The following is a 144,179-nucleotide window of genomic DNA, read 5'->3' as shown; positions in this document are numbered from 1 at the left end:
GTAGCGTAAGTGTGATCATTGTGTAGTCAGTGTGGGAGAGTGAGAGCAGAGCTTAAGCATTCAAACGTGCATGTGCCATGGGGTGGGGTTAATAATGGCAATTGACATATTAATCATTTTGAGATCAACAACCACTATGCAAATGTTAGATTCGCAGACGATAACAGAGCAAGCTGGGTTGAGCTCATTAAAGGTGAGGATGTAGGTGGGTGTATACCAGGCTACATTAACAAAGAGGGTGTCAATGTTGTGGTAGATGAGAATGTTGCAGATCTAAGAGGCATGTCTGTGCATAGTGTGTATTTGTGAGCATAAACTAGTGGGCAGGGTGGCATTTGGCTGTGAAGTTTGTAGGTGTTTAGGGGCATGGGTACATAAACCATATTTGCAGACTGATTTTGCAAAGTATTGTGAAGGGAATATCCCATGTGTGGAGTACAATCGTGTTTCCCTGCCCTGAGTGCCCAATTTCATGTAACTAGTATCCTGGTTTTTGATTTTGGCTCTGGTGTCACACTAAACTAGGGTGTGCCTAAAGGCCTAAGTCTGTCCCATGAGTGAGGTCCTGGACCTAATCTCTGACATGGAAGAGCGCACCAAGCATGCCCTTATTGTTCAGGGAGTGGACTACTGTCCCTGTCATGGGTTTAGTACATTGAGTTGTTGAGACCAGACCATTTTATATGTATCACTGGAGTAGAGGCCCACTGGATACTCACGTAAAGTTCCGCTTCTATGCACTATCCTAGGCGCTAAAATCCATGCGTGTGTTGTGTGTGTTTGTATCTGTGACCTGCTTGGTACATGCATGGAGTGTATAAGTGAACCATAGTAATGAAGACCTCTGGGGTCATTTTTGGATATCGCAAGCCTGGTCTTGTGCACAAGATGGAGGTGAGGTTGTTCTCCCAAACTGTGAAGGTCTATTGCTGACATTGCTGAAGCTGGAGAGAGGAGACCTTGAAACTGTAGTGAAGAAATAGGAGATAAGGCGCCTTTAGAAATCTGATTTGCCTTTTGCTGAGAGTAACTGCTGATAAGTCTTATGGAAGCATTTTCATTTGGTAGATGGTGGGGGCGAATGGTGGGACTAACATTTCTATTTTTAAGGTGAAAGGGACCTCTTAAGTTTAGTCAGGCTTTTGTTTTCCCCTGATTACTCTTCAGTGTGGCTAATGAAAGGCAGGTGCTGAAAGCTCCCAACTCTTTTAGACCCTTTTTTGTGGGTTCTTTGGGCTGTAGACTACTGTGCTGTGAGGAGCATCACTGTATACAAATGCAGTGTCTGGAGGGAAGCCTAGTGAGGACATTTGAAAGAAAGGACTACCACCCAGAGAGCCAACAGTGGATCCACATCTCCTGTCTACTCAAACTATTTAGAAGTGGGACTGATCCGCTTGTAGTTTCAGTTCCAAGTTTCCTATGATCAATAAAAGAAGTGCTCCACAGAGCTGTGCAACCAGTGATGGTGTCTGCTTGACAGCCAGCTTACTGTCACGATCAGAACTTCTCTTACCAACTTTGGTGTGATGGGATGGTTCCTGACTTCGGTTCTTGAAGGTTTTCGAAGGTTCTGGTCCATCAGAGATAAGGGGGACCCTTTCCGGTAGCCACGGTGCTGCTGACAATATATTGCCAGAGCAGACTGTGCCTTCCAGAAGGATGCCAAAGAGGAAACCTTGAAGGGAAAAAACCTGTGTAGGAAGGTAGGATCCTTCTGCATGGCTACCCCCACTTTTTGCCTGGTGCTATGCTGTTTCTGACTAGTCTAACTGGGATCCTGCTAATCAGGAACCCAGTCTATGTGCTTTCTCCCCTAAATTGGTATGGTAAGTACTTAAGTACATCCCAGATTGAACATTGGTGCACCCTTGTCAGTCCCTAGTATATCCTACTGAGGTACCTAGGGCATAGGTACACCAGGAGTCCCCCATGGGCTGTAGCATGTATTATGCCACCCATGAGGGACCACTCAAACTATAATTACAGGCCTGCCATTGCAGCCAGTGTAAGCTGGTGCCAGCAACACTTATGAAAGATATAGGTTTCGCTATATCTGAGGTCACTGCACTTAAAACCAATAAGTCGCCCCTAAAGCAGGCCTTTCAATCCTGAAAGCAAGATGCTCAGTTTTAAGTGTAAAGGTGCCCCTGTATGAGAAGGACACCCTACAGCCTTCGGAGTCCATTCTCCCGGGCTGTAAATGCATCAGCCATAACGACATATAGAGTGGCCATGCGTCATTATGTGATCGATCAATCAATCAATCGTAGCATTTGTAAAGCGCACTACATACCCGTGAGGGTCTCAAGGCACCTGTTGCTGGTACTGCTCGAAGAGCCAGGTCTTGAGGAGTCTTCTGAAGGACAGCAGGTCTTGGGTCTGCCGAAGGTGGATGGGGAGGGTGTTCCAGGTCTTGGGGGCGAGGTGGGAGAACAATCTGCTGCCGGAGGTCGCTCTTTGGATGCGGGGGACTGTGGCTAGGGTGAGGTCGGCAGAGCGGAGCTGGCGGGTGGGGGTGTAGAAGCTGAGTCGGCTGTTGAGGTACGCTGGTCCGATGTTGTGGAGTGCCTTGTGTGCGTGGGTGAGGAGCTTGAAGGTTATCCTGTTGTTGACGGGCAGCCAGTGCAGGTCTCTCAGGTGGGGTGTGATGTGGCTGCGGCGAGGGATGTTGAGGATCAGGCATGCAGAAGCATTCTGGATACGTTGGAGCCGTCTCAGGAGTTTGGCCATCTCTAAATAGGCTGTAACAAACCCTATCATGTTTGGTATCCTGTAAAGCTCCTCCAGGAGGCCCTCAGTGGTCCGGTACCAGTCTTCTAGACCCAGACAGCACAACATCGATGCTGTCGACCAGAGACACAATTCTGCCCTCCTGCTGCTTAGTCAAGCTTGAGCAGGGGTAGGAAGATCAATAGGTATCTTGTCACAGGGAGGTGTGACCACCTCCCAGACAGGGTTCGGTGTATTGGAGCTGGGTGGGAGCGCTTGCCACCACCCCTCAGTCTGCTTGAAGGGCACATTTGGTGCCCTACGTGCATAGTCCAGTTCAAACCAGCTCAGGGAGCCATTGGCTCCCGCTCTGGCATGAAACTGGACAAAGGACATAGGAGTATCCTCCCCACTGTCCGACCCCTCCCTTGGGAGGGAACCCTGAATCGTCCCAAACCCTTTCCTTAGGGTACTTAAGGGCTTACCTGAGGGTGGATCCCTAGATTCGTTGTGGGACAAGATTCATTTCAAGACACAACTTCTACTTCGAAAGGCTGGGCACTCTGGACTTTGTTTGACTTCAAGGCTGCAACTGGGAAGACTCCTGCTGCTCCTGATCCCATTGCCCTGCTCGTCTGCTGCAATGTCTGTGCCTGTGCTTCAAATAGGAACCTTCCATGTCCTGTGGGCATTCAAGACACCTGAAGGAATCTCTCTTGAAGTGAAGGAGACTCTTCCCTGCATCTGCTGGCACCGCAACTAAGCTGACCGGTCTGCTGATCCTGGGCTCCCACAGACTCCAAAAGGCTTAGCAACACAGGTGGTAGTTCTTCACATCCCTCGAGGCCTGCCCTGTCCTCTCACCAAGTTTGAGGACAGTATCCCTCATCGGAGCCACAGGAACACAACCCCTGTGTACCGCATTGACTTGTTGTTGCAAAGGCTTGTTGGCTTCCTTCCTCAAGATCTTCTTGCTCCACATAGCCCCCACCACAAGCATCTACTGTGACCAAGATTTTTATCCTCACATCATCACTTGCAACGTGGGCCTGCATCTTTTGTGAGCTGCTCGAGGACATCTTGCGACTCCAGTGCCTCCAGCCTGTGGGTCCTCTTGAGGGTCTTCTATGATTTCTGTGGGCTCCCCTGATTGCTCAGGCCTGCCCTGACTCCCCTGCTTGTGATGAGTCACCTGGACCTTGCTGGTCCCGACACTGCACCTTCTTTGCTTTCCACATTGTTTGCACTTGCCAAGGCTTGTTGGTGCTCTCCACGGACACCGACCCCTCAACCTTAGACATCCAACATAGGACAGCTCATGAACAGCTCCTGGTCTTCCACAGCATTGCCTGGTCCTCACTGCTGCAGCTCCAAGGTCAACCTCAACCTCCCTGCAACACTTGACATCAGTAGGCATTCTTCTTCCATGCCTCCTGGTCACTCCTAAGTGGCATAGACTCTGTAACCCTCTGCTTGCAGGTACTTCTCATCCTGAATCCACCTTTGGGTTCCACCGGACACTTTCACCTTCTCCAGCAGCTGCATCTTCCTGAAGTCTCCCATTGAGTTCGACGGCGGTTTCCGATGCCAATTCACACCTATGCACCTGGCTTCCCTGGTGTAGGTCCTGGTTCCCAGGGTATCCATGGATGGGGTGGCTCTCCAACCTGCTGTCTTCCACAGGCTTTCTTCAAGCTCCACTGGGCAGGGTCCTTCTTCTTTGAAATTGCAACCGCAAATTACCCATTGACTTGCGTTGATCCAGCAGTCGTGTTCCCCCTCTGCACACATCCTTTGTGCGGCTCCTGGTTACTTACCTCGGGTGACTCCTTGGGTCCCTGGCACTTCTACATCTTCTGGGTATAGTCTTGACTCGAGTCGTGGTTTGCATAACACTATTTTCCCCCTGGTGACCACTATGTATTTTGTGCTACTTCCCTGTTTCTATTGATAAGTATTGTGTGCATTGTGTATTTCTCCAACTAGGACATATCTGTATGTGGTAGTGAGTGTCTTATGATAAATACATATTTCTATAAATACACTGGTTTTTTTTTCATTTAATCTATACCTATAAGATTAGTTCTTGTAAAAAAAAAGCTGCTTTACACTCCTTCTGGACTAAGCCTGAATGCTGCTCTCTACAGCTACAACTTAGAGAGCTTTCTAAGGTTGTCTAAGACCACTAAAATCACCATAAGGGTTGTCTGGATTGTTGCAGGGTGCCTACTTACATAAGTGTGCACCATATACCAAGCCAGTTTTTCATAACCTCTTACAGCAGGTGGAGACTCCAGGAAAGGTAAGGAGGTGAAAGAAGAAGGCCAAGTAAAAAGGCCAGAAGATTCCAGCACGGCGAAAAGACCTGAAGACAGGAAACTCCAGGAAAGAGCTCAAAGGATTTCCAACAGGAACAGGACACATCAACAGGAAGCGAAGATACACCAGGCAGGGGTAGAATAGACCAACAGGAGCTAGAACATACTAGCTGGAGCAAGGAGTGTTACAACACAAAGCAATGAAAGATTCGGCCCCTTATATACCCATAGACAAGAAGTAACAAAAGGTAAGCCGTCGCCATCTTGAATAGGGAAAAAGTAGTTAAAAAGATAGGAAAAGTCGCCATCTTAGTTTGGTGCAAAAAAAACCCCTTCCTAAAGCCTTCTGGGAGCAAGACTGTGGAATCATGGGAAGAAGAAATACAAAAAGATAGCCCCCATGTGTTCCCTAGACCAGAGGTAAGAACTGCAGAGCTTTAATTATTACTACAAGAGGTCGCGGTCCCAGAACTGGAACCGTGACATCTCCTGGACATTGCGGGCTACAGTACAGCTCTGTAGTGTGCCGGAAAGGAAAAGGTAATTATGGGCAAAACCGCGTTCTTCCATGGTGTTAGTGAGAGCATCACAGGACGTACCCGTGACGTTCTAAGAACCACAGCGGCTGGACGGAGTTGTGAAGGACAGCAGCATGGCCCCCGTGCAATCCGCGGCGGTGTAATAGGAGGAAGCCACAGACTGCGGTGTAACAGCTTTCCATAGATGAGTGTTATGAAAACAAAAAAATTAAAATATTTGTATTTCATGATCCTACACTGCTATAAAAATCCAACATTAGTAACCGCAGATGTAATTCTGAATGCATCAGCCATGTAATCAGTCAGTCAGTCGGAAACATGTTATTCGGTTAGTAAAAACCATAAGAGCAGACATATAGAATTAAACATCCATAAAAGTACATTTACATTTAAAATTGTAAACCAATTTAAATACATTAAAATACAAATTCATATCATGTGCAAATAACAGACACTCGTCATTTCAGCCTAGTAGTCTCTTTCTAATCTTGAGAACTACTGCCAAAAAACTTGCTATGTTAAAACATATTAGAGGATTTGTCAGCATTTGTAGGTAAACCAAAGCTGGTTTGCCTTGCTCAAATCATTGCCCCTTTAATAAAGGCACCATGTATCATTGCTGTAAGGCTCGATAATGATCACAAAACAAAATGGAATGGATAGCGTCTTGTAAAGAAATATTGTCACAAGAGCAAGGCCCTATCTCACCCACCTTGTGTCTCCCCAGCAGGACCACCAGTGGCCAGTGTGAAACATTTAACCTAAATCTTCTCAACAGAGAACGATGATGGGGTGATGTAACTATGATTAAGTACGGCTCCAAGGATGGGCAAGTTTTTAACCCAATATATGACCGAATAGTGAGTTCCAGCACTTCTCTTTCTGAGCCCAAGACGGGTTAAATGCTCCTTCACCCAGTTCAAGTCCCTCTTTATAATACTCTGCGGATTCTCAAATAATTCAGAGTATCCCAATTTGCACATTACATTCTTAATATATTTGAGCAATGGGATATATAACGCCCTGTCTAATGCCAGGTAATCCTCAATCACTGCTTGATTCAGAGCTAGGACCAGATTACACCATAATTTTCTTGAGCCAACAACAATAGTGTGGGAATTTGAAAAATTGGTGCTCAAATCTAATGAATTCATGACGGCCACAAAATAATTAACCAACTGTTGTAGTCCTACTGCAGTCCTTGACATTAGGACTGCATCATTCGCATATAGGAGTGCAAGTAATAGATGTGAATCTGCCCTTGAATATCCTTACATGCCGCACACAGGGTTGGACCCAAATTGTTTCTGTTTAGGGTAAATAAAAATGTGCACAAATCCAAAAAGGGGGTAGCTGTTCCAAGGATGGGCGCAGAAAGTCGCCCGCACACTGGAAAATAAGGGAAAAGTAAGGGAGGTTAGGGTCCTAGGTCTTGAACTCACTAGCTAGAGGCAAGTGCAAGTCTTGTCTCTTGATGCCCTCACATACCTCAAAAGATGTCATGCTTCATCATTGGGTGTTTGCTCCTCGTCGGGCCGGCGCTGTAATGCCCAACGGGTCCCCCGAAGGGGTGCTTTAGCGGAGATCTTTTGTTTAGACTGCCGTCAGATGAGTGTGGGTGTGAGAAAAGAGGGTCCTATGTGAGTGATAAGTGGGTGTGTGAAAGATAAAACTGACTAAGGGATACCAAAAGTCAGTGAAATTTATTGTGTAGGTTCCCTTGTCAGATTAAAAGACCCCGAAGGTCGTGAGTTACTAAAAAGGAGCGCAAGGTGCCTTCGTAACTAAAGGTCAACATGTTTTGCGCCTGATCGGTCACAAAGATCCATTTTGAAGTAACACCGCTCCCTGACATTTTATTGGAAATATCCCCCAGAGTTTTCATGTAATTCCTCAGAAGTACATGCAGTGAAACTCCACGAGTTCCACTCACCCCTAGGCCCCTCCCAGTCCATCGTTATTTAGCACACCATGCCACTACAGTTTGGACCCAGCCAAATGCAAATTATTATTGACTCTGCTCCACTAGGAACAGTCCAGCCTGAAGTGCCGGGCCAGATCCTCCCTGGCCCGGAACATAAGCAACCCAAGACCAATCTGTGAAGATGCAGCATGACCTGCACCTCTGTGCTCAAATTGTGAAACTACAGCATGACCCCAAGTCACTGCATCTGCACCATGATGCAGCATGATCCAGAGTTGCTTTGCAATCTGAACATTGGTGTGCCTGAAATCATGGTCCACATCCAATCCAATGCAAGGTCTCACCATCTGCTTGCGCCTGGCCGTGCATGGCTGCCCTGATCTGGAACTGAAGACCCCGAGCAGAACTGCATAGACCATCTCTGGACCAGCCATAAGAAGATCCAGCACTCTTCCTGAACACCAGTCCCTGAATACAGCAGAGAGGGACTATAGGCTCAGTCTCTCCTGGAAGAGGGTGAGCGAATAAGCATCAGAGTAGCTAAGAACCACCCGAGAAGCACCATACAGTTCATAGACTGAAAGAGATTTGAGTGAGAACTAATGACCTGAGTTTAAAAAATGGTGTGCTAGCACAAGAGTATAGGGATACTCTACACCTGAGACTAATCCCGCTAGAATCAGACCTAGAAGGTAACCACTTGTATCATAAGGGCAGGACTTAAGGTCGTGCCAGAATATTGAATCGCATTATGTACATTTTCCTGTGTGTAGTATTTAGTTATTGTGTGCATTAAAGTACTTTTCTTCTAGAAAGTCAAGCGCTGGGTTGGACAATTATTTATTATACTAATGTGTGTTTTTTGAGTGCTGAGATCGAGAACATTCTTAGTACCTCCTTGGGACACCTGGGACTACTCAACATCGCTACTAAGTCCAAGAGTCAAGCGCTGAAGGAATTGTACTTTGCTTAATTCACAGAGCGATAGCAGGACAATCTTGGGGATCTCAGAGGAAAATAAACTCCTCTCCCACAGTTGAGGTCCAATAGCTCCAGCTTGCCCTATGGCCCAAGAACATTGTCTGACATTGGGTCAAGGTAATGTGCTAATTGGGAAGAGATGTTGGTGTGATAAACCACATGCTGGATTGTGTAAGGCTGGAGCATTGGCTAGGAAGAAGCATTAATGTTCCAGTGTTTCAAGCCAGCTCAAGTTGGAGATTAATTTGGATTGATGTTTCAATATCTGGAGGTAAGTGAGAATGCCTGTGTCTGTTAAAACATCTATCAGATATTTTTTGTGATCTACTTTGTTGTCATTGATATTGATTGTATCTTGTATGTCGAAAACCTTGGAGTTTGCTATCTTGCTGTCTAAGATCCTATTTATAAGATCCTGGTGTTGTATTTTATGCTAAAGTCTTTGCAGTCAGGTATTGTGTGCTCTAAGAACTTGGGGGCATATTATCAAGAACGGCGTTAAAAATATCGCCGCTTTAGCGGCAGGAAACTGCCGCTAAAGCGGCGATAATGGGCCTGATAATATGCCCTTGAGAATTCCAATAGAAGTCCATGTTCACACCAGAACATGGGCTTCTATTGGAATTCTCAAGGGCATATTATCAAGCCCATTATCGCCGCTTTAGCGGCAGATTCTTGCTGCTAAAGCAGCGATAATTTTAACGCCGTTCTTGATAATATGCCCCTCGATGTATATCTTGACATGAAAACACTTTATGTTTAAGCAGGTCTCAACATTAAGTGAACTCTCAAAGTTGAAAATCTTCCCAGTCAGTAACTGTAGGAGGCTGGCTTTGTATATGGTGCACACTTAAAAGAGTGAGGCACCTTTCACTAATCCAGGCAATCTTTATGGTGATTTTAGTGGTCTCTGATAACCTTAAAGCTCTCAAATGGGTAGCTGTGAAGAGCAGCCTCAAGCTTATCTTAAAGTAGTGTAAAGCAGCTTGTTTTACCACATGTAATCAAAAGTGTAGACCAGATGAGAAAGAACCACCAAGTGTAATGAAAAATAAGTCTTTATTAACACAACACAGTCACTATCACTTAGTATATCTCCTATACGGAGATATCAATAATACACATAAGAACACTGCAAAGAAATCAGGTTTAAGTAGCAAAAATATACACTGGTCTCCAGGGGATACCAAACTATACACTAAATAAGTGAAATGCGAACTGCAAAGGAGAATGGAACTTGGACTAAAGGACTTAGAAGAGATTGGAGAACCAGGAACCACCTAAGGTAGGTACCCAAGAACCCCAAGGAGGATATGCAGAGTGGAAACACAGCTGCGTGTTCAATGGAAGTCAATGAAGGAGTCGTGGTTGCAGTTTTTGAGAAAAAGGGCCCTTCCCAGAGGACCCCGAACAAACCCTTTGGAGGATGGAAGGTTGGAGAGCCACCCCACCCTTGAATGCCTCAGGAACCAGTTTACCTCCACCGGGGAAGCAGGGTGCATAGGGGTGAGTTGATGTCAGAACCCTTCATAAACAACAATGGGCGACACTGGAAGAAATGCCTCCGGAGAAGTCTGTGAAGATGTCCGATAGAATCCAAGGGTGGATTCTTGAAGAGGAGAACCTGCAAGCAAAGGGGACAGAGTCTATGCCACATGAAGGAGACCAGATGCACAATGTCCACCTTTGTCAGGAAGTTCAGATGAGTTCATAAGGACGTTGTTGCTGTAGCTATGGAACCCGGCGACACTGTGGAAGACCAGGAGTCATACATGAGCTATCTCATGTTGGATGTCGGTGTCTAGGTGGTCGGGTCCGGCGGGAGCACCAGCAAGCCTTGGTAGCTGCAACTGGTATGGAAGACAAAAAGATGCACTTTTTGGGACCAGCAAGGTCCAAGGGACTCACTGCGTGCAGGAGAGTCAGAGCAGGCCCCGAGCAAGCAGAAAAAGACCCTCAAGAGGACCCACAGGCCAAAGGCACAGGAGTCGCAAGAGGACCTCACCAAAGATGGAGGCCCATGATGCAGAGGATACAAGGAGGATGCTGATCTTTGAGGGATGAGATGCTGGAGGCTGGTGTTTCTTGTAGCCTGAAGATCTCTGGGGTGCAGAGCCAACAAGTCTTTGTAACAACAAGTTGAAGCGGAGCACAGGGGTTTAGTCCCAGCAGCTCCGACGAGAGATACTGTGACTGTCCTTCAAATTGCCAGGAAGACAGGTCAGGCCTCGTGGAACCACAGAACCACCACCTGTGTTACTGGGCCTCGGGAAGTCCGTCGGACGACAGGAACAGCAGACTGGTCTGCTTCGATGTGCTGCCTGCAGATGCAGGGGAGTGATTCCTTCACTCCAAGGGAGATTACTTCAGATGTCCTTAATGCCCATAGGTCCCTGGAGATCCTGAGCGAAGCACAGACACAGACTAGGCAGGATACTTGCAGAACAGTGAGACCAGGAGCAGCAGGAGTCTTCCGTGGTGCAGTCTCTGCTTCAGGCGTGTGTCCAAGTGTCCAGACAGTCAAAGAGTGTCTTGGTTTCAGAGATGGGTCTTGATCCAGGACCCACCCACAGGAGAGCCCTTAAATACCCAAGAAAAGGGTTGGAACAACTCAGGGATCCCTCCCAAAGGAGGGGCTGGACACAGGAGAGGATACTTTCCTTTCCTTTGTCTAGTTTCGCGCCAGAACCAGGAGTTCCTGAACTGTCTCAAACCGGTATATGCAAGGAGGGCACCAAATGTGCCCTTCAGTGCAGACTGGTGGCACTGGAGAGCGCCCCCACACTAGCCCAATATACTACGTCCTGTCTGGGAGTTGGTTACACCTCCCTGTGACAGGAAACCCAAGGTTTTACCTTTCCGTGCTCAAGCTCAGCTTAGCAGTTGAGGGCAGAAGAGTGTCTGTGGTTGGCGGCAGCACTAGCTTGCTGTCAGACCCTGAACTGCTGTAACTGGGAGTAGAGAGGGCTGCTCTAAGGTGTTGGAGGTATGATCACATTTACTGTGGAGATCTAAGGATCTCTAGTAAATGGGATCATACCTCCAACACCGGAATCGATGTTGGGGTATGATTCCAACATGTTTGATACAAAACATGACCAGGTTTGGCTCAGCCATTATATGGTTACACATCTCGTAATGACTGATGTCCACTAAGTGTCTTAAAATGGCTAACCCCACTTACAAAGCCTGGAGAATCAACTCCAGGGTTTGTTGAGATGTCCTGCTCATGCAGGGGTACCCTTACACCTATAGCCAAGCTCCCTGCCCTCAGGACTGAAGGGTCTACCATAGATGAGACTTATAGGTTTTAACTGCAGTGAACTCAGATATAAGGAAACCTATATCTGTCATGAGAGGTGCAAGCACCATCTCACACAGGCTGCATTGGCAGGCCTATAGTCACAGTTTAAGTGGACTCCCATGGGTGGCTTTATATGCTGCAGCACTTGGGAGACCCCTCGTGTACCTATGCCTGGGTACCTAAGTACCTAATACTGGAGACTTATAAGGGCACACCAGTAATCAATTGTGGAGGTATGAAAGTACTTACTAGAGCCATTTTGGGAGAGAGAGCACAGATGCCGGAGTCCTGGTTGGCAGTATCCCAGCAAACTGCAGTCTAGACATACTGACACCAGGCAAAAAGTGGCGGTATCCATAAAAGAAAGATCTCACTTTCCTACAGCATCCATATGCCAAACAAATGGCATCTATGGTGATGCTGTCTGCACTATTTGGGTGCCAGAAAGGTTGTTAATAAAGGAATAATAATCCTTACCCGTTTTGATGGCCCACACCTCAGAGAAAATAATATTTAGAGAGAGACCTGGTGCCCCCCCAAAGAAACTCCCAGTTTGATACTAATGTGGATTACTCCCTCCGTGTCCCTCACTTTCCTATTGGGCAAATGTTTTGCAAACACGGGTACTCACACTGTAAATTTCTAAAAGGCAGGCTATCTAAATTGCATTGTCATCTCTTTTTGGACTATAAGCAGTACATATGTGAAGAACTGGACCATGATAAAGGGGAAAAGAGGAGCAGGAAAAACAGCTGTGGAGAAAAAGTGTAACAATAACCTTTCATTTAAAGAACACATTATCAAAAACCATATTATAGTAAAAGGGTGAAGTGAACAGAGATGTTACAGTTCAAATGGTTAAGGTTTACCTCAATGTAAAGTGAAATTTAAGGCCCAGACTTGCTTGGCTGCCAAAATTCTCAGTGTTGCTTTGAGCACGTCACTATTCATTGCCAGACTATATTTGCTATCCAAAGATACATGATGATGCAGATGCATAATGTAAACATCCGGTGCACCCCTTGCATCTTGCAGTACATCAAGGAATCTTCTATCATTTAAAAAGTCACGTAAAGTAGTGCAAAACAATCGAAGGCTCTGCCAATACGGCATAACAGGAGAGAAATAAGGCACAAGCCAAGGAACAAGTCAGGATCAGGAAAACAGGAGGAGAATACTCAGGACATCTGAAGTTCACCCAGGAGAAGGTGGAGATACTGATCACAGTGGTGAGGACAAGAGAAAGGCCTATCTAAGCTCCCACAGGCGAAGAAGGCTGTTGTTTGGAAAGCACCTTTTATACAGTCAAGTCAGTGGCACCAACACACAGGAATGTGGAAGAATGTAAGAAGTGGCATGGCTAGAAGTGGAGGATAAAGGAAACATTGACGCAGTGGATGACCTAGACACCCTGCAGCAGCTGACATCCATGCTATGCTGGGTGGATTTCTAAAGCGCATGGCTACCCGTAGGCTTCCCAGCGCTGGCTAAGACATAGCGTTGCTTCGGGACAAGTGCAGAAACACAGGAGTCTCTTGATTTGGCTATAGCCATGCTCTTAGCCTGTTTCTGAACTGTGATTCATTGCGTAGGCATCTTAATTCTATGTGGAGCATGTTCCAAAGTTTGAGGATGAGATATGATGAGGACCTACTGCACCATCTCGCCTAATCTCTCATGAAGGAGCAGGTGACAGCAGTGACTGGCCCTGAGATGGTTGGTGGAATAGATGCACAAACACCCCTGATCTGCAGGACAACAGATATTCTCAGGGTATGCAAACTACCAAACAAAAACATGACAGCAATTCGCAAATGTCTCAAGTCACTGTTGTGACAATAGCAGGTTTCCCCTCTCTTCCAAACACACAAACTAACCATGGCTGTAATTAGTGCTGAAATTGCATTTGGATACTGTGAGACATCCCATTTTGAGTTGCAGAATCACATTATGTGGGTGAGAAAGGAGTGCGTTGGCCATATCCACCTGAGTAAAGTATGAAATGTGTCCCATTTTCAGATTGCACAAAATTGTTGATTTAATTGCAAAATTATGTTTTGAATTTCAGTTAATGATGTTACACTGCCCTTTCTGCTTCCTACTCATTCTGCTGACACACTTCCCTGGCTTTCATCTGCCACTATTGCCTACATACTGCTCCACCTATACTATGGCCACTTGGCTGATATAGTGAAGTATCCCTCCAGGTAACACAAGGCCCTTGCAAATGTGGTGCTCCTGAGCTTAAATATTTCTGAGGCCTGAGTCCCTGGGCCTAACATAAGTCTTCAACTATACATTTGAGCCCATGGAAAGTGCCACTATCTTGTGTGTCACAGTGCTCAGCTAAGTTTGACATGTTACTATGGACACCGTTACGTAGAGGACAGAGATTCTTCTGGACAGGTTTCATCAGTGATGTATCAAGACATTTGATGCTAGCATATCTATGTCCATTACTTGACATTTGTCTCCATCATGCTTTCCCCAACTCTTCCAAGATATTGTGGGCAATGAGTATTCACCAGTATGTTTAGGCTGATAGACTTGGTCAACGCTCTCAGCACATGTTGCAGTAATAAAAAAAAGTAATCCATATTTGTAAAGCGCGAACATATCACCCCGTTCTTGAGTGTGTTGCTCCTTAATACAAGAGGTTTTGGGGTTCCACTAACTATTCAAGTCTGACTCAAATATTGCTCAGTGGGTTGTGGAGTAGTTGCAGTCCAACTGTTTTTCTGTCTCAGGTTGGCACATATAGTAGGTCCTTAGTGCCAGGGGGTCTAGAAAACCGAACTCTGAGTTTCTAGAAAATGTAGGAAATGTATTATTTGGTTCCCGGCTGCAGGACCTGCATTATCTAAATCTTTGAGTAATTTGAATGACACACTCAAGAAACGAAACATTACAAATAGTGGGGATTTGTGTATTGTAATATAGGGAACCTCCTTCAACTCAGTTAGGTACCCTCTATTCTTTATTTCTTTCTTTATTCTTTATTTTCATAACCATAAAAGAGTACATCAAACATACACTTGAAATACGATTAAAAACATACCTCATCAATTTATACAATTAAAACAAGGAATTAGACAATTCATGATGATTTTTCAAGAGAAAAATCAAAGTGAAGGAAGGGGTGGGACAAACTCTGGGGACCCACCTATGGGAGAGTCAGGACAGAGGGGTGGCTACACCCATGTCCTTTGTCCAGTTTCATGCCAGAGCAGGGGCTGATAACCCCTGCAATCGGTTTGAGCTGGACTATGCACAGGGACACCAAAGGTGCCCCCAGTGCAGACATCAAAGCACTCTCAGAGTGCACCCACCCAGCCCCAATACACTAAAGCCTGTCTGGGAGGTGGTCACACCTCCCTGTGAAAGGAAACATATTGTCCAGCCGTCCCCTGCCGGAGTTTCTTCCAGTAGCAGGAGGGCAGACTCGTGTCTGTGGCTGGCAGCATCCATTTTGTGATGCCAGGGTCTGTAAAGCTGGTACCGGGTGTACCGGTGCTGTCATTTTCTCCCTCTAATAGGGTGGAATCATACCTCCCACACCAGTTACTGGTGTGGAGGTATGATTCAAGGTGTTTGACACCAAACAAGACATGTTTCTATGCAGCCGTTTTAAAGTTAGCATTTACCGCGAGGTTATTATGCACTTAAGAGTATATGGTTGGCTGCATCACAAACAACCCCGAATAGAGGTTCCGAAGGCTGCAGAGGGGCTCTGCTCATGCATGGGTACCCTCTCACATAAGACCCAGCAACCTACCTTCAGGATTGATAAGGCCTGACATAGGGGTGACATGATAGGTTTATATGTGCAGTGATAAGGAGAGATATAGTGAACCTATATCTAAGTAAGGGGTGCATACACTACCTTACAAAGGCTGCTGTAGCAACCTGTTGTGTCATTTTGAATGGTCTCCCAGGGGTGGCATAATACATGCTGCAGCCCCTGAGAGGCCTCTGGGGTACATATGCCCTAAGTACATAGTATACCATATACTAGGGACTTATAAGGGTACCCCAGAATCCAATCTGAGGTGTACCTAAAGTACATGCAATCAATTTAGAGAGAAAGCAGCTAGGCTGGGGTCCTGGATAGCAGGTTCCCAGCCAGACTAAGTCGAAAACAGTGAAACATCAGCAAAAAGTGGGGGTAACTATAAGAAGCAGATCCTACTCTCCTACACAACCCCCCCCCCCCCAAACGTAAGAGCATTAAACTAACCTTGACCAGTTGAGTCTTCATGTTCTAAGTGGAAATATCTGGAGAGTCAATCTGCATTTGCATGGTTACTCCCAGGTCTATGTTCCACTGTATAGTCCATCCCCTGTAAGGAAATGGACCACCTCAAAAGTTTGGGGTTTTCCCCTTTCATCTGTTTTAGCAATAAGAGGGGCTTATGGTCTGTCTGAACAATGAAGTGAGTGCCAAACAAGTATGGCCTCAGCTTCTTCAGAGCCCAAACCACAGCAAAGGCCTCTCTCTCAATAGCTGACCAACGTTTCTCTCTGGGGGTCAGCCTTCTGCTAATAAAAGCTACTGGATGATCCTGACCCTCATCATTCAATTTTGATAACAGAGCCCCTACCCCCAACTCAGATGCATCTGTTTAGACAATTAATTGTTTGGAGTAGTCAGGACTTTGCAGAATGGAAGCAGTGCACATGGCCTGCTTCAGGTCATCAAATGCCTTTTGACAGCTGACTGTCCACTGAACTTTCTTTGGCATTTTCTTAGAAGTTAAGTCATTCAATGGGGTCACTATGGATCCATAACCTTTGACAAATCTTCTATAGTACCCAGTCAGGCCCAAGAAAGCTCTGACCTGAGTCTGGGTGGTTGGAGCAACCCAGTCCATGATGGTCTGGATTTTGCTCTGCAATGGTTGAACCTGGCCTCCACCCACAAGGTGGCCCAGGTACACAATCTGGCATTGCCCTATCTGGCACTTGGTGGCCTTGATAGTTAGGCCTGCTTTTTGCAGGGCCTCCAAAACATTTCTCAGGTGGACCAGGTGATCCTCCCAGGTGGAGCTAAAGACAGCAATATCATCTAGATATGCTGCACTATAGGCTTTCAGACCTGTAAGGACTGTGTTCACCAACCTTTGAAAAGTGGCAGGTGCATTCTTCAAACCAAAGGGCATCACCACAAATTGGTAGTGCCCACTAGGGGTAGAAAATTATGTCTATGGCTTTGCATCATCAGCTAGTCTGATCTGCCAGTAGCCAGCTGTTAGGTCAAATGTGCTCAGAAACTTGGCTGAGGCTTGATAAGTTCATCTGCCCTAGGGATTGGATGAGCATCAGTCCTAGTGACTGCATTGAGACCTCTGTAGTCTACACAAAACCTCATCTCTCTCTTACCATCTTTGGTGTGAGGTTTGGGTACCAGGACTACTGGACTAGCCCAAGGGCTATCTGAGGGTTCAATAACTCCCAATTCCAACATCTTCTGGACTTCAGCCCTGATGCAGTCCCTGATTTGGTCAAGTTGCCTGTAAATCTTATTTTTAACAGGCAGACTGTCCCCAGTGTCCACTTCATGAGTCCACCAGGTTGTCTGACTTGGAGTCAGTGAAAACATATGTCTAAACTAATTGAGAACTTTTCTACAATCAGTTTGTTGCTGGACAGTGAGGCTGCCTGCCAAGGCTACACCATCTACTGAACCATCATCAGGGTTCTGTGAGAGCAGGTCAGGGAGTGGCTCACTCTCTTCCTCCTGTCCCTCATCAGTAGCCGTGAGCAAGCCCATGTCAGCCCTGTCAACATATGGTTTCAGCCTGTTGACATGGAGCACCCTATGGGGGCTCCTGGGAGTTCCAAGGTCCACCAGGTAGGTAACCTCTCCCTTCTGCCCGATTATGGTATGGGGGCCACTCCATTTGTCTTGGGGGGCTGCTGGGGCCACAGGCTCCAACACCCATACATTCTGCCCTGGCTGGTAAACAGTCAGCACAGCCTTTTGGTCATGCCAGGCCTTTTGCAATTCCTGGCTAGCCTCAAGGTTTTTATTTGCCTTCTTCATGTATTCAGCCATCCTGGAGAGGAGACCAAGTACATAGCACACAATATCCTGTTTAGGGGGTTTGAGAGGTAACTTCCATCCCTCCTTCACTAGACACAATAGACCCCTAACTGGATGTCCAAACAGAAGTTCAAATGGCCTGTAACCAACCCCCTTCTGTGGAACCTCTCTGTAGGAATAGAGAAGGCAAGGCAAAAGTATGTCCCATCTGCGCCTAAGCTTTTCTGGGAGACCTTTGATCATACCCTTTAGGGTGTTGTTGAACCTTTCAACTAACCCATTGTATTGTGGGTGATGTGGGGTGGTGAATTTGTAATTCACTCCACACTCCTTCCACATAGCAGTCAAGTTTCCCAGGAGGGCTCTTGCCACCACAGGTGCTGTGGTGGTTCTAAGGGGAATTGCTTTTGGATACCTAGTGGCATGGTCCACCACCACCAGTATAAATCTGTCCCCAGATGCTGTTTGAGGATCCATGGGACCAACTATATCAATCCCAAACCTCTCAAAGGGAACCCCCACCACAGGTAGTGGTATCAGGGGAGCCTTTGTTGTGGCACCTGCCTTACCACTGGCTTGACAGGTAACACAGGCGCAACAAAACTCCTTGGTGTCTTCAGACATGTGAGGCCAATGAAAGTGAGGGACAATGTTGTCCCAGGTCTTGTTTTGGCCTAGGTGACCTGCTAAAGGGATGTCATGTGCTAGTGTCAATATGAAGCCCCTAAACCTCAGAGGTATTACCAACCTCCTGGTGGCTCCAGGCTTGGGGTCTCTACTCTCTGAGTAAAGGAGTCCATCATCATAGTAGATCCTATGGGACCCACTAGCACTCCCAGCAGCCTGCTGTCTGAGGGGTTCAAGAGAAGGGCAGCTCAGCTGCTCCTGGTTCAGATCTGCCCTGGAAGGGCTTCCTGTCCCCAAGAACTCAACCTGATGAGGTTTAAGCTCATCTGGGACAGTTCCTTCTTCAGGACTGAGATCAATTCCCTCAAAAGACTGATCTGCTTTCTGAGTCAGGGGGGAAGACACTGCCTTACCCCTACTGCTCCTTTTCTTGGAAGGTGCCTGGTCCATTTTTCCAGGATCCAGGGCCTGCTCAGTGTTAGATTTGCTCAGGAGCCACAAGATCTTTTGTCACCATTGTGACACTTGCTCCTGTGTCCCTGAATGCCAAGGCCTCTTTTCCATTTATCAAAGGCTGCTGTCTGTATTTGCCCAGATTACTGGGACTGACAAATAAGGAGGCCATATCCATGCCTCCATCACAGATCAGTACAGCCTGAGTAGGAAATCTGACTAGGCCAGAGTCCATCTCAGATCCCAGGGTTAACCCTACCACACCCTTATTCTGAGTACCGCCACTTGGAGCTGAACTAGGGGAACAGTTGCCTTAGGGGCAATGGTGGCTGGAGTTGAGTCCTTGGACTTGGTACAATCACTTGTCCAATGGGTCTTCTGTTTACAGATTTAACACCATGATTTCTTCTTGCCTTTTCCCTTGTTGGATTGTGACTCCCCACCAGATGCAGATTTTTGGGGCCCTTGAGAAGACTTCTGGTCTTTACCCTTCTCCCCACTCTTATCAGAGTTTTTAGAATCCTGCTTCTTGGAGTCACCACCTTAGTTCTGAACCTTCTGCCTCACCCTGGTTCTGAGCCATTTGACTGCCTTCTAGCCCGATTCTTGGGGAGAGGTCAGATCAGAGTCCACCAGGTACTGATGCAACAACTGATTTTGACAATTATTAAGGATCTGCTCCCTCATAATTAAATTGTACAATCCTTTAAAATCACACACTTTACTGCTAAGTAACCAGCCTTTCAGAGCCTTAGTAGCACAATCTACAAAGTCAACCCAGTCTTGAGTCTGTGCCTTTTGGGTGTCTCTGAACTTGATCCTGTATTGTTCAGTGGTTAAGCCAAACCCATCAATCAGAGCACTCGTCAAGACTATAATTATCAGCATCCTCTTCTCTAACAGTGAGGAGCTTGTCTCAACCTTTGTCTGCAAAGGAGAGCCACAAAATTGCTGCCCACTGCTCCTGAGGGACCCTCTGTACTTTACAGGCCCTCTCGAGTGCAGTTATCCAATTGGGGATGTCATCCCCAACGTGGTAGGGAGGGACATTCTTGTTCAGGTCCTATAATCATGAGTATGCTCTCTACCTCTAGGGACACTGTTACTGCCACCATGGCGCTCTAGCCCCAACTTTTTAGAAGCTTTCTGAAGCTCCAGGGATTCCCTATCTAAGGCCAATTGCTCTCTCTTGACTCTGAGCTCAGCTCTCTCAAAGTCAAGCAGTTTGCCCTTCCTCTCACAAGAGGGCTCCCTCCTATGAAAGGCAGTAGTCCTATGAGAAATAGAGGTCCGTACAGAAGTACCAGAATGATTACATTCCTGAGAAGGAGAGCTGGATCTTCTTGGTAAACTGTTAACCCTTCCGGGTGGGGTAAAGAGAGGGCCACTGAGGTCTTCTCCCTCACCTTCAGGAAGAATTGGGTTGTTCAGGTTAGAATCATCTTGATTCTCCTGGTCAGCATCAGAGTCTAGGTCCTGGATGTTTTCACTTCCTGGCCTTTCCTCTTCTGCTGCCCCCCAACTTGCCTGCCTCATAAGACCCTGAGGTCATCTAAAAGCAAAGCCTCTATGAGGCGTTGAGTTCTAGGGTTTTTCCTTGTCTTCAATTTCCTAGCAGTACACATACTCCTCAATTCTTGGAATGGGATATGGTCATACTTAGTTGCCAGAGGCCCAGTGGCTTCTGCCCTTGAAGACATACTAGTGTTGTGTGGTGTTGCACCTACCTAACCTAGTGGGAACTACTAAACTCTCTTGAGTTGGAGAACAGGTGTGCTAGACCCTTGACTTACCCAACTCTAAGTTCAGTAGAACTTACTTTATTCTAGTCTTGTTTATATGTACCTATATACCTATAGTGGTTTTCAGTTATTCACTCAATGAGATTATTTGGGAAAGCAAGAGCAAGCTTGAATCCCAACCGCTGCACACCAATGTGAGAAGTTGACCTGGTATATGCTGTCCATTAATTAAAGTGGGCACCTTGTACCAGTCCAAACAACCCTTATTGATGATTAGGTTAAAGACAAACTTTATTGAAAGCTATCCTAGTGGTAGCTATGGATAGCAGCCTTCAGGCTAAGTCTCGAATGAATGTAAAGCAGCTTGGTTTACCAGATTATAACCTCTTGAATGACCAAATGAAAGGAGAATCACACAAGGTATATATATCAAATATATGTATTTATTACTAAACACTCTCTACTAATCTCTTTATGAGATTAGAGAACAAGGCACACAATATTAATACACTAGAACGACAGTAAATAGCACAATACACAGTGCGCCCCAGGGGAACACCAAACCATATATTAAGAAAGTGGTATAACGACCACAACTTGACTAGACACAGTGCCTAGAGCACGTAGAATCGCTGGGATACTAAGGAACCACCCAAGGTAGTGACACAGGGGACCCACGGGGGACGCGTGCAGTGTGAGAACACAGCCGCGAGCTCCGTACAATCCTATGGAAAAGTCGCAGTTGGAATTTTAAAGCTTAAGGACACTTAGGAGAGGACTTGGAGCACACCCTTTCAAACTTAGAAGGTTCTAAGGCCAGCACCCATGTGAGCACCGGAGAACTCGTGTTACCTAACCCAGGGAAGCCGGGTGCATAGGTGTCAAATGGTGTTGGGAATCTTCATTGTTTTCAATGGCGTGATGCTGCAAAGTGCTGCTGCCGTGAAGAGGAAAAGTGTCCGGTGTGATCCAAGCCTGGATCAGAGCTGAGAAGAACCTGAAAGCAGAGGGGACAGAGTCTGGGTCACTTCAAGGTGATCTGGGGCTCAGTAGACGAATGCCCACCGATGTTGGGTGTTTCAGGTGCGAAGAGGTGAAGCTTGACTCTGCAGCCACGGGGACCAGGAGACGTCGACGATGACCACAGTCCGCAGGTGAGCTTCCTTTTTTTGAATGGGAATCTATATAGGCCAAACCTTCTCCAAAATGGTCTCTCATTTGTAAGAGGGCAACAATGTATCCTTGTTCACATTGAACATTCCAAATTTCATCCCCTTGTAGCTGTAGTCACTTTCTAGATGATTTCTATTTTTTCATAGCACGTCTTGCCTTTCCTTTTAATTAATCGCCAAACATCGATGTCTTTTTCACATAGGGTTCTTTTTATTAGATCTCCAATTTTTAATAGCATTGAGAGACCCTGCCCAAGTGTTTCTTCCCTTACAGAGACTTCATCAGGGCAATTTTATCTATATTCCATTTTAAAACTCCCATGCTCTCTGTAGATTATTTTGATCCTGTAGAATTCTTCATAATTTGAAAGCCTTTCAGCATGTCTCCCATTAGTCTCCTGTGTTTGATCTCCAAAATGAAGTTTACCTCTGGCCGTTTGCACCACAGCCTTTGGGTCAGTCTGTTATCTCCATGAACTTAGCTTTTAAACATTACGCAATGTCCATGAGGATGTATACACTGCGAGAAACACGTTTGTGCCGATACTACTGTGAGTATTGCAACTCGATTTAACGTTCCTTTGATTGGCAGGAATCATACAGGCACAATTTTTGATTGGCTTTGCTTCCTTTTTTCCACTTATTCTCATTTTTTCAGTTCTTGCAGCGCAGACAGACGGGCGTATCATGGCCCCATTAACTGTTATTTGAAGTGCTGCAACGTACTTTGGCATTCAGGTATGTGGCTTTTAATGGGTCCCCTCAAGTCATACATAAAACGAACAGACAAATATTGGGCGGTGCTATATTAATGTATGCTTATATTCTCTTTAAGGCTCCGGTTCACCTTACCGGTCCTTCGAGATGCTTCTGACTATCCGGAGAATCTTACATATTTAGGTACTTTACCGACATTTGTGGTTCATACCACATACAAGACACAGACTTGGAGCCTTGCAATTTTTTATTAATTTTATGGTTGAGTCACAACTTTATAGTTCTAGATTTTAATTCACTATTTTGACACTATTGCGTTTCCTCTTTTTTCTATACTACCGTTGGTTTCTTTTATCACTAGCATCTGGTTCTTACGGGTATCTTTTACTTTCTTGAAGTGGTTGTTTTCACGCTCTTTGACAATCACAACGTTACGCTTTGGTCTTGTTGTGAACTGTAGCTGTGGTCCTGTTTACATACTTTGCTGGTCCTGATTGGTCACGCATTGTTTCCGATAATACTACTGTTCTAGCATAAAAGCATGTGGGCTGCCCCCCTCTTATTGGAAACAATATATATACTGATGTATGTATTAATTGAACTTGCAGCTTTGAAAAAGTCGTCTAAGACTAAACATGTGTTGTCTGTCTTCCAATGCACAAAATGGAAGCAATACTGGATCACTGAACCCTCACCAATAAACTGGACCTGTTTCCTAAGCAGACATTCAAAACAATTTGTAGTTCTCTGGGTGTATTTATACACATGTGCATGTATGTGCCGACTGCCATCCTGATTTGGGACAAATGTCTGTTTTAAAACTGATCTATTTTGTGTAACCACTGTGATGTCACATATTGTCTTTGTACACACTTCTACTGGCTCAATTTCAGCCTCGCATTACAGGTAACCTGTCTACAGTTGCTGATGATACTCCCCCATTCACGCTCCCCCAGTTCCCCTGCTATATCCTGTTCCAATTGGGTTTTTAGGATAGCCATACGGCCACTTGTGCGTGGGACCAATAACATGTAAAGCCGACAAATCAATTTGCCGCTCCCATGCATGTCAGGTCTGGTTCAGTATATGTATTTATGGCCCCTTTTGAAATCCCGACCAATGGTTAGGCAGTGCAGCCGCCATCCTAGCATATGCAAGAAAGCAATTGCTGGTTCTGCCCCATCTGTCACAGAAGGCTGTATACCCAATCAACCTACCAGCTTCATACAAGTCTCCCAAGCATTGAGGAATATTGTCTCTCCCCTATGCCTCAGGAAGGTCGGCATCGCAGTCCATTTCCCCGAGTTCCTGGAAACCAATTGCTGTAAATAAATATACTTGCTCCCTTCCTCCCTGGACGCTAGATTCCAAACTTTTAGAACCATCCCTACTTGCAATGGTAATACTGCCCTTTTTATTGCTGGAGACCAGGGGGAGACAAGTCGGGACAAGCGTCTTAGTATCTGAACCACTGGGTCCATTCCTCAAACCAGGGAACTACATTCTGGATCTGGGTTGCCCGGTTATACACCCTAAAATTTGGTGCTAGTATTCCCCCACCATCTCACTGGAGCTTCAGGGCATCAAGACTTATCCAGGCCCTCCTGAAGCCCCAATAGAGCAATTTAAGCAGTCTGTCCAGTCTACGGAAGCATTTATCTAGTATGTGCATCGGCATGTGTTGCAAGATATACAGGGCCCTGGGTATCATGATCATTTTACTTATCGCTATTTGCCCCATAAATGGTATTGGGAACCTCAACCATCTGCGTTTGCTATGCTCCAGGCCAGTCTACTGTAGAGTGCACCCACATTGTAATCAGACTTCCGTGATGTTGCATGCAAATATATGCCCAGGTATTTAACAGGGCTCATCAGGAGCAGTATGTAGGGGAGGTCCTTTCTGTGTGCGAGGTCTACATTAATAGGATAGAGAACTGATTTGACAGTATCCAGCTGAAACCCGAGTGACGTCCAACCTCCCTGATTGTATCTTCCATGGCGCTCCATGTGTTACGCAGATTCTGATGGTCAATAAAATATAATCTGCATATAAGGAGATGATCTCACGACTGCCACCCACCAGTATGCCACTGTCTCCATGTCTCGAGAATATAACCTGCACCAGCATTTTTATTAGCAGAGCGAATATCAGTGGGGACAGGAGGTACCTCGTCTTGTTCATTGCCCCCCGCCCAGCTATCCGATGTCCTGTGGCCAACCTTCACTCTTGCCTTATTGCCAGTGTACAGCAGATCCACCCATCTAAGGAAGTCCGACTTCAGATCAGAACGCTGCAGTGTGCGTCTCATGAGTCTACAGCCCACTGTGTTGAATGCCTGGTGAGCGTCCACACTAGCCAGTGCACTTTGTTTGCCCTCCTCTGTGGCCTTCTCTAGCATAAGAAATGCCTTCTGGATATTGGTAGAGCTCGTACATCCTCCTACGAATCCAGCCTGATCCGTATCTACAATTGCTTCTTCAGCTTTCGCAAGGCGACCAACCAAAATCTTCCCCAATATCTTGGCATCTACGTTTATCATAGATTGGGGCCTATATGAATCACAATTTGAGGGATCCCACCCCAGCTTCGGTTGAACCACTACATATGCTTACAGCAGTGAGGCAGAGAGGATCTTAGTCTCCTTTGCGTCTCTGTCCATGGCCGGCAGACGGGCACTTAGGAGGTCTGCATACATTTGATAATATTCTATTGGTAATCTGCAATTTCTGGGTGCCTTCCCTATAACCATATTTTCGATCGACAACTTAATTTCCGCCTCATCTACCGGGGTGTTCGGTAAAGTCTGCTTGTCCACTTCGACCCCGGGTAGAGCCGCCTCCTCCAGCAGACCTGCAATACCCACCTGATCAGCCTGTCCCTGGGTTGCATGGAGTGCAAAATAGAACTCCACAAAATGCTGCAAAATATAGCCCTGCACTGTGAGGACCATCCCCTGAGTCTTTGAGGAACAGCACTGTATTGCTGCCTCGCTCCCTATTAAAGAGCTGTGCTAGGAGGCACCCAGCTTTATCCCCCATTTTGTGCATCAATTCAGTGTAAGTACTGTAGTCATGTTTTCCAAGTGTTTCCCTTTCCTCCTTCAGTTCTGCCTGTAGGTGTTGTTTTGTTTTCCATATGGTGGCCAAATGCGTGACACTCCTATCTACATCCTCTATTTGTTTTTCCAATCTGGCTATCGTGTTCCCCAACAAATTTTGCACCCCATAGGTTGTGCTCATGCATTTACCGTAAACTGTCACTTTGAATGCTTCCCACACAGTTCCAGCCAAGTCCACAGAACCCGTGTTACTCCTTGATTGCCTCTCAAATCTCTTCTCTAAACACTTGGTCATAGTGCCTGGGTTTGAAATCGCCACTGTGGAATCAGCACCACATATGTATGACCAAGCAGTTCCACCACCAGTGGTGCATGATCAGATAATGTGCGGTCCAATTGTTGGACCTCACCAAAGCATGGTGCCTACTCTGGGTGTGTGAATGCAAAGTCGATCCTAGAAAAGGTGGCACGTGTTGGTGAGAAGACAGAGTACCCCCGTATCTGACCATAACGAGTTCTCCAGAGCTCCACCAGGTTCAACTTCTCCATGCCATTTATCAGTGCCACAGAGGACCAACCCAATGGTCCAACTGTAGTTCTTGAACTGTCTAGTATTCTGTCAAGGACACAGTTAAAACCACCAATCCTCAGGATACCATAGAGAACACAGGGCAACAGTACATGTACTATACCTTCGAAGAAGCCAGGGGTATCGATTTTGGGGGCATAAATGTTCAGAAGTACAGGGGGCTTCCTGCAGATCTCCCCTGCAACCCGCACATATCTGTCCTCAGTGCCTCTGAATGATACATCTACCTTAAGAGGAACGCTGACAAGCAGCCATCCTTAAGGGAAATGTCCTTGTCCTTGTTCCCAGATTACACGTTGGCTGTCCAGCAGAGGCACTCTTCATTCCAAAAGGTTAAAAAACAGCAGAGTTCTGTAGGTCTTCAGTATGCCTTAATGTTCCCCGTGAGGCTTAAGGTGAACCATGAGAAACGCACTCGATTCTTTGAAACACAGGAATGGACGTGAAACTGGCTGGAGGTTAAGTTCCCAGACTCACGAGGCCGACGTACATTCCAATCTGTGCCACCCAAACCTCAGCGTACTCAACGGAGGAGGTGTCCCTCTCTGCCCTTCCCCACAGCAAGCACGTGAGGGACAGACTGCAGTGATTACTTCAGCAAACTCCCTGAGACTTCATAATAATCACATCAGCTCCAGTTCATCGCAAGGCAGTATCTCTGTTTTGGACTCTGCAGGCCGCATGGGAATACCATTGATCACCCCACAGATAACACATGACTTATTGGGCTGATGGGTGTAAGGCGTACATTATGCCATGCTGTCTTTCCTTTCAGGTACTGTCTCTACTATCGGGGCCCTGGACTGCCATTCAGTGGCCCGTGAACAGACACTGGTTTCCTTCCTATATAATGCACCTTTATTGTGTATTGTCCGGCTTGCATGTGGCCTGAATTCTGATAATGCATGGCTTCTGTATACAAGGCTGTGGGTGTTGCTCCTTTAATATGCTCTCTTGATTTACGCATAGGGCACGGGTCCAGATGACCTCTGATGGTGGGTATGGTTTTAACCCCTTCTGTGCAAAGGTACTTTTTACTCAACAGTTGATATGTTAATACTAGTTCTTATGTTTGGTCTAGTGGTTGCTAGTAGCTGGTCCGAGTATTTAGGTTTGGGTACTGACAGTTTGCCATTGTCACCTGTTGCACCATTTGAGGGGGACACGACATGTCAATTGAAGATGGCTATAGCACCTGGGGTATCCTGGGTACTGCATTGATGTTGCAGATGGCCACGATCTTGAATACCTATAACATCGTCACCTGGAATGTGCGTGGTTTGCGGTCTGTATAAAAGACGCACAGGGTTTTGGCACAACTCAACAGGCATCGTTCCCATATTGCATTCCTGCAGGAGACCCGCCTTTCCACTCATAAGGCCCAAACGTTGCGTAGGAAGTGGAGGGTACAAATGTTTCACTCCTCTTATTCGGCTTTTGCCTGGGGTGCAGTGATTTGGCTCCGAGCTGGGATACCGTTTGCCATCCTTGAAACAACGATAGATTCACAGGGACGGTATGTTTTGCTCAGGGGCACACTGGTTGGAGCTCCAATCGTGTTGGGGTGCATATATGCATCCAATACCGATCAGCATTTTTTCTTGTCACATCATCCTCCGTACTGGCAGAATGGACAGCATATCCCAGGGTGATGGATGGAGACTTTAATGTAGTGTTGGATTCTACATTAGATCGATCACATCCTACCCTGCCCGGCACTGCATCGATTCGTCAGTCTAGGGCCTTGAAACAATGGATGGAAGATTGGAGCCTTTCAGACGATTAGCGCAGCCAGAATGTTACAATGTAGGAATACACCTTCACTCCTACCCCAATAACTTGCATTCCCACCTCGACAGGTTCCGCTGCCGAACCCCACTCCTCCCCAATGACACATGCCACACACTCTTGGGGGCAGGTGCTGAACCCGATACCCACTTTCTGCCTACAGCTGTCCCTCTTGAAAGATGTAATTTTTAGAGAGACCTTCGCCACTAACATTGACACCTTTCACTGAGAACGATGGTACGGCCTCTTCTCCGTTCGTGGAGTGGGAGGCCTTTAAGGTTGTGGTTCATGGGTCATCCATTAATGCAGTAGTGGGAGTTAGGTAGAAAGTTGCGAGGGAGATTACACAGCTGGAGAGTAGGTTAGGTGCACTAGTAACAAAGGCGCTCAATGACACCGAAGTTGCGCGTGCGCTGCAGGAAGCTTGTATTGTTTATGCTGACCTGTCGGAGCACCTCTGACTGATAGACTATAAAGCTTACCCCCGGAAAATACAGATGGAAGTGGACAAGTTGGGCCATTGCTGGCTTGTTCGATTCCATTTGATATCCCACCGCACCCATTCTCTACATACACGGCCCAGCCAGTGGCATGGTAAACACATAGCAAACACAATAAGATGATGGACACTCACCCCCAGTCACAGATCTGGGTTTAATCCATCATCATTCTTCTGCTCACTAAGCCACCCCAGTTTGGACCCAGCAATATGCAAATCAGTCTTGAACCTGTTCCTCAGGGGAACAGTCAAGCCTGAACTGCCAAGCCAGGTCTTCCCTGGACCGGAAACAAGCATCCTGGGACAGGTTTTGGGGTTTCGCCAGGCTAGCTTGAATCCAGTGGCAAAGTGAGCAAGGGACCCAATTCTGGGCATACCCTGGCATGCCCAGACGTGGGCCCCTTGCTCGCTTCCCCCTTGGAAGCGTAGGTGTGCTCATATAATTGGGAGAGATGCAAGGTGCAATTAAGGAACTTGCCAGGAACAAAATACTGGGATTGGGTGGACTCCCAATATAATTTTACTCTACATACGCATCTAAATTAGTGCTGCGATTAGAAAAGTTATTTAATTTCTCTTTAGAGGAAGGTTTGCTTCCCCCTCTACTAGAGAGGTAGTGGTGACATCCCTGTTGAAGCCCGGTAAGCCGCCTATAAGATCTCACCTCGTGCAGGCCCCTTTCACTTTTAAATACAGAACATAAGATTTTGAGTAAGATCCTTGCCCACAGACTTCTCCCACTGCTCCCACAGTTATTGCATGGGGATCAATGAGGATTTTCCCCCGATGCAATACCTCACTGAATATTCGTTGGTTGTTCCACGTCATGACTGCATCCCATGATCATTACCCATTTGCAGGTTGCCTCTCATTAGACGTTCACTAAGCCTTTGAGACCCTGGGATGGGATTTTATGATGGCAGCCCTGGCCTGGTATGGAATCCCACAGGCTTAGATTCGGTGGGTTGCCCTATTATATATGGGCCCTACGACCTGAGCTAGGACAGAGCCACACATTTCAGACACATATCAGTTTGCATGCGAGACTAGACAGGGTAGCCCTTTATCACCCTTTTATTTATCCTGGCAATGGAATCTCTGGTACAGCATATGTCAGGAGTCTGATCGATGGGGTATACCAGTAGGGCATGCGAAACACTGTGTCCTTTTCTGCAGATTATATGATGCTTTATCTTGGGGACATCCATACCTGGTGCCAGGGCTTATTTCACTTACTGACATCCTTCGGGGCACTTTCTGGCCTTTGTATCAATATAGAAAAGTCCTGCTCCTTTCAATTTAATGACAATCCTGTCGGACCGGCTTTGTCTTTCGGCGAGGAGGATCTACCTGTTGCTACTCAGACTTTGGGTATTCATATATATCGGGATACGCAGAACCTCCTTTATTATATTGTGAACCTTCCTGTGGTCGTGCCCACTTGGGTGTTCTGATTATTGAATACTTTGTTGGGGGAACTTGCCTCGGGTGCTGTGCGCTGCAGAGTGGGCCTTACTAAACTGCAGTTTCTCTCGTATGAGGGCGGTCTGGGGACCCCGACTTCAAGGCTTACTGCATAGTGGAGCAGCTACAATGGCTGTCTAATTGGCTGGCTGGTCACAATTTGTTGAAAATAGGTTAGATGCCGGTCCAGATCAACCATGGCCAACGCCATAGACAGATATGCCCTGGTGTGATACCCACCAACGTGTCCTCTTCTGCAACAGGTAGCCCTTGTCTACTGGAAACTGGTGTTGAGATACACTGCAACCACCCAACCGTATGCATCAAATATTCCTCTCTGCAGTCTCCCTACATTCTCGGGTACACTCACAGTACATCATCTGGGTCTGTGGGAACAGGAAGGGGTGTTGACAGCTGTTTCAAGATGGTACGCTACTGTCACACACTGACTTTGTGCACATGTATGGGCTCCCCAAACTTTTTTTGACACATGCCAGCATAACCCGGTATGTACGGCAGCACTGGCCCCAGATGAGAGAGAACCTGGCATGCATGAATTACTTCAGGCAATGCATACCATGAGAAATGGGAGGTATCTTATTTGCTGGCTCTATTGCCGGTTTCTGGTATTGCAAGAGACGTTGCTGCTTACTCTAAAGCAGACTTCAGAAACTGACCTAATTCGGGAAGCCCCTGATGAAGACTGGGCAGTTATTCTTGAATATCCCAAACACGTCTCCTGCATTTCTAAATTTAAATGTATCCAGTTTTCTATTCTGCACAGGGCTTACCTAACAATGCACAGGCTTGCTAAAATGTTCCCCACCGCCTCCTCCAGCTGCCCCCATTGTAAAGCTGTAGAGGCCGACTTCTTACATATGCTGTGGACCTGTCCCCATGTATCCACATACTGGGCAGGGGTTGCATTAGCCTTATCGGATGTTACTGGGTTAAATCGATGGGGTACACCGGTGCAGTGTCTTCTTGGCCTCCATCGACAGCCCAGTTTTCCAACCTAATATTACGCTTTGCGGATTTGGACTTACTATTGGCGCAGAGGTTCATAAGGCGACAATGAAAGCCCCCAACAGCCCCGAAATTAGACTAATGGTGGGACACGGTGGCCCAGTGGGGGCTTGCGGAGAGTGATGCTCTTCGTCGAGAGTATTGTGGTCTCCACAAGAAACCCATCTCCCTGGAACAGGATGCTCTTTTAGAGGGGTTTAAAGCGCAGAATATGGCACCAGATTCTTGTATATATTATAGAGTGATTCCCAGGGTGGGCACTGCTCTTTGACAACCCCCATCCCATCCAAAGGACTAGTCAATGGCGCTGCATGTCCTATTCCAGAGGATTGCCAGACACTGGTTTGGCTCCCTCTCCCCCTGTAGGTCCAGATGTATTTGTCATTTTAGCCTCCCCTAACAAACTTTTACCAATGGTATACCCGCTCCTGCATGTTGACGCAAATGTGAGATTTCTAAATTAGGTGAAGTGGTCAATGGGTTGGGGTTATAGTTCAATGTTATTTAGTTTGCAATACAGTGACATCACCACTATTTGCTTTATCACTGTTCAGTTATTGCTGTAAGTACTGTCATATTTTAATATTTAAAAAGGGGGGCGGGGGGACGCTGGCATCAACCCAAGTAAGAACCCTGCATGCAGATGATGTGAAATTAGCATACCATAATGATACTCCATTTGGCCATAAGTTTCTTGTGCTCCCCAGGTAACAATGTGTTTCTTGCAGCATTACTATACGAGCGTGCTGTTTTTTGACATATGACCATATTCTCTGGTGCTTGAGGGTATTGTGGACACCATTAATGATCCACTACAGTGCTTTCACTCCCATCTGTAAGTGTTATACGCAACTGCGCTCCAACACCCTGAAAATGTTTGTACCCTCTATGCTTACTGTGTGTGAGCTCCTACACTAAGAATCAACTGTACCCCATCCTCACCCCACTCCCGTGAGGCCAGCCCAAACCTGGCCTCCACAATTGACGCATGCAGCATCAACCCCTTCCCCAGTAGAACACTCAAAGAAGAGTCCCCCATAGTGCGGGGGTCAAGTGGCTCCATTTAAAGGGTCACCTCGGCACCACAGCCACTGTTTCCTACACCTGGTTAAATGTATTATCACAAATATATACAAATGTCTCTCATACCAGGTCCGAGGTTTATAAAGAGATATTTCCATTGTACTCAATTGACCCGCTGCAGGCTGACATCAAGATTGTCACTTTGTCCTTATATCACAGCCCTCTGGTCATTATCATCTGCGGCGGCACTCCCATCTGCGGCTTCCTGACCGGCGTCCTGTGGGTTCTGTCAATTTGTACTCCTTTTGACCCCTCCTAGTGCGTCAAGATGGAGGGCAACCAGGTCTCAAGAAATTGTTCAGTCTAGGAGGTTTCTGTCTCCTCAAGTAAACCCAATATGCAGACGTTATTGCGTCTTGACATGTCCACCAGTTTATCTTCCTGCCACAGTATTTGCTGCTCTTAACCGGGCTCAAGAAGAAGATTGTAGCTGTGTAGCCTTCCGGAGCATGCCGCAGCCTAAGGTCACGGCTAGCCACTCACATCTGCTCCAAAGACACCAATCGGGTGTCAATTCCCTGTGCCCCCGCACACTGTATATGCGGTCAATTAGGAATCGAGGGGTCCAAGATAGTTGTGCAGTTGGAGCGACAGAGGGCGCATCCGCTCAGGCGCCCATCTTAGCTCCTTCAACTTGTTTATCCTTTTTAAAATAAGATTCTGAAAAACATTTAAGCCTTCCATTTGTACAGTCAAGTTTACATTAATTCCAAACTTTTTAAAGAAATGTAATAAACAAAGCCAGAGGATTTGTTATTTATTTTTCAAATGGGGCATTTATCTTTGATAAAAGTGACCAGAGCTACCATGCATAGGCCAAGATAATACTAGGTGCTGACAACTACAACCAGCCGATAACCCACCCAGCATCCAATGATCTACAATAGTCCCCAAAACAAAAATGCAAATACGTTGAAAATGGAAAAATGGAATAGACTGTAGCTTTTCAGTAATTTGCCGTTTGATTAAAGGCTTATTCCTAGGGAGACTTAAAAGGCTGGCATAGATGGGCTATGATTCTATTAGAACACAGCCACTGAAAGTAGAATGTACTAAATTAAACAGGGAGACAGCAGAACGTTGATATGCTGGAGAAGCACAATCCCAGACATTATTGGCAATCGTCTCTCCACTGCCTGAAACCGAGCCACCAACATTCTCAAGTTCTAATCCCCCTAATTCATATGATCCTTGTTCTCAGTCACGCATGTTGAGCACTTTGTCAACTTACACTAACCACTATACATGTCAGTTGTGGTACTGAAACCATTCAACTTTGGTTACTAATAGCAGCCCATTTAATAAATGACATTTTCTATTGTTAAGATTTGCATCAATGAGTCACAGTGGATTGAGGGGAATTAAAGAGATTTTATAAAATGACCCCCCCCCCCCACACCAAACTTTACAGAAATCTTACTGCTTAGGGAGGAGTAAATAAACTGGCTTGCAAGTGGTACTAGGCTGGGAAATTCCATAGAGAAAACTCCGACACACTCTACATCTACCTGCACCCTCCACAGCCCCATCGACTTCATGTAACTCAGGGTTACCTCGGTCCAGGCTGATATCAACTGTCTGTTGAAAGCCCTCCTAGGTGAGCGACTTGGCCCTTCAGTGGCTATATTCGCTGGCATTTGTGAGGTTTCAGACCCATTCTAGACCTAGGTGTTTGAAGCTGGATGTGTACATTCTGATGACTTTTCTGATAGCTTTTGTTACTGTCCTCTGGCTCACGCATCAAACTAATAAAACAGTTGTGACACACCAACTAGCAGTCTCAACACACCACTAACCACACATATCCACACAACTAATCTTATCCCAGTCTGTGGTGGAAACCTCGAACTGTTTGGAAAAGTCAACACTGAACTTTCGAAAAGTACTCGAATTGCACAATATGTAAATGCCAAATATTAATATCATTAGCTATCCAGTTCACCTAAGCTTTGAATCTAGCCTTTTGCTTGGAAGAATTTAGAAGCCTGCTTTGTTAAGAGCAAAAAGCCAATCAATATGTTGCTTTAATTTTTTATTACACCTACTCAAACCTCTGGAGAGAACATGATATGGAAAAGACAAGCAGCTTTTGTACTTCCCTACTGACTGTTTATGTTGGTGGTTTGTAACTGCTTTCTCTTTGTCACACTGTTTCAATTAAGTATGATTCTATCTCAAAACCAAAACAGGGCACACATTTATTTTGGAATATTTTGAAGTTAAATCATATGATTGTGGATGCGCAGATGAAAAATGTAGGTGGAATTGTAACACTGGGCATAAGGTCAAGTCTGGCGTAAATAATATGCAGTTTTTGTGGCTGCAATCAGACATCTGATGATTGCGTCTGTATTACTATAATGGATTTCTTAGGTGCGCTATAAATAACTTTTCCGTGGGGAAATTATACCCAAATTAACGAGGGTTACACCACAGGCAAGAACCACGTTCTTAACAGCAGTTTGCTCTAATCATTCAGTGATTCACTACCGAAAATGCTCGTCACACCAACAACAGGGAGGTCACAATGAGCAGAAATGATTTGAAAATTATATTTCAGAACACAACATTGATACAACAACGCAAAAGAAACTGCTAATAAACATTTTTCATCCTTACAGTTCAATAGCAATGAAATGTAATTTAAATACATACAAAGAAAACTTTTTTTAAACTGTCACTGTAAAGAAAGCAGTAGTCCATCTTGGCAAACATTCGTTTTGAGCTATGAGTAAGCCCTGCCACAAACAACGATTTTGGGCTGGTATTGTGGTGATCCCTATCAGATCTGTATCTTGCGACGTGCTTCTCCTTTAACACCTAGGAAAAAAATGAACTTTTTTTTAAACAGACTTCAAAATTGAACATTCCAAGTATTTCCCATAACATCCTTTGAACACGAAACTAATTTGCGCAGAAGACCTTGTAAAACTTTCTCAGTATCTCCTTCCACTTTGCAAAAGTGTTTTTTTTATAGGTGCAGCAGTGCTAGTATGGTCAGGTGCTGTGCAGCTTTTGTTCTTAAAAATAGCCTCTAGTCTGTGTACGGCAATGGATTGCATGGCTCTTTTGTACAAATATGTCATTAAGGAGTGCAGTGGAAAATATCTGCCAGGGTACAATTTCTGCTCTGACAAACAGAGCTTAACATTTCTTCTTTGAAAAATAAAACCTATTGAGATTTAACAAGAGGTAAGCAAAAAAATACCACTTTGTGTGGTGAAATTCCATTCCCAATATCAGCACTCTTTCTGGATTGGCTTTAGAGGAAGTTTGGAAAGGTTTAATTTAATACGCAGTATTTTCATTATCTTTCACTTTATACAAACCCCTACATTTAAAGTGTTCTTCCAGGTCCATGCATGTTGGTATATAATATACTTTTATGGCCATAACTTGAATTTATTTCAGATTCGTTTTAAACTAACACAGGAGAACTGTGTCACGCCGGTATATGGTCTAATTATTAATCTCCGTTTGAATTTCAAGCGAAGGGTCAGGCTCATGGACTAAAAACTATATTCTTCCCAGCAGCAAATTTTAGTTTTTTGTTTCACAAATCAAATGAGTGCATCTAATTCTTCCAGCAGTGGAGAAAATTTACAAAATCAATTAATGCCTTGTTAGATTATACAGTGTGCCGAATAAAATCTTAAAACAACTAAACACGGACTAGTCAATGCTTTTGAGAAAAGGGATTAAGGGGCAAGCTCGATGTAAAACAGTTGCAGCAAAGGTGGAGAATGGACCGAGTTTACAATTGAACAGAGAAAAAAATGTTCAGCATTGAATATTTGAGATGATGAATAGTTTGATAAGAGAAGGTTGGGACTAGTTTAGTTGGGGCTAGTATTTGTGTTACTGTATTATTTAGGCCCCCTACAAAAAACTAACATGCATTTTTAATCTGTAGGCAATTTGAGTGAGTTCATTTTGTAAAAAATGTTTCCACCAGCCTTGTGATAAATAGAGCATGCCCTGGGTTTACTCAAAGTTCAAGACCAGGGTAAACAGCTTATCAAACTGGTGTTGTATTATTGTTGCGGAGTATACTCAAAAGGAAATAGAGTAAAAACATTTTGCCACGTTTAGAATGTGATAGATGTGACTAGCGTTGAGGAAAAGTTTGTTTGGTGCATTTGTAATTATAAAGCTGCAAATGTAGTACAAATCACTTTGCTTCATGGATCAAGTAGAGTAAAGCAGCAAAAGTAGTGCAAAACATTTTGCTTTTTTTTACCAAATGTTAATGGTGCAACAAGTTTTCTTTTAAAAGAGTTACATAAGAAAAACTAAAGCAATAAATGAATGTGCTTTTTCTTAATGGTTTCACAATCCCATACCCCACTCTGAGGTTTAATGCAAACATATTGGAGCAACATCTGCTTGCTCAATTCCCTACTAAGGAGACTCAAAACGGATTATCCGTCTTTTCTGTTTTTTTTTTTTTACATCAATGCACAATTTACATAATATACCACTGGCTGTAAGTAGTTACAAAAGAAATTTCAAACCCAGGCAATTCAAACATCCTAAACACTACAGTTGTTGAATTTAAATGGATTTAGCATCCGTTACAGAGTGCTACACTTTCAGAGCATCACTATTTTATAGGAACCTATTGCATATCATCTGCATCATACTACTTATCTGCCCATACATATCGAGCCTATTACCTGGCTTACGCTAGGTCATGGCTGTCCTTATCAATAAAAATGAGCTGGGATTTGGCTTTGTCGCAGAAGGTTTTTTATGGAAACTTAAAGCAGTACACATAATGAAATCTGCCCAACAGTTTTAAGAAGTATTCATGTTCAGCAGCTCAAGAAACTTCAAGAAAGACAGATTTGACATACTCTGCATCCATGCACTGTTTGGGGTCCAAATTAAACTCTATAGTATCAATCCTTTCTAAAAACCCTACTAGAATGGCACGAAAAATAATTTTAAACGCAAACACGATGTAGGCTGTTGGGACCGTCACTTGTTAGGTGGCTAATAATAAAAGCATAGTGCCACTGTTGTCATCTGTAACAAATTAACACTTCAGTTCCTAACTACAATTTCTAAACACACATCTGAAATTGGAGACTTAAAGTCAGCCACAGTCAACCACTGCTTAATAAAGTATCCATAAAAAATAAATAACACACCTAGACACTTTTGTGCCTTGTCTTGTTGTCCATTTTCTGAAGTCATCTGCAATAATATGGATTCAACAGGATAGAGAACAATGAAAAACAAATATTTAATTTATTCAGACATCGCTGTAATGAACATCACCACTCCTCGTCAGGGTTCTGTTTGCCTCTTTTCAACAAAAAAAGCTGGTAAGGATTCAAGCTATGTGTAAAAGTGCATGCCAGCAACGTTATTCATATAACATTACCACTTAATAAATTGTCAAAAGAGGGTATAGAATATGTGTCTGTATTTGCATGTAATCACACAAATAAGGTCCCTAACTCATATTCAACCCTGATAAGAAAACATCACCAGGCTATATCCTCATATGAAAGGGATAGCAAAACACGTAATCTCTTCTGTACGTATGAAATGCACCATGGTGATGGCTGGGGAAGAGAAGGAAAGAGTTAATGAAACACTACGGTTTAAATTAATGGGAAAGCCTCATTAGTAATTTATTATATCTTTTTAAAGTTTTCTAATATCCATTCTGGGCGTGTTGAGTTAATGTCTTCAAAGAATGCAGTCCTCAGCACCAGCAATTAAAGAAATTGCTAAACTGCACCGGCTTACTAAATTCCGAATAGACTGGTCCATGACAGACTGATCCAAAGTATTTGTACATGTCAAGTCTTCTGTTGTACATATGTTGCGTTGCCTGGTTTTATATTTGCATTTTCCATTTAAAATCACTTGGAATTGAACTTTTAGGGGAAACAGCACCACTACTAGCTGATCAGCTTATGGAGGATTTCCACAGATATATGTCAATTGTTTCATTCCATGGTAACTTTTTGATACTCATTCTTGGATGCTGTAGAGAGCTATTTTCTCAAAATAATATTTTTTAGTAAATGAAGGAGCATGCATTATGAGGTTGACAGGAGCCTACCATGTCAGACCTTAAGTTACGTGATCACATATAACCACAGATTAATGTACACACATATGTAACAGGGAAATAGAAAGACACCTAAGGAGGTCCAGGCTGAGTGCTTATCACACTCAGGAAGTGCTTATGTTTATTTTCACGTAACACACCATAGTGTGTAATTACATTTAAAAAAAAGAGAACACATCATTCTTTTTTTCTATTGATCCATACTACTTGGGGTATGCAGTGGATTGGAGACCAGAGGGTGAAACAAGACGGCCTTGGTATGTAAACATTTACAATGGGATAAAACGATAGTGTGCATAATGAAAAATACCACTGCAAAAATTAGATACATTTTCCAAATATTTTTCATTCATGTGACATGTTGTCCCAGATTTGCAGTTTAGTAAAAACCTTTTCTGCATCCTGTTGCCCTTCTATAAATCTTGATTTAATATAAAGACGTGTTTCACATTTTTCTGTAAGAGTCAGGTATCCCACGGACTCTTAGAAACAAAAGCGAGTGCAAGACTGTCACCATCAAACAAAACAAACCCCTGGTCCCTTCCTGTTACATACTTCGCACACATAACATTTTTACACTAAAAGTAAAGAGCAATAATTGGTCTTTTTCAATTCAAGTGATTAACAACCAAATATTATTTGGAGCCTGTCACTAGTTTCCATGCTGTTACTATACTAAACATTGTCCTCATACTTAGTGCAAACCCAGGTCTATTGGAAATACTAATACATACATCTCCACTGAAATGATTTTTTTTTTATATTGCTTGTAAGGTTGTGGACTAATCAGGGATTTGATGCACTTGTTTTAAGAAAATAAATGTAGCTGAAAGGCACACAAGCAGCTCTTCAGGCAATGGGTCTTTATTGAAGGTAGGGGCCAAAGAGATCTTTGGGAGCAGATGTGCGTGTTCTGCTCCGTAAGTTGAAAGTTCCAGTGAAAGACAACCACAAGGGCAATGCTCACTATGAGCTACAGCAGAAGTTTAATTTTATACTGAGAAATAAATAGATTTCAGGCCAACCTCAAATAAGTGAGTGAACGTGCCTTATAATTGTGCGCTAAAAGTTTTTGATGAAGGATCTTTCTATCCATTAAAGCTTGGGCAGGTCTCTTACAAAGAAAACTCATAGGGTGATAAGGACAAAGGTAAGACGTTCCTTGTAAGTTCACTCAGAATATCAAAATAATAACCAGATCTATGATCGGGATATATTTGTAGGGCTAACTTGTTTGAGGTGCTTGTAAAAGAAGATGGAAATTGATGTACTGAGGCATGCAACCATCCATACGATGAGACACTGTGTCCAAAAACAAAGATTGTGGCATACTAGACTTGCTGCGGACATGATGGTAGACACTATAAATAAAGACCAACTCTATTTTCATGTGTCATGTTCATAATCTCTGCACTGGGGGTACTCAATCCACTGAATCAGGCAGTGCCGGGTAATGGACTGCGGAGCAGGATAATAGTAAATGTATAAGGGTGACAATGACAGGTCTTTGCAAAGGTAATCAGAGATTATAGGTGTTCTTAACCCACCTTAGATTTCTCACATTCACTGGGCACAGCACCCCTGTGACAATTGATAATTCGATATTATCTACACATACCTTTCAAAGTAGAGCATTCAATCACGGGCACCCTGCTGTTGTCTAACTAACTTGCATGCTCAGATACATCACATCTTTCATAAAGGGGTAGTCAAAAGTAAAAATGTTTTTATGTGCACTAACACCATCAGAGACAATTCAAAAGTGAAAAGTAATCAAGAGTAGATGAAAAACAATTTACATGCTTTTGAGGCACCCAACACTATACCTTTCAATGCAGATTTGAATGTCTAATAATGAAGCAATCTTGTTAATGCAGGGGCGGTTTGGAGTTTGTGAGGAGCAAATGTAACATTTCGGTTTCAGTGTCTGCCTTTCTGGGTATTATATAACCGATTTATCAGCCACTTTTGTATTTGTGAGAGTTTCTTTTTCCTTCTAATCTCTCTGTGGGATAATCAGAACCATGAACAGGTTCTTGTGATGGGGAAATCACTGTCACAAACTCCTTAAGCAAAATACCTGAACCGGACTACCTATCTTTCGCTAATAGAACGTGCAAAATTGTCATACCCAGACTTGCTTGTTCAAGGCCCAAAGTACAGAGGGCGAAACATGTGCAACTTTTTTTTGGTTAGAAGAAAACTCAATAAGGGCCCAGTGAGTTTCTTTTCCTTCTGTATCAATGCTCCCTTTAACAAATTCCGTTATAAATGGCACTTCAAAGTTGTCTGTATTATCATTAACTTTATCCTCTTTTTAGCAGAGCAGAAGGACCTGAGTTCAGTCAGTAAAAGATGCTGAGAAAAGGCTAACTATCACTTGTTCAACCAAATAGATTTCTCCACTCTGGTCAAAGATCTGCTAATAGCTGATTAACATAAAGAGATATAGAGAAAAGGGTTGAGAGAAACAGAGTTTTCAGAAAGCCAAAGCTAAAGAATTGGAATGAAAATGTCATGGAAGGAAATGAAGAGCAAAGTAAAATGATGAGTGTGCAAGAAAATAGGAGCAGATAGAAAAGAAAGAGAAAAAAGTAAGCTGAATGCAGAGGAATCTCCATAAATATAGAAAAGGAGAAGGGATGAACAGATCAGCTTTCTTAATGTCCCAATTATGGAGTTAGAATTATATTAAATACAAAATTAACGAAATACTGTGCTGGAACAGGTTAAAGTCATCATCTTTAGCATCGTGGTAGCTTTTTCTTATTGTTCAGTAGTTCATAATTCAACATCGAAACAGTCCGCTCTAATTCAGCCAGTTCTGTGGCTTCCATCGCCAGTACGTTGCATGCGTGCATGAATGATTTCCTTGGACACCTTTTTGCAGTCCGTGGCAAGGCCAAAGTAACACATGAGATCAATGAAGCTTGTGGTGAGGTTGAAGCTTCTGCCAAATTCACTAGTTGCATAATCAAAAGGAAACGTGTGGTGGTAATTGTGAAATCCTTCACCTAAAAATAGAATGGAGAAATTGCTTGAATAACAGTTAATTTAAAATAAAAGAGAGTATGTTTTTTTGTATCAAATTATGTCACCAATAGTAGCTGTCCCTGTCGTTAAGAATTATATCACATGGAAAACCCACCAATTTTCTTATAAGATATCTTTTCTTTTGACCCCCCCACCCCCCATTTCTTCCTGAGTAAGCACTTTCACTAATTCCTTTGTAATCTGTTTACAGCAGGATATAGGCTGGTCTGTAAATAGTTCAGTCATTTTTGGCATCAGCTTTGCCTGGATCTTGTCAGTGGTATTTGTGAACGAAAACGAATGTATTCCTTTTACATTTACAAACTCTAAATCTACTTATTCATCAGTAAATGTAGTATTTCTTTTTCTGTGGCTTTGCCATTTTATGTGGCCACATATAATTCACAAACCTTATTCTCTTTCCAAAATGTATCTGATAAATCTGTTTAGAAATTAGTCAGGGTAACGATATCTGGTCTAAGAAGACTCTCTTGCCCCAGATTTAATACAGGTTTGCAACTATCTTCTATGCAAGCAATACGTTTGAATAGTTTTGTCATCCTTGCCATACGAACTCTTTAGGATTGAAAGATATTCTTTTTATTATTCACCCCTTCTGCAGTGTTTTCAGAACCAAAGATGCCTATGGTACCTTCCCTCTTGGGATTGTTTTCCAACCTCTAGAACTGCTCCACAAATATCTTTGCTGTAAATCCTCTGGTGATTTCAGTAAGTGGAGAATGCTGTCAATGTTTAATATATCCTAGCGACCATGCAAACAGTATTCTGCAATGTAGAATACCTTGAATGTCCCTTAATTCCTTCCTAGATCATCGAAGTGGGATTGATGTGCTGACTGAAACTGAGAGAGCAGCATGGTCTGCGCTGCTGGCCTGTAGTTGATCTAAAATTCTAAATTAATCTAGGGTTTATCCCGAATGGCTGGCAAATGGGGAAGCCACTGCCTGCAAATGCTGGCATATCAGAGTCAAGAGGGCACTGTTGATCATGGCCAAAAGGCAGGAGTGCTGATGCCACAAACTTTCAGTTGGGGTGGGAGGGAGGCAGAGCTAAGGAACAACTGATTACTTTGTTTAGGATTTTCCTAAGTGCCGAAATTGTCAGCTTTTGTTCCAGGGAGGCCTAGTGGCACTTCCTTGTTTTTCACAACCCCTTGCGATCAGTTGTTTCACTGTTGAGGCATTCCAGATTCAATTGTGTTCTCTGAAACCTTTATATTATCATTTAATAAAGCACCCGAAGTTACGTATTTATTATTAATATACTTGCTTCCCATTAACTTATTCTCCCCATGCAGCTCGTAAATGAACTGATTAGGAATGTTGGAAATAGTCCCTCCTTAGAGACACTCATCTGACCTTATCTTGAAACCTAGGTCCAGTTTTACTAAGCATCAATGCAATGCAGCACAATATCCAAATTGTCTGCACTGCGTTTCATGGAGGACAACATTCAGTTGGTGTCCTATCTGAAAATAATGGCCTGCACTGGTGCACAAGCAGGCTTCCTTTTGCGATGCAGAGCTTTGTACCACAATGCAGAAGACAGTATTCACTGTTTTACTTAGGATTTGTATTGCTAGTACAAACAATGTGTAGACACATTGGACGTGTGCTGTACGCTGTTACACACATGAAATGAGTCGGTTTCTGGTGGAAATCCTTATTAATATGTACAACTAACATGGAACGCCAGTTCAATTTGAGTTCTTTAATGACAGCTGAGCAATTTATCCGAAGTCTCTAATTATAAAATACTTGTGGCCAACTGCCACCAAATCGTCATAAGGTGGGGCTTGAGGAGGAAGGAACGAGCACTAGTACAGGGAGCAAAATGTACACCACGGTCGTATTTAAGAGTTAAGAAGTACTGGTCTTAATTACGAACTAATTCAAGTGACGGTGTTGTCATTTTTGCAGTCATTACTTTCAAAACTTATATGGGTGAGTTCTTGTTCTAATTGTAATTGTACATATGAGTGCCCCATCAAAAAGAACACACAAGAATTAGTGGGTATATAAATATATGACTTCGTACAGTGGGTTACAATAATCTTATAACGATCTTCTCACCATTTTGTGAGGCACCATTATTAACTGCTTTGGAGAGAATGTCACTTTTCCTAATACTTTTCTGCTGTCTGATTATGTTTGCATGACTACCTCTTGGATAAGAGGGCACCATTTAAATTCGATAATTCTGAAGTAATCTTGCATCTGCTTTTTTGATGGCTTGATCTTGACAACATTGACCCATGCAGTGAAGAATTGAGACGTGGTGTACCCAGGGTGAAGTGTTGAGGTATAGTATTCCAATTATGCAGGGTAGTTTGTGTACTGGCATCCTTGGTGTGCAGCATTTTGAGTTAGGTCCTCTAGGATACCACACAAAGTAGTGCGCTAGAATCACTAAGATCAGTGAAATGTAGAATCTACAGAGTGCAGTGCGGTGGTCTAGAGTCCCAATGATGCATAGTGTAGAAAGTTGGACTTTTTACAATTGTCTGCAGTATGGTGGGTTAGTGATCTCAGAAAACAGACCATTTTAGTTGACTGGTGTTCCAGACCATTTTAGTCGGCTGGTGTTCCTAGGGAGCACAAAAGTGTTTCTAAGCTGCACCAAAGAGTGGTGTGCCTGTGTGTGCGTGTAGCACGCAATCTGATGGGGACATTTCTGTTGGATACAATCTAATCACACTCTACAGAAGCAGTGATCATGTCAGTAGTAGATGATATACGAAAGGAAGTACACAGTGGCAATACTCAAGCTTTGGTACTACTTGATCTGTATGTGGCGTTGCACACGGTCGACCATATTCTCTTGGCTGACCGGATCAGGGCCTCAGGCCTACGGGAGGCAGCTTTCAACTGGAACATTTCAGTTCTGAGTGACAGATCTCAGTCAGTTAGGGTACCCCCTTTTAATTCAGCAGAGGTACAATTGAATTGTGGGGTGCTGCAGGGCTCCTCTCTTTCTCCCCACCTTTTTAATATCTACATCCGCCCCTTAGTCAACTCTCTTAAAAACAAGAAAGTAAACATCTTTAACTATGCCGGTGACATGCAATTGTTATTTGCTATCAATGATAGCTCTACATCCAGGCGGTAGTCTTAAGACACTATACCGTTCATCCAGGATTGGATGAACAGTAACCGCCTAAAAGTAAACTCTGATAAAACAGAGATAGTTATCTCTAAAAATAATATTGATTGCTGGAATTTCTTCTTCTGGCCCAGTGAGAGGTGTCCTCCATCCTCTGCCCAAAACGTTGGTAAAAAGCCTCGGTATCATCATTGAGGAGGAGTTATCATTCATGCAGCAGGTTGGAGCGGTGACATCTTCCAGCTTCTTTCAACTTCAACGTATTAAGAAAATAAAAAAAATTCCTTACTAGTGATGCCTTGATCCAAGTCATAATAGCTTTAGTCATGTCTAGAATTGACTACGCCAACTCTCTCTATTTGGGTCTCACCAAATTCCTCATGTGTAGGCTCCAGCTGATTCAAAACCAGGCTGACCAGTTGATACATCATCTGCCCAAATATGGTCATATCTCTCAGGTGACTAAGGACCTCCACTGGTTGCCAGTTGTACAGAGAACAATGTTTAAGGTGTGCTGCACAGTCTTTAAGGCCTTGCATATGAACAGTCCCGCTTTTGTTATATATTGGGTTATTAAATATTACTCTACCAGAGAACTGAGATCCAGTCATCTACACTATCTTGTTATCCCCTCATTTAAAGAAAATGGACAGGAGGGTGTAGGTTCTCCGTCATTGCTCCTTGAGCATGGAATACATTGCCATTGGAACTTAGGACCACTACTAACTATGCTAGATTTAGACAGCTACTAAAGACATGGCTCTTGAAACAGGCCTACCAATAACTGTGGATTGATGTTGAATCAGCTACTTAGAGCCAAAAGACCGTTTGGTGAACGTGCACTCTAGAAATTCGCAGTAACATAACATAATGCCATTACATGCTGGGTCTTACCACAGACAAAATATACTTGGTACCTTCTAAAAAAGGACTTTTCATTCTTAACTACTAGGTTCGCAGTTCAGGCTGGACTGTTTCATTTGCAGTAGGGCTAATAGTCATTTGCATGTGGTTGGTGCCTGTCTGTAGTGGCACACAAAACTAAAAAACAATGGTATAGAATGTTCCCAGAAAGAGTCAGATTGAGTTAAGGATTTTCGTTCATCACTTTGTGGTGACACAGTGAATCACACTAAGTGACAAGGGTCTGCCCAAGGTGAAAACAATGGAATCGAATAACTCAGAGCAATCATCAGTGGAATTTCAACAACCTTTGCATTGAGTTGAATAACATCTTGCCGATGATGCAAAACTCGGTCTTCAAAACCAAAAGAAACAAATCTACTTTCGGCAGAAACTGCAGAACTAAACAACACATTTGTAGATGAGTTAAACGTAGTTTTGTAACTTACCAACGGCGCTGAAAGCGACAAAGCGATTCTCACGAGGGTTGATACTTTTATCATAAGGCCGATTCCCATACATGTGTGCTGCACTGTTCACTAGCCATGAGGCATTAAGCACCAAGGCATATCGAAGGATGGAGGAGATAAAATAAGCATTTTGGAAAGACTCTCCCCAGAAGTACCATGGAACAACAGTTGGTACAAAGAAGCACATCACGATCACAGTGGTCTTGTAATACCTTATGAGGGTAAAATAAAAGTAGCATAATTTTAAAATTAACAAGTTTGTTTCATGTAAATATTATTTGCATTTGTGCACTGGTAACCTTTAAGAAATTACACTGAACTTAGTTTACAGATCATTACATTTTAAAATCAATTACTATTCTCACATTTTTTTGCAATAAATATTTTGTTTAAACAACTATAAAATATTAAATATGAACCATACCAGGAAAACAACAAAAAGGTATCTGCATCAGTGAAAAGCAAACGTGACAGTTAATAAACAGAACATCACATATATGTACACTAAAACCCATCCACACCACAGACAGCCAACCGCTAAACACCAGGCATCAGACAAACCTAAAAGTTTCATAATCAATTGTAAAGCCTTCCATTCACACCGCTCCCATACTTAAATTATACACCCTTTTTCGTGAGTGTGATCTTAACTGTCTAACCCAAACATTTGTCTAACCCAACATTTGCAATTAAACCCAATGATAGAATTTTGCATATCACACACTGAACACACAGTCTTAAAGATAATTCTAATCTAGATTGTGAGAAACTCAGACCCAGGTGTCTACAAACACTCCACGCAGTACCAAAAGTGCTACACGGCTATGCTAATGGAAGATAGGCTCCCGCTACAAAAAATAAAAAACAACAATAAAATATCATGACATGAAGCAAACTACCATTAAGCAGTCAGTAGTGTGTTTAAACTTCCCTACTGGCTTCAAAGTTTCCTGTTCACATAAACTTAGAGCAGTCACTGCCTTCATAGTAGTCTCCACCATTAAGGGAGGACCTTGAAAAATTAACATTTCTTCTTTTCAAACAGGCTTTTGGTATCACAAGGCAATCAATATCAAAGACTATCCTCTGTCTTTTCAGTCTCCATCTAAGTCTGATTCATATGGTTTTCGGAAACTGTATTTTAGGGTAGAATACTATAGAAGCTTTGCTGGCGGAGTTCCCTTTCAAGCTCATATGTAATTTCAAAATCAAATGAAAAACTTGAAAAGTAACTCTTTTCTGTTTATTAAATGGCTAGTAGAACTGGTGAAATATCTAATTGGTCATCATTTAGCCAAATAATGTTAAGAAACCATACAGTCTATACAGTTGCAATGTTAAGGCCTTGAACCATCTCATTAAGCGTTTTTCATAATGCTTCAGTTTACTTTGCAGTGCTTAGTAAAAACCATGTGTCATATCTCAGGGAAATTGAGGTCACTGTTGTATGCACAGTCGTTCTGTTTTCTATGATACACTTTTATAAATAATTAAAACAGTTAACAATATTTCACAAACAAATGGGATACCAACATGCAAATGTGTGCCTTCCAGGTAAAGGCAGTAGAGTCTTCCTTGGAAAAGATGCAGTGCAGGTTATTATGGGTCTGAACAAAGATGGCTAGCCCATTGACTAATCATATTTCCTTTTAAATCGAGCAGATCTATGAGACTTTACTGTAAAATATGAATAGTCTTTAATTTGTGCCTGAACTGACCGCTGTTCTTTATTCGAGCATTCACAAGCAATACATATTTTTCAACAACTCATATTTTACAAACTTTTTAGCACACATTTTCCCAAAAAAACTATTATTTTTAAGAAATCTTGCATTCAGTTGGTGTCCTCCTCTTCCCCGTCTCCATAATTAAAGAGCTATATATTATATTTATTTATTCTAAACCGAGCAATAATGGAAAATAATGTTTTCACAGTGAGAATGTCACTTCTAGTAGGCACGATGTCCTTTGTACATTTATCCTTTGATTATTTTACATTTCCAACTTAGCGGGATGACTTTATATAGACAAAGGCAAGTTTGGAGAAGCCTAGGGTTCAAATGATCAAGATGGGAGGTGAGCACAACTAAGTTCATCTGCTACACGATAAATTTATTTCCTGCAAGATTTTAGGCATTGAGCTATTTAACCAAGGTGGATATAAAAAGTAAGACAATGCCCCTTAATTCAGTTTCAGACCAGTGGATAACTTCACAGACGTCTATTGAATAAGTCATGACCCAGATAAGGGTATGAACTGGGAATTTGTATATGAGATTCATGGATTTGAAAAAAAGACACTCAGCCATGTTTTAGCAACAACAGAGGAGATAGAGCTAATGGCAAATAAATCTTTAACATGGGTTTGGGTTGACCTTTATTTATCTGAAAGAGAGAAACAATGCACTCCCTAAGTTGTTTTGGGTAAAGTTCCTTTATATGTAAAATACTTTCATAGTATTACCTGCAATATTAAGAAGACACTGGGCTGTGATCGCCAAAATACAATAAGAATACTAACCAACCATTGAGCATTAAATACAGTCTCTCTTCGATACGAAAGAATGTCAAAATTAACATTAAGCACCAGCGTACCAAGTGCAGGGGCACCTGACTATGGTACAGGATTTCCCTATTCGTCCAAAAAGGGATTTCTAGTCTGTGTGAGAGCATAACGACAAACAGTTTTGTTTGCAATGTGGGATACAAGTACAATTTAGCATTTATTTAGAAATGTTTATATAAATGTATTTACTGAGTGTGAAAATGAAAATCATTCCCAAGAGGCCTATGGAAATTAACCTACAGATGACTCCAACGACTTACATTTTACTTGCCTTGCTCATTAGATATAACCTTTTTTATTTCAGCTAATACCTTAAAGAAGACTTTGTTGCGACCCTGGTTTTAAAAACCTGAAAGTAAATACAAAAGAACCTTACAGTTAAGACAAAAAAGAAACCAATAAAAAGTGTATCCATGAAAAGCGTTTTGTGAGAGGGTGAGAACATAACCACAGCAACAGATTCACAGAAACCTGAATAGTAGGTCCACAAACGGCTGCAAGTGCCAGAGATCATACGATGATATTCTATATGTGATTCAATTTGCATTTTGATCAATTGTTACATACCATCTCCATGGAGAAGGTGATTTTTACCAAAGTTCCCAACGTCTCATACAAATGATGCAACAAAGTTTATCTGTTTATCACTTATTAATTAGGCCTTGCAGGTTGTGATCTGTTACTTTAGAGTGCTTTCTTTTTGTTGGCAAGATCTTTGTGAAATAAAACGTAAGGCAAGGTTGCATCTGATCGAATTCAGGTGATACTCTATCCCTATTTTCTTCTGTTTTGTGTGGGAATCACGTGAAAACACATTCACACAGTTTAGAGTTAAAGAGTTTCCTGAAGGGCATGCAGTTTAGTCCTCTCTTGAGCTTGACAACACTTCAGTAGTCTAGGTGTGCCAATAACAAACCTCTTATCAGCTTAAGTCGATTTGGAGCTGTAAAAGTATTTGTCATATTAGTTGCAGCTTTAGGTTGTCACCCTTGACAACTGCATTCATTTGGGGAGCAAATTAGAGGTCAGAATCGAGAGGGATTTGCCCGTTTCCTTACTTACAGGAAAGATAATGGTTGACAAACCTTGGTTTGTCAGCCAGTCACATGGCAACGAATCAGGTACAGCTACTCCACGCAAATATCAGTCTTAGATGTGTTCACACAGCAGAAGCTTCCCTTCATCCAATGAAACACTCACAAGCATACAGGCACTAGATTGTACCTGTTGTTAGAACCTTTAATAAAGTATGTTTTTTTTTTAAAATAATGTTTTTATTAGAACAGGAAAAATACACTAAAAGTACACAGAAAAAGCCGACAAACTCTATGACCTCAGAAAAACACCGGTGATAAATAACTACAAAACACAAACAAAACATAGAAATTGTTAAACCATGATTAACGGCAATTCTAAAACCCATTCCGTAATACATTCAAGTTAAAGTATGTTCAATGTAAAAAGATTCTTGATAGGAAATTTTGAAAAGCTACTTTGCAAATGGGAAAAAGAGACCAAAACATGTCTCATCTTTTTTCTGTAGAACCTACCCAGTAGGAATACTAGCAACTTTGGCACAGCCACGAAGGCACAGTAGTCATATGAAGGGCCAGTGTGAGTTAGGATCCAGGATTGGAAACGTCACATCACTGATTAACTTTGAAAAAGATATATCCTACACCAGGATCTGCATCCAAAATGACTACAGCATTAGAGGTCAACCAGAAAGGACAAGCTTATTTTTCCTCTTCGTGTCAAGAAGGGCCCTTGGTGACAGGAGCAAAAGGAACAAGCAGTTTGGGGAAAGATAAGGGAAAACTTAGAATGGAGATCTTTATAAGGGACTCTTCTTTGGAATACGCCAGACGCCTCTATGGTCACTGTGATCATCCATGTTTGATGCGACAATGTTTATGCTATTACTCAACTTGACATATATACATATACACAGAAATGTAACAAAATGCAACAAAAAATGCACAATAAGGGCATGCCATGCTGGAATCATATTTTTTCTCTAATTCATAGTTATTACAGGAGACCAACTCTAGTTCTAAGTTTGCCCAGCTACAATTAGGCGAATTCAAACATTAGTAAAATAATGAATTACTCACTTTCTCTGGAACATTATGACTTTATCAGCCTTCAGGTCATCGAGATCTAACCTCTGCCCTTTTTCAATGACATCTGGGTGCTTACGCAGTAGGAGCCAGCCGATGTGTGAAAAGAAGAATCCACGTGTGGCATTGTGAGGGTCCGCATCTGTTTCTGAGTATTTATGGTGGACACGGTGATCTCTGGCCCACTCAAAAATATCATTCTGTATCAGATAAAAAGAACAGTGCGGTAATGGGGACCACATTCAAAGCATTCAATTTTACAAATTTTACATGAGAGCACAATGTAGCTATGTTTTGTTGTTACTGAGCAATGAACAACCATGTCAAAATTTGGTCAGAACCAAATAAGGGATGCTTTACAACATTACATTTGGAGTGATATAACGTTCAATTGCAATGAAAATTGCACAATACCAATGCAGAAATCAGTAACCTATGTAAAACTCCATGCAGTGTGTGCCATGTTGAAGGGAGGCCAGTCCTTTCAACACTACGAGGAGCTACTTGCTATACTTTAACTCTAAAAGTAGTGTTCTCTCAAACAATTAAATAATTATTTCCAAAACTTGTAAAAGCTGGGTAATTTCAATTTCTCGACAGTCCAATCGAATGTGTACAAGTGTTTTGAAATGATTTATGTTGTTCAAAAGAACACGATCTGGACAAAATTAAACTGGTGAACTGGCAACAAAATTATCGTTGACAAGTTTCTGTGTTAACATTATATTTGTCAAACTGCCAAAAATAGCAAGAGTGACTTCTTACCCTCTTTCATTTCAACCACATCCCTGTCTTGTTCCCTACGTTGTACCTCCTCATTCAGCAGCTTTTTAATTACGTTGGGTAGACCCATTAATTCCACCATATTTTGTTCCACCACACCAATCTTGGGCTTCACAGTTATTAGCCCCAACCTTGTTGGCACTGCTTCTGCCACCCTTTTACCATCCTCCCTTTACTCCTATTTCATGTCTGTGTTGGGGTCCTCAATGGAAATTTCTGATTCAACGGGTTTCCACACATGGGAAACAAATGCATCTCTATTTTGACACTCAATATATTATAATTTCTGTTCTAGTAACATGTTCTAATCTATCAAATGCATGCACTTTTTAAGCTAATGTTTAGTCGGAATTGAAATTCATCACTGTATTATAGTTAGATTTAATCTTATCAGTTGAGCATTTACAAGCTCGACTTAATGTCATTTGAACAAAAAAATAGCACTGCAATTTTCTGGTACACACATTTTTGTAAGGGTTAACTTCACCACATTCTACGATACAATTCTATTGTGAACAAGATTCCTACAAAGCTGTCTCACACTCATGCAGAGCACAACAAAACCAAAAGCCCATTATAACAGAAAGGCATTTTATTATGTATATGAGCATCATGAGGGCCACAGAGTTTTTAAGGACTGAGTTTATGGATTATCGCTTTCTCTTGATTTGATTATATGCCAGAATATCGTGTATTAAATATCACACTGAAAACAATATTGTACCAAGAATACCGGCAACCATAGTATTGTGACAGGAAGTGCATACAGGTAAGTATAGATTTCATACTCTTAACTTCGCTTCTACGTACCTTAAAAATATATAGTTTGTCAAAATACATATACGTGGAGTCAAGTATGTAAATCTGGGGCGTGGCCAAGTCACCGACCGTGATGGCCGCTCTGGCTTGAAGCTCCGCCACGGACCTGCTCGATAATGGCCTTCCTGGAGGCGATAGGGGGCCCGATGTGCAGTGCACAATCGTAGGAGGAGGCGGGGGTGCAGCAACCACGGAAGCCAAACCTGAACAAGATCGTGGTGCAGATCAGCACTGATTAGACCGAAGTGGGCATGGCGCGGCCTACCGCTCATAATGAAGCCGGGGACGCAAGTGAGCCGGTCCGGCCTGTGACACAGTGTGACTGATTGGGGCGTTGCCGCGATCAAACTGCAGGGCATTGGCAGGGTGAGTGACTGCAGTGGGGGCACACGTGGGCATCCTGAGTTGCATCGGCGGTCCCGCAGACGTTCCCCGGAGACCCCGTGGCGACAGGGGCCTCGGGTGAGCCTGGGGACCGGCCATTGGGCCGAGAGCTGCGGGACTCGCGAGGTGATCACCCCACTTCGTCCACGCCCATTGCTCTGCCGGTGCTGCACCTCCCCCTTACTCCCTCCTATCTGCAGACGCGAAGGCAACCGGCCCACGAAACGATTGTGGGGCCTGGAGTCCCCCGTATTTAAGGACACCCCATAGTGGAGACTGCGGACTGGTGCCATTAAACAAAGGCTGTGTGGGGAGCTGATCGACAGCCAAGAGCGCTAGCTGTAGTGGCGGCAGGACTGCTGCATTGGAGAACCAGTCGAGAAGCATAGTTGGGGCGCAAGGTGGAAGCTTCTACGTTTAGGCCCATGAGTACAATTTCTGATTACACATGATACGAGGTGGCGCTACAGTAGAAAACTGCGTGGAATTGCCCCGTGGCCCTTAACTAAGTGAGCAGGGTAGGTTAAAAGTGCTGAGTGCCCCAGAAAGCGTGTCAAGTACGAGAGGTGGATTACCAGAAAGTGGTGGATGGTGGCATGGATCGTAAGGACCCCAAGCAGACTACCCTATCTTTTAAAGCGCCAGGAATCAGCACTTCTGCACAGCGGGTCGACTTGGCGGAAAGTGGTCCGTCACACATGACGGAGGCGACCGGCCCGGACGCCATGCTAATGGAACTCCGGGCAGGTTTCAAGGCGTTGGATACCCGATTTGACGCCCTAGATAAACGGTTGGACTCCATGGGGGCAAGGCTTGATCAGCACAATGGGCGCATAAACATGGCTGAGGGCAGGATCTCGGATCTAGAGGATGGCGCCGCCCAGACAACCAAAAAGTTGGACAGAATGGAGAAGCTCCTAAAAGCTGTAGCCATTAAAAATGAGGATTTGGAGGCGAGAGGGCAGCGGAATAACATCCGTATAGTGGGGGTGCCTGAATCCACCAATACGGGACGGCTGGACTGGTTCGTGGAAACGGTCCTCACGGACCTGTTTGACAGCGAATCCTTCACTACGTTTGTGGTGGAACCAGCGCATCGTACCTGGGGCCCCGCCCAAACCCGGGCTGCCCGCCAAGACCAATCATCGCCCTACTTCTAAACTTCAGGGACACCGCCTTATGTATGGCACTAGAAAGGGGGGCAACTGAGCTGGCAGGGCTCGTCCATTTCCCTGTATCTACACTTCACTGCAATGGTGCAGGAAGCTCGCTGCAAGTATGCGGGAGTGAAAGCACACCTTCGGAAACTGGGACTACGGTATGGAATGTTGTACCCTGCTAGGTTGAAAGTCGACGTGGATGGCCAATCGCAAATCTTTGACTCCCCCAGGGCGCACAGGAGTTCTGCCTAAAACACTCTAAATCTGACAGACAGCGCGATCGCTTTCTACACAGCAGTCGCAGAACATACCGGACTCTGGGGCCAGTGCTGATCTCTTCTCCGGCAGTTAACCAACTCTACTATCGGACTCCACCCATTAATACGATGGTGAATGTGGGAGTACTCACGGGGCATCCTGGGTTCCCTCCTCTTTTGTTTCTTGTTTAGCTAAACTAGATTACCATCAGGGACTAATTATATTTGCATCGTCATGCCAAGAGGCTGGGGAAGCGGCGCAACGTTGCCAACCCCTGAGTGCGGACCAACCTGTTTTCTTTGATGCAATCTCATAACAGTTCTAATCTATCCCTTTTCTTATTTTTGTTTTCAACCATTGTTGCATGGGGTTGGGTTCTCCCCCTGAAGTTGGGCAAGGGGGATGGGTGGTAGGAGGGGGGATATGGGGTGATTGGACAGAAGTACATAACATGGTTTACTCACAATGAGCAGTTGCAGTATAGCTATGAGCAGTTGGGTCTTTGCAGGCTGAACAGACAGGGTATGGGCTATGGCTAATAGGGTGCAGGCAGAAACCAATGTCACAATCATGTCCTGGAATGTTAGGGGTTTAAACAATGACCGTAAATGTAAAAAGGTGACAAACTATTTTCTGCGCCACCAGGTGGACACTGCATTTGTACAAGAAACGCATTTGGAACCGACCGCTATGACATTGTTGGCATCAAACTGGGGGGGCCACAGGTATTTTGCTGGATATAGCTTGTACGCTTGTGGAGTGGCTATATTGATCCATAAGAGGCTATCATTTCGGGAGGTGGAGGTCTGTCGGGATCCTGGTTGGCGCTTCCTGTTGGTTAAGGGATGTATGCTTAAGCACTCTGTGTTGTTCGCAAATATATATGCACCAAATGTTGATGACCCCTGCTTCTTTGACACTGTTCACACAGCATTGGAACGTATGGGAGCAGACCACATATACCTAGGGGAAGACCTTAACTTAATGATGGATCCGGTGCAAGATAGCACGGCACATACTACAGACACCAAGCCCAGGTCTCGACGCTCATTAATAGACATTATGGGTGGGTTTGGACTGGTGGATGCCTGGAGGTTTCAGTGTATGGCCCGTGCTGGCTACACTCGTTACTCTGCACCTCACGACACATGGACGCGCCTAGATTATTGGTGTCTCTCAGAAGGTGTGGTGCTATGGATAGACGCTGTTAGTCATCTCCCGTGGATGCTGTCTGACCATGCTCCAGTCGTGGTTAAGCTGAAAATCCCTAGGGCTGGGGGGTAGAACGTCCATGGAGGTTCCCCGACATGGCACTTAGGTACACTGTCTTTGCGGTCGAACTAGGGGAGGCGGTTGCGGAATACTTCTCCTTAAATGAGCGATTTGTGAATTCTAAGACCGTATTGTGGGAGAGCCTACATACGAGGCGCATGCATGTCCAAAAGCGCTGGGGTACTTAAAGATCTGCAACGGACATTAGCAAGGATAGAAGGGCAGCTCCCGTAGCTAGACCACACAAAGGCAACCAAGGTCAGTCCCTCTGACTTGCAATGCCGTGCATCGCTATTGACCAAGGTTCGGGAGGCAGCAAAGCGCGAAGCTCACTACCTAGGAAAATATGCAATTGCTAGAAGGTATGGGGAGGGCGAGAGGCTGGGCAAACACTGGCTAGAATAATGCAAGAGTCCCGCAGACCAACATACATGGCGGAATTAGTAGTTAAGACTGGGACACGTATAACTGTTAATTTGGGTATCCTACAGGAGGTGCTTACATACTACACCACACTGTATGAGTCTCGGGTCACCGAGTGCCGTGAGGGCTATAGTCAGTATCTGGATGAGATAGCGTTGGTATGGATGGAGAAGGGCCCATCAGGAGTTCCTAGCAGAGCCCTTCTCGGAGGACGAAATTAGTGATGCCATTGATGCACTGGATGGCTCAAAAGCACCAAGGCTTGATGGATTCACTGGGTGCTTCTACAAGAAATATAAGACTATGCTTATTCCCTATCTCGTGGACATGTATCAGGAGGCAGTAGTGGCAGAGATACTTCCGCCGACGCTCAGGGAGGCGGTTATAGTGTTGCTGCCAAATCCTGGGAAGGATACACGGTATTGCAGCTCATACCGGCCATTGTCACTTTTCAACTTTGACATTAAGATATTTGCCAAAGTTCTGCCGACTCGGCTTGCTCTTATTGTTGAGAAACTGATTTCACCAGCGCAGTCTGGCTTTATTCCCCATAAATCCACAACACTTAATTTGCGTACGCTGTTTGCCACACTGCATAGAATAGCACCCACGGTCCCGGCCGCCGCCGTATTGCTTGATGCGGAAAAGGCATTTGACTCGCTGGAGTGGCCTTTTTTATATGCTACACTGGGAAGACTTGGGGTGCCAGAGAAGTTCCTAGCGGTGATCAAATTGTTGTACAAGCTGTCCACGGCTCGTATCCGCCTCAATGGTACACTGACCGGGGAGTTTGGGCTTACACGGGGCACGCAACAGGGGTGCCGCTTAACCCTTTCTTGTTTGTGATTGCCCTTGACCCATTGGTAAGACATCTGCAAGATAGGCATAGTCATCGTGGGCTGCAATTTAACACAGGCCCTCTCCTCCTTACACTTTACGCGGGCGATGTTATTCTATATGTGCGACATCCGAACGATAACTTGACACCGCTGCTTCGCGAGGTGACTAGGTTTGGTGTCCTGTCAGGACTGCTTATCAACTGGGAAAAATCTGAAATCTTTCCCCTAATAGCAGCCCCCAGTGATAGATCAGCGAAGTACCCACTGACTTGGTGCGGTGAGTCGGTGAAGTATCTTGGGGTCCATCTACACAGGGAGAAGGATCGGATCTTGCAGTTAAACTATGGCCCGGTTATGGAAAAATTAGGCCACAACAGAGAATGCTGGCTTTCCCTCCCCTTATCGATGGCTGGAAGGATTGCCATAATTAAGATGGTGGTCCTTTCACAATTCTTATACCTTTTTCAAAATATTCCTATCCTATTGAATAATAGTTTCATTTCAGAGCTATGCACACGGTTGATAAGGTTGGTAATGGGGGGAAAGCAACCCCGCATTGGATGGGATACTCTAATGCTCCCATTTGAAAAGGGCGGGTTCGGGGTCCCAGATTTCCGGGTTTATTATCTGGTGGCGCAGACCAATTTTGCCAGACACTGGTACCATGTTGACATCAGGATCCCGTCCCACAGACTGGAAGTAGACCTGTTGCTGCCGCGGCCTCTTAGTAGGGTTTCCACGAGATCCGCACGACATTCAAACACTGTCCATGACTAGTTGGGCATGGCATATGCTGAAACATTGACAGGCTTCCATATACTGTACTCTTCTGCATTGCCACTGGCTGGAAATGGCTGGATCCCTATTTTACAGGAAGGTTTGGTGAAGAGTACCCTGGCAAAGTTCCACTTAGTGACATTTGGTGATCTTTTTCCCAAGGGTCACATCTTCCCGCGCATGGACGACCCCCGATTCCATTATGCCACGGTAATGGACAATTTTGTGCCACTCTGAATACAGAGGGCACTACGAGCGACTATGTCCTGCTACCCATTGGAGCCACCTGATTTTACTATACTAACTGGGGTTATTAAAGATGGGGAGGGCGGCCATCTCACGGCAAAAATGTATAAGGCAGTAATCTCTATGCTTCCCGGTCGAGATGCGGGTGTGAGGGCGCCGTGGGAGCGTGACCTTGGACACCCAATCACGGACGCGCAGTGGGGCCGGTGCTGCACTCAAATACGTCAGGTTTCCCCCAACCACTGGCATAAGTTGTTACATTTTAAATTCCTGTGGAGGGCATATGTGACAACCAGTAAGATGCATCGCATAGACCCTTCTCGCCCCAATACATGTTTGAAATGTGGATCACCAGAGGCCGATTTTACACATATTACATAGACGTGTACTAAGATTGGGCATTATTGGCAGGCTGTCTTTGTAGAAATATCCCACATGGTTGAGGTGGAGGTTGCACCCACGCCCTTAATGGCATTACTTGGTTATACACACGCCCAACCAAAATCTAAGCGATGTTTTGTCGCTATTGCGCTCCTTCTCGCTAAATGATAAATCGCCATTAATTGGGGTAGCAGGCAGTCCCCTACACTGCCGGACTGGTTGCGCAGTATGACGTACTGTAATACTAACAGCGATACATATGCTCAACTGCAGCCAACCACGGCTAGACCATTAGATATCTGGCAGCCGTTTCAAAGCTACCTTTTGACCACAAGGGATGCGACCAATAACGACTATGCACCCTTTTAGAGCCTAGCTATTGTGGCAATAGATCTGTAATATGCTGCACTCTTATCCTGAAGTACTGTAATTCTGATTGGCTTTTTACTTTTGTATTGTAATACCATGTACAGGAAAATGCTGTATTGGTATTATCCTAGATTGTTCTATTAATAAAAAAATGTAATTAAAAAAAGTATGGTAAATATAAACTTAACTACATACCTTGACTAACTTTTGACAGTTGAAAGTCTGACATGTTTGCAGGACGAATGTTAATAAATGATATTCTAATAGAATACCATTGATTTCTAAGTAATGTCATTGATGTTTTGCTGCCTCCACTTCGTCCACAAAGCTCAGCATTATCAAAAATGCTCACCACAAAGCCTTTGTTCTAACATTGTCTTACATGTATTACCTTTCACTCTGTAGACATTGACATGTTCCGATATACAAGGAGTGACTATTGGATTAATTACTCTACACGCACCTGCCTCTCTTACTCCTCCCACAGTAGTTCAGTAAGATGGTCTCAATGACCTCTGTAACCACCCACCACACACCCCTCACTCCTCTTGCTTTTGAATTATACAACACATCATGGATTTACCTCATCTCCACCTTCACCTCTTTGCAACTACACCCAAATAATCTTTTTCGCGCTCACAGTTTACATCCACACCCGTATTACTGTGGGTGATTATAAAGTTGACCACTGACAAGCATAGTACTACTACTTTTTCATTTTACTGAAGAATCAACGATCATAAAAGTGACTTAATCTGTGACAGACTCATTATAAATATACTGGCTCACATACTGGGAAAAAGCACATTTCTTAGCATCTGGGAGTCCTGGTGTGCATGGTTACTTCTGTACATACATTCCTTGAAACACAACATAACCGTTGATAACATAGGGATGCTTTAGGCATAAGTGAATCAAATCATGATGTGAAATGTATGTTCTGTGGCTTACTTTGTGAACCTACTCATTTATGCCTAGTGAATTTCAGATCCAAACGAGAACATGCATTGAAAGAAATCTTCATTACCCACACATATCCATCACGGCAATCTTACTTTTCCACAATTTCCAAATTCTTTTACATGCTACTATTTCTATACATAAACACTCGTAAAAACCACTACATCAACCTCAAGTCATTGTGTGCTTGGGAGTGGTGGCAGATCAAGGTCCTCAGTATATTCAGTATCCAGCTAGTCATGTTGCTTCTTTAGCTGGTCATTGAGTGTTCAACTGAGTGCAGTGCACAGGTAAGGCATATCTGGCTTCCACCTCGACATCCCCATCCCCTTCCCCTGAGTTCTAGCAGGTCCAGGTTGTTCCTCACACATGCATGTTTTTTTTTTAATTGTGGGTGTGGGACGCTCTTTGACTGAGTGCTGGTACTGAAGAACAAATGTTACTTACCTGTAAACTGTGGTTCTCCAGTATTGGTGTCTTTCATAGATTCACATGCTTGAATATTCCCCGTCGTCGAAGTGGGAGTCCCACGGTATATATAAAAAGCAATAAGTATCATGTATATATACATATACACATACATAACCACATAAGAGTATATATATACCCAAATAAACTTATATATATATAGTTCAAATAACATATCAAGTTAAAAATACCATAGGATAGCATTGAGACATAGGAAAGCATTGAGAAAAAGAATCACTTTGCTAACATATCACTGTCACTTTATAGTCCAAACTCCAGCCAATCAGGCGCTAGCACCCTCTAGAACCTTCTCCTCAGAGGCTCAGGCCCTCAGATTTTCGAGCACGAGAGTGACCATAGAGCCGAAAGAGGAGAAGAGAGCCTCTGAGGGGAGGAGGGTGGGTCGCATGTGAATCTATGAAAGACACCAATACTGGAGAACCACAGTTTACAGGTAAGTAACATTTGTTCTTCTCCAGTATTTGGGGTGTCTTTCATAGATTCACATGCTTGAATAGAATAGTAAGCAGTAAACAGTATTCGGCTGACCAAGCCGTATTGATATTGCATGTAATACAAACAATGTATTTAAAGCGCAATAATAATAATAATACCCCAGGAGGAGGGAAGTAGCAGAGGCTCACCTTATTTAAACAGACTTCGTAGAACTGCCTGTCCCACAGCCGTGTCTGCTTCGTTAATGGATTCCAGACAGTAGTGCTTCGTAAACGTGTGCCTGCTGGACCACGTAGCTGCCCGGCATATTTGATGGATGGGCACACCAGCGAACAGGGCAGTGGAAGATGACATAGCCCTCGTTGAATGGGCTCTCACTCCCGAAGACAGAGGCTTACCAGCCTTTTGATGGCAAAAAGAGATTGCTGATGAAACCCAACGGGCAATAGTAGGTTTGGTGACAGATTGTCCTTTGCAAGCACGCCCGTAGGCCACAAACAACTGGTCAGATTTGCGAAAGGATTGAGTTCTGCTAATGTAGAATTTTAGACATCTCTTCAAGTCCAGAGAGTGTAAGCTTTGCTCCGCCGGGGTTTGTGGATGCGGGAAAAAAGTCTTTAAGAGCACCGGTTCGTTAAGATGGAAATCGGATGGCACTTTAGGTATAAAAACCGGATTAGTGCGGAGGATGACACAATCCGACCTGAATTGAAGGAACGGAGGCTTTATAGTAAATGCGTGAATGTCACTGACTCTGCGGGAAGAGGTCAGAGCAAGGAGTAGGGCCACCTTCCAAGTTAAAAATTTGACATCCGCAGAGTGGATGGGTTCGAAGGGCGCCTTCATGAGTTGAGCCAGCACGATGTTCAGGCGCCACGTGGGTGGAGGACACCGAATGGGCGGGAACATGCGGAAGAGACCCTTGAAAAATTGTTGCATGACTCTGGATGAATAGAGAGAGGACGAGCCGTCTTGTCGGAAGCGAGATATTGCTGCTAGAAAGACCTTTAAGGTAGAGTGCGATAATCCAGACTGCGCTAGTTGTAGGAAGAACGGCAGAATGTGTTCTGGGGGAGCGTGCACAGGATGAATGTGGGCGGAAGCACACCAATGACAAAATCGCTTCCATTTGAGCTTATACGTTTTCACTGTGGATGGAGCTCTTGCCTTAGCTAACACCTCCCTGCAGGCTGGAGGAATGTTCAAATGAGCAAATTCAAGGTGCTCAGGTTCCAAGCCGACAAGCTGAGAGATCTGGGATTCGGATGGCATATCCGACCATCGTTCATTGTCAGCAGATCCGGCTTCAGGTGGAGAAGGATGGGCTCGCGTTGGGATAGGAGAAGCAACTCCGAAAACCATGCTTGCCGAGGCCACCGTGGAGCTATTAGAAGTACATGGCACGGTTGTTGTCTCATCTTCCGCAGCACTCGCGGAATCAACGGAATCGGCGGAAAAGCGTACGCAAATATCCCGTACCAATTGATCGAAAGGGCATTTCCGCACGACCCTTGGTGGGGAAACCAGCTTGCGTAGGACTGGCATTTTGCATTCTGCGGGGTTGCGAAGAGGTCGATTGTCGGGTGACCCCAAAGGTTGAAGACAAATTCCAGCGTCGGTTGATGTAACTCCCACTCGTGGGTTGATGATGCTGACCGACTGAGTGCATCCGCCAGAGTATTGGAAATGCCGGGCAGATGAATTGCTTGTAACGTCATCTGATGGAGTATGGCCCAACTCCAAATCCTCTGCGCCAGACGGGAGAGCAGTGGAGATCTTGTCCCGCCCTGTTTGTTCAGGTAGTGCATGCACGTGGTGTTGTCCGTCTGAATGAGGACTGACTTCCCTTGGAATTGCAGGCGGAAGGATTTCAACGCCAAGAAAATGGCCATCAGTTCCAGTCTGTTGATGTGCCAGCAACGCTGAGCTGCTGACCATAGGCCCTTGACAGATAGATCTTGAAAATGTGCGCCCCAACCCTCCATGGATGCGTCCGTGGTAAGGACGAGTTCTGGGGTTGACGACAGAAAGGATGTTCCTGCTGCGATGTTGGCAGGACAAGTCCACCAATGCAGCGCTTGAGCCATGCGGGGTGACACCACGACCTGATCGTTGAAGGAACCGGAAACCTGGCGCCACTGCTTGTCTAACTCCTCTTGGATGATGCGACTTTTTAGTCTGCAGAGAGGGATCAAAGCGATGCATGAGGACGCCATTCCCAGAAAGGATTTTAATATGCGGACTGAAACTGACTGCTTTGCTGCGATGGAGCTCGCAAGCTGTTGAATCCGTTCCTGACGCTCTGCTGAAGCGAAGGCCATGGTTGTGCTCGTATTGATACAAGCGCCGAGAAAAGTCTTGCACGTAGTCGGCGTGAGTTGAGATTTTTGTACATTGATCGACAACCCCAGGGACTGAAACAGATCGAGACAGCGCTGGGTATCGAGGGCCGCCTGGTGGGAGGATTGAGCTTTGATGAGGCAATCGTCCAGGTAGGGGTATATCTGAATACCCTCTTGTCGTAAGTGAGCCACCACCGGGGCTAGGAATTTTGTAAAGACCCGCGGGGCTGAGCAGAGTCCGAAGGGTAGGACTTTGAATTGGTAGTCCCTGTGGCCCACTCGAAACCGTAGGTATTTCCTGTGACGTGGCAGAATGGGCACATGGAAATATGCGTCCTGCAGATCGATCGTTGTCATGTAATCCTCTTGAGAAAAGAATTGGAGGATGTCCTTCAATGTGAGCATCCGAAAGGACTGAGTCTTGAGAAATTTGTTGAGCAATCTGAGATCGAGGATGGGACGCCATTCCCCTGATTTCTTTAGTATGAGGAAAAAACGGGAATAGAATCCCAACCCTCTTTGAAATTTCGGAACCACTTCGATGGCACCCTTGTTTAACATTATTTGGATTTGTTTGAAAAGTTCTCTGAGATGGGCGGGTGGTGGCCCGGATGGAGGTGTGCGTGGAGGAACCTTCACAAACTCTAGGGCGTGGCCCCTTGAAATAATATCCAGGACCCAGCGGTCCGAAGTGATTAAGGACCAGGTTGAAAAGAACTGGGAGATTTTTCCTCCAACAAGAACTAGAGGACAACTGGGAAAAGGAAGTTCTTTCCGTACAGAGTCACTGCTTCTTGGTTGAATTTCCTCTGTAATTCGACTTTCCTCTGTATGACTTGCTAGTTTGCTGTCTGTAGGACTGCTGCGGTTGTGAATAGTACCGCTGTTGCCCCTGATTGTACGAGCGGTATTGGGACGAGGAGCCACGAAAGGATGATGATGAGGAGGTGCCGCGGCCGCGCGCACCTCGAAAGGGCTGCTTCTTAAACTGTAGATTGCCGAGGGAACGAGCCGTATCCGTATCCTTTTTAATGGTTTGCAAGGCATCTTCTACATGCTGGCCGAATAATGACTCCCCGTCATATGGCATGTCCAAAATCTTAGCCTGGACCTCTTGCCGAAAAGAGGTTGATCGAAGCCAGCCCTGTCTTCTTAGGACGGCTGCTCCCGCCAATTGGCGAAAACCGGTGGATGCGATGTCAACAGAGCAGTCAATGATCTCGGATGACGCCCTCTCTCCCTCTTGCAGGATCTTCTGAGCTTCCGCTCTTGAATCCTCCGGTATAAGCTTGACCAATGCAGCCATGTCCGACCACATCTGTCTATCATAACGGCCGAGGATAGCCAAGGAATTCGCAGCCCGGACCGTTGTTGACGCCATGGTTGAAAACTTCTTGCCTATGGCATCCAGGCGACGGCCGTCGCGGTCCGGAGGCGCCGACATTGGAGATGATGGATTCTTGGAGCGGCGCTGTGCCGCTTGTGTGATCACTGAGTCCGGCTTAGGTTGAGACACCAAGCAGGCTGGGGAAGAATCCGGAGCTTTATATTTTTTCTCCAGGCGTGGGAGCACCGCCGGAATAGAATTAGGTGTCTTCATTAATTTTAAGCCTTCATTCCATATGAAGTCTATGATTGGCACAGCTCGTACTTGTTTCTGAGGCTGGGACTTGAAGTCATATAAGAAACAGTCCTCTTCCCTAACCACCATGGGAAGGTGAAAGCGTTGTGCTGCTCTCTCCATCAGCTGATGGAACCCTGTTATGTCGACAGGTGGCGAGTTGACTGGTGACCTTGGCGGTGATGCGGGCGAATTGATTTGGTAATCATCCCAGTCCGCCATAGAGTCGTCCTCTGGGAGCTCGCCCTCTTCCGTATCCGGATTGTCCATATTATCATCCTCTGCATTGGAAGGCAGTGCAGGTGTGGAGGGCGTGGGTATCGTTGGCAATATAGGATGAGGTGGAACCTCAGATGGCGCTTCACGTGGAGTATTTTGAGGGGATGCTGGAAAACGACGATTATAGTCTTCCAACATATATTGGAGGTTGGAAACAAGCTGCACAGGAAGCTGCATCATAGGAACCGGAGCAGAGGGATTTTGCTCTTCTTCCTGTTCATAGTATTCATCCTCCTCAGACTCTTGGCATTTTATATGGAGCTCCGAAGGACTATGAGCATCCCGAAAAAGAGACTGATCGCCCTCATCCGAATCGTCCTCATCCCTTGAGGGAAATAGTTGACGAGGTGGCCGTGGTCCAGGTGGTAACATAACTGGGTCTAGCATGGCCTTACGACGAAGCATTAAGGAGCTGTCCACAGACCCCGGTGCTGGCGTTGACATTGGCACCAATGGCATTGTCGCAAAATTTGACCCTACCGTCGTCGAGGCGACCGTCGACGAAGCAATCGTCGACGAGGTTGCTGCCGTCGACGGGACTGCCGTCGACGGGGTGGCTGCCGTCGACGGGGTGGCTGCCGTCGACGGGGTGGCTGTCGTCGACGGGATGGCTGTCGTCGACGGTGTGGCTGTCGTCGACGGTGTGGCTGTCGTCGACGAGGCTGTCGTCGACGAGGCTGTCGTCGACGAGGAAGATTTCCTCTTCTTCTTTTTACCCATCGTCGACGGAGTTGTAGACGTCGACGGAAGCGCCAGCTTCCCAGTCGTCGACGAAGAAGTGAGTGGTATCGTCGACGAGACAGTTCTAAGAGACACACATACTATCGTCGACGGAGAAGACGTCGACGAAGTCAGTGTCGTCGACGAAGGATATCTACTCGATACCGTCGTCGACGAGGCTGATGAAGTAGCCGATCTCGTCGACGGAGGGGCCGTCGACGGGCCCGTCGACGGTTTTGAAAGTTTCTGACTGGAAACATGTGCTGACGGAGTCACAGACGCCTGAGAGCTACGTCTCGGGGGCGCAGACGTGGTGACAGAGACTTTGCCTGTAGACACTTCCTCAAGGTGAAGTCTCTTCTTTTTCAGAAAAGGAGATGGCAAGTCCTGGACACTTCCACGCTTTGAGGAGACTCCTGTTTTGACAGAGGCTACACTTTCCACCTCAGAAAGTGGGTTGTCTGTGTCCTTTAGTTTTTGAAGCCATATTAAAAGGCGACCTTCTCTATCTTTCAAAGTTTTGTGAGAGAAAGTTCTGCAGATCTTACAATTAGCCACCTTATGATCAGGATACAGACAATAAATACATTTCTCATGGGGATCCTCAGAGAAAAGTCTTGACTTTCCGCAAGATGAACAAGGACGGAAAAGAGATTTCTTACTTGCAGACATGATGAGAGCTAAAAAACCTCAAACCAGATGAAGAACTGAGCAGAGCTCAGGGAGACTCCCTTCACACGACGTGCGGTAGAAAATCTGAGGGCCTGAGCCTCTGAGGAGAAGGTTCTAGAGGGTGCTAGCGCCTGATTGGCTGGAGTTTGAACTATAAAGTGACAGTGATATGTTAGCAAAGTGATTCTTTTTCTCAATGCTTTCCTATGTCTCAATGCTATCCTATGGTATTTTTAACTTGATATGTTATTTGAACTATATATATATAAGTTTATTTGGGTATATATATATATACTCTTATGTGGTTATGTATGTGTATTTGTATATATACATGATACTTATTGCTTTTTATATATACCGTGGGACTCCCACTTCGACGACGGGGAATATTCAAGCATGTGAATCTATGAAAGACACCCCAAATACTGGAGAAGTAGAACTATCTATCCTTTCCCAACACATAAGCTGGTAAACAACCTGAGGTACCGTCCTTTAGAACACTGAAATTGGCTACATACCAGCAGCTTGATGAGCTCTGCTGCACACAGGCAGATCCACCAATGAATTACATAATTCTCATGATTATGTGGTCCCGCACTCTTCCAGGCACTAAAAGCAAGGGCTGTAGTTGGACTACCTCTGTTCTCTCAGAATAGAGAAACAGATTGCACCTAAAAAGGATTGTTTTTCTTTCTTCCAGAGCTCCACCAACACTCCAAGCATCCCATCAATAGCTTTGATCTTTCTAGCTCTCTCTTGAATCACCTTCCAAATTTTAATCAGAGTTTGAAGATCCCTACTCTTTTTGACTGAGAAAGCTCTCCAAGCCACTAGAACCCTACCACAGCAACTATAATGTATGCTTCTTAAAGGTGCAGGGACTCATATTAGACTCTCTATTTTGGATAGCTCATGAGATCTCATATTTGCAGACCGTGAACAAACAGCTATCTTACCTGAAATGCCATAGAGTTTGCAATAGTCAGGAATATTCTCAGAGGCAACTTGGCTTTGTAGGATCGGTGACTCCAGAGGCGATGAGCTCCGGCAGTCACACCCAGAGCACTGATTAGGAAACAGATCACCGCTGTAAAAACACATGAAACAGAAATCAGACACAGAAACTCTATACTCCAATAATTTGTGTTGGCTGATCCAATGCTACTACCTAACCTAGACCCTCTTATGAAAATGCGAAGTCAAGGTATTCCAGTAACATGCAGAAGAAATGAATAAAATGCTATTTATTAGATTACGGTGAAAATCATTTCTGTTTGCATGAAGCAACGTTACCTCTCACGTGTATTGCTGTTGCACATCACACAACATAAGAGAGTGCCAAACAAGCACCACTCAAGAGCAGAAAGTGGCAATCACAGGCTTTAGGCATGTTAGTGCATATTACTTAAGGTTACGCTAAGGCATAAAAGGGCAAATCCATTATGTTCTATTTGGCTGTTTGTATAATTTACATTTTGAAGGGAGCTAACAAACAGTGCCCCATTCTATATTACTGAAAGATTTTTGTAAAATTATGAAAAATAATTGAGGAATCATTACTTGATCAAATGTGCCGTCAATATATACAATTGTAGATAGGTTGGTTTCCAATGCTGGGTTCCAAGTGACCCCAAAGAGACACTGAAAACTAAGCTAGAGTGCCCTATAGTGTCACTGAGAATCACAAGGTTTTCTCTGGACTGACACCAGTAAATAAAACAGCCCTTCGTCTAGTCAAAACCAGCCTGTGGCCCACGGAAAGATAACTGCTGTTTACAATTGGGTGTATTACATTTTCCCAACCCCACCTTCCATCTTTTTCACCCTGCTCCTTTCGCCACAAACAATTCTCTTTTATGTATTGCAGACCGTATCTGAGAAGCTTCTAATGTAAACCATATCCATATACCTAAAGTAAAAGAGAGCAAATTAATTAACTATACAGGGTCGGAGATGGGCTGCTTACCTTGGCCCTCATTCCTACAGACCTTACTTATGTTCTCAAAGTTCCTCACATTTTCCTACGGTGTTTCTGTACACAAGCACACGCAAGCGGCACACAATCGTTATTGGCCTGTCCCACCGAACCCAAGCCACACACACACACATAGCTGTCATCTGGGACACCCTCTCACCCCAATCAGCCCTCCACGCAGGAGATCTTCCATTCTAAAAAATATATTTTGTCTCCATGACATTGATATATTTGCCCTAGTGACCTTTCTGCCTTTTAAGATACTCCCCAGACATAGAGCCATGCCCCCGAAATACATACAAATGATGTACTGACCTTCCCCCAAAAATTCACACACCTGGCAACCTGCAGATATACACTGTACACCCAGGACCACCTCCGAAGCACAAACCATACACCCGTTCCCGTAAGGCATTGTTTTATGCGTCTGCTCAGTAGTCTCTCACGTACCCATGCAACCATGCATGATGATGACTGATGATCCCATTCGGGTCATGGATGAAAGGGCTGCAGTGATAGGCGAACCAATGTGTATGCACGTGCGTTTTGCACTCTAGCACTGTACTCGCTACAGCAATTTGAATTTTCGTGCTTTTTGCTTTGTATAGCAATTGTAAAATCGCTCAATCTTCGAGGGCCTATCTAAACTAGTTTTAAAAGTGCACCCAAAAAATGGTGACGAGTATTTTTTACAAGAAATATATTAACAGCTAGTTTTGCTGTACACAGCAATCAAGGACATTAGATGTCAAATGCACAGTAATGAATACCATATAAAATAGTATATGTACAATCGTTTACAAGGTAAATTCCCTTCAAATAAAAGGGTTTAACCTTTGTAGCACCAAATGAAGCATTTTAACCGGCTTGAAAACCTATAGTAATATCAAATACAAGAGATTTATTTAGGTCCTGCCGTTTTTAGGATAACAGTTTTTACATGCCTATCTAGTCTTGAAATTTTTTCTATGGGAAAAACTGATGAAGAAAGTGAAAAATTATTACAACATGTGAGGTTCCAGCAAGACTTGAAAAGTGTTTCTTTGGCTCGGTGAAATTTGGCAAGCAACATAGACACTTCTAGGATTAGCTGGAAGGCAACCGCGATTACGTTGCTATGCAACCTACACATTAAACCCTTCACAAGTGTATCCCTCAATTAATGTTATGATTTGAAAATATTTTTCAAGGTGCGATTAACTAAACATAGTTGTGAAATACTTGTATTCCCCACACTCGCCGTCTACATTAAACCCTACACAAATTTGGGATTATTTACAGATAACGTTGGAAGAATAAATCACTTACTCCATGCCAAGGTGGGATACATTGCTGAAGGTAAAAGCACAAATCCATACAAGGCTGCCAGATGTAGGAATGCCATGAGTATTACGTTCCTCCACACAATTTTTTTAGGTGGCTTGGGACCTTCTTTCTCTCGGTAGCTGTCATCAAACATGTCATCTGTCATTATCCTTTCGACTCCCCCATCCGCGGGAACAGGGGATGCTTTTGCTGTACATGGCTCGGCAGCATGATTTCCTCTGTTGGTCATCTTAAAATCCTTCAAGTGCTGGAAGCAGAAAGGCAGAGAACAATCAAGCTACGCTTCCAGTGCAGTGTGCTGAACTGGTACAACAAAAATCCAACTTTTTTGTCCGTTCTTCAAGGTATACAAATAGATAGCGGGCTGGCATGGATTCATTTTTAGGACTACCTCACTAAAAAGAGAGCTAATATCCAGAAGGTCACAGAAAAAAATGCATTACATCAGCCCCACTGAATAATACTCAGTTGCTCTAATTACTCCTACTTCTTTCAAGGGTGGAAAACTCGTGGCGAAGGTGCCACTGGCTAACACGCATTCTCACAGCTGGGCCTTGATAGAGCGTCATGTGATTCTGAAATTTGTAGGGGTGCATCATATTCACCCGCATATTAATCAATGTATGCTAAGAACGCCATAGAAATGTATTATTAGAAATCGATCAACATAGAGGTGATTAGAATTATAATAATTTTGTGAAGAGTAACGCTGTAAGTTATCGTGAATGTATTTAGTAAATGCACAATGATTAGTTCATGTAATGCAATGTGTTAGGTTTAAACGTGTGCTATGTTAGAATTACACGTGCAAGTTGCTTGCTCACGTATATGAAAATAACGAACTAATGCTTAAAGTGTGATTTAGCAATGTGGTTAACAGTGTAAAGGCCTGATCGCATATACGTAAAGAGAAAGGCCTGTTCATTTTCTTATGTTAGCTAAACGTTGTAGGCCGAAAATGATTTCCCTTGGTAAAGGCTTTGGGTTGCAGGGAGATGTAAAATCTTGGAGACGTGAAATGTTTTTCGTTCCCATGTTTCTGTTGCAGGTGCAAGGACATTTAGCTCGTTAGTGAGACTAGGTCTTTGTTTTAGGAGTTAGGATGCTGCGAGAAGCCAACAGGGGGGTACATTGGAATGTGAGGATGATACTTTCAGCGGAGAAGGTGCCTGGGACCCAAGGTCAAGGTAACCGTCGTTGGACGCCAGGCAAATTTGTAGGAAAAGTACTGGAAGAAGACCTGGCTGAAGAGGTGTGCCGAAGGCCGTGTTCTACGTTTTTGGGATTTTATATTAGGGACAGTGCCCGGTGGGTTGAGCAGTTGAGCTAGAAAGAGCATCTTAGATCGAGCTCTGACTAAGTGAATGTGCTTCTTAGGAAGTCTTTACTTCTGACACCTTTATTCTCCTTGCCTGGGAAGGGAATGTTAAGTAGGGATGTCACCTTAGAGATAGAGTAGGGATAGACTAACATTTTTCTTTTCTTTCTAGACTAATGATTCCTAATTTGGATATTGGCTTAACTACTGCTTTCTTGATGATCTTAGAATCAGTGATTCTTTTTGTTTGTTCTTTTGGATGAGAATCCTACGTAGGCTTGCTTTTGTATTTATACCCATTTATCTCCTACACCTTGTATTGAGGTGTCTGTATGTTCAGTTATTTTTGGTTGTAATAAAATCTTACAAATTTTAGATTCGGAGTCAGTGGTCCTTTCCAAATGAAATCTAATTTTGGCGATTATGTGTTGATAATTGTATTTCCTCCTCTCTACACTATTTAGCAGATAAAAAGATCCTGGCGACCTGAGAGGATTCTTGGAAATAATTAGGTAGTCAAGAATCTGGCCCCATCAGTTGGTAGCAGAGTAGGATGGTTATCTCTGATAGTGAGGGGAGATCTAGATCAGGATAAGAGATTCCAGAGGCCCATAGAATTCAAGTCATGGTGACTCATCGGGTGGCGCGCAGCAGACGACGGCGGTTGATGGAAATTGATGGAGAGCAGCAGTGCGGCAGAAAGCGGCAGTTCGTGGAGGAGTGAGTATGAATAGGGTGAGATGTTTGTAGATTGCGGTGTTGATTTGTTGTGCGATGTCTTGCGGAGTTGGAGTGAGTGTTGAGTGATTGTGAGATCAGGCTGTGAGCACGCACAGCCCGGGAAAGTCTTAGGCTCGACGAGTAGCTTAAGCGATTGTGGTGTAGAAGACATCCGAGGTAGATTTTGTTGACCACCGAAAGCGGATCGTGAGACGTCATCGATTACCAGGACCGAGATAGGGGGTGCGAATGTGTGAGGAACCGACGCGGGTCGTGGGATGTTGTACGTGGAATTGAGTATTTGTAACCTATCAGAGGTGATTGTCTGCTCGTTCGCGGACAGACAGTTTCCAGCCGAGGTCGACAATTTCGAGAGACTGTGGACGGACAGTCAGAGAAGTAACTTGTTTGGGACAAACGGTTATTTCAGCGTATGAATGGGACGAATGCAAGGGTGAGACGTGAATTGGGAAGGAGGGGAACTGCTGCGAGCGGAGGAAGAGTGACATCAGAAGGTGCCGCGCTGCGATAGGTCGGTTGGTGTGAGTCGCGCTGCTATTGGTGGGTTTGAATTGCCTATCATGAAATGCTTTAAAGTTTTCCGAGACTTATGTAGAGGTGACATACATGTGGTTACTCGTGGGGGAGAGCAAGCCCCTCCCGAGGATACTCCGGCGCACTACATGGCAAGAAATGTGGGGTGCAACCATAATTTGGCTTGAAAATTGGCATAAAATGACCCAGGGTGAGGGTGAATTGGTTTACCAGCGATATGGCTCCTTCAGGTTGGAAGTGTTGCACCAGTTGAAATCTGTGATGGCGGCTTTACGACCTTTGCCGAGCCCTACACAATTTGAGGCGTTGCATGCATGGATTAGAGCAGCGCATGACAGGAAAAGAGATCGAAGTCAGGAAAGGGTGAAAAGGTCGATTAAGGCATTTCAGGATGCAAGATGGGACGCAGAAGAGAAAAGGTGGAGAGTGCAAACAATAGAGGGAGACAGGCTGTATCCATTACTGGTAAAGACTGATGGCTCGAAGGTAAAGAGTGCGGATGATGATGATGACAGTGATACAGATGACAGCCTACTGGAGAGGTTGTTGTTCGAGAGACCACCTCCATATAATCCAGACTCCTATAGAGGGAAATCAGCTCCAGCAGAAGGGACTAGTGGATGACAGACTCAGTCAGAGGTGAGAGTAGAAGGGAAAATCTCGACAGGGCATGAAAAATCAGTCTGTAGCAAACACTGAGGTTGGGAGAGGTGTGAGGTTACCGGACGCTTTAAAGGTACCGGTTACCATTGGACCCATTGTTTCTGTTTACGACCCAGATCAAGAGAAGGTTGGGAGTTCAGTACAGTCAGCTGTAGGAGCGAGGAATGTGATCGGGGGAAATGGATCAGTGAGTGGAATGGAGCAGACTCCAAAACCTATAGACTGGAGTACGCCATAACCAGCTACAGCAGATTCCTCTAGGGGACAGGGAGAGGCGAGACCAGTGAGGCCGAGGTCTTTGGCCGAGTCAAGATCAGATTTGCGGATGTGGGCACCACCAGTGAGAAATCAGAATCAGAGTGAGAGGACGGTAGAAAGTGAACGAGGCACTATAGTAAATCGTTCTGTTCCCATGAGTATGTCAGAAGACAGTAGGTCCCAGGAAAGGGAATGTGATTATGATGAACGAGATGGAGCAGTCTGTCGAGAAATATTGAAGGGAGCTTTGAAAGGAAGAATGTTGGATGTTGTGAGTCTGAAAGCAGAAGTAGATGAGATAATAAGCGGAAACTTGCCTCTTGAAAGAACGTACATGTACGAACAAGATGAGTTACTCTTTGTAGCGAAGGATGTGACTCGCAAGCCAAGAACTGCACACGAGAAGTTGTCAGATTTGGCCAAAAAGTATGATGTGGACCTGTCTAAAACGAAATCATTGCAGGGAAGCCATAGAATGCAGTATAGCGATCAGGAATTGGAAGAGAAGAGGGTCATGGGATTGAGAACCCATATTAAGGTTTTGATTATAGCAATGCGTGCATGGATCATGATGGATAAGTGGGAAGAAAGGTGGTCCAAGAAGAAGAGTTCTAAGAGAATAATAGGAGAGACGCCGCCTCCTGGTGGAGGGATGACGGAGGTAGGGAATTTCCCTTTACGAGAGGTACAGAATGGTGGCAACGTGCATGTGCCTTGGAGTAGGGGTGATCTGGCTGCATTTAGAAATGACTTTCCCCGTTTAAGGGAAAAGCCTGTGGAGTGGTACAAGCAGGTTGATCGGTTTGTTAAAATCTCGAAGGTGTTGTGGATCGACTTGAATACATTGTTTGACATTGTGGTTCCGAGTGACTTATGGTCGGCATGTAAAATCGCTGTTCAGTGGCCAGCCTCAGAGCCAGACAGGGATCCAATTTTGAATGGTCCGTCACCTATAGTCATGAAGAAGTTCGAACAGGTGATCACATGGTTGAAGTCGAAAATTTCACCGCAGGATATTGATTGGGTGAAGATAGATCGGACAGTGCAAGAGCCAAAGGAGACGGTACATGAGTTTTATGAGAGACTTTTGCAGGCTTTTAAGTAGTACGGTGGATTAGATGTATTAGATACGAAAGACATGGGACAGTTTGTTTCAAAGTTTGTGTTGGGATTGAGGCCAGAGGTTAGTCTCATGATACAACAGCATTTGATTTGTTGGCAGAACAAGCCGGTGGATGAGATTTTGCGGTATGCTAGGTACTGTAGTGATGAGATAGAATCAAAGCACAGGAAGTTGAAAGACAAATTGATGCTTGTGCAGATGCAAACAGCTCAGGGACAGCCTAATGGAGGAACGTTAGGAAGGAGGCAGGGAAATAACCAAGGAGGAAACCAGAATGTCCAAGGTCAGGGAAGACCAAAGTCAGTTGATCCTAAGACAGGAATGGATGTGGCGACATTGAAGACCACTGCGTGTCATCTTTGTCACCAGATCGGACACTGGAAACGCGAGTGTCCTTTGAATTCGATGAATCAGGTGCAGCAGGAAGGAGAGATAGTTCAGGTACCTGTATCTGAAATGGTTCCCACTGTGACTAGACCTAGGATGGTGAAAGGGGGGACCAATAGCCCGCAAGTGCAAGTTCCTCAGCCACCTAGGGTTCAAAACGTTCAGCAAGGAGTTCGAACTTACCAGCAGATGCCCATGTTCGAGGGAAGTGAGGAGATTGGTCTGGATACGTTGGCATGACGGTGCCTGAGAGGGGAGGAAGACTGCACACTTGGAGCAGTCTTAGAGGTAGACCAGAGGGGACCATTTGTGGAAGCAGACATTGATGGTCACTCTACCACCTTTTTGGTTGACACTGGTGCTACCCGGTCTACTGTGAGATCAGCAGTAGTCCCCAACCTACCCCTCTCTGGACAATCGATCCAAGTTGTTGGTGTAGCAAATAGGAAACTGACTAGCCCATTGACAGAGCCAATTCCGGTGAGAATAGGAACCTTCAAGGACCGACACCAGTTCGTGGTGTGCGACTCGAGTCCAGTATGTCTGTTAGGTAGAGACCTGCTGTGCAAGCTGAATTGCACCATCTATTGCACACCAAAGGGAGTTGAAGTGCAGACAAGGGATGATGATGCGACCTTTAAGGTTGCAAATCAGCGTGTGTGTATAGAAATGTATCCAGCGCTGACAGTGGAAGAGCTTCCACTTGATCTGAGAGATTCTGTGTCAATTGGTGTGTGGGACCTTAGTGGAGAAGAGATCGGATTGGTCAAAGGCGTAGACCCAGTGAAGATACAGGTCAAGCCGAATGCAGAATTCCCTAGGACGCCCCAGTACAATCTGTCACCTGAGACAATTGCAGGGATGAAGCCTGTAATTGAGTCTATGATTAAACAGGGAATTCTGAAAGAGATCATGGGTAGCCCATGTAATTCACCTATCATGGGACTACAGAAACCGAGTGGGAAATTCAGGATTGTGCAAGACCTGCGAAAAATCAATGATATACTTGTTCCATGTTGTCCGGTGGTACCGAATCCATCTGTAATTCTGTTTCAGATTCCATGTGAAGCTGAGTGGTTTACAGTGATCGATTTGTGTCAAGCATTCTTTTCGATCCCACTCCATGAGGAAAGCCAATTTCTTTTTGCTTTCCGGGTGGAGAACCGTGTGTTAACGTGGCGTCGTATTCTACAGGGGTACACAGAGAGCCCATCGATATTTAATCAGATCTTGAAGAAGAATCTTGAAAGTCTTGTGTTGCCGCAGAACTCCGTTCTGGTGCAATACATTGATGATTTGCTCGTAGCGTCAGAAACTGAAGACACTTGTAGGATCGATACTATTGCCTTACTGAATCATTTGGCAGAGAAGGAACACAAGGTGTCTCCAAGCAAGTTGCAGTACTGCTTGAGAGAAGTGCAGTATTTGGGTCACAGAATTGAGAAGGGTAAGAGAAAGGTGTCACCAGATCGCATTGAGGCAATTATGAATATGCCTGTGCCTACCACTCAGAGGGAAGTCAGAATGTTCTTGGGGATGGTTGGCTATTGTCGCCAATGGATTCCCAATTTCTCCTTTGAAAAGAAGCCTTTGAAACGGCTAACGCACAAAGATGTGAGTGATCCGGTACCATGGGACGAAGACTGTTTGAGATCATTTTTGAGGCTAAGAGAAGCCCTGTGTTGCGCTCCAGCTTTGGGGATGCCTGATTACAACAAGGCATTCACATTATTCTGTTGCGAGAGAGAAGGTTGCGCATTGGCAGTTCTGACTCAGAATCATGGAGGTGTCCGTAGACCAGTTGCCTACTTTTCAGCTACTTTAGACCCAGTAGCTTCTGCGTTGCCCGGATGTCTTAAATCCGTTGCTGCAACAGGTGTCAGTATTGAAAGATGTGAGAGTATTGTAATGGGACATCCACTTACAGTTTATGTGCCACACTCTGTTGAACTGTTGATGACAAGGACTAAAACACAGCACCTCACGAACAACAGGTTGACACGTTACGAGCATGTTATAATTGCTGCCGGAAAAGTGACTTTGAAGAGGTGTTCTGTTTTAAATCCTGCGACATTGATGCCTATTCCAAATGTAGATGACGAAGATTGTGAGGACCACGACTGTCTCGATGTGACTGAACTGTGCACCAAACCGAGACCAGCTCCTTGACCCTGATGAAATTTTCTTTGTGGACGGTTCATGTTTAAGAGACAATGTTGTTCGACTGAGAGCAGCGTTTGCTGTGTGTACCATCACAGGGGTGGTGGAAGCTGCTTGTTTACAGGGAGTACACTCCGCACAGGTAGCTTAAATCATTGCCTTGACCTGTGCCTGCTTGGCTGCCGATCAGATTCGGATAACGATTTATACCGATACTCAGTACGGGTTTGGTGTCACGACTTCTGACAGTTATGGTCCCAGAGAGGGACATCTTCTGGTTCGCCCATTAGAAATGGGGAATATGTGAGACAATTGTTGGAAGCATTGCAATGTCCGAAAGAGATTGCTGTTGTCAAATGTTCAGCCCATTCTAAAGGAAGTGACTTTGTATCTATGGGGAATAACTATGCCGACGAAGTTGCCTGGTTTTGTGCAGAACAAGGATGCATATTTACTGGAGGGTATACTGGAGAAAGCCAAGAAAGAACTGATCTCAGCATGATGTTAGCCATGGCCGATACATGGGAAGAGCTGAAACGACTGCAGGATGAGGTTTCTGATCAGGAAAGGGATGGCTGGATAAGATTGGGATGTGAGAAAGGAGATGTGGATGTGTGGGTTTCGAGCGATGGACGAGCTGTGTTACCTGAATGCCTGTTGAATCCGAAGGCAAGATTGATACATGGTGCAGTACATCTTGGCAGAGATGCAATGGTGCGAGTGTTCAGACAGACATGGTAGAATCCGAAGTTTCGTGCGGTAACTGAAGCTGTATGCCAGAGGTGTGTTACATGTCAGCAGATGAATGCAGGAAAGAGAACGGCTGTGACTTTAAGTCACATTGGGAGGTCAGGAGGGCCTTTCAATAGGATGCAGTTGGACTTTATTGAGATGCCGAAGTGCAACGGGTTGAGGTACATCTTAGTTGTGGTATGTGTCTTCTCAAGATGGGTGGAGGCTTACCCAACATGCAGGTGTGACACACTCACTGTAGCTAAGCTACTGCTGAGAGAGCTTATCCCGAGGTTCGGTTTCCCGACCTCTTTGGCGTCAGATAGAGGAACACATTTCCATAGTGAAATCATGAAATTGCTCTGTGCTGCCTTAAATGTGGACCAGAGACTACATTGGAGTTACTGACCAGAGGCTTCTGGGATTGTGGAACAAGTTAATGGGACTTTGAAAGCACGGATGGCAGAAGTGTGTTCTTCGACATCCCTGAAATGGCCTGACGCACTGCCCTTGGTTCTCATGAGTCTTCGTAGTGTTCCTGATAGGAGGACTGGGTTGTCACCTCACGAGATACTGATGGGGAGGGCAATGTGAGTACCAGTGATACCTCCCACTGCTTTGATTAACATCACTGATAACTTGATTCTCGACTACTGTAAGGGACTGGCTGACGTAGTCCGTTCTGTGTTCCAGCAGGTACAAGCAGCAACTGTTCCAGCCACAAGTGACCTGTGTCACGACCTGTGCCCGGGAGACTGGGTGCTCGTGCGTAAACACGTGAGGAAGAGTTGCCTGAATGTTCGTTGGCGTGGTCCGTACCAGGTAATACTGGTCACGAACACGGCAGTGAAGTGTGGGGGACTGCCGAACTGGGTGCATGCCTCCCATACCTGCAGAGTTCCAGCACCCTTGGAAGATACAGCCCCTCCCGTAAATGAAAATCCAGCTGAGGTGACAGGGCCAAGCTGTGAGGGTTGCTGATGCAGTTGGTTGTGCACTAGATCGAGCTGAAAGGGGTTGTGTAAATCGAGGCCCCGAATTTGACTCAGACGAAGAGAGTGTTGCTGTGGGTGGAGTAGTCAAATTCTGCTGAAGAAGGAAGTAGTGCACAGGGTATTCGAAGGGAGAGCAGAAGTGCCACAGAAGCAAGAAATACGCCTCACCAGAGTGGACATAAGTTGTGACTGATGCCAGGCGTATTGAGCACGGGAAGGCTGAGGTCTTTGACGCTGATCAGCAATTCTCCCAACCTGAAAATAGACGTGTTGTTACTGGTTCCCGGCGTGGAAATCGAAGGAATACTGACTCTCAATATTCTGAATCCACCACTTCTGAGTAAGGTTCGTGAATTGACCTTGGAGACGCTGGTTTTTCCGACTTTTGGTATTGCACCACCACACCAGGAGTTAGTGGTACTTCGTCTTGAAATTCTGCAGGGTGTTTTAGAGATTTTGGGAGCTGATCTTGTTCTGGACTGAAGGTAACCCTCTGTTGTACATAAAAGTCCAAAGAAGAAGATAACCTAGGCCCGAGTGGAAGAAGAATAAAGTTAGGGACTTTCCGTCGAAATGATGAAGGAGGGCTAGGGAAGTCTTTTGTGGACTGTGTAAATAAGGAACTGAAAATTGCAAGGGGATTTCCATCTTTGAAGTGTCGTCTGAACTGGTTGACAAGCCATACCCGGAGGAGAAATAGACTCTTACTTGTTGCTGTCGAGCCGAGAACTTTGCAAAGATGGCAGATGCTGGGAATACTCACCGTAGGGCTAAATTAGTGATAGGTACACTCTTAGGGGTAGTGATAGTCACTATAGTCGCGATAGTTGTAGCCTCATATATCGTTTCACATGAGCAGGAGGGGGAGGTACAGGGGACACCTACGCCTGCCACCTCTAGCCAGAAAGAGGTTACTATAGGAGCTCAAAGAGCTTTGTTACTTAAAGAGAGTCGTAGATTTCACATAGATCTGTCTAGAAGTGACTTTAAGCTTAATGCATATGTAAAATTGTTGAATGAGTATGTGGATGCAATGGATGGGAAAGACTGTTATGTGTGTATGCAGCTACCTTCTTCTGTAGATGAAGGTATTAGATACCATCACCTTCCACTAACATATGGAATTTCTTGTAGTTTGCTGCTTAGCATCTTTTATGAGAGAAAACAATTTGAGTATTTATTTTCCAATTACGATGCAGTACTTCCTGAAGTTCCAGCTTATAAGCATTTGAATAAATACGATTATTACAAGTCAGAGGACAGACTACGGAAGTATTTCATACCGTCTTTGGAACTGGATACGGCTTATGCTCACCGACATAATTTGACATGTTCATTGTCAGATACAGAAAAGAAGTTTGTAGGCCAAGTAGAGGATAGATATAGAAAACTAACACAGACACGAAACACAGGAGAGAGTCCAGTGGATTGGACAGACGAGGAGAGATTGCACAGGTCCAAGGGGCGTTATGGACCCATAGCATTAGATCAGGTCCAAAAGGGGACGTTGTGTGTGAGACGTCCTCAGGCCTGTTATGAAAAGGTTTTGGTAGGACAAAGTGCGTGTGATCATATCTTTACAATGTAGGATTCTCCTAAGAACTTTTTGCAAGGTCCGGTACAAGTGATTCCAACTGTTTATTACGTGTGTGGAAGAAATGCTTATGTGAGGTTGCCTGCGAATTGGTATGGTACATGTTACTTGGCTATTATTTTTCCGAAAATCTATCATGCCGAAGATTTGGAGCTTTTGGAGACTGGACATCATACAAGAGTTAAGAGAGCTGCGAATGCAGGAGCAGTGATTGGGGATATTTTTGGAGCAATGATACCAAGTTTGGGCGTGGTCTTGAATGATGTAAAGATCAGAAGGTTGGCAACCGTGGTTGATGAGCTGTCGATGAATACTGCAAGGTCTTTGTTACTGGTGGATGGAGAGATGTTGTCGATAAGGACGATGGTTTTGACAGAATCGTCTTGCTTTAGATGTATTATTGGCAAAAGAGGGCGGAGTCTGTAAATTATTGAAAGTTCAGGAATGTTGTACGTATATTCCAGACAATAGCAAGGATCTGGAGAGATATATAGACAACATTACCATGATTCATCAAGAAATTGAAGATTTGACTGAGGAAGGCGTGTGGGAAAAGATTGGTAAAGGATTTGGTCGTGTGTGAAGTTGGTTTGCGAGCTTGGGAAAAGGATTCCTGGGATTTGTGCTCAAGTCTCTCATTATTGTTGTAGTTTGTGTGATCTGCTTGTGGGGACTCGTCAGAGCCTTTAAGTGGTACAGAGGAAACAGAATTAAAAGAGCTCTCAGAGCGAGTGAAGCGCGAATGGCTAGACTGCAGGACAGTCAATACCAGAATCTTAAGAATATGGAGAGGTTCTGACGGGGGAGGATGGCAACAAGTACTGTTTAGGTCGGTTCTTTCTCCAAGGGAAGTAATTAGGTGATGGTGTGATGACATTTGTCATCAAAGGGGGAACTGATAGAGCGTCATGTGATTCTGAAATTTGTAGGGGAGCATCATATTCACCGTTAGTCAGCACCCGCATATTAATCGATGTATGCTAAGAACACCATAGAAATGTATTATTAGAAATCGATCAACATAGAGGTGATTAGAATTATAATAATGCTTTTGTGAAGAGTAACGCTGTAAGTTATCGTGAATGTATTTAGTAAATGCACAATGATTAGTTCATGTAATGCAATGTGTTAGGTTAAACTTGTGCTATGTTAGAATTACACGTGCAAGTTGCTTGCTCACGTATATGAAAATAACGAACTAATGCTTAGAGTGTGATTTAGCAATGTGGTTAACAGTGTAAAGGCCTGATCGCATATACGTAAAGAGAAAGGCCTGTTCATTTTCTTATGTTAGCTAAACGTTGTAGGCCGAAAATGATTTCCCTTGGTAAAGGCTTTGGGTTGCAGGGAGATGTAAAATCTTGGAGACGTGAAATGTTTTCGTTCCCATGTTTCTGTTGCAGGTGCAAGGACATTTAGCTTGTTAGTGAGACTAGGTCTTTGTTTTAGGAGTTAGGATGCTGCGAGAAGCCAACAGGGGAGTACATTGGAATGTGAGGATGTTACTTTCAGCGGAAAAGGTGCCTGGGACCCAAGGTCAAGGTAACCATCGTTGGGCGCCAGACAAATTTGTAGGAAAAGTACTGGAAGAAGACCTGGCTGAAGAGGTGTGCCGTAGGGCGTGTTCTACGTTTTTGTGATTTTGTATTAGGGACAGTGCCCGGTGGGTTGAGCAGTTGAGGTTCAGAAGGGGAGCTAGAAAGAGTATCTTAGATCGAGCTCTGACTAAGTGAATGTGCTTCTTAGGAAGTCTTCACTTCTGACACCTTTATTCTCCTTGCCTGGGAAGGGAATGTTAAGTAGGGATGTCACATTAGAGATAGAGTAGGGATAGACTAACATTTTTCTTTTCTTTCTAGACTAATGATTCATAATTTGGATATTGGCTTAACTATTGCTTTCTTGATGATCTTAGAATCAGTGATTCTTTTTGTTTTGAGTCGGATGAGAATCCTACGTAGGCTTGCTTTTGTATTAGTACCCAGTTATCTCCTACACCTTGTATTGAGGTGTCTGTATATTCAGTTATTTTGGGTTGTAATAAAATCTTACCAATTTTAGATTCGGAGTCAGTGGTCCTTTCCAAATGAAATCCAATTTTGGCGATTATGTGTTGATAAATGTATTTCTTCCCCTCTACACTATTTAGCGGATAAAAAGATCCTGGCGACCTGAGAGGATTCTCGGAAATAATTAGGTAGTCAAGAATCCGGCTCCATCAGCCTCTTACATTACGAGACTGTCGTATACAACAACTCTCAGTTAACATGGAAATTGATTTTTAGTTTTTTTTTTTAACGAAGTTCCACTTGGGGGGTGGGGGCTTGTCTTTGAAAAACTGAAATAATGCCTGGCGGTCTGTAATACCGCAGTGGCACGGTGTGACAAGAACATGCATTTTTGTCAAATATTTTCCTGCCGTTTCAGTGGAATCACTTTCAGTAAACATCCCTGATACAGCAGCATAAAACTCAGAATATGGCACACGAGCTGCGGCTTGGGCACCGGAGGCACTGCCTCCACTACTCTTCCCATGCTGTAGCCTTCCTACCACACTCTAAATCAGGCTTCTCCAATGAGTGGTAGCTCTCCACCCACCTATAAGTAGCTCTCCTGTGCCCAGTCCACGAAATTATAAGTTTTTGCTTGACTGAATATATGTATACCAACATTAAAAAATGAGTATTAGAAACGAAAAATGTATGTACTTTACAAACGAATAAACTGATGGTTGAATTTCCAAAATGAATTTCAAACGGATGTTTGAGTGATAAATCATGTTGACTTGGGGTGGTTTGTTATTAATATTATTACCTTAGTGTCAGAGGTATTTAGGATATTGCCGTTATGTACTACCAAAGCAAAGGCATGCCAAAGCCTTTATTTTTACATTACTGCTGGCAATCATGTCTGATGCCTCATTCAAATTAACAAGCATTTGCAATGCAAATAGGTCTCGCATTTGTGAGTTAAAGCTATTGACATTGTAAATCGCAATGTTTTTTACATACATGTTTTATTTTTGGAGTGAATGTATGCAGTGTGCAAAATCCCTTGGAAAGGGCCTGCACTTCGTAATAAATATATTGAAAAAGATGCAAAGTGTGGATTGTGTCAACAATTGCTTGGCACGTACCTCATGGGTGAAGTGTCGCCACACATTCACACCGTGGTGCTTTACTAATGCGAAACTCATTAATAAAAGTAGTGCTTACAGACTAACCAACGCGATCGGGATCGGAGCATGTGAATCCGAATCCCGGCTTCTCTTTCATTTTCTGGACTATTTGACTCACTCTCCTGCGTCTTGGTTATCCCCCAAACACTGGGAGGCAATGAAGTTTGCCAAGGGGGCGGGGTGCAGCAGGGCTTCGGGGGTACATGAAAATGTATTCATTGCCTAGTTGTCAAAGGTCGCCTGGTGCTATTAGTTAAAAGTGTGTAGATTTCATTAGGATATTAAGAGTACTTTACTCGCATCAATGAGAAAATCAACATTAACTAAACAAAATGCCAGAATGCGTGTCAGTTTTAACAGTGTTTTAGACAGTACTGGTTGCTTAGTTTCATTGCATTAATTTTTGTTTTTACTCTTTTAAACAGCATCCAAAGTAGGTTACCTAACCTCAAAGCCCCGAGTTGTTAAATGACCCATAGAAGGGAGTGTTTTACAGCTGAGCAAATGTGTCCAAATGTAATTTTGATAGTGCCATGGAATGATCAGCCAATGAGGTACTCGATGAGCAGGTATTTAACTACACGTTCAAAACGTACGGTATTGTGGCAGTTGTTTGTTTGTACACAACCACCTCTCTGAACACAGAGCTTCATCTACCAGACATTGCTCACAGAGGGGCGACTAAAGCACAGAACAAGATGTATTAATTTATCCTGAGTGTGAAGGAACCCAGAAAGCTTAGGTGCCCGCCCGGAGAGGCTAGGGATCCCAGCGCTTCTACAGACTCTGCAGTGCTCCTCTGCACCAGCAGGGCACCGCTCAGAATCTGCCGCTTCTGCTAAGAATAGGTGAGGGGGATGAGGTTTGGGCATACGGGAGCTGCCAGCAGATTTACAGGTTATTGAAAGTGATGATTCTGACGTGAGGCAATGGAGACTGACTTTGTCCGTACCAGTCTATTTCTCTACCATCTACCGGGCTCACTGTCATGTATCCATTCATCTCTCTTTGTTGGAGTTGCGCGAGCCAATATATTAATTAACAGGTAGAGCCAGCCGGAGACGAGCCAAGTGTATATGAGCCAGTGGGCGAGCCGTGAAAATGATCGGCATGTTAATCATACAGTAAACATGATGTAAATGTGCGATAATTTCTCTTCAGAATTCAAAAAAGTGCATTTCTTTAGCGCGACACCTCAGTACACAGGATTATAGCACTGAAGTGAGAGGAAGTTATTAAAAGTGCTTGTTTTAAGCAGGAGTAAAAAACCTGCCGCTCCTCCCGCCCGACAACAAAGCCATTTGTGAACTAAGAGGCGTCAGTTGCCATGCATACCCCGAATGTTGCCTAGAGTCTTATTATATTTAGATTAACATTAAAATCTAGTTCATTAAACACAAGAAGTTTTTGTACAGCACGCATCTTGAACTCGCATATTTCAAGGTGGCAATAATAAAGATGAAAACGGAAGTGCCGGCAGGCAACAAAACACAAACGGGGGCGGGGGAGGGTGAGAGAAGTCACAGAATGAAGGAGAGGGCAGTGGGGTGGTGAGACAGGGAAGAAAATAGTGTGAGGAGTAAAGGGGCCAATAGCAGTGGAAGGATACAAATGATGAATAAGGAGGGACTAACAAGCCTCAAACCAATCGGAAGGCAGCATTTAAGATAAAAGCCAATGGGCAGAGAGTGGGCGGAGCTTCCACAAAGCTTCCACACTACAGTATATACTGGATGTCTCGAAAAGCGGTGGCAGCGCATTGGCGCTGCAACGCTAGGCAAGACCTACAAGAAAATAGTGTCAGGAGTAAAGGGGCCAATATCCGTGGAAGGATACAAATGATGAATTAGGAGGCACTAACAAGCCTCAAACCAATCGGAAGGCAGCATTTAAGACAAAAGCCAATGGGCAGAGCTTCCATGAAGCTTCTACACTACAGTATATACTGCATGCAACGCAAACCAACGCTAGGCGAGACCTAAAGACAGGCCTTAAGGAGGCGCCCTAATAATGTACTACAAAACAGGTGGCACACTGTATGTGTGCAACTTGAGGGAAGCCCTCTGAAGGGGGACCCAGACCGTTAACTTCACTCACTGCTCCTGCATATAGGGAGATATCTACCCCCTCTTTAAAGTGCAGGCGAGTGCCGCCTCCAACAAGAAAGATGGAGCAGCTGCTTCAGTCAGCCTCTCCTAACTCACTGAATGTGCTGCTCCCAGGGAAGCACGAGTTTCGGCCTGCCCTCAGGGCAGCACATTATTTGCAGTAAGGGTCAAAATCTGGCAAACCTATTTAAAGGTGTGCTGTGGCAAAAACAGGAACAGTGAGCTGTGTCTATAATACAGGCCCTGGGGAGTCTGGCACTCTTTATCTACAATAAATTGAATTTCCCCTCAAATGGGCACAAATGGATCGGCTCCATCCTGACAGGTTGAACACAGGACGTCCGGCTGCCTCGCTTCACCTCCACACCCAAGGACATCATATGAGGCACACCCCAAGGATCATGCCTCGGCCCAACCTCTTCAACACCTACATGACCCCCTCACAGACGTTGCCAGATCACCCGACCTCAACATGAACACCTAAGCAGACGACACTCAACTAATCCTCTCGCTCACCTAGGACCCCTCTAACACCAAAACCAACTTCTCCAACGCCATGGCCAACGTAGCCAAATGGATGAGGGACAACTGCTTCAGACTCAACTTCGACAAGACAGAAGTACTGATCTTCAGGAACAACACTTTCGCCTGGGACCACAAACTGGTGGCCAGCAGAACTTGGACCAACTCACACCACAACAGACCTTGCTTGCAAACTTGGCATCATCCTCAACAGCCAACTGACCATGAAACGACAAGTGAAAGCAGTTTCCTCCACCTGCTTCTACACACTTTGCAGAATCTTCAGATGGGTCCCAGTTAACATCAGAAAGACTTGTCACAGGCTCTCGTAACCAGCTGCCTTAACTACGCAACGCTCTCTACGCTGGTATCCCCACCCAGCTCCTCAGGCGACTCCAGACCATACAGAACGCTGCAACCAGACTCATCCAGGACTTCCCTAAACGGACCCACATCACCTCCCACCTCAGAAACCTCCACTAGGTCCCCATCCAGAAGAGATTCCAGTTGAAGATCCTCATGCACGTCTACAAGGCTCTACTTGACCATAGACAACACTACATCGACTGAACTTCCATCTGCCCTCTAAACACCTGCGGAACATCCCATTCACAGCCCCCAATCCGTTGCAGCCATATTGGAGGGGCGCTCCTTCTCCTACATTGCCACCAAAAACTGAAATGACGTACCCCTCCACCTGTGAACAGCACCCTCCCCGGCGGAGTTCAGAATGAAACTCAAGACCGGGCTCTTTGACGGAGACACAGTATACTCAGGGCTGAGATACCCCTAGGAGTGACAGTGCTGCACTATACAAATGCTGATTGATTGAATTTTAAGTTCATGCATTTTTAAAGGGGGGCATCTACAAAATGTAGTAAAATAGTTTGTAGCAGGTGGAAAGGATTTAGTTTAGGCATAATGTGGCTACTAAACTAATGCCTTATATTTAGGAAGAGAGCATTAAAACTTGCCTTGCTTTACAACATTTTTCTAACTTCACATCCAGGTTTTTCCTCATATTTAAGGCAGCCAATTATCTGGTAACCTCCTATCTATACAAAGTACTATTGTAATCACTGCAAAATTCCTCAGAGGACAATCAATAACCATATAACAAACCTTTACGAGCCTAGAATTTACTGACAGTAAAAAGACCATAAAAAAAGAATGCACATGTCCATAGGTGACCTTCGACTGCTCTTTGAGTGCACTTTAAGGGCCACACACCAGGAACGTAACATAGAAGGATGAGGGCGATCTCTCTGGGTGCCACAGAGCAGAGGCTTAGGGCAGTATCCCGAGCCCATCTACACAACACCCACAAGAACATAGCACTTCTAAGTTTAGCACAGTCCCTTGCCAACTGCACATTTCGTTATAGTGGAGTAGATTCCAACACACCTGGGCACAAGAAAACCGAGATATAGATCAGACAATGAAAATGACTGCCAAAGAAAATAAAGTTTGATATTTGTTTACTGATTTAACTGTAATTACACTTATTTTGAATAAAAACCTGCAGCATAATACGTTTCCAACAATATGGTGTGATTTCTGCTTTATTTTATGCATTACAATGCTGCATGAAAATAGATCTGCAAAAAGATGCAGCTCTGGACAGAAGAATAAGGACATGATAGCAATTTAATATTGAACATCATTAAGGAGCTTAATTTTGAGAGCAACATAAATGATAAAGAGCAATACCTGAGAACCCTTCATACCTCTAGGCCCTTTTCGGTCTCACCAGCAGACAGCTTTACCTGTGTGCTGTTAAAGGCCTATTGTGAACAATACAATATGGATACAGTGGGCTTTGGGTCAACCCCATGCTCATGACTGGAAAGCTTTCCTGCTTGCTTGCTACCGGGTTAAATTCGTAGCCATTTGCTCTCTTGCTACCAACTCCTACCCAAGAACCACTCCAAATCCCTGCTCTCTGTTTTTAGGTCGCAGCCTACCAGACAGTGCAGCTGTGTGGTATGCGAAAGACATCTTGTAGAGTTTCAGAAATTTGACCTGGGAATGCATTCTGCCCATCGTTTGCCAGTGGGCTTTGTGGTTTGTAACACACATTTTCTTGCTTCACATTTGCTGGCTTTATTTGCTTTAGGTTGTCCAGCTTGAGTCTGTAACTCCACATGCAAAAGCTGTGTTTACAGTATTCTTCCACAAACTCGTTTTCTGTAATGAATAGGCCTGTAATTCTTATTCTAATCTTGTCGCATCAGCTGGGCATTCATCTATCGAGGTCAAATGTCAGGCGCTGTCTTCTGAGGGCTATTGTTTTTCTTGCTACTAAAACCTATCCTCCTTCTCTTGTTGCTAAGGTACCTCTGTGTCTGTCAGAAAGCCTTTGATTTTTTGGTACATTGTATGCCTGTTTATGGTTTCCTTTTTCCACAGAACCATGGGAAATTTGACAGTTTGTGTTCATACTACCTTCACTTCATTGAATGTTTTGGAAACGTTTTTTGTCATTGTTTAATTTAAATTGTGCATTCATATTGGGCTATATGCCAAGATTACGGTATTTTTGAAATTAGGCTTTCCCCATTTGGTTGTAGGAGAGAGCAGAAAATAGATATAATTGATTATATGTGGTACATTCAAAGAGATGGTGGCATGATGGCAAACTAGTCAGTTTATCAGCCGGGCTGGTGCCTCTGAGAGGCTGAAAGGTGTCCCATGGCAGACTCATTACGTATAACTGACTCAGTGAGGCCTTGAGTACATCTATGCAGACTGCTGCTACTGATTCCAGCGAGTTTGGTCTTTCCACATATCACAGATAAGTTTATGTGCCAGTATGGCCATGAGTACATCCATGTAGATTGCAGCTAGGTTTAACAGCATGATGACGGAGCATAGCACGGAAAGCTGTCTCACAGTAGCACATCAGCGTTTCCACGAAAGGTGTTCCTCGCCATAAAGGAGTTCGTCGAGAGACAGTAATTTGTTTGAGGGCTGTTCACAAAGAAGCCTTCATTCACCCATTTCCTTTCAGCCTCTTTGCAGTAACGAAGATACTTCGCTCTTGGCAACCGCCATCGCAGATGCCATAGAGCTCTCCCATTTCAGCAAAGGGGTGGAGGGTGGGGGATTCATAAAGATTAATGTATCGTTTTTTAGATCAATGCAGACGTGCAGGAACCCCAAAAGGAATCTTACAGAGTTGTGCGTAGAATGCTGTGATTAAAATACATCTCCTGGAAAATGTAAAATATATGCCTTTATTTATTTATCTTGAACAGGGCTTTGCATTCTGAATGTAAGCGTCACCCCACCCATACGCACCACTTAAGGAAGGCCCTTTTCTACATTATGTATATAGCCTACCAGTAACACTCAAAAGATTGATTAGAACAATTCAGAGATCAACTTCTAATGAAATTTTGAGCAAAGCACCCAGCAAAAACGTTACTGGTGCCTGCATATGTAAAATCCTATTCGTTTACATGTTGGTAGCCTGTTCAATGGCGTGCATGTGCTTGGTCAATAAAAACAAACAATGGCAAAGCCAATAGGTCTTGCCCAAGTGAGATATATTGTGTCAATTTTCTTTAGATATATAGTACAGCTGCACTGACTTCAGAGCAGCATGGCAGAAACTAAAAATAAAGTGTACGACGCTGTCAATGCTGGCTCTTTCATACAGCTTTTTGTCCTTAACTTTCAGCACGAAACTAAAAATAAAGTGTATGACGCTGTCAATGCTGGCTCTTTCATACAGCTTTTTTTAAACCTTCTGCCATGTTGCAACATGGCTAAGAAACATTTTCTGCCGAAACTGAGGACAATGTCTGCGATAAAACCACCTTGATGGAGATAAAAACACAAATCACAACACCAAAAAACCTGCGTTGGGCAAAAGCGTGATGAGGAAATCAACGATAAGCAGCGCCAGGCCTGCAACAGAAAGCTGGCGGGTGGGAAAAATCGCCATAAAAACAGAAAAAACACCCACACACAAACTGACCTACACCCAAGGACCATGGAGGCAGCCAGAACAGGCGCAGAGGACGAGCGCAACCCCACAAGCACCCCGGACGACCAGCCTGGGACGACAGGGAAGGGCAAGGAGAAGACGAAGTTCAGTCCGCAGGCGAACATGATCATAGTCACGGAGGTGATTGAACACCATCAACAACTCTTCGTCACCTCCAACTTGTCACTGGGCACCAAAACTGCAATATGGCGGGCCATCGTGTTTCCTCCATCTGCTTATATACACTTTGCAGAATCTTCAGATGGGTCCCAGTTAACACCAGAAAGACTGTCACAGGCTCTCGTAACCAGCTGCCTTAACTACGCAACGCTCTCTACGCTGGTATCCCCACCCAGCTCCTCAGGAGACTCCAGACCATACAGAACGCTGCAACCAGACTCATCCTGGACATCCCTAAACGGACCCACATCACCTCCCACCTCAGAAACCTCCACTAGGTCCCCATCCAGAAGAGATTCCAGTTGAAGATCCTCATGCACGTCTACAAGGCTCTCCTTGACCATAGACAACACTACATCGACTGAACTTCCAACTGCCCTCTAGACACCTGCGGGCCATCCCATTCACAGCCCCCACTTCTGTCGCAGCCATATTGGGGGGGCGCTCCTTCTCCTACATTGCCACCAAAAACTGAAATGACCTACCCCATGACCTGTGAACAGCACCCTCCCCAGCAGAGTTCAGAATGAAACTCAAGACCGGGCTCTTTGACGGAGACACAGCATACTCAGGGCTGAGCGGGTGTGCAGCCTGCGATGTTGCCGGGTGCACTGGTATGTCCTCTGTCATGGAGTATTCAAGTCCCAGCACCAAACGTGAGGCCTAGTGGCCTGCGGTGTGTGGCTGCATGGTGTGGAGGGTGCCATGTCCGCGGGCCCTGGGCTTGTAGCGGCACGTGGTGGGACATCCAGTCTACACGCCGGTGGTGGAAGATGAGCAGTGAGGCCTGAGTGTGCATGGGCGGGCATGCTCTGTGGGCGGCAGGTGCTTTTGTGATGCCTCTGCCTGGGTGTGCATGGGCGGGTAGGCGATGTTATCTAGTGCAAGTGTGTGTACTGTGCCAGTCATGTACCTGGACTCTGTTTCAGATGACGGCTTTGACTCAGATGTGTGTCCTGGTGTACTGCTCTACATACCGGCACGTGGTTGGAGACACACCGGTGGCAGCAGGTGAGCAGAGTGGCCTGGGTGCGCAGGGGCGTCTCTCTCTCTCTCCCTCTCCCTTCTTCTCTCTCTTTCTCTCCCTTCTCTCTCTCTCTCCCTCTCTTCTTCTCTCTCTCTCTGTCCCTTCTTCTCTCTCTCCCTTCTTCCTTATCTCTCCCCCTTCTTCTCTCTCTCCCTCTCTTCTTCTCTCTCTCTGTACCTCCCTCTCTTCCTCTCTCCTTCGCTCTCTCTCTGTCCTTTGATGTGCGCAGGACACACCTTCTCATCATGTTTTTTTTCGTGCAGGCACCTACGGACTGTCCCGCGGGGAGCTGCCATGTGTCTTCATTTCATTTCGGTGTTCATGTTAATAAAGTTTCATTTGTTTCTTCGAAAGTGACTGTGTGATGCTCATTTCTGTGATGACACATGCATTTCAACTGTTGTGATTGTGCGACATTATGCAGAATATTTTGTACATGTTTTTGTGTAGCTGATGTGGCATGTCTTTGTTGGGCGGGGGAGGGGTTGCCAGGGAGGGGAGGTCCGGGGGGGGTGGTGTCGGTGGGAGTTGTGGCTCTCTTGGGTGTCCGGGCTGCATGATGTGTGGCTCCATGGCATCTGTTGCCCTTCCGATGTGGCCCTGGGCTAGTCTCCCTTTTGTGGTGCTGGCTGCCGTCCCACTTAACACCAGGTCAAAGCAGGTGTAGATTTCCTGGTGATAACGCGCCTTATTGCCTGTTTTGTGTTTTTATCGCCTATCTGTCTGGTCCTTGAGAAAGTTGAGGTGTGGTGTGGTCGCAGCTTTTGGCACGGGAACGCCCACTCTGCATCTCATTAGCGATAGTTGCGGTGATCCTCTGTGGCGATGTTTTTTGCGGCTGCTATCGCGGGTAAACTGGTGCTGTGGGCTGTTAGCACCAGCTTGTGAATGGGGAGATAAATTTATCGCCACTTTGGCTGCGATAAAGTGCCGATGACTCGGCGATAAATCCTTGTACTATGCCCCTCAGTGTCTTGATGGGACTTTTTAATCACAGAAACTTGGGGCGATAACTCTTGCAGTCCTGATTTTGCAGTAGCGGTTCCAAAGGATTATTCTCTCTTCAGGTGGGAGAGACCACTAAGAAAAGGGGGTACACTGGCTTTAATTTACCGGAGCGAATATACGGCTACCTGCAAGGTCGTTGGTAACAACGACTGCACATCATTTCAATTCAAACTATCCAGAATGAATCAGGCGACTTTCGCTGGGATTCTTCTATATCGTCCACCGGGGCCAGCAAAAATTCATTCTAACAAACCTTTCAAGCACTAGCAGAAAATAGCCTCCTATTTGATCATTTTTACATTCTGGGAGACTTTAAGTTCCATTTGGAAGTAATAGCTGATAAAGATAATGCAAATTTGCTTGACATTGCAAAATCTTTAGGACTCAATCATATTATTCTGGGGACCAGACACTCAGCAGGACACACGTTAGATGTTCTTTTTTACCAACAATCCGTCCTTACAAATTCAAAATATATCTCCGGTGGTGTGGTCGGATCACTATATAATTTCTTTTAATATTGAAAGTGTTAGTGAACACTTCCTATTAGTCAAACCCTCGAAACCATTCTGAATAAGGCTTGGAGTAAACTCAACACCGAAGCATTAGCTCAGACTCTGAAGGATAATCAACCGCTACTTCCTTCTGATGCTGAATCAGCTGCTAACAGCTATTCAGACTGGCTATCAGACACTTTCCGTGACCTTGTCCCCACCAAAGCTAAAAACACTCATAGAAAGGATCTGTTAGCACCTTGGTTTACGGAAGCTCTGAGGCTTGAAAAGCAATCCTGCAGAAGGATTGAAAGGAGCTGGAGGAGACAGTATGATGAACAAGATAGACATGCTTATAAGATCGCTCTAGCTAGATATAACAAGCATTGGCATAGCCAATAGGTATCGCTTTTGGGACCTTATAAGTATTTAGTTATACAGCCCATTATCCTTGGTGCAACAACATCAACTGTTGCATGGCTAAACACTTATAAGGTCCCAAAGGCGAGACCTATTGGCTATGCCAATGCTTGTTTATTTACTGTAGCCGTCACCAAGTATTAAACGACAGAGAGGGATAAGGTCATAGTATATCATCAAAAAGTATCACGTAAGGCAAAGCTTAAATATATTCCGTTTAACATACTGCATAGAACCTACCGCACACCCGGTAAATTTAAGAAAATATTCCCTTATTCATACACCGGCTGTCCTTCACCTTAAGTGGGATTAAAACACATGCTGTAGCATTGGCCCGCCGTAACAGATTACTGGACAGACGTTCTTGATGAGCTGACAGAAGTGATGCGTCTGATCGAATGTTGCATGCTCCGTTTATACAGACGAAAAATTGACCACTCCTCCTGAAAACCAAGACGAGCTGAGCTCACGCTCACATCCAACAACTCACCCTCTGCATATGTATCAATGCTGGAAATGCTAGGCGCTCTAAAATGACTCAATAACAACTTTAAACATTCGTAGATAATCTAATTGGTTCGTCATAGCTACAGATGCTGTATACTGTGTGTGAAGTCTAGCGTGCGTACTCAGCAAGCGTAGCCTCGTAGCACGTGGGCAGTGGGTGAAATACACATATGCGCGCCTACCAATATTATGAAAACACTCTATGTGGGCATACATCAGTACAGAAAGCCCTCCTTGGGGTGTTTGATGGAAAAACAAAAGTCCAGTACGAGTTGATACTGAAATGAAATGTGACACTAGAGAGTAATTACAGTTTTGCAGTGTAAATCAGTTGTGCAGTATCAGTAATAACACTGTACGTGGTACATCTGCAGACATCCGGCTGGGGCTCGAAGGATGAGCACTCGCTCTTCTTGGCGGGCATGCTCTCGGGCTTGACGCCCACGTACGGGTTGTGAAAGGTAGGGAAGGCTGCAGCGGAGGAGGCGGAGAGCGGTTCCAGCCAGGGTCGCACCGCATAGCACCCCACCGCTGGCACCGGCCGCCAGTGGCGCTGCATGGGCCATGTAGGGCTGGTAGAGACCACTCACGGTGGCGGCCGGCGGCTGCGAGTGCACCCCAGACCAGGCAGGCGGGAAGACTGCGGACTTGTGCGCAAAGCTGCAGGCGGAGAAGTCGGAAGCCTCGGTACCACCCGGGGCCCTGGAGGCCGGACCATGCCCCACTGGGACGCAGCAGGCCCCGTAGACCTACTCACTTTCATGCCCCATGAGGGAGTCAACGTAATAGTTACTTATAGCGCCACTGGATGACATTTCAGGCTCCCCTCGCACTCATATAAAAGGTAACACTTAACTGTATGCGCTCCCCTCCCCGGGAACAATCATAGTATTTTGCAGGCTGCGCCCTCAACCATTGGCCGCGACTCCCACGTGATCATATTTACCAATACAGAGTAAATCAATGCGCTAAGCGGGGAGACCGTGATTAAAACACACGGCCATGATGCAAACTTACAAGTGCGCCGGGGTTTTGTGCACCTTTGGCCGTGGCTGTCTGTCTGCAAGGGAGCTGCCGCAGGGGTGGCTGGGGCTGCAGATGTGCAGGTTCACAGACTGCAGGGGACTATTTCTTGACGTCTTTTCAGCAGTAGAGTCGGTCCTATTCAAGCGTGCTGGGGAAAATGAGGTTATGTGGCTGTGTTTAGTTGTCAATGAAAAGAACACGCAACAGTAACCTCTTGGGAGCGCAGCCTTGCTACGGACCTGTGAAGCACTAAACAAAACAACATCATTTACCAGTCACAGATAAGAAATCTACATGTCAATGTACAATCGCCATATACCAGGGGCCCGTACACCAGAAGCATGTATTTTTCTTTGGGAGTCGCGCACGTGTGTCTTTCGGTCTCTCTCTATCGTTTGCGTTGTTTCGGAAACTTAAATGAATTTACATAGCACACACATCTGGTAACCTAAAAGAAAAGTGATGTATACAACACCACATTCAATGTCGCATACTGCCTCCACCAAACAGCAATCACAACGGCAGTAAGAATCTGCGAATCCAAACCTTTCCGGCGTAAATGCTTACATTGGTTTGCTAAACAAAAACAGACAAGCAACAAACCCCCCCCCCCCCCCAAAAAACAGACCCACAACGCGTTTCCCTTGCGGGAGCGTGCATGTTTTTGCCCGAAAAAGCAAATCGATTCCAAGAGGTCCCCTCCTATGCAGCGCATGCGCGCTGCAAAGGCGAGACCTAAAAACTACTACACTGCCTTGATAAGATAAAGCTTCTAACTTGATCAAGGAATTATTACGGGTGGTCAGGAAACTTACAACGACTTCTAACAGTAATGACTCTAATCATAGTCAATTGTTCTACAATTCCTTAGCAAATTCTTTTAAAGAAAAGGTTAATGGAATCTTTAATAATTTTAATATTAACAACAGGCCTCCCCCTGAGCAATTCATGCAGCCAGGGCAGGTTTATTCCTACTTTCACAAATGTACCTCTATCACGCCAGAACAAGTGACAACTTTTCTCCTGCAAAGCAAATCTGGCTTTCCCTACGACCCTTGTCCAGTAAAGATACTGAAACAAACTCCTGAAATATTCGCTAGGAACCTGTCGAATATTTTTAATATCATGTTTTCTACGGGTGTGTTAGTGCAAATGGAAACAGGCATTCATTCTCCCCCCTTTTCAAAAAATCTAACTTGAGGTGTACGGACACTAATAACTATCACCCAATATCGTGCTTGCCTCTGACCTAAAAAACCATCGAAAAAATCGTGATTATAGAACTATCTAAAGATATTCAGGACAATCATCTATTAGATTCAACTCAGTTCGGCTTTAGACCAGGACACAGTATTGAAGCTTCCCTGTTCAAAGCAACGGAAGAAGTGAGGATGACAGTGGATAATGGGGGTTCCGCAGTCATGATCCTCTTGGTTTTATTGGCTGCGTTCGATACAGTTGATCACAGAACCCTTATCCACTGTTTAGTCGAGATAGGAATTAAGGGCAAGGTGCTGGATCTGCTTACCTCCTTTCTCAATGATAGGAAACAAACAGTAGCATTGGGTAAGCACAAATCTACTCCTTATTCTTTGCCTTGTGGAGTCCTTCGGGGATCATCATTAAGCCCCACGCCATTCAACGTGTATGTGGCTAAGTTGGCCCCACTCATTAAAAGTTTTAGGATGGATGTAACTTAATATGCTGACGATACACAATTGATAATCTCTGCGACCAAGAATGACTTGTCAGGTCCGCAAAGGTGTCGAGACTGTATCGGGGCTGTCAGCTGTTGGATGAGCAGACATTGCCAGAAACTCAACTCAGGTAAAACTGAGTTTATTACATTCGGGAAACCTTTTCCATCATGGTCCCCTAGTTGGTGGCCGGAGCAACTTCTTCAACCCCCACTTCCCGTTCCCATAGCTAAAAACTTGGGAGTCATCATTGACAACAATCTCAATATGGGAGCCCAAGTATCAGAGGTGACCTCCTCAGTCTACTATATTTTTTTAATTATTCGGAAAATACTGCCCTATATTCCCGATAGTTATAGGAAAAATGTGATCACGGCACTAGCCCTTTCAAAACTTGACTATTGCAATAGTCTTTACTTAGTGAGAAAAGCACTCAAGTCTGTTGCAACTGGTGCTAAATGCTGCTACCAGAATGATTCTTAAGCTACCCAAATATCATTCCATCTCACAGGAAGTTTGAAAACTACACTGGTTCCCAATTCGCAGCCGGGCTAAATTTAAAACCTTATGCCTTGCTCATAAAGAACTATATAACACAGGCCTGGAGTTTCTTAGGAAGGTTTTTAAATGGTATGTCCCCAGTAGAGATCTTCGCTGCGCAAACTAATACCCTAACTGTTCCTAAATTAAAAAAAGCTAATTGGGGTGGTGGAGCATCATCTATGGCACACCTAAGCTATGGAACAGCCTGCCGCCACACATTAGAGCAATTCGTTCCTTGTTGGCAATCAGGAAGGAGATTAAAACCTGGCTGTTCAATAGTTAAAATGTGCTCGTCTAGCATGCCTTTTGCTCAGATAGTGCCAAGACACCCTTGGGTATACAAGCGCTTTGAAAAACTCCCTAACATAACATTGGAATAGTCTTGTTTATAAGCTATGATAAATTCAACATGCACCGGCAAAGTCAATAAGCTCTGTACCTGCAGGCGAGAGCTTTCGGTTTAGCAAATGCTTGTTCCTTATTATTCTAACAGAAATACCATTCTGTGAACCATATATGTTAAATGTGAAACTACTGTTCTCTGCAATACCAACATATGTTATTCTTCTGCTTCAGAGCAGAATTTATCTACCACATTCACGGTTTCAACAATGAACTTCAAAGTCTACTTAAACAGTCACTCTCCACCAACTTACTTTTTACTAAGCTCTCCTCAGCTTAGCTCTAGGAATCCTCAATGGGAATTGCAACACTTTAAAAATGCCACTAACTCAAATCAAATGGTGAGTGCAATCCTCTTCTATTACCAATGCATTTAAGAGTTTTGACAGGAAGGGTAATATGCTTTGCAATGGGCCAGCGTTGTGTGGGACATGGCCTTCAACTAACATTTGGCCTTTCTGCTAAGCACCTCATCTGGCTGCATGTCATCCTACGTCCTTTGCGTGCCTGTAATGGAAATAAGATGAATGAAGCAAAGTTTGACCCACCAGACGTCCTTTTAAGCCAAATGAAGGGCCTGAATAGGAACACATCACCAATCTACTAAGTTTAAATCCATACTTCTCTTCTAAGCTATGCTTATCCTCCATTAGACATAAAAATTGTCTTTGTGTTAGGGTGGATTTAGTGGTGAAGACTGAACAGTGGGGGTGAGGTGGGTATTATGTTTTTGGGTGTTGGTGTAGAGAAAGTGACCTCCGAGGGGGCACAGGGCTCCAAGGAAATGTAATGACTTTACATGGGGACCTGTATAAGTCAATATGGAGTGGAAGTGTATGTATGTTTGCTGGAGTGCTGTGAAATGGTCGAATGTGGGTAATGAATGCTGAATGTAGTAGAATGTGTGTTGTGTGGGGATGGAATGCATGAGGGTTAAAGGTTGTTTGAAAGAGTGCCATCTGGGAAGTCTGGCACCTAGCTCTTAGTCTTATGTTGCTATTCTGGTAACCTACTTGTAAATAAACTGTTCAAATTTCCAAACTGAGGACAGGATATTTCTTTGCCAATCCCACAACAACAACACTGTCACCTGCGTGTCCTTTTTTGCTATTATTCAGTGTTTTCTCAGATGTAAAGTCTGACATTGCTATGCTCCTATATCATATTATCACAACTGTGAGAAATTGCGTTGTTGGGTGATGAGGGTAAAACCCTACTCAAGCAGGTGCCACAATCCTTATCAGGGTGTACCATAAAATGTAACTACATTAACTTGTGCTTAGCCATCTGGTAGCTTGACTCGAAAGCTGTAAGTTTTAACTCAGAGGCAATGTGTAAAGTATTTATGCTGCACTTAAACAGTAAAACATCGAAAACAGTACAAGAAAAATCTCACACCACTTTAGAAAAAATAGACTAAAATGTAATAAATTACCTGACATCAAAAACACAAACATTCAATCAGTAGAACCATAGTATACAATTAAATTAAAATTGGGTTAGTATAGTGCCTAAAAGCACAAAGTACCACTTGCAGTTATCTGGTCCTGCGTGACCGGGTGAAAGTCACAAGTTCAGGCTGAGCATGATGGATCATGGGCCTAATATAGGGAGCAGGTTAGTCCGTCTGAAAAAGCTGGCTTCTAAAGTCCAGCAAGTTCTGTTTGCAGTGTGGGAGGCCGTGAGGAGCAGGAAGAGTATCACGGATGCTCGCCGCTGTAATACGAAGATCCTGTCTGGCGTCGCAGATAGTCGTTGCTGGAGATTTGTGTTGGTGGTCACCACAGTCGGTCAAAGCTGTAGCACGAAGTGCAGTTCTCGTGTTGCTAGTAATCGCTGGGGATCACTGTAGCATGAAGGTTTGGGTTCACTGGACGCTCTGCATTGGCAGTCTGCGAGGACAGGAAGATCTTAGAGCAAATGGGATTGTTCCTGGTCTCAAAGAGCCCAAACTACAGGATTTCTCCTTTTTGAGTCAAAGGAGTGCACTCTGGACATGGGAAGGAACGTACCCCTTGGGGCCAGGGACACACACTTGCAGGACCAGGAAGCTGGTCAAGACTTTGGAGCTTGTTATGCCCCTTTAACTCAAAACAGTAGATCAGTCAGCTGAACCTCAGAGTCACTCAGCCTGGGATAACGGGAATAGGTCCAGTCTTCTTTTTCAACAATCATGATAGACCTCAAGCAGCAGGGCATTGAGGGTACCCTTTTTATACCTGGTGCCCACTTTTAAGTAGGAAAATCTTCCAGGGTTTTTCCCCCTAAGGAGGTGTATCGAAGTTCTTGCCTCCCTGCCTTGGTCCCAGGTCTGTCTGGGGTCACAATAGGCTAGTTTGAAATCCTTTCTGTGCGTGCTGATGCAGGTCTAAATAGCAATGTAACCTCTGGTAGACCATGTATTGCTCAGTGTTAACATTCATCCAAAACAAACGTATCACTCAATCCAAGGAGAACACAAAGGGAGGAATATCGCCTCTGCTCAAAAACGAGTGTGCCAACACGCACGTATGGTAATAGAATTTGTACATATCACTTTATTAAAATCATTAAAAACAATTTTTCATATTAAAAAACGAAGTGTCACAGGAAATCTAATCACATATTTTTCATATCTATACACAATAATACCAATGACTTGCAACAATATAAATGAAACAAGACCAAATGCAAATAGAGAGATAAAACAGTTGGAAAATAAAGAAAACAAGAGAGTATTTAAAAGACAATACACTTTGTCATTACTAAACCATAACCGTGTTTGAATCACGTTGAGATAGGAACTTGATATATTGGAAGTTATTAAATATCCTTTGTACCAACCCACAGCACGGATTAGGTATCAATGCGTTGACGCTTTGGATGGTATTATCCTTATTGAACCATCTTTATCAAGACTGAATTTAACTCCAAAGAAGCATATATGAGATCAATCAATATGATACACCTTCCAGACTGTATAGTGCTGCTTGTAAGAGGACAAGAACGGATGTTTGTTTCTTTTTGGGATACCTTGACTTGCAGTTCCGTATTAGTCTCAAAAGAAACTATTAAGGATGATCAGTCTTCCAAATTTTATTCTGCAATTTACAGGTGTGTATCCACTGGTGTTTCCTTTGAGATGTCCTAAGTAGTAAAATCATAATGATCTCCAAGATAGTTTGTACAGATGATCAATCCAGATCTATGGACATGTAGTTCATTCTATATATTCAGGTAAGTATGGTTCCTAAAAAACTTATACCAAGTAGACTTTAAAAAACTGGTCACAAATCTTGCCCTTCATCAAAATCGGGTCGCATTGCCTGGAAACTGGTGTTGTCCGGTGTCCGGTCTGTGTTTGTTCAAGAATGGAAAACTGATGCAGGCCCACTGAAGTGAAAGTGTGGTAGGTGACAGCTTGGCCCCTCATCCTGCCAACGTCTAGTCCAAGTTTGTGATACTGTCTGGGAGGAATACACAAAGGCCAACTAGACCTAGTCATGTGATCCTGAACAGGCTGCAAGCACAAAATGGTTAGACAATAAAATGCCACCTTTCTAAAAGTACATCAAGTATAATGGGGTGACCCAGTGTCCCTCAGAACCTGGGCGTCTATAATATGTACTACAATTGGTTCTGTCGGGTAAGTAATTGCTTTACAGTTCCATCCAAACATGTACAGAAAGAAAGGGAAACACACCTGATTGAATCAATTAAATTCAATATATTGTCATCTTATTCTCTTTTTTGTTTTTATAGTTTTTGTCACTTCTAGATCACCTAATCACTCACAAGTCACCCCTTCACCGTTTTCAATTATCTGTGTTAACTTGTGACAGCCATATTATGTTGTGACAAAAATTATAAAAACAAAAAAAGAGAATAAGATGACAATATATGGTATTTGATTTATTCAATCCAGGTGTGTTTTACTTTCTTTCTGTACATGTATTGTTGGAACTGTGAAGCAATTACTCACCAGACTTTTTAAATACAAGGCACCCTGCCTGCCCTAAGGACTATTTAGGGCCTGCCCTAGAGGTGACTTATATGTATTACAAAGGAAGGTTCAGGTCTTTAAAAGGTTTATTTCGCCAGGCCGACATGGCAGTTTAAACCTTCATACATAGGCTGCAATTGCCTGCCTGAAACATTATTTAAAGTGCTACTTAAGTGGGTGACACAATAGGTGCTGCTGGCCCAGTAGTAGCATTTACTTTACAGGTGCTGGGTAAATGTAATACCTTTACTAGTGACCTACAATTAAGTTAAATGTGTTATTTGGGGTGTAATTCAATTTTACCATGTTTAAAGGAGAAGGCACAAGCACTTTAGCACTGGTTAGCAGTGGTAAAGTGTGCAGAATCCTGAGGACAACTAAAACGAATTCAGCAAAACAGGAGAAGTGAAGGCAAAGTGTTTGGGGGAAGATCATTCCTACTAAGAATGTCAGGTCTAATAATATCCATGCAATATCATTTTGTGTCTAATCTTCTGCTTCGTATTCTCTTAATTGAGGGAGAAGTGTCTGCCATTCTCTCCTGTTTAGCTTTTTTCTATCCCCTTCCTTCTGTTTTTCCACGCAATACTGTCCTGTTCTTCTTTACTGTAGTCACAGTTGGTTCCTAACATGTTTGTGCTTTGAGGGTTAGAATGCTGGATGATATATGGGCCAACTGTGGTGTCAGTCTTAATCTGGATGGCCAAAGTTGTATGAACTACGCTGTAAAATATTGACTTTCAACTGTTTTAAATGGTGATACTATAGCATTTTACCTACAGGTACTCTGGTATTCTGCATTTTAGTGGTAGCCACTGTTTAATAGAGTGGGATAAATGCTGGGTAAACATCATTTAGCAGCAACACTCCTAAAATACTTCTAAGTGAAAATTACTGACAGACATAAGAGAGTCTTAACACTAACCTGGTAATACAAGAATCCATCAAGTAGATTTGATGAATAAGCAAAATCAGTTGGTCCTAAAACAAAGAGTTCAATCTCGACGGCACAGTTCTGACAGCTGCTGGCACCGAGAGCAATCTGAGCCTCAGATGGGTAACAAGATTCAGTTGAAACAAGACTAAATAGTAACAGTAAAGAAAATCAGTCCAGCTTTTTGGTCAGGCACAAAATTAAATACCACTTCCCATCTCTGCTACAAGTACACATCCATACACATACACCACTTCCTGAGATAATTTCTAAAACAAACTAGTCATGTTGGCCTTCCCCACGCGTTAAGGCTCGATAAGCAAACTTGAAGCATCCTGCGAATTTATCTAGGTCACTGAATACATGTCAGTAAAACTACCAAAACACACACGCTCTGTTGATAAAATCTTCCCTCTGTGACATCCCGTACTTCTCCATGCATTGTGAGATAAGGCGACATGTTGCCAAGTAACAGACACATTACCTACCATCTGGTCTGTGGACTGGAGGTTCAGAAATAAGCGACTGTAAAAAACATAAGATGTATTTTTGTTTGTCTTTCTTCACAAAAGCAGCGGCAGTAAGGGTAAGACATCCCGGTATACAAGGAAAGCATTTTTAAATGATATATTAATGGCAGCTAGCAATGGCAATGCCTTGATCTGCCAAAGATTTCTGGAAGGCACGACTTTTATCCAGTCTTCCGCTGAGTCATGCTTATTTTACGGACTTGTCCATTCCTGTTAAGGTTCCGTCAAAAAAGTCAAACTGTTAACATTAAGCTAGAAAGGAAAGGACTCTGGTGAAATAGAACGAAGTCGATCATTGCAACGTGACAGTAACGGTGTTAGGTAAAAATCGTAACCTGTTTGGCCTGAGAAAAAACTGGCATACGAAAACAAGATGATACTTCCAAATGCTACCGATTGGCTCGAAATGGTCAGTAGAGAGGCAGAACTGCTGGTCATATTGTACAGGCTGTCACAAAACGGAGACATTTTCCTAAAACAGTCACCATTATGTTCGATCCGTGTTTTTTGTCACAGTGACACTTTGCCACAAAGACTGTCCTAAAAATAATTCTGTACGTTGAAGACGACGACTGCTTTAGATCATCGACCAACAACAATTATATCAAGTGAACACGAATATTGAAAGTGATTATATTGGTATATGGGCACACATACATTATCAAAATCCTGCAAGACTAATTTTGGCTTATGTACGTGCCAGTGTCCTTTCTTGAAGCCACTGCAGAGATTACTAATTACGTTATACCCAAACGAGGAAGCAGGCGCTGAGCTGTAATGAACAAAGGTTCCGAACTCCTTTCCAAAGCTTATCAGTGGTCAAATTAGCAGATTGTATTGCATGATGAATCACATTTTCATTCCCTTCAGTTAAGTCAGAGATGTCACACACCTCGGATTCGGTGAGCAGGCGAAAGAATAGCAACCAAAGAACGAGTTGAGAGGACAAGGGTGATGAATAATGGATGATGTGGGAATCGGAAACCAGCTGCAGCTAAGAGAGGACTGCATTATAAAATGATGCGTCGCACTTACTTTCTGCACATTTCAGGAGCATGGAAAGCGCTAGAAGGTGAACCTGAACAGTACCTCTATTTTACCAACTCCTGCCATAGGAGAAATACAAGGCACATTTATTGGGTGTCATGTGCAGTAAGGTGTGTGTGTCTAACAGAAAAATCGTGACAGATACCTGAGCTAAACTGTCATTACCTCCTCGTCAGACCTCCCAGTCACAGTCATTTACTCATGAGCTACGCTTGATTACTTCCACAGAAAAAAAACCCAGACTTTTCAAGCAAAACTCCCATAGCCCATCCGTACCATCAAGGCCACTCCCACATAGGTGGTGCATAACCCATGACCCACTGCAGCACATCCTGTACCACCAAGTACAAGAAGCCGAACAGGGAGGGAGGGATGGGAACCAGGACTGTGACGGGAAGGCCTACGACTCCGAGTAATGAATATTACCAGTAAGTAACCGGTCATTCTGCAAAATGGAGATTCCAAGACAGGCCACTGACTCCCAAATGTCTTGGAGATTTGGAATATTAAGCAAGCCTGACATACTGCTGTCTCTGCACAACTCACCGTTCCTTTGAAGTCCTAGGCCCATCACAAAACCTCACCCTGTCCTTATACAGCCTTGCACACCCCTGTAGCTTTAATGTTAATGACAACATCTGAGCAGACTCAACTGTACATGTCATATGCATAAGAGCACACAAAGCACGCAGTGCTACAGAAGACATTTGCTTCAGAGTCAAGAATAATGGGGAGCTATGTTCCATGAAGCTATTCATGAAGCAAGAAAGAAACTAAACTATGTGAGGTCTAAATAAAGAATAGCCTTTGGGATGATCAGAAACATAGTGATCCATATGAGGTTGGCTGGGAATCACAAACATAAAGGAAGGTGGGCATAAACCTCCGCATTTAAATACAACAGGGCCCTCAAAGCTGGCTAGTTGTACGCAAGACTGCATGGGGGAGTCATTGGGGCATCAACCCCTGTAACCAGTGTATAATTCATAAGAGATCAGTTTAAGATTGGGATGCCAAAAGTCAGCAGGACAGAATATAGGGACAATCCTACACCTGAGGATCTTCTGGACGCTAGAATGCCAGGAAAACAGGCGTTAACCAAGAAGAGTGCATATTGATGGTACTACCAGCACAGACTCAGTTGACTGGCAATGAAACACCAGCCGGTGTGGTATTTGTGTATTTTACCTTTACTCATTATGGTTCTTATGTTTTATTGTTCACTGCTTGCACAGTGATTATGTTTGAAATGCTTTTGTGTTCTAAGCTGGGTGGAACCCATGGTCTCGAGTCCTCATCTGGTTCTAGAGCGTATGGGTTTTCAGTTGCCTGCCGCTCTGATCTGAATGGAAGCTCGTCGTCGTTGGTCCATGAAATAAACCTCATAAACTTCTACTCGCTTCGAGTGTCGGTGTTTCTCTTTCACAAGCATCTTGATTTGTCAGACACCTTACCACATTCTTTGATGATATTTTGAGTGATGAAGCCCATCATAGAGTTGGAGGATTCTCCAAAGTAAGCGGAGGAGTTTACATATGAATGGTGACAAACTAAAGCGGGAATGGCACAAATGGATTATCAATTTATTTGTAAGTGCTGACAGAAAAGTGAGACAGGGCTCTCGAGTTATACAGCTACAAGTGACATAGTTCTTGCACTCAGTTGCAACAATGTCATAGTATGCTGATTACTGAAAGACAATGTTTATAGCAGTTTATGAAACCAAGGGGGATATACAGAGGCCAAAATCAGCAAACAAATCTGCCTGTAATTGCATATGTTAATGTTGTGCATAATGCATTATTAAGCACAAATATGTTTATTTCACATTGTACTGGTGTGCTATGAGCATGTCCTTCCTCCCTGAGCAGTGAAAAGGATATGATATTAAACAGTTTACCGGTGTGCCATAACCTTCCTAATTTAATAGTGAAATAAATGTAATATTAAGTTATCTACTACTCTACCGCCGTCTCCATTCACCAAGCACAACAGATGTTGTCAATAACTTCTGCTGTGTCATAACCCTCCAATTACTTAACACAGGCGCTGGCAAACAGCTCTGCTGGCTCCAGGGGGGGGGGGGGGGGGGAGAGTGGCCGAGCTGGTTTCTAGGGCCGGTTTTGGCTGATTTGGTTACAGGGGGCGATATTACGGGCCCCCGGTTACAAATACAGCCCCTGGGGCCCAAAACCGGCCCCCAACCTGGCGGCCCACTGGGGTAATGCCTGGTGGCCGCTACGGCCAGTCCGGCCCTGTTGCACACCTCACGGAACAAGGGAGAATGGCCGAGCTGGTTGCTAGAGCCGGTTTTGGCTGATTTGGTTACAGGGGGCGATATCACAGGCTCCCGGTTACAAATACAGCCCCTGGGGCCCAAAACCGGCCCCCAGCCTGGCGGCCCACTGGGGAAATACCTGGTGGCCGCTACGGCCAGTCCAGACCTGATGCACACCTCACGGAACAAGGGAGAATGGCTGAGCTGGTTGCTAGGGACGGTTTTGGCTGATTTGGTTACAGGGGGCGAAATTGCGGGCCCCTGGTTACAAATACTGCCCCTGGGGCCCAAACCCGGCCCCCAACCTGGTGGCCCATTGGGGAAACGCCTGGTGCCCGCTACGGCCAGTCCGACACCGATGCACACCTCACGGAACAATGAACTAAACAGCACATAATGGTCCTATATAAGCATCCACTGGTTGCAGTGACAGGGTGAAAAACAATGAAGCCAAAAGGTAAAATGGTTTATAAATGTAAGCGAAGTGAGACACGATTACTGAACACATGCACCTTAGCCAATCTGTATTTTATATCACAAGCACAATTAAATAATTTTTCACTGGATACCTGAACAACAAAAGTAAAAATCCATAATTCAAAAGTAGGAGAGCATTGTCTAAAATTGTAAGTTTAATTATAGGTTCAAATCCACTCTGCATTGCAATAATCACACACACACACAGGGAAATAATGAGACAGTGCACATCTTTGTTTCTGTAGAATACAGATATATACGTGAAAACATATACCACTGTGCGCTCTGATCACTGAACAGACTGTACACTTACATAACCGTGATTTAATGCTCCTTACTGATGCAGATGTTGTACATACCAGATCCCACTATTAATAAATGGTAGTGGATCACATTTACCATAATTCATTATTAGATTAATGCCATGAGATCCAGTTCAGTCCTTCACAGTAAAAATATGTCAAATACAGGTATAAGGGACAGTTGCACAACCATTTCATTTTGTGAATCTCTAATTGAAATTGTTTGCAACGTGCAATTAGAGAACCGCAAAATGAAATGTACTGTGTCTCAAACCCATTAGCGATTGCCAATGGGGACGTAATTTACCTGCCTCATCAATATTCATGAGGCAGGTTGCAATTTACGACCAATTCAGAATGGGCAATAATAACAATGGATGGTGGTCTGCTGGGGACAGCAGACCACCATGTATGTTTGCTTTTAAATAAAAACAACTTTTTTTTAATGCAGCCTGTATGTGTTTCAAAGAGAAAAATGAAACATACGTTTCATTTTTTTTAAGGTAGGCAGTGGTCTGTGGGACCATTGCCTGCTCTTAAAAAAACGTTTTTGCTATCATTCACAAAGTGGAATAAGTCCTTTGGATACCATTCCCCATTTGCGACAGTTTTTGCGATTTTTTTGTGATCTCATTTGGGTGGCAAAACAATCCTGGATCACCCAGTGGACTCTGCATTAGGAAGGTACGCCCTTGGCACGCCCCTTCCTAATAGCAACTCGCAAACACTATTTTGCAGTCGGTAATACCAACTAGCAAAATAGGATTTGCACATAGAAAAATCATTATATCAGTCCCTATGGTTCTCTGCCACTTTTGTGGGATATGAGATAAGCGTGTTCGAGGAATAGAATGTGTGGTGCGTATGTGTATGAGAGTGCTACGACACAGTAGGCCTATATGTTATGTCGAAAAACATAAGACACAAACAAATGCGAAAGATTTCACGTACCTTAGAAAATGACTCTTCCAAATCCGGGAGATATGAATAAAATACAGTTTTAGTTTCCCCCCAGAGGAGACTATGTCCTTATGCTCTTCACCCGTGCTTCGTGTTGGTTTAGCTTGAAGCAGTGATGGTGAGACTTGTCCGTTGCTACAGTGATAGGGGGTGAGAGGTAGGACACGATGGACGTCGTTGGCCGCAGCGCTGCAGTTATATGCACTGCTGGTGAAGGCTGAGGATGGCTGGGCGCGTCTGGGGATGCTCCTGCCCTGTGTTGCACGCTCAGCGGTGACGAGCGCCCGCGCCCTCCTATTGGCTGTTGGGAATTTGGTGCCACTCGTGGCCGTCCACCTATTGGCTCAGAGCAATCTGCTGTTGGACGGGGAAGAACTCGCCTGCCTCCAGTGTTAAGCGACGGCGTGTCCTCATCCCTGAATAACATTTCACAACGACTGTGCCGGCTGTTTTTTTATTTCCTCCATGTAAAAGTCATTCGAGAGGCAATAACCTACAGTTACCTCTTTAAAAATGTAGGTCATGACTCACGCATGTACGGTCCCCGCATTCGAAGACACGCAGTTGTAAATATAATCTCACCGAATAATAACTGCTCTGTAATTATGACCACGTGTAAAATCACCACAGTGCAAGTCAGAAACTAAATACCTTTCTTTCCACTCGCCGCGTGAAAGACTGTGGGATGTCGCATCACCGAGGTGAAGTATCAGAAGGTAACTGCGTCATTGGGGGTGGGTGGGGGGGATGAAGCGGGGTGGGGGTTGGTACGCTCACGAGCAGGCGCCATGATTTCTCGCAATGTGAAGCGACTCCTTTACCGATTTCTTTTTATTATGTACAACAATTCTAATGAGTTTATTTTAAAGAAGAGCTCGCTTCCATCAACCACCCCTCTTCCGTGCAAAGCAACCGCCTTCCTTCAGATCCCAAGTACCCCATTTTTTAAATTATTATTTTCAGATACCTCGTTACTGGACTTAAATGAAAATATATGTATCTGCTAGCACCGTTTTACCGGTTGATGCATATTGTTTCATCAGTTATGACTGGCCATTCAATGGGAAATGCAGTATCGAGGGGATACTGTGAATGATCTCTAATATTTTTCTGTTTGTTTTATGTTTTCAGTATGCACTATGCAGCACACATCATTCTGGCATTCGTTTCTTTTTCAGGTTGTGCATCTGAGCTGGCTGTCCAATAACATATTAGTCAGGTGATCACCCCACTTGTAGCGCTCAATGGCATTTTGAATAGCCACACGGTGTTCCGATGTTTGGTGACATGTTTAATTTATGTCAACCGCCGAAACAATCTTCAACAGTGTTGGCTCCGCTCAAGAGAAGTCAGAATCCCTAATACATGTAATCGTTCACTGAGTTTATACAGGTCCCTTGTCACATATTATTAAGCTTTTGCTTTTGAAAACGTATAAATGTAGTGAACGGAGACTTGCTCGTTTTTATGTGATCTCGTAACCTTTTCTTTTACCACTCTATTTAGCATAATACAGGTGTACTGTTGCAAACACGCATCACGAGTGCATTACATAACTCTGTTATTCTGAGTCCACCATTCCTCGTTTTAATTATAATAATGTGAACGTGAGTCTGCCTTCACGGACAAGCAACCCCCTAACCAATCCCCTGTTATGAAAGAAAACTGACGCCGCCCTGTGAAGTATGTCTAGATCACCTCCTTATAAGACATACCGTAATGAAGTGAAACCCTGCCCTCAACAATTGGTCAGACACTGCCTTAACCGGAGGGGAAGATGGAAGTATGATTGGAAGGGGTAAATAATGGATTCAGAGTAATGGAATTATGTAATATAATTTCCTGAGACCAGTGGGATTGATATCATTTAACACTGTCTCAAGTTTATAATAATCTTTCATTAATAAAAAATAACTTGTCATTGAGCCCAGGTTATCAGTCGCTAACCACACAGACTGATTAGTTTCATAATACCTACTGACCAGGTCTTTGCGGGATATAGTTCTGGAAGCCTCTTCTGGTTTTGTCCACAAGGGGGAGTAGCCCAGCCTGTCAAACTCTTCCTTTATATATTTTAGCCAAGGGAGTTTTTGAATGATGGGATATTTTAATAGTTCCAAAAGTTCTTGTCTGTAAACAATAAGTTCAGGTGTTACCCATAAACGCCTCCAAAATGTTAGGGGCTTTAAACCCAATTCCTCCTTTATGGATCTTATTCCTAGATCCAACCTAAGAGGTAGAAGGGGAGTACTACTAGGAAGGGATAGTAAATGCCGAAAGAATTTATTTTCGATGGTCACAATATCTTGGGCGCAATTATGTCCCCACAACTCAGCGCCATAAGTTACTGCCCCTCTGGCCTGCATTTTATAAATCTCAAGTGGCGGACCAATAGGTTTTATGTGAGATTTATTCCATAGTTTAATGATCCCCCCGGTTTTTTGCATTAACTTTAGTTGGGATTTAGTCTGATGTTGAGTCCAAGTGAAATTCTCATTCACGGTGAGTCCCAAATACTCAAACATCTGAACTCTCTCCAAACTAACGCCGTCAATAGTCGGATTAGGACGCGATGATTTCGGGGGGTTAAAAATCATAAACTTTGTTTTAGCCGTGTTTATTTCCAACCCCCGGTCGTGACAAAAAGAGACAAAGCCGTCCAAAACTCGTTGGATACCCATTGGGGACTTAGCAAGTAGCAGGGTATCATCAGCGAACATAATCGCCGAAATCCCTGTACCAGCGAGCTTGGGAGCGTCTCTATTAAGGACCGCGTTCAAGTGGGAGATGACACCATTTACATAAAGACAAAACAAGGTTGGTGCCAGGACGCAACCCTGCCGAACCCCCCTGTTAACAGGGAAGCTAGATGACAGGTTACCTTCTCTCCCACACCTAACCTTGGCCAAATTGTCACTATGGAGTCGTATAATAATATCCAATAGGGAAGATGGAATTCCTAAGTCACGCAAAACAACCCATAGCTTCATGCGTGGGACCAGGTCAAAGGCTGCACGCAGATCTACAAAGACGGTATAAAGGGAGCCGCCCTCTACCGTGATCGTCTTCCAGTATAACATATTCAGTCTAAAAACCTGGTCAGTAGTAGATACACTCTTTCTGAAACCAGCCTGGTAGTGGCTCAGAATCTCAAACTCCTCCATCCAATCTAAGAGACGATTTAAAATCAGCCTGGCAAAGAGTTTTTGGGCTACATCTATCAGGCTGATAGGCCTATAATTAGCTGGGAGGAGGGGTGACCCCTTCTTAAAAATAGGGACCACCTCCGCACCCAACCAAGTGCAGGGAATCGGCATACCCATAGAAATGGCATTAAAAATTGTTAAAAGGTAGGGTGCCCAGACTCTGGGTTCATGTTTATATAAATCTCCGGGGACCCTATCAAGCCCTGGAGCTTTGCCCGTGGGAAGGGCCGAAATAGCGGCTTGTACCTCGGCAAGAGTAAAACTAATCAAATCAGTCGCTGGGACATCACTCAACGACAGATCATCCCAGAGGTGCTCCGTAATAAGAGAGTCACCCTTATATAAAAGACTAAAATGGTCTTCCCAAGCTTCTGGAGCAATGTTCGGATTGATTGCAAAATCCAGCACAGCTGATCCAGTAGTCACAATCTGCCAGAACCTCCGTGAGTCCCTATCAGCAAAAGCAGTTGTTAGGGTAGCCCAGTTCTCGTTACCCCACTCCTGCTTAGCGTGATGAATGAGATATCGATAGGCTCGGCTCCTTTGGCGAATAACATCACTGCTATCATTTCCCTTTAAAGCATTCATCAATTCTGTCTTTGCCAGTCTACACGCCTTACCTCATTATCACATTCTTTGTTCCAATCATAACACTTCGGAGAATATCCAAGCTTAAAAAAAACACCTTAGTATGTCAACATAATTTGTATATCATGAGAAAACAGGCTCCAGACCATTTGTTGCAGCAAAAACTAGAAACATTTATTAAACATTCAGTATGTACATTACATCATAGCAGAAAGTAGCTTTGTCTTAGTCATCCACTTATACCTGATAATGCTTTATTAAAGTAGAGGATGATGCTCAGGTAGCCACTCTACCAATCGTCTTCAAAGATGCTCCCAGAACCTCTGCCCCAAAGGCTGACATTCCAGGAGTAGATCATCCCTGTATAACAAATGGACAGTGAATATTCAAAATTCTGTACACCCAAGAAAAACTGTCAGAATCCCTTGCACAGGGCCACGGGGGAACCAGAAGCTACTGGGCCCAACTAGTGGGATGGTTGATGCCTTTTACGCTTAATGTCCCAGGACCCACCATACTATGGGTCCTGAGCAACTGACCCAAGTGTCCCTTCAGCCCTTGACTCTCAGTACTTGCATGAGTCGAGCACTCCATGGCTTCTAGAGTGGGAGTTAGATGCAATGGGTTGAACACTGGCTCCCAACTCAAATTACGTTCAGCAGCAGCAATAAATGATTGTGCAGTCAAATACTTGCTTTTATGAAAAATAAGTATTTATGTACAAACACAAAAAGAAATACAGCATACACAAACAATACACACAAGCCCCTGAGGTCACGGCTCCAGTGTTCAATAGGCGGGTCCCTGAGTCCCACTTCATTCTCACTTCAGTAGTGGTTATTGCCCATTCACTATATGACATTCTGGTTAAGCCCCACTTGTAGTCTGAATCTCAGGAATCCCACTCCAACTCTCTTTAAATGTCAACAGTGTTCCCAAGTGCAAAGCTCCATATGTCAGAACAAGTCCCCCTGGGGCCTTCTGGCCCTGAGATTAGTCTCACATGTTCCTGCAAGGATTGAGTGACCAGAGTCTCCTTGGGGAGCAGCAGTTGCTGCTGTTGGTGAGTAGTGCTCGTCGCTATGCATGTGCAAGTATGTTTCTCTGATCCTTTCCACAGTTGGGGGGGTAGGTTGCTCTCGTTCCGATCTTCATTCAGACTCAGGTCTGCATGGGTCGCCACGTCCACCTCTCCTCACGACAACGGCTTACCCAGGCACAATCATTGTACTTTCCAGTGGCCACACCTGGCACATGGGGTCACTGCCCTTACTACGCACAAGGGCGACGGCCCGATCGCACAGCAGTAATCATCACAGTGGCCCCCTTTGGCATACAGGGCTGCAGACTTCTCTCCATGCATGGGCAACGGCCCGATCAGTATGGCAGTAATCTTCATGGCAGCCCCCCTGGCAAACGGCGTAGCTGAATTTATATGCAGGCTTTGGCCTGATCGCCTGGCAGTAACCTTCATACAGCCTCCTTTGACATACACAGATTCCGACTTACATCCGTTCACAGGTTACTGCCTGATCAGTACGGCTATAATCTTCACGGCAGCCCCCTCTTGCATATGCGGTGATCAACTTCACTCCGCAACCAGGCTACTGTCCAGTCGCAGGGCTGTGATTCCATCAACGGCGACTTCACAGCAATCCCCTCTGGTGTACAGTTTTGTCATCTTGTAATTTACACACAGGGGGCAACCTGGTCAGTACAGCAGCCATCTCCTCACACCTCCCTACAGGGATCATCTGGCCATAATCTCCTTCCAGACCTCTCCTTTTTCTCAAAGGGCACACTGGTCTTGGCAAGCAGGCAGGCACTGGTGCTTCAGGCTCCAGGGGTAGGTGGTTTTGTATATCCCAGGGTGATTTCCCCTCACCCAGCTGGGAGACTCCCAGGTCATAGCCCCAGCTTAGGTCACAGGCAGAAGTCTTGCCAAGCTTTTCCCGTTCGCACAGCCCAATTGGCTTCTTAGCAGTTGACAGTTTTGATGGCCTTGAGCTCCCCTTCTTATAGTCCATTTCAAGACACCAAATGTTATTTAGGGTCTGAGTCCTTGAATGTTGTGTTGAGGGTCTGCCTTCTTTTAAAATGCCCACTCATCTGCCATGCCTTTCCTCCAGATAGCGGTCTGTCTCAGCAGGCGTGTTGGACGTTGCCCTTTTTGCAGGGTCACCCTGTTTTTTCAACCTTTTGTTGCTGAACCCATTTTTGATGGCTTTAGGACACTGTGCACTTTTTCCTTGCTGACTAATGGTAAAGTTCTTGTACTCTGTAACAAATATTTTTTACACTTTGCATCTACCAGATTGGTACATTTAATGTTCTTTTAAGTCCCTAGTAAATTGTACTACATGTACCCAGAGCCTGTAAATTAAATGCTACTAGTGGGCAGCAGCACTCATTGTGCCACACATTAGACTAGCCTTTTATAACATGTCTCAGGCCTGCCACTGCAGTCTGTCGTGCAGTTTTAAGCAGCCATTTTGACCTGGGAAAATAAGTCTTTTGTTGGGCATGAACCTTCCTTTTTAATACCTATAAGTCACTCCTAAGGTAAGCCATTAAGGCTCATAGGGCAAGGTGCACTGTATTTAAAAAGTAGCAAATGTTTAAAGAAGTATTACATCTCCAAGCAGTGAAAAACTCCTACAGTAGTTTTCACTATTGTAAGGTCATTCTCTTCCACTGGCTAACACTGAGTTACCTTACTACTTTTAATAAGCGCTAATACGAATAGGAAGAAGATAGAGATACGCTGTTTATACCCAAATAATTGTAATTTAAAATCGCCCTTAATGGTAACGTTGGATTTTAAGTCACTATTCTGAAAATGCCCCTTTCAGAAAGATGGCATTTTCTTGTCCCAACCAGTTGTGCCTTCTGCAAGTGTCCAGGCCTCAGGGCTGAGAATGGCTCTGCTGTTGGGGTTTGTGTCTTGCCTCCAGACAGTAACACAAAGGTGGCTTAGGTGTGAATAGGTTGGGCCATCTCGGGAGGATGACTGGGGAGGGGTACCCAGCCCCACTTACTCTTGAAGGGCTTTGCCTCCAGCACTCACAACAAAACCTAACACCAGGTTGGCCCTGCCTTTTGTCTCCCCCAGACAGTTTGAAGCCTTGACAGGGGAATGAGAAAAACATTCCAGAACCAGATATAGGGCAGGAGCGGGAAGTCCCCACAAAAAGGCAGGTACCAGGTATAAATCGACCTCCTGAGCCACGATTCAGAACACTCCTGGTTCTTTGGAAGTTACAGGAGTAGGACTGTCCTGCTGGCAGAAGCCTGCCCTGCTGCTTGAAGAACTGCCTGGCTGTTTGAGAAGGAAGACTGGACCCTCTTCCCTTCATTCCAGGATCACCAGTGACTCCAATGGTCAGTTGACAGACCTGTGTTATGTCGATTTGTATGGCACCCAAATCACCCATTAGGATATCCAGGCAATTGAGCAGGTGTGTAGGCTAGCAGTCCTCGCAGAGATATTTGAAGAGTCAGGTCTTCAGCTTCTTGCGGGACTTAAGAAATGACGAGGAGGTTCTGATGTGTTGTGGGAGGACATTCCATGTCATGGTTGCAATGTGGAGAACAAGAGACCCCCTGCTCTCCTTTTAAGGATGCAGGGGTTGTGTGTGAGTAAGAGTGAGGCTGAGTGTAGTTGTCTGGCATGCTGGTGAAAGTGTATGCTGCTGTTCAGGTATGCTGGTCTAGTGTTGTGCGAGGCTTTGTATGTGTGCATGAGGAGTTAAAATTATGAAGCCAGTGGACCTCTCTGAGGAGCTCTCTGAGGTGTGGTGAGATGTGGGTGCGGCATGGGAGGTTGAAAATGAGTCTTGCGTCTAAGTTCTGGATGGTCTGAACTCTGTGTAGGAGCTGTTTGGAGATTCTGGTGTTGAGTGCGCTGCAGTATTCAAATCTGCTGGTGTTGAGTGCCTGTGTGGCAGTTTGCCTGGTGTTCTGTGGCGACAACTTGAAGATTTTTTGCAGCATACTTAGGATATGAAAGTAGGTAGTGCTCACTGCATTGACTTGTTCCGTTATGCTGAGCTTCTCGTCCAGGATCCCCAGATTCTGGCGTGGTCAGTGGGAGTGGATGCAAGGCACCAACAGCAGAAAGCCATGCGTTATCTGAAACAATTAGCTCAGCAAAGTAATAACAGCCTGGAGAGAAAACACTGGCCATTTTTATAGTGGATTTAATCCTTCATTCTGCATCTTAAGGAACCAAGGTCAATTGGACAAATCCCTGCTGCTTAACTTAATTATTGCTCGGCTGGTGATCACCAAAAACCATGTTGCACACCAGCCATGAGATTTCATTACAAAAGTGGAGGCTACCATTACACATATACCTTTATTTGCTGTCCAATTTAAAAACAGCTTTCTACCGCATTCTTTTTACCCCTACAATATTAATATAGCCCAAAAATAATATTATAGCCCAAATATTTTAAATGGAAATGAATAACACCCAAAATCAGTGAGATTCAGGGCTTTTAGGGGACAACATAAAATATACCTACAAGAGGAATTTAAAGCCTCCTGTAAAGAGGCAGTAGATTCTGCCTTATCCAAGAGGAAGAGGGGATCTTCCTCGGAGGAAAATTATTACTCCCTCGCCGATGAAGATCTCCCTTCTACAAAAAAGAGGGAAAGTTGCACACAAAAGCAAAGACTTAGATAAAGTGCACAAACCTGCTTATACCACTGGTAGCCCTCACGCTACAATAGATACTGGTGCTCATAGCAGCACAAGAGAGAATGGCCACCTAAACAGGGCACAAAGAAAGGTTGCCCCTAGTGGCACATTAAGAACGAGTGACCTTATTGGTACATTAGATAACGATAACCTTTTGTCATCAGCAGATAACACCACTGACTTGGACGTGGATTTGATGTTTCAGACGATTTTGATGATGACATGGATCAACCCTCTACTTTCCGGGGAATTAAGGACCCCTTTGGGAGCAAAATGTTCAATCCCACCACAGTTAAACACCCTCGCAGTGCTGATTGGTGGCCATTAGACCATGTCTCCAAATACTTAAGCTATTGGGTTTAGAACCCTCTAGATAAGGACATGCGAAAGAAGTGAATGCCCAAGGCCTTTCACGGAGGACAAGATGTGCATCACACCCAATTTAGACCCCAAAATTATACGTTTTCATTTCAAATTTGGTAAAGACCCTAGGAAGGGTGTTGCGAGATGCCTGAAACAGTCTCAGGATAAACGTCTAGATATCATAGGTACCCTCACATGCATCTTGGATATGACAGAAGATGCCGGAGGCAAAAATATACCTATCAACATTGAGCTTCTAAGAGAATAGGCACAAAGGGCCTTATGCATGTTAGTTAATGCAAACGCAGACCTTATTATGGAAAGATGTAAAGCTGTCTTGATGAGACTAAATCCAAAGCTGGCCGACCTATCTTCAAAGGAAGATGTGAATCACACTAATGGACTCCGATTTGGAGAGAACTTTGCTAAAACACTGGGTAAATATGTTTCAACCTTCACAGCCTTCAGTAGAGCGCAATACAATATGCGCTAGGTTTTTGGCTCAAACTCACTTTTTGGAAGGGCTGACAGAAGGGGACAACCTGCCAGCCGTGGATCTTTTAGGTCCCAGTTCTACCAACAGGAATACAGAAACCCCTAGTACTACGGGAGGGGTTATCGTCAAAACTCAAACTTTTACCGTCAGAGAGGCAGAACCCCAAGAAACCGCGGAGGAAGAGCTGGACCCTCCACCCGAGGATATCAAGGTGAGCACCATTACTCCTTCAACCTCAAAGGTAGGGGGCTGACTAAGACTTTTTACCCAAACATGGGAAATGATAACTCACGACCCTTGAGTTTTATAAACAGTTACAGGTTTCAAAATAGATTTTTGGGAAACCCCTTATCAACTCAAGAAACCCAAGGAATAACTTTTAGAATGGAAGAAAAGGACCCATAAAGACATAGAAGTAACACAGATGCTAAGCAAAGGAGCTTTAACAATAGTGAGCAACGACGAGATTCTTAACTTACAGGAATTTCAAAATGGAAGGTATTCACCTATTGTGAGATATTCTACAGACAGGAGATTGGTTAGTAAAACTAGACCTCAAAGACGCCTACTTTACTACTCCCATGGACAAGGACAGCCAGAAATATCTCTGTTTAACATGGAGGGGCGTACTTTACCAATTCATTTGCCTCCCCTTCGGTCTGTCCTTGCGGTGTTTCACGAAAGTACTTCGTCAAGTGGTCACTTACCTCAGGGAGAGAGGAGTAAGATTGATCATATATCTAGACGGCATCCTCATCATGTCACAGGACAGAATAGAGGTACAAAATCATTTACTTCTGACTATGAAACTCCTGGGTTTAATTATAAACACTGAAAAGTTGCTTCGGACTCCCACTCAAAAGATAGATTTTCTGGACTTTCAAGTAGATTCAGTCTTATCCCATCTAATTTTGCCACGCAAAAAAGTTGTAAAGATAAAAAAAAACGTGAGGTCAGTCTTATCCATAGACAATACGTCTCAAGGATCTGGCAAGCATTTTGGGACAACTCTCATCCTCTATCCAGGGCATATCTCCCGGTCCCCTACACTTCAGCGGTTTACAGAGACTAAAGGCCTTAGGTCTAAGAAAAGGGCTATGGTATGGAGACTCGATATTCCTATCACCAGATGCACAAGCGGATCTAAATTGGTGGCTAAACAACCTCAGTGCATGGAATGGCAGGGTCATTTTCGGGAATGTACCAGACTTTATAATACAATCCGATGCAAGCAACACAGGATGGGGAGCCCACTTAGGGAAGATAGTCAGGGGGGAGATGGTCCCTAGAGGAACAGTCTCTTCATATAAATTGATTGGAAATGCTGGCAGCCCTGAACTCTGTTATGAGCTTCAAAGACCTTCTAGAGAATATAAACACACTGATCTACTTAGACAACTTCACTGCAGTGTCTTATATGAACAGATTGGGAGGTGCGAGAACCAAGGTTCTCTCCGACTTTGCAAGAAAAATATGGTATTTTTGTTGGGAACACAAAATAATCATAAGAGCAGAATTTATTCCAGGAGTTCAGAATATAAGAGCAGACTGGAGCTCGAGATTCCTGAGGGACTCCAGCAATTGTGAGTTACATCCAGACGTCTTCCCTCTGATTCAGGACCTATGGGGTCCAATTCAGATAGATCTTTTTGCAAGCAGATTAAACTTTCAGGAGCTCCTCACTTCAGCTTGAAACCAGACCCAGGGGCTGCGGCAACAGATGTCTTTCTTCAACCTTGGGGCAAGACCATAGCCTACGCCTTTCCCCCTTTTCCTTAATTCAGAGAGTTCTGTGGAAAGTGAGAGTAGAATCCAGCAGTATCATTCTTGTGACTCCCTTCTGGAGATCCCAAGTGTGGTTCCCGGGAGTGATAGAGTTAGCTATAGATATTCCTCGTCTAATTCCAGAATCCCTCGGCCTGCTTCAGAACCCAGATGGAGAGGAACACCCTTTGGTTTTTAGAGGGGAATATGAACCTTCTTGTCTGGAGGATCCCAGGGGACCTAACAGATATTCAGACCTTTCATCAGAAGTTAAAGACTTATTGGATGAATCCTGGGCTGCAGGAACCAGAAAAAGATATAGGGGTGTGTGGAAGAAATTGTGCAGTTGGTGCCTGGAGAGAAATTTGGATCCTGTGGAGGTCCCTGTTCAACAAATAGAAAATTATTTAGCAACCCTCTTTAACTCTGGTCTCTCTTATTGGAACATTAATTGTTATTGATCCACAATTTCACCTGAGCATGCCTTAGTAAATAATTTAGCAATAGGTAGTAACTCTCTAATTAAACGAGTAATGAATGGTGTTAGACTTAAAATACCCTTCAAGCATGTTATGATTCCTTGTGGGATTGGCAAGATAATACTTTCTTAACTCTTAAACAGATTTCCATGAAATTGGCCACTTTACTTTGACTAAGTTTTTCAAAAGAGTTTCAGATATAAAGTTTCTGGAGTTATCTAGCTAATTTTATTCCAATAAAGGCGTACATTTAGACATTTCGAAAAGGATAAAAGTCTATGATTCTGTATTCTGTCCCTTTTTCAATGACTGTGAAAAATGATGTGTGGTACGATGTATGAAAGTTTATGATAACAACATTGCAGAATTTAGAAAGAGTGGAGTTGATCAACTGCTTTTATCCTATGTCACACCCCATAAACCAGTCTCATCAGCAACTCTAGCTAGAAGGATACGTACCATAATGAGTAAGGCTGGCATAGACCTGTCAAGATTCTGAGCCCACTATTCTAGAGGGGCAACACTTAGTAAGGTTTTTTTGGCCAGGAGGATCCCTTACGGACGTCTTAGAACAGCTGATTGGTCAAATGCTAACAACTTTGCATAATTTTATTTAAGACCAATAGAGCATGTTAGCAATGTAGCTCTCAACAGCTTTGAACATGCATAATGGTAGCCTCCCGTCCTGTAATGAAATGACGATTCTCCAATTATTATGCTGACAGAATCTTGATTTCATTAACCCCTTCAGTGCCCATGACGAGCTGGACTCGTCATGGGCTGCGGTGGCGCTGTGCCCATGACGAGTCCAGCTCGTCATGAACTCCGCCCGCTAATAAAAAGCGCGGCACTGGGCGGGGAAAGGGGCGGGCATGCAAGGGGTTAAAGACATACGGAGGCTAACATTATCCACCCCCTCACCCTATGAGGGGAAAAAATGTACTAAAGTTTAAGATTGTTAATTTTGTGACATTTAAGATTCAAAATATGTTTAGCATCCAGTGCATATTTCCTTTTACTCTACAATTTCTTTTTCTCTTATTTTAGATAATTCCACCTAGGATTGAGATGGTTTGCCGAACTTCTGTTTTTCTCGTATTACCAGAAATGGATATCTTTCATCCTTGTATTTTTCACAGCTTAAATAGGAAGATAGCCCTGTGCACTGGATAGTTATACTAGTTCACAAACATTCTATGTTTATGATGTATTGATGTTCTTTAAAGGACTGCATGTTGGGGCAGCAAATAAGAGTATATGCCTAATGTTAGCCTTCGTATGTCTTTAATGAAATCAAGATTCTCTCAGCATAATAATTGGAAAATTGTCATTCTTGACCTAGGTCACCTTACAGACACCTATTGATGAGTACAGGCCCCAGCTAGGCCCGCAGGACACAAGGGTTCGCTCTCCTGTAAAGAAATCTATAAGGAAGTTGGCACGGAAACTGCAAAGTACAAAGACACGGTTTATTAACCCTTAAGGGTGGTCCTACAATCCATACAATACCCTTCAGTATTGCATAGAGTAGCACAAAGAACTTGCATACACGGTCCCCTTTTATACACAACAGAGGGGCTCACAAGTGGGAGGATACGACATGAGACGAAGAATGTTACCTTTTATGGACATTTGCAATACAAGATCGATATGTGGGCGGAGCTGACATACTCCTTAAGCCCGCGAAAACATGGTCAAGCAAGGACTAACTGATAACAGATGTGGTCAAGTCTGGGCATGCGCCAGACGGACAAAGGAACTATTTATAGACTGTTACTAAGCAGATTACAAGAGCAACTGACACAAAGATAAGACTCTTCTCGTGCTGGGCACGTGGAGACATGACAATACAAAATGGAGTCCAGACTTCAGTCAACATAACAAGAGCACATGTGTAAGGGAGGAGAATTCATGTCTTTAGTAAATGCTTAATCACATCGAAGTTGCAATTTACAACAGACGACCCTTTCAGCATTTACTGAAGACATCCGGCTTGTTAGAATAATCATCATATATATCAATTATCATCATCTCTTCTACTTCCTTAGCTAAACGTTTCTGATAAGTGACATCGGCAATAGCTTTCTTATCGGGGATACAAAATGATACACATACGGAACAGAGCAAAGGACCACATTGAACACAGATACAGCAAGAAAACAGAACTGCTATAATTATGCAGAGACCAGTCAAAACCTTCCAACCCCAAGCAGTGATCAATGCCCAAAACCATCCAGAAAAGGACCAAGTGCCGTTTTCTGTATGGATTTCAGCTGCAATTTTATGCAACCTGTTAATTGCATTGTAGACTGAAGGTGTGTGGTCAGGAATAAACACACAGCAACTACTTCCGATAATTTTACAAGCTCCACCTCGATCAGCTAACATAACATCTAACACCATACGATTCTGCAATGCAACAATTCTGGTAATCTGTAATTCTTCCGTAAGATTCCCAAGAGCAGCAGCGGTTTGGTTTGTCACAGCCTCTACCACTCGTGTTAATCTTCGAACTTTCCTACTATTTAGGGCAGCTCCAACGAAGAAAAACAATCCTAAATTGAAGTCGATATACTGCTGCAAACTGGTGTCAGTCTGGTCCACGTCATCAATTGATAGAGTACGTTTATACCTATTTACAGTCACATTATTTAACAACTTTAAATCCTTATGATAGGATGCAGGTGCCAGAAATACAGGAGGTAACAAAAATGATACATAGCATACTCCAGACCAACCGGCTGGCAAACGATAATAACCTTTAGTTCCGCACACAAAGTACGTATTATGGGATGCTAAGAAAGTACTGTTATTCAATCCATCGATGTTTAATATGGTAATACAATCGCTAACACCGACAGGAATATAACCCACACTTTGGACACACAGGTCCGCTTGAGCTTGTTCCACTTGAATCACAAATTTGTCTTTTCCCACAGTGTCTCTGGTGTTCGTGAAAACATATGGAATCGATTCATTGTCTGGTCGATACTCTTCCCATTCCCAAATTGTCCCATTCGCTTGCGGATATCCATCTTTATCCTGATGACATTCTTTATTGAGTCTGAAGAGTAATCGTCCCACTGTGGGTTTCCGAGTGGCAAAAAGCAAAGTGTACCATGCTCTACAAGAGCCATTATGAGAGAAAGGAAGAGGTATGAATGGCGTTCCTCCTTTCTTCTGATGAGCTGGCATCATACCACATATCCAACAGTTCGTAGCATTGGTGGCAACATGGGTATGATGTAACATCTGGATGAAAGTGTTATTCAAGTAGGACTGACGATGCTTCAACTCTTGATACGGAAGGGTATAGAAATAGTGCTCCGCAGGCACTGGAGTGGTCAACACAAGCAACTCTCGGGCAGGAGTCACATCCTCCACAAACCATGTGGTTATCCCTACAATAGCTACTGTGAGCATAAAACCTGTTGCACAAAGGATCTTCTTTTTCTCCATGTCAAAATAGAAAATCAATATCTTCCTGAGACTAAAGGGTTGTCAGAACTCTTCCCCTTGGGCAGCGGTCGATTTCTTCACCAACGGGCCAAGACGGGTGTCGCTACACTAATGCAGGGCTGATCCCCCCCCCTTGCCTCACTGGCTCTCCGTTTCACTAACCCAAGGGCCGTTCTGACAACATGTCCCGATACTGAAGGATTCACTTTCTTGGCCTCAGATGATATCGCCTTCCTCCAGGAGTCGCGTGGTCCGGAAAGAGCTCCTCAGCGTCGTTCGATTCCACAGCACGGCCTTTCTCTGTGGTCAGAATCTCTCGTTGATCGGTCAGTACAGCGGGCTCCACCAATCCGGGCGGTACTTTGCGGCAGTGCAGGGAATGGATCCAATTCTTTCTGTTGGAAACTCGCACAGCCGTCCTCGTTGCCAGTAAGACTTGCTCAGGGCCCACCCATCTCGGCTCTAGGCTGTTCGTCCTGTCGAAGATTTTCAACATGACATAGTCTCCAGGCCGGAGACTATGTCCTTCGCCGGCGGACCGATCAGGGAGCGCCTCCCGGACCTGTTGATGAATGGAAACCAAGTTATCCGTTAACTGTGCCAGATAATCATTCATCATTACACAAGGTACATCATACACAGTCTTAGGTTTTGGTGGACCCCAAATATTCATTGGACGTCCAAAGACAATCTCATACGGTGTAAGACCGATTCGAGAGTGCGGTACCGACCTAATTGACAACAATGCCAGCGGTAAAGCATCTGGCCAAGTCAAAGACGTTGAAGCTTGGATTTTAGCGATCTTGAGCTTCAGTGTACCATTATACTTCTCGACTAGTCCTGCAGATTGAGGGTGGAATACTGCGTGGAACTTCTGGGTGATGCCTAGACCCTTCAGAACATACTTTATAACGTCCGCTATAAAGTGGGGCCCGTTATCACTCCACAGAAGTCTACAAACGCCATATCGAGGGAAGAACTCCTTCAACAGCATCTTAGCGGTAGTCATTGCAGTATTGTCCTTCGTGGGGTATGCCTCAACCCATTTGCTAAAGGCACACACCACTACTAGAACATACTTCAAATTATTACAACGCTCCAGCTAGATGTAATCCATCTGCAAAACCTCAAAGGGTGCAGTAGGCGTTACGAACCCTCCTGCTGGGGTCCGAGTCCCCTTTCCTGGATTGTACCGCAGGCAGATCATACAGGTCTGCACCACTCTCTTTGCCGTGCTAGCAATCTCTGGATGCTCCCAAACTTGGGTAAGCAATTTTACAATTGCGGAAGCTCCAACATGTGCTAGCCCATGTGCCATCTGAACCATAGGTTGTACAAAAGCTGTGGGTAATTTCCATCGATCCATCTGCTTATTTCTCCAGCAACCCTCATCATCCAATTCTCCCTCACTGGACCATTGCTCCCGTTCTTTATCAGAAGCGGTCCTCTGTATTTCTCGCACTTCTTCCTTCGCATCATGCCATCTTTCTACTTGTGACTTTACTACATACATGGCAGTAGCACCGGGCTGCATCGCAGTCTCCCGCGCCACCCGGTCTGCTAACGCATTCCCTTCTCCAACTTTATCGACTACTTTCCTATGGGCGCTACATTTAATGATAGCAATTCTCTTCGGATATGTCAATGCAGTTAAAAGATTATGAACTAACTCCCCATGCATTATTTGTACTCCATGCGACGTTAAGAACCCTCTTTCCTTCCAGAGCAGGCCGAAATCGTGCGCTACTCCGAAGGCATAGCGGCTATCTCAATCAATCAATCAAATAGACTTTATTCGGATTTCACAAACCATCCATAAAAGCACATAAACAAACATTTTAAAATACACATCAGAAGCTACAATTTTGGGCCGTCAAACATTACATATAAGAATATAATTTATAAAAAGACAGCAATGAAAACACAAAAACCTACTGACCGGGCAGTGCAAAATATGCCATCGTACAACAGTAAATGAGGTTATACTTAGAAAATTCGCTCATAAATTTGTAATAATAATGTATTAAATTCCGACAGGACATATTTTAAAGTGCAAAGTGCATGTTTAAACAGAGCTAATCAATTTTCAACGACCTGCGTGAGCATACAATGGCTTTAAGAAAGCTACTAACTCTAAAAATTAGTTCATCAGATCCTAGCATTAAGAAGTGTCTATAGGCAAGGTTGTGGCTAAGCAAATCATATTTCTTACAATATGGTATTAGATAATGTCTTGTGTATTTCATATAAAATCCACAGCCAAAGATGAAATGAGGCATACTCTGGGTTCCACCGCGGTCACAAGGACAATGTAGTTTTTCCAAATTTTTAGTGTAACCCAGTGGAAAGCAGATGAGATTTATAATGCTCTTGTCCCTGAATCTAAATAATAAACATCTGGTCCATCTACCCAGTTTTTTACATAGGTAAGGCTGGGGGGACATCGGGGATTCAATATAAGATTCCTGGATTGATAAATAGTCGACTGTGGATTGTTTCACAAAAACTGCTCTATCCCTTTCATTCTGGAAATGCTGATAGAGTGCTCTTCTCACCAAATTTTTATGAGAGACGTCAATCCTATCCGGATATGTAAACAGGTGACCGTAATTGACGCTCTTAAGGCTGCTCTCTACCGCATTAATCCATGGGATTAGGGCTACATTATCACTTTTCAGGCAGTCTAAAATAATCTCACGAGTCAATGAAGCTGCCGAATTTTGCCATATCCTTAGCCAAAATAATGCAGGTCTCGCTCTAATAAAATCCTCAACATATTTTAATTTTAATTCATTGTGACATACAAAGGTCGGTGCGCTAATAACTCCCCCCAAGATTTTTCGACAAAATCTGTTCTCTTCGCTCTGTAGTGGTTTGCAGTTTGAAAACCCCCAAACTTCTGCGCCATATGTGCCAGTTGGGAGACATTGGGTTCGATAAATTTGTAATAGGCTAAGAACCACATCGGCCTGGCGCGGTTGGCGTAGGGAGGTGATAGAATTAATCGATTTTGAGAGTTTGTTTCTCCCCACCGCCACGTGTGGTTGCCACGAACCACTATTAGAGAATAAGAGACCCAGATAGGGGAAAGTGCATGTGCTTTTCAGGATATTTGGACCTATCACAATCTTTGGGATTTTATAATTTTTAGGGCCGCAGGTCATGATAAACGATTTATTAAAGTTAGTGCACAGCCCAAGATCGGACATATAGTTAACGAATCCCGTTATTAAAACACGCAGGGCATTCGGAGTGCGGCCCATAAGGACCGCATCATCAGCGTAGAGTAACGCCGGGATTGGTTTCTTGTTAATAATTGGAACGTCCTTTGTCATTTTGCACAGGGAATGAGTTAATTCATTGATGTATAAAATAAAAAGCAAGGGGGCTAAGACACAGCCCTGTCTTACCCCCTTGCCAATTAAAATCTCATTAGAAACCTCACCATCATTGTTTAAACGAACTCGGGCTTTCAAGTTACGATGAAGATTGGCCAGAAAGTGAACTAGGGGTTCGTCTAAACCATAATTTAAAAGAATGGACCACAAGCGAGAGCGATTAACAAAATCAAACGCTGAGCTTAGGTCCATAAAGCCAAAATACAGAGGAGATCGTTTGGCTCTCGTATATTTGGCCATTATAAGATTAAGGTTTAGGCATTGTTCCACCGTCCCAAGCTTGCTCCGAAAGCCAAGCTGGCAACGGTGGATGATGGAGTTTTCGTCTGCCCAGTTGCTTATTTTATCAAACAAGACCCTACCAAGGACCTTCAGGGTGTTGTCTATCAGAGATATTGGGCGATAACACCCCGGGTCCATCCTGTTTCCCTTTTTAAAAATAGGCACAATGGTACTACAAGACCATGTAGGAGGGATAGATTCCTTACCTAAATTATTAAAAAGATTACAAAGTAGGGGGGCCCAAAACCATGTATTTGATTTTATCTGGTCGATGGACAGACCATCCGGGCCGGGGGCCTTGTTACCAGCGCTATTTGCAATGGCTTCCTCCACCTCCTCTAGTGTAATGACTACGGTATCATCTGGGAAAGTGTCCTCAGAAGAATTCCCAGCTGTAGCGTAGAGCTTAGAAAAGTGGCTGACCCATGAATCACCTGTAATATTACAATTTATCGGGGTGATGTTACTACCCAGGGCTCTCAAACTTTTTACTTCTTTCCAGAAGCCGGTGATGTCTTTTAGGGCAGTTGTTTTAGTGAGATTATCCCAATGGCTTATTAAGAGCTCTTCAGTTCTGGTTTTTAAAACCTGTTTATATTTAAAGCGTAATGAACTGACAAGGGGAATATCTCGGGGTTTAGCTTCAAGTGCTTTCCTGAGTTCTCTATTAGCCCTGGAACAATTGGTGTCAAACCATCTTTGAGTGTTTATATTATGTTCTATTACCGGTCTGGAAATAGCCCTTTTTATTGCTGCACATAGATCACAAAAGGATCTAGTAATATCAGGGCCGCCAAATGTTAGGCAGTTGGAAATCAACAGGGGATTATTCTTAATTACATTGATTAGGATATCTCGGTTATTAATCCCTCTCCAGATAATTCTTAGTCTATCGGTGGATACATTAATGTTTTGAACTCCGACCTCACACGGACCTACTGGCTTTTTAATAGATTTAAGATGAATTACTAATGGTAGATGGTCACTGTATGGGCTACTGACTACCTTAGATTTAATTAACACTTCACTAAGGGGGGAAGAGGTAAACATATAATCAATCGTGGTTGAAGAACCACGACCAATATACGTGGGGGCCGGTACCCTTCCCTCATCAATTCCAAAATGGCCCATGACATCATCTAGATCTCTACTTTGTAAAAGATCCAACAATTCCGAGCCTCGACTACAGGGCGGGGATGTAGTATGAATATGAGCGTTAAAGTCTCCGCCAACACAAATACCATCGAATAAACCGTATTTTTCGCCATCAACAACATCATCGATAAACTTAAACAGTTCTAAAAAGGTGGGGTTAGGATGGTTGACAAAATCATTATTATAAAAATTTATAAAACAAATCTTTAACCTTGCGACATATTTAACAGCAACCAGATTTTTACTGACCACGTTTAGAGGTTCAATTTTCGAGTCCTTAGAGATTTTTGCCCAGATAGATAAACCGCCACTTGGGCGTCCCAAAGCAGGGGTTGGTACAATAAGATTGTGGCAAAAGAAACCCTCCAACAATTGGGTAGATGTACACCATGTTTCCTGTAACATTACCACATCAAAGTTACTTATCCAGGTAACCCATTCTTTAATTTTCATCTTACCTGGAAGCCCTGCAATATTCCAACTAATGACACTTAGGGTGTCAGTTGATGGACTAATGGTAGAGGAAGTAGGAATAATGGGACAGTCTAAACAAGCTACATGTGGCAGGACTAATCTATCTGGACAAGGTTTATTAATACGTGTAGAGTTGACCATATCCATAGGCACTGTACTGACAACCTTATCCACTGTTATGGGGGGTGTTGATGGTTGTCAGTCTAAGCTTTCTAAGTTCGATAAGGTGGAGAATCTATTAGCTATAGGGATGGTGTAAGAGGCTGTTTGAATTGGTCTGTGGGGGGGCTTATAAAAATAGCCCAAAGGGTGAAGGCTTATTGTAGTGGGTGTACTGGCATAGATGTTACTTGTGTCCATAAAATATTTCACAAAATTCGGATGTCTGAAGTTAATCACTATACAATCCCCGCTAATATTTTTCTGTTGTGGCCCCACCCAACTTACCCTACGAGTTAGTATGATTTCGTTTGATATATTCCATCTTGCCCCTTTATGTTTTGTCAGCCAATTAATGCATTTGTTATGTAGTTGTACCCAAGACTCACTTTGGCCTTCTTTTAGAATAGGTACGCCAGCTAACACTAAAACATATGGGCAAGATTCTGGGGGTAAGTTGAGGAACTGCCCTGAATTATTAGCAGATCTGTTTCTATCTAATAGACCTCCACCAGTACTTGTGTCATCCCGAGTAATACCTATCCTGTCTGTTCGGGAAGCTAGCGGGGTCTTGGCATCCGAGATAGAGATACCAGTTACTGTTCCTCCTAAACCAGGGGGGTCATGATCAGGGCCCGTAGACAATGTGGGTAAAATATTAGCAGGGATACTGTTGGGTGGCACAATTTTATCAACAGTAAGGCCTTGCATATTTACATGGCTCGGGTCAATGACGGCATTCTGGTTCCCCTCCCTCAGATCCTTGCATAAAGTTTCTAATTTACTCATAATTTTGTCACCTCGCACAGCGTCTAAGCTAATAGATCCTTTCCTTTTTGTTTCCTCTTTTTTAACAAGGTTTTCGATTTTGTCCAGTCTCTTAAAAACAGTATTAAATTGTTTGACTATTTGAATTTCAACTTGTTTAAAAATAGTATCAACAATTGTTTCTATCAGGTTGCCATTGAATTTGAGTAAAGAGTTTTGATCGGTAGCCTCAGTCTGAGTACTGGCTGTATTAACGCTACTCTCCTTGGATAACATAGAGACTCTACAAATACTTTTGTCCGCAATTGGAGACTCTAATCTTCGTGTGAGAGTAGTAGGTCTCTCGGATCCTTCATCCAATGGAGATGAGGAGAGTAGTGAATCCTCAATGGCACTTGATATTACTATTTCACAATCTTTGGCTTTATCTTTGTTCCACAAACACTGTGGCGTTGGTTGATTTCTACATCGACCTAGTTGTTTCCTTTTATTTACTATACATTTCACTGGGCCTCTCTTACGTTTCTCTCTTGCAGGTTTGTTGGAGCGTGGCATTTTATCTAGTGCAGGCTCCGCTTGACAGTCTGTTACAACAATAGTCCGCAAACTTGAATTTCCATTAGTCATACTTAGAGTGTCCACGTTACTATTTGTTTTAACAACTGTTACTATGGGGGAGAGAGGGAGGTCCGGATTGGATAAAGCCTTAGGTGATTGCGAACATGGCACAGTAGTAGCAGTGGTGGGGAATCCAAAGGACATTCTACGTTCAGTGTCGGCGATCTCATTTGTAACCATAGTGAGAGCATTAGCCAACAGTGCATCTATTGATATGGACGAATCAACAGGGGCGGCAGAAGCATTGCATGTAGTTTTCGTAGTACGTTTACCCATGCTTAACGTAATTACCTGTTTCGTATGTAGGCTCAAGGGGGATGGCCCAGCCCGGCCTCTTCCGTCCACTGAGGGCCACAGAGGGCCCGCCCTTTGCCCGGGCTTAGCCCGGCGCCGACCCGCGCGCGATCCCGCGTCGCGGGGGCTCTCGCTGGCTTTATGCGCCTTCAGCGCGCTCTGCTTGCGTGGGCGGGTTCCTCCCGCAAAGGTTGCTGGGAGCAGTAGTCTCCCTGCTCACAGCGGCCGTGTTGATGGAAGATACGGCGGCGGCAGGGAGACGCTGTGGTATGCAGGTGTAGGCGTCCTCACGGAAAGCAGGTAGGCTGCGTGGCAAATAGCGGCAGACTGGAACAATGACAGATAGCGGCTATCTGTATAAACATTCACACACAATCCTGTACTGAGCTCACATGCTCGTGTTAATGCTATCAGTTCCGCTGCTTGAGCTGATTTCTGTGGTATGCGTGCTGTCTCCACTATTGTTTGCAATGTGGTAATCGCATACGCTGCTGAAGTCGTACCATCTGGTAGCTTCAGGCATGACCCATCCACCCACAGTTCTCCATCTACATCTGAAAAGGGCGTATCCTGGAGATCAATACGACCCTTTGTTTGTTCCTCAGTCATAAGGATACAATCATGTGCTTCTCGTGCCTCAGACCGAGTCTCGGGGTATGGCAACAATGTGGCAGGATTTAACGTCACGCACCTCTTCAACGTGATATGAGGAGCCAAAAGCGTCAGCTCATATCCCGTTAAACGGGCACTGGTCAAATGCTGCGTCTTTGTCTGATTAAGCAGGGCATCAACAGCATGGGGGACTAATACCAACAGCTTATGAGATAACACAATTCCCTCGCTCTGGCGTATTGACACAGCTGTCGCCGCAACCGAGCGAAAACAACCAGGCAATGCTCGGGCAACAGGATCAAGTACAGCCGAAAAATATGCACAAGGGCGCTGCTTGTCGCCGTGCATCTGCACTAAAACCGATAATGCACATCCATCTTTCTCATGCACATACAGCGAAAAAGGCTTGGTATAATCGGGAGTCCCTAACACTGGTGCTGAACAGAGGGCCTGTCGCAGTTTCTGAAAGGCAGTGTCACACTCATTCGTCCAGGGGAGCGGGATAGGTGTATCTTTTGTCAAAAGGGCTAACAATGGCTTGGCTATGTACGAAAACCCTAATATCCACTGCCTGCAAAAAGAGACAAGACCCAAAAATGCGCGCACGTCCTTCTGCGTGGACGGCGTCGGTGTATCCAGAATCACTTGAACACGGTCTGGTGTGAGTGCACGTCCCTCCTTAGACAAAAGGTGACCTAGATAAGTCACCTTTGGTCTACAGAATTGCAACTTTTTCCGAGAGACTTTGTGATTGTGGGATGCCAAAAAGGAAAGCAAAGACAACGTACTCGTTTCACACAACTCCGGGGTGTCAGCCGCCAGCAAGATGTCATCAACGTATTGAATGAGGGCGACACCCTCGGGCAGAACAAAGGAGTCCAATTGTCTTTTCAAAGCTTGACTGTAAATGCTAGGGCTTTCCGTATAGCCCTGAGGTATTCTACAAAATCGGTAAGACCTATTATTGAGAGTGAACCCAAAAAGGTATCGGCTATCGGGATGAATGGGAATTGAAAAGAAGGCATTTTTCAAATCAATAACTGAAAACGTGGTTGCCGTAGGCGGGACCAAAGTAAGCAACGTCGTGATATCCGAAACCACTGGGTACTGAGGTATCACGATCTTATTCACTTCTCTCAAATCAATGATAAACCGATAGACTTTGGCATCCGTATCCTTTTTCAGAATAGGTAGAATCGGGCTATTACAAACATTATAGGGAACTTCTTCCACCACTCCCACCTTGATCAAATCCTGCACAATCTGTATAAGAGCCTCTTCCCCCTCCTGCGAAATACGATACTGGGGAAGGCGTGGTAACACCGCCCCCTCCTGGACACTAATGTGAACGGGCGGAATCACCATCTGTCCCACATCAGTGTCCGAGGTGGCCCACAGAGCACGAGGGAGGGCAGCTAACACAGCATCTTCTGTAACCACACACATCCGTTCAGACAGGGGATAATTGTCATTCAATATCACCCGCACTCCAGCAGGGGAACACCGGATCGTAGCTCTGAAGTGCTTCAGCATATCAAGGCCCATAATATTATCCGGCGTGTTCGGAGCTAACAAAAACGGACAGGGTGCAGAAAAGGAATTAACCTGAAATGTGAGGGGCTGCGAAAGAGGGCTTCGGGAGAGTGTTCCATCAAACCCTACCGATGTAACCATTAAGCCAGATGGGGGAGCCCTCGGAACCAATTGTTTAGACAGCGCACTACGAGTCGCTCCTGTGTCCACTAGAAACTGATCAGTGGAGCCCAAAACCTCAGCTGATACGTAAGGACCCCTCTGATCAACTGGCACCTCAACTGATTCTAACCCCCATCCAACGCATTCCTATGCATGCTGAGAATCATGGTACCCGGAACGGTCAATCCCCGACACTTGATACTGATTTTGTCGATCAAAAACATTAGACCTATCTCGTTGCTGCCCGGCAAGGTCAAAACGAACGTGATCATTAGAATTCCCTCTAAAATTCGAGAAACCCCCTCTACCTCTCGGGCCACCCTGAGTGTGTCCCTGACCGTGTCCCTGCCGTGAAGCATGCAACGCTGGGCATTCTCTGGCCCAGTGCCCCGATTGCTTACAATACGCGGATTGATTCCTATTCAGATCCGATCGGCCCGAGGGAGGACCATAAAATCCTCCCCTACCTCTATTTACACCCCGTCGGGGCGGACCATATACCTGTGCTAACATCACCTTCGTTTTTAAATCCTTCGATTTCTTTTCCTCCTGCCCCTTCGCTTCTAGCTCCTGGCGCTCATAGTACTGAGCTATAGTCAGGAGGGCTGTCGGGGTCGTAGTGGACCAAGAACTTTCACTCGCTTTGAGGTGAGCTGCAATTGCCGGTAATAAATTCGCCACATATTTGTCAGCAAAAAGGTGCCGACCCGTATCATCCGTAAGAGACTGACCACTAAAATCATGGAACGTCTCCTCAAAGCGCGTAAAGAAATCTGCAACTGATTCATCGGCTTTCTGCTTACACGAGGCTAGCATATTCCAGTCAATCTTTTTAGGAGGAATGATGGTCTTCAACTTAGTCAGGATAGCAGCGGGGAGATCTAAGATAATCTGAGGTGGTTTCTGCGCGGGCTTTCTCTCCCTATCCTCATCCTCAAGTTCAGACCATCGAGCCTTAAAAGTGGCAACATCATCCACCTTCCGCACGGATCGCCACATATCTGGTGGTAGAATAAGCCCAAAGAACAAATCTATATCTGCTAAGGTCATAATACAAGAATTCAAGGCCCCCTCGACTTCTTCGTAAAAGGCCGCTGGATTCTTGCGGGGATCAGGCAACGCATTCTTTAATGCCATGACGTCAGCCCTGTGCCAGGGAGTATAAACCCAATTATACACAAAATATCCCTTAGCATCGGCGGAGGTAATATCCGAGCTAGTCCCCGCTCCTTTAGGAGGAACATACAAAGGCGCCGCCTCGCGCATTGGTTTAGCATGCACTGGATCGCTCTTATCTGATTGAGAGGTGGATGAATGGCCGCCTCCAGTACGCGAATCCGACCGCTTTTCCTCCTCAAGATGTTGGCGCGCTTTCTCTTTAAGGTCTGCTGCCGCATCCCGCAACGCAAACAGTCGCCGAACCGCCTCAGGCGCCTTAGAGGGAGAAAAAACACCATTACGCAATGCTTTAGAATCTAATACCACATCAGCAGGTTCAAAGACACTGGAATATTTCCGAAAGGCAGCAATCACTTCATCAGAAAAGTGTCCCAAGAAATACAACCTTTCTCTATCCTGCCACGACTCCCAAGAAGCCAACAGTTCATCAAGGGATAACTTGCCCTTACATGCACGATAAGAAAACTGGCGAAGCTCACCCATTCGCTCAGCCGATAACATGGACCGCGTGTCTACCTTACTCGAACCCGATCCAGAATCTTGTGGCCTCGGGGCAGACGCGCCAACATAAGGAGGCGGAGAACGATCTAATAAATAAAAATCATCGTCATGATTATTAAGGACAGGATAGAGTGTCTGACGAACAGCATATTGACCCGAGACTTGTAACCTATGTTCTTTCTCTTGTTTCTCCGTCTGTTCTCTTTCCTCCCGACGCTTTGCTTCCTGCGCTCTCACATGATCATTCTTTCGTTGCTCTTTATCAAACAGCGCTTTCTCGCGTTTCTCTCGCTCACGCACTTCCTTCACCCATAGTCGCACACACTCAAACATGTCTTGACGCGCACGCCGTTTACACATACACTGTTCCACATACTCAATCTTACGTATATCAAACGACCCATACAACGGCCACCGTAACTCAGGATCCTTCTTGGTATATTTCCTCCATACTGTGCTGTACATTATGGAGGAAAGACCATGCTTCACATACATATCCCTATTAGGAGTCCCCTCTGGGGGAGCTGGAGCAGATTCCTCGAGGTTTAACCGGTTTCCAAAGCAGCAGCACCACTTACGGAGTGCGCTAAAAGCAGGCATGCTCAAAAATAATGCAGAATATGCAGTATTATCAAAAAAATGGCACTTAAACGTTGTGCTGTTCAAAGTTACACAGTTCCGGAGAAATATCTCCACATTACCTGCCTATATGTGTTGCAACGCATATATTCTCACAATAATCAATACAAGATATGACCGGTCATCACAAATCAAACTCAAATAGCCAACCCAGGCTTCAAAAACTCGGAGCAAGTACCGTACAACGGTTCTTACCAATCAAGAGTCCAGATTCCAACTGCCAAGCTCCGAAATTCGCCCAAACGGCTGTCACGGCAGAACCGACAGAAGAGGTCTCAGTCGAGGACCGGCGCCACCCAGATGGTCAGCTCGGAAGGGAAGGAAGAAAAACCTCGGGATGCCAGGACTAAAGTGCCTCTGGCAGTGATCACATCCCCGGCCAAATTCCTCACCTTCGTCGCGACCAATCCTTCGAGCATCCGAGTCGCCGATGAGCCCCACGTGACGGGCGCCAATTGATGAGTACAGGCCCCAGCTAGGCCCGCAGGACACAAGGGTTCGCTCTCCTGTAAAGAAATCTATAAGGAAGTTGGCACGGAAACTGCAAAGTACAAAGACACGGTTTATTAACCCTTAAGGGTGGTCCTACAATCCATACAATACCCTTCAGTATTGCATAGAGTAGCACAAAGAACTTGCATACACGGTCCCCTTTTATACACAACAGAGGGGCTCACAAGTGGGAGGATACGACATGAGACGAAGAATGTTACCTTTTATGGACATTTGCAATACAAGATCGATATGTGGGCGGAGCTGACATACTCCTTAAGCCCGCGAAAACATGGTCAAGCAAGGACTAACTGGTAACAGATGTGGTCAAGTCTGGGCATGCGCCAGACGGACAAAGGAACTATTTATAGACTGTTACTAGGCAGATTACAAGAGCAACTGACACAAAGATAAGACTCTTCTCGTGCTGGGCACGTGGAGACATGACAATACAAAATGGAGTCCAGACTTCAGTCAACATAACAAGAGCACATGTGTAAGGGAGGAGAATTCATGTCTTTAGTAAATGCTTAATCACATCGAAGTTGCAATTTACAACACTATAGCAGGTGAGAATTTAGAAATTTTATTTTCTAGCACATGCATTTCATTGGACAGACAACTGACATGGGAAGAATAATCGCCTCATTTTTCATTTGATTAGGCACTGTATCTTAGGTGGCACAATTATTTGTCTTTCGTTTATAATGTCTGTTGGTGAAAATCGTTCTGGATGGCACAGACATAAGGTGCTGATGCAAAAAATTTTTTTGGGTGTACTGTGGCACACCTGCAAGTATCGGAATGTACCATGAGTTTTTCTTCGGAACGTTGTATAAAACCTATGTATTACTAACTAATTTATTTGGAAATCATTGTACAACACAGTGCAGCTTCATGTCCTCCACAATGTGTAGAAGGAGGAAGCACCCTCAACCCCACATGTCTTCAAAATAATCTGGTTAGCCTGCTCTTTGTAATGTGTGGATGGTATTTTTGGCTGTCTTCGTCAGCAACAAACCCAATCTCCTATAGACAATCTCAGTTCTGGCAGGCAATGAAACCAAGGTATAGTAGCAAGATTGGTTTGAAAAACATCCAATCTGGTGAAAGAGGCTACAGGATCTGAACCCAGGACACTTACTAAGATTGATCTAACCCCAATCAGACAGTTTTTCATTTTCAGTAATGAAAGGGTAGCACCACCCTAGGATAACTACTGTTTAAAAAAAGCAAAATACAGTTCTAGAAAAAGGTTGAAGGAGATAGGAACCCCAGTTTTAATACAGTGGTAGAGGTAGAGATGATAACACTTCACTTTTTGTTTAATGAACTCATTTATATTTGTAAATTCCTTTCACAGTTGACATCTAAAGATGATTTTCTCAATGGCTACATTGAATTAAGCTATTTTTGGAGTCTATGGCACACTCCAAGAGCCCTTAAACCTCTTTTTGTAAATCAATAACACCAAACCATTTTAGTTCAGCTTCTACTGGTCCACTGTGTACAAATCTTTTTACTTTAGCCCTATTGGTGTCTACATGTCTCTGCAGGTGATTTATGCACACACCGCTACCACTTGGCTTTAGGTGCTTTTCTCCTTCCGCTTGGGAGAATGTATCTCATTGCTCCTATCAAGATGTGTTCGGCACTTCCTCCTCACAAATGAGAAGGGATGTTCATGCTCACTAAAACTATCACAGTGACTGCTGAACATGTGGATCTGTTGAGAGCAAGTTGTGCCACTGAAACCACATTAAGGGCCTGATTACGAGTACAGCGGTCCACAGGACCCTCGTACTTGTGGTGTCGGTCCGACCACTGCCACACTGCGGGCCCTCCTGCAGTATTATGAGACTGGCCGTTTAACTGCCACAAAACCACCCGTTCCTCCGGGATCAAGGATCCACTGCACCAGCAGTCTGAAATAGGCAGTAGTATGTTAGTGGTGCTGCTGTGGCATTGCTGAGCATATTATGAGTTGTGGGTCTGCTAGAGCAGAGTTTTCAGTTTGAAAATTAACTGGGTTTTGAAGCTCTGGCATGTCTATTTGTTATATTAATTTATTAATTATTAATTATTAATTATTTGTCTTGTGTAAGTGTTTATACTAATCAACTCGTTTGTTTTAACAAGAGAGAACTACACGTGGGAACGCATAAGTGTGCTGTTTAATAATAATGTGCGTGTTTACATGTTTAAAGATTGCTGTGTGTTGTTTATTTTTAAGCACAAAACGCTTTTCGAATTAATGCTTTTCTATGTTGCAAGAGCTAGATAATTGCATACACATAAGGGTATTAGTGGGGTTAACACTGTTCAATCACTATGCTGTGGTAACGTTGTTTTTTGTCTCTTTTAATTAAGATGGTCTATTGTGGCCTATTGTGGCCTAAATAAAGATGGCCGACATGTAAAGCCTGGCCTCGAGTAGAAAACTGTGACGAGAGAGAGCCTTGCTGAATATGGTCCTGAAGTCAGCTGACCACAGTCCTTGCTTTGCCTGGTTAAAACTTTCCGTGAGGACAGCAGCAGTTTTGGGCGATCTCCAAATGAAATGAAACGTCCTTGGCAGCTTTGGGAAACAAAGGAGCTTTAAAGAAAGACTCTGAATTATGATCTCATTGCCGAGGAGACGTGGAAACTACAAGATACAAATGTATTTTTTGGTTCCTGTTCCGTTATGTTTATTTTGTGATTTTTCCTGAGCGGAGATTTTCAAATGTAGCGATGCTACATCCTTTCCTTCTCGCTTCGCTCAGAGGTTTGACGGAAGAAGTCAATACAAATTATATTTTCCTTTGTTTAATTTTCTATAAGAATTGTTAGCCTAGAGAGGGTTTTTGCCACTTGCCATTTGCCTTTTGCCGCGTTCCGAATCTGCGTTGGTGAAGATCGTTGCTGAGGGGACTTCGTCTTGAGAGACTTTACCGAGAGACTTGTCCTGACCCGTTCTGACATTTAGCTAGAATAGGTAACTATGAGAAAAATGATTTATTCTGATTGATTTTCTTTGACTAATTTTAGATAAAGCAATATAATTTTGAATATGGTGTTGGTTATTATTTCTTGTCAATTATTGAGTATCATATTTTGATTATTATTGTATAGATTGTTTAGATTATGTTTAAGGGCAGTCTCAATAACCAGATTTTATCGACCTCGATATAGATGCAGGGTGTTTAGGAGTTTTTCTTTCCACAGGTTATTGCTGGTAGAGTATTTGAGCGTATGTTGGTGAAATGGGCCCTAGTGTATGAAGAATGTATGTGCGTGTAACTGTGAGATTACTCTATCTGTGGAAGTAGAGATATTATATACACCTTGATCTCTATCAATTTCCTGGTAGCAGAGTAGGATGGTTATTGATGATTGTCTTGATCTGATTAGATTACATATTGATTATTGATTATTGATTATTGATGTTGGTATATGTACTAATACTATATGTTGGAGTCGTCATGTTGAGTTATATGTAGTGCTTCTGGAACTTGGAAGCTGGTAGCAGTTCCGTAGTAGGGCAGAGGGAAGTATATGCTGCTCTCGGGAAAGACGGGATTGTTGGTCCTGTATGTATGCAGGAAAATTCACATTGTCTGAGTTCGGAATCAGTGACATTATTGTATGTTACTATTAGAATATATTTCTGGTATATAAGGAGTGTGTATGGTAGTGAAGGTTATCTGTGAAACTCTGGTCTTAAGTCCCAGGGATCCGTAAGGTTCACCGTTAAAGCTTATCGCGGGAGGAGTAATAGGTATTCTCTGAGCTTGTTTGAGGAACTGGGCAGGGGTAAGCTGCTTGGTTAACGTGTGTTATAATTCTGTAGTGGAACAGATTGTTCGTTCGCTGTTCTCGGGAAGCAGGATTCTGTGTGTATGTACTATATTTTCTTGTATGAATGTGCGTGAATGCATATACATTTAATTGATTGTAAGACTCTTTGGATAAGTCCTGGAGGAAACAGTTAAGAGATGTATGAAAGTTTGATGGTTCTTGTGAAATAGATTTCTTTTACTATTCTGTGGTTAGCGAAGCAGACAATGGAGATGTTTATATGTTGTAACTAATAGATTTTGTAGAAATTTTGACACGAAGTCTACTGAAAAGATTTTTGTAAAGGAGGGGTAGACGAGTGACAGGAGACAGGAGACAAGCGACTGCAGCGACTGCTGACGTCAGGAAGACCGCGCTCTGATTGGATAATAGATCAGAATAGTGTTCGTGCTGGGATTGGTGCGTTGGTGTGAGCCGCGCAAGGATTGGAAGAGCTATTCTAGTGACGTAGACGCTCCAGGATTGGTGCGTTAGTGTGAGTCGCGCTGTTATTGGTTGAAAATCTGTATTGTATATTTATAATACGGGAAAAGAGTAGAAGTTTTGGTAAAAGCTAAAATGTATTACCAAGAAGAGAAAAAGAAGAAAACATTCTTTGGAAAAATTAAAAAGTGGTTTAACAAGGATAAAGATGTTAAGACGAGAGAGGGTGAATTGTTACCTCCAACGAAAACACCTGCATCCTACATGGCTGCAAGATATGGGTATCATACCTGTATATGGTTGGAGAATTGGGTTAGGTATACTAAAGAGGATGGTGTTCTAGCATTTCCAGAACATGGTTCATTTAATTTGGCCGTGTTGAGAAATTTACGGGAAAAGATGTTATGTCTTGACCCGAAACCAAGACCTACACAGTTTGAGGCTTTAGTGGAATGGGAAGAGGAAGTACATGAGCGAGAAAAACAGAGATCTGGAGGACAGTACAGGTACATGTTTGGGAGGAGACATGATCGTGAGACTCATCATGATCGAATGAAAAGGTGGCGAGATGCTAGTATGTCAGAGGGATTATATCCGATGAGAACAGTTGAAGAAGGAGCAGAGAGGGTTCCTGAGTCAGAAATGAGAAGATATGGAGTTAATGAATATGAGGATGAGGTCTTGAATGACATGATTTACAAAAGACCACCTCCATATAGACCAGAACCAGATGAGAGTACACCAGTTGTTTCTCCGATAAGAGATACAGTTTGTATCATTGAGACATAAAATGTGACATCTGAATCAAGAAGTGGTAATTCTTTTAGGGAGAAAGGGAATCGAAGTGGTGACGAAAATGCAAGAGAATTAGCCAGAACTACAACAGACCTGACTGAAAAGATTAGGGAGTTAACGAAGAATCTGGAAGCTGTTACGGTGCCTGTAACAATAGGTCCGGTTATGCCTGTGTTTGACAAGCAAAGAATAGGTGAAAATGGTTTGGTGATTCCATATGTTGGGAATAATTTGATAAGTTCAGTTGGTCCTTCAGGAGATTCAGGGAAAAGGACAGAAAGTAGCGACCTGAGACAATTCAGACATGACACATGTAGTGAAATATTGGATGCTAGTGAAGCTAGTTGTTCAGGGATGCCAATTTTAGAACCGCAAAAGAGAGTGGTTCCAGTGAGAAAAACTACTGCAATAACAGCTGAAGATTTGAATGATTGGATGAAAGTTCTTCAGAAAAAGGATAAAGATTCACAAGCAATTGATGTGGCTAGGTTACGTGTAGGATTAGAAGAGCTTGTTACAGGGACAGTTCCAACAGAAATTCTTAAAAGTCATCATGATGGTGAATTAATGTTCATGTGTAAAAATGTTACTTGGAGAGCGAGAAATACACATGACAGGTTAAGGGCAATAGCGAATGAGCAGGGAGTTGACATTGATAAAGTGAAAGCTTTGCAAAAAACCTACAGGATGGATTTTTCAGAAAAGGATATTGAAAATTTGAATGCAACTGGTAGAACAGGACAGATTAAAGAAATGGTTGCATTATTGCGAAGATGGGGAGATGTAGAAAAATGGAAGGATAGGTGGTATAAGAAAAGAGAGGAATCTGAAGATAGAACAACTTATTCAGCTTTTCCAGTGAGAGAAAAAGAGAAACCAGTGGATAATTATCCTATGAGATAATTTACGAATGATTTTCCTCGATTGAGAGAAAAGCCCGTCGAGTGGTATAGGCAGGTAGATAGGTTTGTGAAATTGTCAAAAGTGCTGTGGATTGACCTGAATAGTCTGTTTGATATAATTGTTCCAGCAGATTTGTGGACTGAGTGTAAAATAGTTGTGAGTTGGCCTACTGAGGAATATCCAAGAGATCCAAGAACAGGAGCACCAGATCCAGAGGTAATGAGAAAGTACGATCAGGTGATGGTGTACCTGAAGAGTAAAGTACCTGCAAAAGAGACAGACTGGGTAAAAATAGATAGAACACAACAGGAAGCAAAAGAATCAGTTCATGCTTTTTACGAGAGGCTGATACTGGCGTTTAAACAATTCAGTGGAGATGAACACCTGGGTGACAAAGATTTGAGTCATTTTGTATACAGATTTGTATATGGCCTGAGACCTGAAATTGGTGAGAGAATTCGTGAGCACACAGTGGATTGGCAGAGTAAGAAAATAGATGAGATTCTGAGACATGCTAAATACTTCAGTGATGAAATTGAAGCAAAACAAAGAAAGCTGAAAGAGAAAGCAATGTGGGCACAAGTGAAAGTTGCAGAAAGACAGGAAGCACAGTTGATGGAACAGGCGAATAATCCAGGAAATAATGCAGGGAATAGACCTAGATATGCAGGGAAAGGAAAGGGGAATCTTGAGGAAGCAAAAAAGAAGTTTCCTTGTCACAACTGTGGCCAATTGGGGCATTGGAGGTCGGAGTGTACCAATCCACCATTAGTGAATAATGAGGGAAATTCCTTGAATCAACAGGTGCAGAACGAGGGGAAAAATCAACAGCAGCAACAGCAGAAAGTTGTGAGACAGCAGAGTCAAGAGCCAAAACCGCCCTTGCCGCAGAATAGAGGAGCACAAAAGTATAATCAGGATTCAGGATTCTACAATGATGAACAGGTAAACAAACCATGGCGTTCTAATCAGGTACAACAGTACTTGTTAAAGAATGAAGGGAGTGAATCTGAAGGTGATTATTGACGGTGCCGAAGAGAGGAGGAAGAGTGCATACTTGGTGCAACTCTAGAAATAGACCAGGCAGGACCATTTGTAGATGGGAAAATAAATGAAGAGAGTGTTACTTTTTTAGTAGACACAGGTGCGACAAGATTAACTGTCAGGTCAACAGATGTTAGAAATCTTCCTCTCTCGGATGAAGCAATCCAAGTAGTTGGTGTAGCCAATACACAAATCAGAACACGTCTTACGGAACCAGTAAGAGTACAGATAGGGAAATTTTCAGACATGCACAGATTTATTGTCTGTGATACGAGTCCAGTGAACTTGTTAGGTAGGGATCTGTTGTGCAAGATGAACTGCACAATTTTTTGTACACCGGATGGAATAGCTTTTGAAACACCAGATGAGGATGTTTTGTACCGAGTGACTCTAGAAAATAGAGAAAGTGAGTTAATTGGTGCATTTGCTGTGTTTGATCCAGAGGATTTGCCTCGAGAGCTGAGAGACACAGTGAAAAGGACAGTTTGGGATTTTACTGGAGAGGATGTGGGATTGATGAATAATGTAGATCCAGTGAAAATTGCAGTGAAAGAGGGAATTACATATCCTAACATTCCTCAGTACAAAATGACACCAGAAATAATTGAAGGAATAACTCCTATAATTGAGAAAATGATTCAGCAGGGAGTCCTGAGAGAACTACTGAGTAGTCCGTGTAATTCACCGATAATGGGGCTAAAGAAGCCTAATGGGAAATTTAGGATCGTGCAGGATCTGAGAAAAGTTAATCAAATTGTGGTGGCATGTTGTCCTATCGTGCCAAATCCATCAGTGATCTTGTATCAGATTCCACATGATGCTGAGTGGTATACAGTGATTGATTTGTGTCATGCGTTCTTTTCAATTCCATTGCATCATGACAGCCAGCCGATTTTTGCATTTAGGTTTGGCCAGCGTATTTTAGCATGGTGTCGAATCCCACAGGGGTATACAGAGAGTCCTTCGATATTCAATCAGTTGTTGAAAAAATCGTTGGAGAGTTTGATCATGCCTGAAAATTCAGTACTAGTACAATATATTGATGACCTACTTGTGGCATCAAAGACACGAGAAGCTTGTGAAGTAGATACCATAGCTTTACTGAATCATCTGGCAGAGGGAGGGTTAAAGGTATCTCCAGCCAAATTGCAATTTTGCAAGAAAGAGGTGCATTATCTTGGACACAATATTGAAAAAGGTCTGAGAAAAGTGACTGATGACAGAATCAGAATCATCAGGGAAATGAAAGCCCCAAAGACCCAGAGAGAAGTGAGGATGTTTCTGGGGATGGTGGGTTATTGTCGTCAGTGGATAATTAATTTTTCGCTGATAGCAAAGCCACTGATTAAACTGACAAAAAGTGAGATGACAGACCCATTGGAACTAGATGGAGAACAAATGGCAGCATTTGAAGAGCTTAAAAATAGAATGTGTGAGGCTCCAGCTTTGGGTATGCCTGACTACGAAAAGGAGTTTGAATTGTACTGCAGTGAGAGAAATGGATGTGCACTTTCAGTGTTAATTCAGAAGCATGGATTACTGAGAAGGCCTATTGCGTACTTCTCATCGACACTTGACCCTGTAGCTGTGGGTTTACCAGGTTGTCTGAAATCTGTGGCTGCAACATGCAGGAGTCTGGAACAGAGTGAGGGAATCATAATGGGATATCCTGTAAGGGTATTCGTACCTCACAATGTGGCAATTCTTTTGACAAGAAGCAGAACTCAGTACATGTCACATAGTCGGTTGACTAAATATGAGAAAGTGATTCTAGGAGCATCGAATGTGACTCTTGAGAGATGTGTAAATGTGAATCCAGCGACACTTTTGCCGGATATTGAAAATGTGGGTGTGAAAACAGAAGATGATCATGATTGTTTGGATGTGCTTGATTACTGTACAAAACCGAGACCAGACATAAGGGATCTTCCCTTGCATGAGACTGATCATGTGTTGTTTGTAGATGGATCATGCCTGAGAAATGATGATGGTGTGCTATGTGCAGCATATGCGGTGTGCAAAGTTTCAGAGGTTATGGAAGCATCACCATTGAAAGGAGTGAAATCTGCACAAGTTGCTGAATTGGTGGCATTGACAAAAGCTTGTGAAATTGGGAAAGATTTGAGGACGACTGTAATGACTGATAGTCAGTATGGATTTGGAGTGGTGCATGATTTTGGCCAGCTTTGGCTACAAAGAGGTTTCTTGACATCGAGTGGAACTCCAATAAAGAATGCTGAAGTGATTGGGAAATTACTTGAGGCGATACAGCTGCCTAAGGAGTTAGCAGTTGTAAAGTGTGCTGCCCATGGACAAGGGGAGGATTTTATAACGGTTGGAAACCGTTATGCGAATGACATTGCTCAATACTGTGCGAAATCAAATCAGTCTATTAATAGGGAACGAGAGGGTGAAATGTCTTTTTGCTCTGTGATGTTTACTAATGTCTTAGAGACATGGGATGAAGTGAAGCAGTGGCAGGATGAGGCAGGAGAGGAAGAGAAAAAAGATTGGATTAAGGCAGGATGTGCCCCAAGGGAAACAGACCATGTTTGGGTCTATAGGGATGGCAGACCAGTAATGCCAAACTCCATTTTGTCGTCAATGGCAAGAATGTATCATGGCCAGGGACATTTGGGGAGGGATGCGATGATTAGGTCGTTCAAGCAGACCTGGTACAATGCAAAGTTCAGGACAATTGCAGAGAGCATCTGTCAAAGGTGTTTGATTTGTCAGCAATTTAACACTGGGAAAAAGACAGTGGTGAGTCTGGGAACAATAGGCAGAGAAGGAGGTCCTTTTACAAGAATGCAGATTGATTTCATTGAAATGCCCCAAGTGAATAGACTGAGGTATG

General features: G+C 44.1%; 1 protein-coding gene across 1 annotated transcript; it reads right to left on the bottom strand.

The window, feature by feature from the left end:
• Nucleotides 1-38,208: 38,208 nt before the first annotated feature.
• Nucleotides 38,209-107,676, bottom strand: SCD (stearoyl-CoA desaturase). Its single transcript, XM_085603880.1, has 6 exons — nt 106,986-107,676; nt 68,859-69,123; nt 66,532-66,662; nt 50,341-50,546; nt 45,640-45,872; nt 38,209-41,145 (listed from the first exon to the last, which is right to left on the bottom strand). Exons 2-6 carry the CDS (start codon nt 69,103-69,105, stop codon nt 40,946-40,948), a joined length of 1,017 nt encoding a protein of 338 aa, XP_085460006.1. The 5' UTR covers nt 69,106-69,123; nt 106,986-107,676; the 3' UTR covers nt 38,209-40,945.
• Between the last annotated feature and the right edge of the window lie 36,503 nt (nt 107,677-144,179).

Source organism: Triturus cristatus, chromosome 1_2, assembly GCF_964204655.1.
Source record: "Triturus cristatus chromosome 1_2, aTriCri1.1, whole genome shotgun sequence".
NCBI lineage: Eukaryota > Metazoa > Chordata > Amphibia > Caudata > Salamandridae > Triturus > Triturus cristatus.
This window is presented reverse-complemented; position numbering and strand designations above follow the sequence as displayed.

Coding starts and splice junctions, on each gene's coding strand:
- SCD (XM_085603880.1), bottom strand. CDS start 69,105: ATGACCAACAGAGGAAATCATGCTGCCGAGCCATGTACAGCAAAAGCA. Junction 66,663..68,858: donor GTATCCCACCTTGGCATGGA/GTAAGTGATTTA, acceptor GTGTTTTTACAG/CGGTGATCTGTTTCCTAATC. Junction 41,146..45,639: donor TGTCGCTTTCAGCGCCGTTG/GTAAGTTACAAA, acceptor TTCTATTTTTAG/GTGAAGGATTTCACAATTAC.